General features: G+C 37.2%; 4 protein-coding genes, 1 long non-coding RNA gene and 2 pseudogenes across 7 annotated transcripts; 2 read left to right on the top strand and 5 right to left on the bottom strand.

Annotated features, from left to right (window-relative positions):
- Window positions 1-16,211: 16,211 nt before the first annotated feature.
- LOC147508621 (diacylglycerol kinase 7-like) lies at window positions 16,212-21,733 on the bottom strand. Its single transcript, XM_086601046.1, has 7 exons — window positions 21,659-21,733; window positions 20,910-20,992; window positions 19,688-19,758; window positions 18,885-18,962; window positions 18,504-18,591; window positions 16,898-17,014; window positions 16,212-16,670 (listed from the first exon to the last, which is right to left on the bottom strand). Exons 1-7 carry the CDS (start codon window positions 21,660-21,662, stop codon window positions 16,512-16,514), a joined length of 600 nt encoding a protein of 199 aa, XP_086457172.1. The 5' UTR covers window positions 21,663-21,733; the 3' UTR covers window positions 16,212-16,511.
- A 406-nt stretch (window positions 21,734-22,139) lies between these two features.
- Window positions 22,140-25,848, bottom strand: LOC147508620 (diacylglycerol kinase 3-like). Its single transcript, XM_086597440.1, has 7 exons — window positions 25,609-25,848; window positions 24,270-24,392; window positions 23,927-24,064; window positions 23,758-23,843; window positions 22,564-22,651; window positions 22,323-22,422; window positions 22,140-22,246 (listed from the first exon to the last, which is right to left on the bottom strand). The coding sequence occupies exons 1-7, from the start codon at window positions 25,846-25,848 to the stop codon at window positions 22,140-22,142; spliced, it is 882 nt and encodes a 293-aa protein (XP_086453566.1).
- Window positions 25,849-48,868: 23,020 nt separating this feature from the next.
- On the bottom strand, window positions 48,869-58,523 carry LOC147508619 (diacylglycerol kinase 7-like; annotated as a pseudogene). Its single transcript, XR_015218097.1, has 12 exons — window positions 58,143-58,523; window positions 56,908-57,030; window positions 56,566-56,703; window positions 56,397-56,482; window positions 55,215-55,302; window positions 54,309-54,384; window positions 53,556-53,639; window positions 52,330-52,404; window positions 51,532-51,608; window positions 51,155-51,242; window positions 49,544-49,660; window positions 48,869-49,318 (listed from the first exon to the last, which is right to left on the bottom strand). The product of XR_015218097.1 is annotated as a diacylglycerol kinase 7-like (transcript).
- An 11,982-nt stretch (window positions 58,524-70,505) lies between these two features.
- LOC147508618 (uncharacterized) lies at window positions 70,506-72,213 on the top strand. Its single transcript, XR_015216388.1, has 4 exons — window positions 70,506-70,621; window positions 70,930-70,983; window positions 71,087-71,190; window positions 72,053-72,213. It is a non-coding gene; the product is annotated as an uncharacterized LOC147508618 (long non-coding RNA).
- A 9,075-nt stretch (window positions 72,214-81,288) lies between these two features.
- On the bottom strand, window positions 81,289-85,433 carry LOC147508617 (DNA polymerase eta-like; annotated as a pseudogene).
- Window positions 85,434-85,551: 118 nt separating this feature from the next.
- Window positions 85,552-94,313, bottom strand: LOC147508616 (tRNA-thr(GGU) m(6)t(6)A37 methyltransferase). Of its 2 annotated transcripts, XR_015218096.1 has the most exons (10): window positions 94,049-94,313; window positions 93,849-93,970; window positions 93,674-93,771; window positions 92,065-92,260; window positions 91,874-91,966; window positions 87,584-87,643; window positions 87,384-87,458; window positions 87,094-87,174; window positions 85,868-86,431; window positions 85,552-85,759 (listed from the first exon to the last, which is right to left on the bottom strand). XR_015218096.1 is itself a non-coding variant. In XM_086601045.1 (9 exons), exons 1-9 carry the CDS (start codon window positions 94,119-94,121, stop codon window positions 86,057-86,059), a joined length of 1,173 nt encoding a protein of 390 aa, XP_086457171.1. In that variant the 5' UTR covers window positions 94,122-94,313; the 3' UTR covers window positions 85,766-86,056. The 2 variants fall into 2 exon arrangements, 1 of the variants encoding a protein (XP_086457171.1); XM_086601045.1 differs by lacking the exon at window positions 85,552-85,759 and having other exon boundaries at window positions 85,766-86,431.
- Window positions 94,314-96,174: 1,861 nt separating this feature from the next.
- UBP18 (ubiquitin-specific protease 18) lies at window positions 96,175-107,663 on the top strand. The gene is made up of 11 exons (XM_086601044.1): window positions 96,175-96,582; window positions 96,697-96,850; window positions 96,940-97,028; window positions 97,109-97,194; window positions 97,320-97,482; window positions 97,633-97,756; window positions 99,515-99,672; window positions 101,254-101,338; window positions 102,061-102,273; window positions 103,405-103,466; window positions 105,434-107,663. Exons 1-11 carry the CDS (start codon window positions 96,308-96,310, stop codon window positions 107,130-107,132), a joined length of 3,108 nt encoding a protein of 1,035 aa, XP_086457170.1. The 5' UTR covers window positions 96,175-96,307; the 3' UTR covers window positions 107,133-107,663.
- Window positions 107,664-144,179: the final 36,516 nt, after the last annotated feature.

Below are 144,179 nucleotides of genomic sequence, written 5' to 3'. Positions count from 1 at the left end.
AATTTGACACCTCTATTAATCAAGTATATCAAAATAACATAATTGTTGAGTTGATTCGCTATTGTCGGTATGTTGGGTAGTTTTTTGCAATGAGGAAGAAGAAACCATGGTAAAATGAAATGGTCGTGGAGATAGTTTTGGAATTTGAGTGTGGGATGAGAATGAGGCAGTAAACTAAAATTTGCACTTTACTTGATGGCGCACGACAATGGTAATGTCGCGCAGTAGTGGTAATGTCGCAAGTGGTAGGTCCTGCTCCAAATTTGCGGTTGTGTTTTAATTGCATGCACCTAGAGTTGGTCATTGTTTGTGAATGCTTGCCTCAAACATGACACTTGATACCTTCACCACCTAGAGACGATGCTCATAGAGGTTTTGCCTTCCTGTTTTACCTTAGAGTAGTTCTACTCAGATTCCCTCAATAACTCCCTTGGGACTCCATTTCCTACGTGGCATCAAAATCCTATTCTCTTTCCAAAATTCAAAAAGCAAACATAGAAATAAATTAATACCAAATAACATACATAATTAAATTATTAAAACCAAAATAACAAATAAATAAATAAAAACTTGCTTATATTTCCACAAACAAATCAACCAAAGAAAGAAATAAAATAAAGAAAAATAAACCTTAACTCCCAAAAAAATATGAATGGGGTGCACTTGTGAAACAAATCATTATATTTTTATTAATTTTGATATAATCATCCAAACATTTGTTTAAGTCAATAGATAGATAATCATATGATTTTTTTTTTCTCCATTCAAAAATAATGTAAACTAAAGTAATAAAAAATATAATTTTGTGACAAGAAAGAGAGTGAGGGGATTGAGAATGACGAAGATGAATTTTTTGAGTGCCCAACTTTTTTTTAGGGCATTGGGTGCCCAACTTTTATTTTTTCTTTTACTTTTCTTTATCTTCTTTTTTTCTTTGTTTAATTTGTTTGTGGAAATATAGGCAAGATTTTTGTTATTTATTTGTTACTATTTCGGGTGTTAGCTATTTAATTGGGTAAGCTATTAGTTATTTATTTATTTTTTTAATTATTGAAAAAAGAAATACAATTTGGATGCCACGTAAGTAAGATATGGAGTTATTATGGAGTTATTAAGGGAGTCTAAATAGATTTTTTGTTTTATTATTAGAAAGAGAAATATTTTTTGGTAGCTCCCTTAATAACCACTAATGTTAGACCGACCCACTTATTTGACCTATTCTTTAGACCTATTGATGTGTAAAAAGTCTTAATCATTGATTTACATAGAGATACGTGTCTGTGTGTATTGCAATACAAACCAACGTTATCCAAATAGTGAGTCGAAATAGTAGGTCCGTGTAGCACTACTCCTTAATGGACTCCATATCTTACGTGGTATACAAATTATATTTCTCTTTCCTAAAATCAAAAAATAAAAATAGAAACAAACAAATAATTAATAACCTACCCAATTAAATAACTAAAACCCAAAATGATAATAAATAAATAACAAAAAACTTACCTATATTTCCACAAACAAATCTAGCAAAAAAATAAAGAAAATAAATAATAATAATAATAATAAACCAAAAAATTCACTTTCTTTATTCTCAATTCCCCCTCTCTCTTTTGTTGTTACAAAATTCCACTTTTTATCACTTAGTTTATATTAATTTGGAATTGAGAAAAAATATTCATATGGTTATCTATCGATTGATTTGAACAAATGGTTCAATATGTATAGTGTATATAAATGTAAAAAAAATGATGATTTGTTTTGCACTTGGGCGCCAATTTAACTTTTTTTTTTTTGTGTTAATTAATGTTTATTCTTTCTTTATTTGTTTGATTTGTTTGTGGAAATATAGGTAAGTTTTTTATTTATTTATTTGTTACTATTTAAGGTCTTAGTAATTTAATTAGACAAGTTATTTGTTATTAATTTGTTTCTATGTACGTTTTTTGAATTTTGAAAAAAGTGAATATAATTTTGATGCCACTTAAAAAAATGAGTCCCAAGAATATTTGTAAGGGAGCAATATTCTCATTAAAGAATATTAAGCACGCATTAAGCATAAGTAGAGATCGCAACGTACTCAGGACATCGTCCTCCAAGATCGACTCGTGAGCAGCTCGCTTTATGTAGGTGGTCCATTTCAGCTCGCTCAAGAATGTTCCAAGAAGACTGAACGACCTAGCGCAGAACGCTTTGAATAAAGACACTTTCCCTAATCCAAGGGTAATCATTACCAAAGTCTTACCTGTACTTTCAATTACCGGGAATTATGAACTACTGCACCCACTCCCAATGATCACCGCCTTCCTACCAGAACCAACCTAACACTCATTCGTAATCTCCACCATACATATGTACAAGAGAGTATACGTGTCTCGAATATCAATACTCTCTTATGCCTATAAATACCACCTACATGAACTACGTGAGACCTGATTCTTCTCTTCTCCCAGAATCAAGAGAAGATACGTAGGCAGCTCGCTCCTTAGCAAACTCGGTCTTTCCCAAATCCAAATCCCTTCTTCTTCCTCTTGTAAATGTAAAGGAAAAACGCTCATTTACATTGGCGCCGTCTGTGGTCTCGATTACTTGAGAAACCACTTTCACACAAATTAAAAACCAAAAACCAAAAATCTCAAGCCCACGAAGCATGGCAAGCCTCGAAGCTCAAGTTCAAAGCCTCGCAAACCAGCTAGGTTTAACAAATGAGAACATTTCCTTGCTCCGGCAGGAAAATGCTGCTCTTCGCGCACAAGTTGACGCACAACAACAACCAGTTGGGAACGTCGCTGAGAACGGCATCAATGAAGTTAATCAGCAGATTAACGAACTATCGCAAAGAATCGGCCAAAGTGCAGTGAGAAAAGACGCAACCCAGATCGTCCAGAAGATCGATGCTCAAGACGTACCGCGCATCGCCATTCACTACGGAGGTACTAAATAAACCCTCCCCTCAGGATTTCGTTCAACTACGTTTTCCGATGTACGACGGCAGCACATACCCACATGTGGCTCGTTATATTCAAAGCTTGGCACTATATAGTGCACCAGAGTTCGATCACCTCCATTGTCGTTTGTTCCCTGCCAGTCCCAAAGATGGCGCACTCGATTGGTTTTTCTCATTCGAGCCAGACTCGATAAAGACCTTCGAGCAACTTACTGATTCATTTGCTAGCCAATACGTGCATAATAGACGTAAGAAAGCTGATCTGGATTCGCTGTTCCAACTCTCACTTGGCGAAGACGAAACAATTCATGAATTTCTAGGACGGTTCAAAGCCGAACTACTGTGCATGGAAGCAGGGCTAAAAGAGTCTTTCGCCACATTGGCATTCTAAAACGCGGTTGCCGTGTGCGCAGCACGACACTCGCCAGATCGCTAATGAAAGAATGCCCCGAGACTTTATATGAGCTGTACACTCGAGTCGACAAGTATATAAAGTTGCAGGAAGGCCTAAAATGTCAAGGCCTACCAGAAGAAGAAGAGGTTGCAGCAATATCAGCTGACCCCTCAGCTTCCAAAAAGCGTCCCCGACAGCAAGAGCGGAAGCCGGTAAACAGAATGAACAATGACCAAGCGTTCGCCGTCCTGACACGCTCTCCCAATTACATCTTAGAAAAGATCAAGCGAGCTTCATATTTCTGACTTGATCGATGTGCGGCAACCAGTGGACCGACCCGACAAACCATACTACGCGTTTCACCGAGACAAGTGTCACGAGACCGATACGTGCTGGGGGCTAAAGCACTACCTCTAAGATCTCATTGAAGCAAGGCATATCAAACAATATACCAACATTGCCGACGGCGACCTACGCCATAAACTCATGGATCGCCGAGTGCGCAGTCGATCCCCACCTCGCCATGACCACCACAATGTTCAAGCTCGCTCCCACAGTGGAGGACGTCCCCGAGATCGTGACCGTTCTCGCCATGAACGCCAACAACACTCCTCAGATCGCGACAACGCCAAAACTATTCATATGATCACTTTCCCAGATGATTCCGTGACATCTTCCAGAGAAAAACGAAGGCGCGTCGGCGCCCTTCAAGAAGTTTATCATTTTTCTTCACAAGCAGCACATGCTCCGCGAAGTTCAGGTCGCAACGCAGGGGATATTACTTTCGCAGAGGCCGACCTCAACAAGGTTTGCCTCCCTCATAACGATGCACTTGTCGTCCATGTCAAGATCAGCGACTAGACAGTCAAGCGTGTCCTGATAGACCCTGGCAGTTCGTGCGACATTTTGTTCTATCATACAATCTAAGAAATGAACTTACCTAAGTCAGTCTTTATAGATCCGATTGCTCCTCTTTACGGGTTTAATGGCTCCAGGGCCGACCCAATCGGCGACATCATACTCCCAGTTTCAGTAGGATCTAGAGAAGACAAAGTCAACTTTAATACACGCTTCAGCGTCCTCAACATCAAGTCGTCCTATAATGCTATTCTAGGGCGGTGTTGGATTCATCAAATGCAAGCTATACCATCCATGTTGCATCAAGTTCTCCGCTTCACAGGCCCAAGAGGCATGATGGAGCTTCGAAGCAATCAGCTCGAGGCTTATCATTGTAATCAAATCCTCTCAGCAAACAAGACCGCCGACCTGCATACACACACAAGGAACGAGCCCACCAGTTATACAATGGCCAAAGACCTGGTTGTCGAGGTCAGAGCAAAAGCATCAAAACAGCACGCTAGGGGATCTAGCAAGAAGATCTAGTCGTCTGTTTCAACCCCAGAAGTCAATCAAACCATTGTTGCGCCACCAAGCACTGCAGAGGTCGCATTAGTTGTTGTCAATCCAGCAGCCAAGACCCCAGAGATCGCTTCCGCTGTTGTTGCTCCACTAGTCAGCACCCCAGAAGTCACACCATCATGTTTTGCGCAACAAATACCAATCCCAAAGGTCACTCCAGACTCTGTTGTCATGACCACAGAGGCCACTCCAACCCCTGTTGTCGTCGCCACAGAGATCGCTCCAGCTCATGCTGCCAATTCCATTCTCCCTCATATCGGCAAAGTATCACCAACTGAGGAAGCATCAGCGTCAAAGACAACATCTCAACATGCAGACAGAGAGCGAGTGAACCTAGGAACTGAAGATGATCCCAAGTTCGTATATGTAAGGGCTAACCTTAACCCCACACTCAAGGCCCAACTTGTAAACTTTTTGGCCATAAATAAAGATGTTTTCGCTTGGTCGTATGTCGATGTGCCCGAAATAGATCCTAACATTGCGTGTCATAGGCTAAATGTGAACCCTAATGCCAGACCAGTTTGTCAACATCCTCATCGACTATCCCTGCGATTCCAGAAAGCCATCAATGATGAAGTCAACAAACTTAAGCAAGTCGATTTCATTAGAAAAGTAGACTATCCAAACTGGATCGCTAACATCATCGTAGTTCCAAAAAAGAACGACACAATTTGTCTTTGCGTCCACTTCACGAACGTTTATCAAGAAATGCCAAAGGATAGCTTCCCTCTACCTCGCATAGATCGACTCGTAGATCAGACATGTGGTCATGAGCTCCTCTCTTTCATGGATGCGTACAGTGGATACAACCAAATCCCACTCGCTGAAGAAGATCAAGAGAAAACATCATTTATCACAGAACAAGGAATCTATTGTTACAACATTCTCCCTTTCAGATTTAAGAACGCTGGCACAACGTATCAGTGTCTCGTCACTGACATATTCCAGGACATGTTAGGTGACACCATGGAAGTCTACATTGACGACATGGTCGTCAAAAGCAAGAAAGCGGAAGACCACCTCACTCATCTCGAGAAAGCGTTCTCTAGGTTGCGCCGAACTCGAATGAAGATTAATCCTCAGAAGTGCCTCTTCGGAGCGTCCTCTGGGAAGTTCCTTGGGTACCAAGTATCACAAAGAGGGATCGAAGCTAATCCAGACCAAATCTGAGCGTTCTTGGACATGCCTGATCCCCAGACAAATAAGCAAATTCAGAAGTTGTCAGGAATGGTTGCGGCACTCAACCGATTTATATTGGGGGCATCAGACAAGTGCCAACCTTTCTTACAACTTCTTAAAAAGGATGAGCATTTTTCGTGGAACGATCAATGCCACCAAGCGTTCTCCACCTTTATCTGATTACACCCCCCCCCCTCCCGTCCTGGCCAAGCCTAAGGATGGCGAAACGCTGGGGCTATATTTAGCGATATCAGACTTTGTCATAATTAGCTTGGTTCCTTTCAAAGAGGAAAACAACTCAGAGAGACCGATCTATCTTACAAGTAAGATGCTCACTCCAGCTGAAAATAATTATTCGTACATTGAAAGAGCAATACTCGCATTGTTATAAAACTCGGCATGAAAATTCAGGACCTACTTTCAAGCGCATCCAATCAAGATTCTCACCGACCTTCCTTTGAAGAAAATTCTTCACAAAGAAAACAAGACAACTCGCATGGCAGTGTGGGCCGAAGAGCTCGGAGAACACCACATGGAGTTCGTCCCTCGCACTTCACAGAAATGGCAGGTCATGGCAGATTTCCCTGTCGATGACCCAAATTGGGAATCAGAAGCAGAGGTCGCACCCACAAAGGAAGCTACCAAGTCAATATGGTCTCTTTTTGTCGACGGTTCTAGTAACCCTGGGGGAAGTGGAGTAGGAGTCGTCTTATCATCCCCAGATGGAGCCATGGTCGAGAAATCCGTTCGCATCGACTTCGCGACCTCTAACAACGAAGCGGAGTACGAAGCGTTAATTATAGGGCTTCGTATGGCGCTGCAACTCGGTGTAAAAGAACTTCAGGTCTTTAGTGACTCGCAACTGGTTGTTCGCCAGATTGCAAAAGAGTACACTACTGACGAAGGTAACCTCTCTAAATACCTTCAAGTCGTTAATCAGTTACTTCCTTCTTTTAAAAAAGCCACGATACACCATTTCTTGCGTGACGAGAACCGTCACGCAGACAGTTTAGCTTATTTGGCCACTCAAACACCGAATTGCGCCCCTAGACAATTACTCATTGAAGTAGTTGACCGACCTGCTTATCAAGTAGACCATGTATTAGAAATCAGCGATCTATGCCCGCTTTCTACCAATCAGATGAGCCAAACATGGATGCAGCCCATCATTGAATACATCCAACACGGCACGCTCCCAAAAGAGCGTACCAAGAGTAGACAGATCCCATATCAGGCGCCCCGTTACTGCATGCTCAATAACAAGTTGTTCAAAAAGTTTGCTGGCGGCCCTCACTTGAGGTGCATAAGCCCATAACAAGGTCAACTGATTTTCCCTGAGATTCATGAAGGAGATTGTGGAAACCATGCGGGAGGTCGCTCTTTGGCTTACAAAGCGATCTCCCAGGGATACTTTTGGCCTCACATGCAGATCGACGCTAAAGCATACGTACTCAAGTGTGTCAAATGCCAGACCTTTGGCCACAACATCATACAACCAGCTCGTAAGTTGATTAACATTGCGAGCCCTTGGCCATTTCACATGTGGGGCATGGACATCATGGGACCATTCATCCCACAGAAAAGCACCGGCTTCCACTTCGTCTTAGCTGCAACCGATTATTTCACTAAATGGGTCGAAGCTATTCCACTGGAAAATGTCAAAGAGTCACATGTCAGAAACTTCATCTAGACTCATATCATCACCAGATTTGGTTTGCCGCACACACTGGTGATGGACAATGGCTCCCAGTTCAAAGGCAAAATGGTCAAAGAATTTCTGGCCAAGTGGAAGATCGTTCATGCCTTTTCCACTCCCCGGTACGCCCAGAGTAATGGTTAAGCTTAAGCCAACAACAAAGTAATCTTAGAAAATTTGAAGAAAAAGATTGAAAAGAACAAAAGCCAATGGCCAAATCAGTTAGAGAACATTTTGTAAGCTCATCGCACCACAACTCGCTCAAGTACAGGCGAATCGCCATTCTCCTTGTGTTACGGCACAGAAGCCGTTATTCCCACCGAACTGACAGTCACTACTACTCGGTCAGAATTTGTCGAAGTCTGGAGGCAACGACTCCGTCTTAGCACGAGAGGTCGATCTGTTGGAAGAACGGCACGACCTAGCCGCCATCAGAGTGAGATCCTATCAGCAAATTCTGAAGAAGTCCTACAATAAGCGAGTGCATCCTCGATCTTTTCAACATGGCGATCTACTTCTGAAAAAGACTCAAGATGACTCCAAACTAGCACCAACATGGGAGGGCCCATATGTAGTGGAACGCGTTGTAAGCAATGGAGTGTACTGGATCAAAACCCAAGAAGGAAAATTATTACCACGACCTTGGAACACTTATTTGTTGAAGAAGTTTTATCAATAAAATTACATCGTTGTATAGTCCATGTTTCATTTTATTGTAAATTCAAGGTTAATTTTCTTATGTTTATCTACTCCATTTACTCTCATTTGCAAGACACGCAATTCGCACCGCAAGCACGACCAGTATACTTGAACTATTGACACTCTCCGAATCTCGCTAGTCGAGGACCTATATTTATAGGATCGACTCAGCGAGAACGCTCTTAGTGAATAATACGCTTTCATAAGCCCACACGCTCTCCGGAGCTTAAAGGCTCCACAGCCTCCCCGAATCTTGCTAGTCGAGGACCTATACTTCTAGGATCGACTCAGCGAGAATGCTCTTAGTGAGCAGTATGCTTTCTTAAGCCCACACGCTCTCCGTGAGCAGAACGCTCTTCGGAGCTTACAAGCTCCACAGCCTCTCCAAGTCGCGCTAGTCGAGGACCTATACTTCTCGAATCGACTCAGCAAGAACGCTCTCAGTGACCAGTGCACTTACAAGCGTAATAACCACAAAAGGGAGCGATAATTACAAGTGTAATGCTTTTTTAAGCTAAACCTCAGGCTCCTTAGCCATTTCATACCATACGCATTATAAACAGGGTGCTCGCTATAAGCATTCAAGCAGAAACATGCATTCCATGCAAATTCAATAGAAATACTCGGCCAACACCAAGACACTAGTTCCACCGATCTGCTAGGTCTACCCAGGAAATCCAGATCGATACTTCTTACAAATTAACAAAACCTCGAACTGCCACTTTCGTGGAAACCAGTTCTCTGTATCAAAATGGCAAACTGCTCAGGCAAGCCTAAAGACACAGCTCTATTGTTAACTCTCATATAAGAGAGGAGAACTTACAAAATAGTCATAAACTTTTCACAACTGACAAAGACAATAGGAGAAATCACAATTAAGAATCAGCCACAACATGCTTATCTTTCGGGGTAGCGCTAGTCGAAGGGTGTGCCTGGCAGATCTCAACACCACACGATATATCGAACCACGTTCCCTTTGTCACTTTCGCCTTTTTTCAATTTGGTGATATTTTCGTCCAAATTTCGGCATATTGGACACAGGCCATGGTATACGCATCTTGCACCTTGCGCGCCACCCTCTGACATTGTTTGGCATAATCAGTCACTTTAGCCAGCTCCCCTTGCAAATCAGTCATAGCGGTAACCAACACAGCGTTCTCGTCAGCAGCATCCTGACACTTCTTGGTCATCATCTCCAGTTTCTTCTTGTCAACTCCCCACATAGCTCACATACATCCCAACTCGACGTGCGGGTTAGCGTCAGTATCGGCGTGCTGCACAGCGTTCTTTAATTTGTCATACCCTGCAAAAAACTACAAGTCCAATACTAAAGTTACAATTGCCCGAGTAACAGAAACAAAAACATAACGCATGAAAAGCTCACCAAACAAGCAGCCATGTCCATGGTCCCCAACAAAGTCTCCATATCTTCATCCTCCACCTTAGCCTTGTCACCATCCAACACAATCCCCTTCAGAAGACTGGTCGCTATGGGTGCCGAGTGGAAGCTGCAGTCAGAGGGTTTCACCGCACGCTTCTTCCCCGTCTTCCCCATGTAGTAGAATTTGTTCCCCACGTCACCGAAACGCGGGGACGAACTCTCACTAGCGACGTGGTGACCTTGCCCCAGGTCGCTACGTTCCTCAACATGCTGATCAGTATCATCCACTCGTCGGGGCGACCTGAATACAATGCCACCAATCGAACGACCTGATCTTCTAGGTCGCTTGTTGCCTTTGGTCTCTACATCAACAGCCTTTCTTTTACCACGGTCACCATGCACATGGGGATGGAATTCCATTTCTTCCATTATCAGAGGAGAGGTCTCCCTCAAGCTTCCTTCTCCCCTCGTATATTAGCAGCACCTGGCCATAGCGTAATCTACGAGCGAGAATGACATTACGCGAGTTAACAACCAAAACACCAGTTTTTGTTCAAAAGTTGTAGCTAAAAAAGGAAGATGGACGTACCTGAATACGCAGCGAAGAAGATGAAGCAACACAATTTGAAGAAGAAGAAATGTAGCAACAGGAAGAGCAAATGGGAACAAATGCATTTGCTCTTCTACGAATGGTGTTACTTATTGTGTAATAACGTATCTTCCCTAGGTACATCATAACTACATCGAGACGTCAAATGTCAGGCCACCTGGCAGCCATCATTGCACATATCTAACCGCTCACTTGCCTACACGGATCACACATGTGCAAAACTATTTCAATTCTCCAGAATGAAGAACTCGACCTACGACCTACTATCTCCGCAATTCCTCTCGAGTCGCCAACCCGCGGTACATGCGACCTACAACGCTAAAGAGCCTATTACGAACAGGACGCTCATTCAAAGATCGCAGGTTACTTCAAGACAACTACTACCACAAGGAATCGTCTACGCAACTACACAGATATAGTACTATCTACATTCATACATTCAACCATACAAGAATCATACAAAGCAAAGAAGCAAGTAATAAGCATAACATATAAGCAAAAAGCAAGCTGCTAAGGCCGGCCCAAACACAATTCACATTTTAGCTGAGCTGTTGAGTCTACTCAGGAAATCCAGCTCGGCTAACCAACATTCATCATCATATGCTCATCCAGTCTTTACAAACAAAAATAAGAAAAGTGAACTACCTAGGTTACCTCGGGACACCAGGTTTATTGTATCACAGTTGACAATCATTCAAATCAACAACCCTATATCACAACTCGCTAGTTCCAGGCATGACAACCAAACCTCCGGCCACCAGCGAGTCTTCAACTTCAGCTTCTTTCCCCTCAACCACTATTGACACACCATCCAAATCTAAACTCATAAGTACATCAGCCACAGCAGTTTCAGTGCGAGGCACAGTGACCTCCGGAGCAACGATGGAAGAAGTAAGTACACCACTGGTATCTCCCTGAACCTGTACCACTGAGGTGCGAGGAATCCCGCGTTCATGCTCCTCTTTCAAAGCTTTATAATCAGCCTCTAGCTTAACAAAGTCAGCGTCCAGCTCGTCATAAGCTTTAGTAGTGTCTTGAGCAGTGCAGAGCGTACTCATTCAGCCTACCAATTTCCACAGTTGCTGCATTAACGTTCTCTTTAGCACCCTGTAGTTTCAGCTTCAGATCTTCCGCCTCAGTATCCTTCAGCATCTTTGCCAAACTAAGAGCTTGGTGTGTTTTCCTCAGGTCCTCAAGCTCCTCGCATTCCATCTTAGCAGCGTCCTAAACATTCTTTAGCTCCTCGGCCAGCTTCACCACAGTTTCCCTATCTGTCTCAGCGAACTGGGCAATCTCCTTCAGCTTCTGAAATCCACTCACAAGCTGCAGTCGCACACATATACTAATAATCAGTTCGCAACAAGTTTCATAAGTGAACAAGTAAATTACAACTGGACAACCCCACGTACCAGACATTGAGCGACTTCCATCCGCTTTAGGTTATCCTCCAACCCCCTCTCGTCCAGCTCCTTATGATTGCCATCCAGAGTTATATGTTCAAGCAGACAAGTCGATACCTTACTTTCGACTGAATCACCAATCGATTTACTTCCGCGGTCTTGCACACCCATTGTCATCAAGTACACAAGTTGGGCCTCCAAGTCATCGCGATCCGCAGTTGACTTCCCACTCGCTTTACGGGAACCCTTCGCCTTCGCCAGCGGACTAGGCTCTCGCACCACAGGAGACGAGCTCGGCCTAGCTCCAAAAGTAGCCAGATCCAGAACCTGCTCAGGTCTCGCCCGAGTATTGCGAGTGGCAGTACCACCAATTTGACCACCACCAGAACTACCCCCCGTGCTGGAACTCTCCCCCAGAGCATGCCTCGTAGCTTTGGCAACCCTTACAGCGTCTTGCTCAGACGCGTCAGTTTTTCTCTTCGACGACCTGCTCCTTACACGAGGGTTGAAGACCACCGTCTCCAACTCTACAGGAGCTTTAATCGACCCACCCTCAGGTCGCCAGCTTGACCCACCCGCCCCTGAGGCACCAGCACCTCCTGAGGGTCGTCTAGAGTTACTACGACCCCAGTTTCTATCCTCCCTGGTTACCAAGTCACTTGCGCGCTTCTCCATCACTTCCCTCCTAGCTTGACTTTGAGCTCGGTCCTTCTGAACCCTTCTTTTCTCCAGATCGCTGGACCCCCCTTTTCTACAAAAAAATGAGCTACTTCAGGCAGCTTCTCTTGTTTCTGCGCTCGAGTCAACCGCGCGAACCTCTCTATCTCCCCCTAATCAGTTCGTGTTTTTACAGAAAAATCTACAAACAAAGCAAAGACACAAGTCAGTTAAGATAACACTAACTCACCCATTAAAACGACATGTACAAGACACTCCCACCCACTAGAGATATTGCAAATTCTAGTTTGCAACCTACATCCGCTAGCACAGTAGTTGCCAACTAGCAGCAACGGCTTCTTTGTCCAAGCCTCGTTGCTTACACCGTCAATCACACTAGAACGCGTCAGCATAGTTTGCAAGCTAAAGTTGAAATTACCAGATCGCCTTACGACGAAGTGCTCAATAATATTAGATACCCCTATGTGATATTCACCACTTGCATTCAGTAGGTCGAACACCTTGAACAGCCGCCAGGTGTTACCAACAAACTGACAAGGGGATTTCCAACAATGAGCTAGAAAGTCGCAAACCAGCTTCGAGAATGGTATTTGCATATACGCTCTTAGCTGGCCCTCACAGATTATTACCCCACCATTCGGTGGGTTGTATTCTTCACTCCGCACATTTTCACTCGACCTTGGTTCGTATATCTCCAGGTCTGGTATGTTTATCCCATAAGCTGCCTTCAGTTCGGGGAACACACTCGCTGCAAGACGATCCACCGTCCTAGGGGGCAACCCACTTGAAGACGACCCCTCACTAAGACCTGACGTGCTAGCCACAGTACCAACAGAGCCAGATCGTACACTACCCTCATCTCCCCTAACTTCCTCACCATGCTCAGATTGATTGCCAAGACTCATTGACTCTTCATTATCGTCCTCATACTCACCACAACTTAAAGAGACCACTCGAACCTCTTCAGATCAAGTATCGTCAGAGTCAGGCATTTTTACGTTTTCTTCTTACCAAATACCCAAGCTTAAACAATAAAACCTAGCACCGACCTATCTACTAAACACACAGCACTTGACTAAGATGAAAGAAAATGGAAAACGGAAAGGTAGCAGCAGCAGAAACACTCACCTGATAAACCCTAGCTTGTGGTTTTGCTGAAGAAGAAAACAAAAAATAACTTTTCAGTTGTCCCAAATTTGATTTTGTGCAACCGCCCGTTCAGTTACCAAGGAGTTATAATTACAACCTACGGCCTAGCCCACACACGTGGCTCGAGAACCTGTCTTTTCACGATTCCGGAAAATGCGGCGACACGTTTCTCTACCAACTGCTATGATTCTATCACGTGCTAACCACGTGACAACTTTTGTTTTCCACCAGATCGTCATATAACCCAACTTGAATTTTACAGCGTGCCACTCACTCCACTTACACCAGCCGCTCTTCCACTCATGCTCAACACGTATGGCCGTTTTCTCTCAACAGATCGCTTCAATGTACAGTATAATCTACTGAGAGGGGGCTGTGTAAGGGAGCAATATTCTCATTAAAGAATATTAAGCACGCGTTAAGCATAAGTAGAGATCGCAGCGTACTCAAGACATCGTCCTCCAAGATCGACTCGTGAGCAGCTCGCTTTATGTAGGTGGTCCACTTCAGCTCGCTCAAGAACGTTCCAAGAAGACTGAACGACCTAGCGCAGAACGCTTCGAATAAAGACACTTTCCCTAATCCAAGGGTAATCAATACCAAAGCCTTACATGTACTTTCAATTACCGGGAATTATGAACTACTGCACCCACTCCCAATGATCACCGCTTTTCTACCAGAACCAACCTAACACTCATTCGTAATCTCCACCTTACATATGTACAAGAGAGTACACGTGTCTCGAAGATCAATACTCTCTTATGCCTATAAATACTACCTACATGAACTACGTGAGACCTGATTCTTCTCTTCTCCCAGAATCAAGAGAAAATACGTAGGCAGCTCGCTCCTTAGCGAACTCGGTCTTTCCCAAATTCAAATCCCTTCTTCTTCCTCCTGTAAATGTAAAGAAAAAAAACTCCTTTACCATATTCAAATATCTTTCGTAACTAAATCGGAATAAAATCTTTGAATCTGTTTTTAACATCAATAGCCCTTGCTACCATTGCTGCACAGAGCCTGGGAAATCTCAGGGACGACCCTGCCCACATATATAGTTTTGCTCATTTCCACGAGCCTAAACATATCGACGTGGTTACTGCAAGGTTTCTAAACTTGGTTTGTTGATCAATTTGCCAATGAAATAAAAACAATATTCGAATTTCAAATTTTAGTATTATTTGTACGTATAGTAATGCGTTTAAGAAATTTGCAGTACTGAGAATTTTTCGAGTTGACAATTTGACATGCGTGTTATGCAGTTAATACTTAATAGCAGTTGAATACATACAATTCCCTTTGTTTTTTGTATACGATTCAGTGGTCGACTTTTTAAAGGGGTAGTCTGCTCTGAATGTTTTATGTTCAGGCAAGAATTAATTGATCCCTAATGATAGAACTTTTACATAATTAGTAAAGTAGGTTTGCAGTATAAGTCCCAGTGCGCAAGAACTACTTAACAATAAAAACATTCTACTTTCAGATACCAATTCGGAATTCGGGAATTTGGACTGAAGTAAAGTTATGGGTTCTGGACTCTAGATGACTAGATGGATGTGATAGTCATAGTAGGGAAAGTGGAAACACACAATATAATGCCCCAAACTGCGGAACCAATTAATAGTTAAACACTTGCACACTCGTACATATCAGTTGAACCACCATCTTTAATTAGATGTGACATGTGCTAATGGATATATCTCACAGTTCATCACAAGAATATTTTTTTGATAAAGGTCCATCACAAGAATCACAAGAACATAACCAAAAGAAAAAACTAAAACAAAGCAGCTATCACTCAACCTACAAGGCAATAGAGGAGCGCTTTGTACGTAGGTCAAGGAGACAAGCTTTGTAGAAGGGCCATGCAGAAGACTAGAAGTACTAGAACAATAAACTTGCTTATTCTACCAAAAAAAAAACTTGGCTCATGGTGAAGGGAATCAGGGGTCGTGTTTGTCGTAGTGGACAACACCACTCCGGGTTTCTTGATCCATAACCCACTTATTATCCAGTCACGAAATTTGAGAGTAACAGTTGCCTGTCTTGTGTCATCATATAGTTTCTTACTTTCTTACAGTACTGTTGCTACTCGTATTCTTGTCTATCACGGATAAGCAGAGAGAAATCCGTGAAAGATAGACTACCCAATTCATTTTAATTCGATCTACATATTATTGAATGCATCATTTCAACAACCCCTGCACAAACAACATTTTTTGTTTAAGTATATTTTACTACTTTTTTTTGGAGATTGGGTGTGGTTGTTCACACCGGAACAGGTGTCGTGACTCATTGCTGAAATATTAATTGACAAGTTCTGAATGATGATGACCAGAAATATCAAATACTACAGCAACTCGCTCATTAGTGAACTCCGACTGTAAAATTACTATTTGTAGATGTAGATAATATTCATGCAGCGTGACTTTACTTCCGGATTCCTCAAGATGATAGGTTTCTCCACTGGCATTGCGAACTGCATATATTGTTATCACAGCAGTATTCAACATATAAAGGTTTTCAAAAGTCCGTAAATGAAAAGTGCAAACCCTGAAGGACTGTTTTGTTGAAAACCATATCTCTCTTTAAGTGTTTATGACATCAGAAACCATAATGCAAGATCACAGAAGAAACGGATGGGAAAGATACCACAATCATATCTCTAAGAAAACATTTGACATCAAATAGATAAACCAAGCATACAAAGAATGTACTCGCAGGTGTTTCTCCATATTTTACATGAATACAACATTCACTTGCCACCATGACTCCTCAAATCAAACCACTGACCGATTAATGCAAGCAATTCCCTCAATCATCATCTAACACTGGTCCACAAATGAGAAACAAGTGATTTAATTACGCACATTTACTCCGAGTATCGCCTACTCAAATTGTTAATCACTAGGAGACTATTGCACAAGCCCTTGGGTATTAAGCATTCGGCAAAATATAAGAATCATTTTCCACTAATCATTAGGGACTGCTTCGGAACTCTATTTATCTCCACAAATGTTGAATATTCTTTGTTAATTGGCTGTTTCCACGGCTCTCCATCCATTTGCAGATAGGCTTTTTTCCAGTCTCCGCCTCTAATTTCTACTCTAATTGCTGCAGCCTGAAAGACACCACGTTGAATTTAAGCACGAGACTTTATCTCAAGTACGAACCTTATCATGAAATTGAATGTTGTGTTGTATATTGTACAATAAAGTTGAGAGAAAGATGTATATATCGAACCGCATTGCTTTCACAAAAAAATAGTAGCTCTAGAATGCTTATGTCAGAATAAGCAGCTAATCCAATTTATTTAGGATAAAAGGAAAGAAAACAATGTTGTGATACCTGCGCAATGTGCTTGGCAGAGATGAGTTCAACCATAACAAATGAAGCGTGCCACCCTTGCTTTAGACCAAATATTTCAAGAACCCCATCATCAGCATTGGCCTCAACAAAGCCTCTCTGACAATTACATATTTTAAGTTTCAGCCAACATGTAATACAAAGAAAAATACATGGCTGACATATTATGAAACCATATGATATGCTACAACATGTATATTTACATTTTACTATTTTAGTAACTTCAGTGGTGTAACTTTATATCCCGTACTTTTTTGGGTGAGAGTACTTGGTCCAAAAGAAGCCCTCCATTTTTACTTTTCTACCAACCAAGGGCAACAAAAGAAGCCAGAGCCTAGCAGATTTGTGCACCATCAAAAGACTAAAAAACCAACCGCCACCGTGTTCAATGAATTCTCAGTTTAATAGGTTCATGCTCTTTGACGGGATCACAATATCACCTACTAAATCTCAATTCCCAACTAGAAAATTTGAGGAGATCATAACAACAATTAAAAAATAGGCTCAGAATAAAGTTCCTAGATGTCCATTCTAAGACAAGCGGACAAAAAATTCTCTCATAATCTTACTTACGTTCTGTTTCAACAACTCCCAAACCTATTATCAAGCTCGAAGAAGACCAACCCACTTCTAAGGGAATTGGAATTATAACTTCATACTGAGACAACAAACATTGCCTCTTCCATAAATGGCCTTAAAATAATATCAGAAATGCAGCTCCAATCTTTCAAAGTCAGATAGCAGCTGATAAGGCAGCTTCAAATCATCAGACCTTCCAATTGATATTGAATTGCAATTTTCCAAAATAACTAAGAAAAAAAAAACTATATTTCTACCTTCAAGCAGAAATGGTGATGGTCTGGGGGTACAAGCACTAAAGGGAAAAATAAGGCAAACTATAGCATGAGGCTTATGCCTAGGTTTCCTTCAAACGATACACCGCGCATGGAGGCTTATGCCTTGAGGCTTCCTTCAAGCAATACAACACGCACTTGAGCAATATGAAATAATGTTAAGCAATTGGTCTATCCATCATGGCATAAAAAAGGAGGGTGCCTCAATTTTTACCCTTCTTGCCAACTATGTTTGCACCTTATGAGTATATGTTGTGACCATGGGTTACAGAGGTTTAAGAACTTCAATTTAATAAACATTTTTGCCACCACTGTCCCGTAACTTAAAGGCAAATTATATATGCTAAATTATTGATGTCATAGGAAAGTCTATTAGGAAAATTGAATTACTAAACTATAAGACTCAAAGATCATCTATTTACACGTACTGAAGGAATTAGTTATTTTTACTTCAATTCATGAATAAGTGACTCCCAATAATTTTCTTCTTCCAATATATCCATCCTAAGATTTGTTACTATGCATTTTCAATATCCATTCAAAATGGTTGGTTCATAACTCACAAGTCACGGCTTAACCCATGGAAGGTGTTTGGTTGCACGCTTCTACAGTCCACACCTAAAACATTGTCTCTAACTAACTTCAGTCACACTGGAAAATACAACACATGGCATTCACATTTGAGGGAGTATCATTATGTCTAGTTAGATCTCCTGCTAGCCAACAGAACATACCTTTTCCAGATACTCTGGCTTCAACTTACCCCATGGATTCCTTCCACTTCCATAGTTATGAAGATTTAAAGCCACTATAGACCTTACACTGCAAGTACATAACCTTTTTCAGATCACCTAATTAAAGACAAATCAATACAGCGAAGTATCAAAATTCAAAATTGCATATTAAAAACAGCATAGTTCACACTATTTCTATTTGTTCTAAGAACCACGCCGGGAATTTAGATAACCATCAAGGAAAATATAAAATGCATAAGCCTCAGGATCTCATATGTCTGAAGGTCATCCCGTTATGGATATTTATACAACAAAATGAAAAAAAAAAATCAAAGTTTTCAGATTATGTAAAATAAAAAAGGTGGAAGTATTGCAGCTCACCTTGAAGGAATATGAACTTGCTCCCACTCCAAGCTATTGAGCTTCTTAATATGCATCCTTATAATATTTTTGAGTCCCCTGTGAGCATTGATTTTGTGAATGCATATAAGATAAGCACAATATTGTAGGTACAAATGTTCCCAGCCAACCGATGCCATTTTAATCTTATATTCTTACAGTTTTGAATCTCAAAATCTAATTACACACTTCCCATGTTATCCCAATTCTCAATAAAAATTTCAGTGGCAGTGGGAGAATCTGCGAAACATTACTATCCAAGCAGTAATCATGCAAGTGTGATTGCACTATCAATTCATTTCAAATCTTTGACATGCATCAACCTCCAAACTAAAAATAATACCAAGTCCGAACACTTTTCTAATATTATGCCACCATTCAAAGTGATACAACAACTTATGAGAAACTCTTTATAGACAAAGACACAAATCGACGAGCGTGAGTTCATGACTAACCAAACTACTGGGTGTACGGTAATCCAAATGACAAGTTAAATAATTCTAGAACACGGTAACTTCGGGTTGGGGAGATATGTACACTTAACATTTCTGAAACCTAGGATATCATTCTCGATAATTGGATGATAACTAAGTGATCAGTCATTCTAGGAATTAAGTTGCTTACCCCGATATGGAATTACTGATTTTAGACCACATACAATGACAAAATACTAAAGAAGTTTTTGAAGGAGAGGTATTTTTTTTTCCCTCAAACAAAAGTACATAAGTTCGTACCATTAATTAAAAAAAAAAGAAAAACAAACAACTCGTGATAAGAAGACTGACCTTAAACTAGGATCACTCACACATGGTGTGCAGAACCACCCCTGAGTGCAGCTATATCCGGAGTATATCATCTGTGACATGCCAATATATCCAGATATTTGTAAATCGGTAAATCTTTAACTTACGCATGATAAAGAGAGGTATACGAGTAGAAGACAAGATATGCTGTACCATTTTATAAGCAAAACTGTCCATCTCACCAGTCAGTCAGGACAGACCGACAGACTAAACAACAAAGAGAGAGATCTTGATAGCCCCAATGGATTAATTGAAGATCTATAATGAATGTATGGACCAGAAAGGCATATCAATTCAAGTTAAGTCACATTGACACAGGTACGCGTGTTGGTGTCTGACACGGATACGGAATGTCCGACACGGCGACCTATATGGAGTATGACTCAGGAACAACAGCTAATTCACAATGAAAACTATCATTTTTCTTTAGTTACAAAAATAATTCTTGGGCTTAAGACCTTACAGAATGCCTCCTTGCAAATAAATTACCATGAAAGGGGAATGTCATGGAGTTGCAACTATGTTAATAGATTATGCTCTTAATCTTTTAGGGTTTAAAAAGGAACCCTAGTTTGAAATAGTCTGCATAACATGTCCGTGTGTCTGACACGGATTTTTTCAAGAATTTAAAGTATCCATGTTACACAGGTTCCAACATAACAGGGCAACACAACATAAGTCTTACATACTTTCTACCCAGTACAGAATCTGAAACTGAACAAGGTTTTAAGTGCTCAATATCAAGTAATAGGATAACTGATAATAGAAAAACATATTCTGCTTTTGTGATTTGTATTTTGTAATATTAAAATAGATAAAGTCATAAAACACTACTTTTCCTGGGTTGAGCAGAAGTAGCCAGAAGACTGCTTCTGCTTATTAGCTAGCTGTCCACACTTACTAACTTAGCTGCTTCCGGAAAAAACATGCACTACACAGTTAACATAAACTCTAAATTACAGATATTACCTCAACCAGGTATAAAATTTTGTAAAAGACCAAAATTTCATTCAAGACAGAAGTCATTAATGACTTCAACATTTGAAATCACAAAATGGGTCTAATATAACTGAACTCAAATTATAAGCACGAGTCCTGGTCTCCTGGAATGCCAAACTAGGCGTTTAGCACGCTACATATAAACTAAGAAGAGGCCAATGCTGTGTGAGTAGAAGATATCAAACACGTACTGTTAAAAACAGACCTTATTTGTGATTGGCCCTTGAGCCAAGTAAGGCTTTTCATCACGTAAATGGTGGAATCCATAAGCAACTTGGGCATCCATTCCTAAACAAAAATTAAAATCATGCATTACATAAGATAATCAAAAGAAGCTTTATGAGAAAATGTGTATAGAGAGGAAGCATGTCTAAGAGAGCAAGAAGCCTCTAAATTAGCTATATGGTGACTTCCATACACATTTACTAGTTGTAAATACAACAAATGAGTGAGCAGATTATGAATTTTCGACTTTTGTACACTTCACTAAGTCATTTTTGGAAAATGTGCAACCGATTAATAAGTAGATTACAAAGGAGATCTCATGGAAAACAAAAAGTTGTAGGAGTCTCAAAATCACTGTAGGTCACACTATTTCCTTTATATTACTAAGATGCTTCCTTCACCACTTCTCTCCTCTTCTTGTTTTTATTTTGTAAAAATAACAGTTTAAACACTACGGAGTAAATGGAATTTTTAACATCTAAAAGTAATAAAATATCACATAGCAAAGGAAAAGAGGAGAGGGGCTAAAACTCTTATACCATAGACGGATACTAATTCCTTACGTTATTTATTTACAAAAAAATCACATAGCGAGATATCCTTCATCACCAACATTCAATTTTGCACAATTTGTCTATCATTCCCATCAAACAAATATCACCACAAATCATTATTAAAGAAAAAAGAGAAAAAAAATCAACAGTAAAAGTAATTGTAGAGATCACACACCCATGCTAAAATAATTGTAGAATAAGCCTTCAAAACAATTTAGCTTATCAGGCAAGTTCCCTCGGCATGCAAATCCTGTGATGCTAACAATAACATGACATTGCAAAAGCTTTGGTCAGTGATCAGAACACATGGAAAACGAAAAAAAAAAAACCTTCAAAATATTAGGAGTTCCTATTTTAGAAGAAACGTAAGTAAGATAAAGATGTCATGTTATCGAACTTATCATTCCCATACTTGTGTTTGCAATCTCACATACCATAAACACGGGATAGGGTCTCAGACCAATTCCAAGGATATGTATCAAGAAAGTTGTTGGACTTGAAAACATTTAGATGCTAAACATGCTATGACTCTGGTTGCGATGTAGTAAGGAAGAGTGATATTGACAAAAGTACATGTGCTACACTATTATGCATGTCTAGTACGCATGGAAAGACAGATATTACGACATTCTACACCCTAGACAAACCTCTATTCTTTAGCAGATAGAAAATACTTTATTAGAGAGTGATATTTCATAAAGTGGAGACGGCCACTTCTCATTTACAACTCCAGCAGGAAAGTCTCGCTCTAGAATATTGGACCCTGTATTCAAAAAAATTAGCCAGGACTGAGGTATAGAGATAAAATAGTTTGGTTTTATCCAAACTGTACGTCAGACATTCATTCAGTAGATCCCATGCGACAATAGCATCTCCAACTCTGATCCAATTCTCTAACACCATAGTCCGTAGAGTTGCATTCCCACATTTACTCAGAAACTATAAGATAAAACAAAGTACTATGGCAGAACCGCAGAAATGCTGGCAAATTCTTATGTGATTTAAATGTTCACTAGAAGCATCCAGAGCAGCTAAACTTCAGGACATCTTAACGGAAAATATAATCGTTAGGACGACTACCTGCTCAATAGTACAACTATCCGTATGTTTCAGACAGTGGGGCAGTTCAACCTTATCTCCGGCTGGCATAGAGACCAATACATGCCAACTGCGTCAACATAAACAAGGAAATATATCAATAGATAAAAAATTGATTTTGGTTACTTTCAACTGTGTAAACCATTAAACACCGTAACAAAAGACGGCTAAAAGGAAGAAGAAAAGAAACAAAAACAATTATATCATACCAACAAAGGGGTAGATAAGAATTTTCTGGAAAATTGTGTATTTGAGGATTGTAAACAACAATAACCCCAATCCAGATTGTAGAGCAAACAAGTAACAAGTGGACTTCATTTACAAAACCACTGCTGGGAGCAGTAACTCTTATCAAAAGAAAATAGTATGAAGTGAGTCAAGTGACCAAGACTATGTATAGATATGTGCTCTACCTTATAAAGAGACAGTACTGTCCTAAGCTACTAACACTGTCGTTTCAAACTGGGTTTTCAACACAATTTAAACTTCTGAACTTCTATCATGGTTTTGGTGGTTTCAAAAAACAACTGTGGTCTAAGGTGCCGCATCACCTATGACTACATAGTTTGAAGGTAAGCGTTATTTTCCACATTTACTATATGTATGTTATATCATTTAACATTATCAACAACAAAACAGTATAGTTTTTCCCTCCAAATAACAAGGAGTCGACTTTTTTCTTTTGAAAATTTTCTTTTCTCTTTCATTAGATTTATCCAGGTAGTCAACATTCCACTTTCGTTTTTGGAACTAGTTTTAATAGGCATTCTCATAAATCACAAGAAGTTCTCCTCAAAACATCCACAACCTTAATATATAAAATTCAGATCTGCATATCTTACTGACTGGAAAGTCGAGTTTTAGATGTTTTCATCACCACTTAGCAAAAATGTTTTAACAAGCAAATGTTCCAGTAATGAAGACTTCTTTAATGGGAGGAAAATAAGGAACACGAACCAACATGTATCAACATCGGAACACTCTTACAGTAAATCAACAGCCCCAACTTCCCTGATACTCATGATTGCACTCAAGTCTAGGATTCATGGTTTTCGCATATAAAACCAACCCTAAATGTCCCGGAAAAGGAGGGAGAGAGGGAGGGAGAAGTGGAGAGGCGCAAAAACTACCATTGACGTACATGTTTTCTCAAATGTAGGAAAAACAGATACTTGCCTGTCAAGACGACGAATTGTACCAGTAACAGCCGTGTACAATGACCTCTTGATGCCTGCTTTCCATGCGAAAGGAAACGAACCTCCCTGCAGAAAATATATTTGAGCAAAATTTCAGCTTAAGGATATAAACAATATAGCAGATACACAGATACAAAGTAGACTCTCACCCAACCAAAACTCCTAGATAGGTCATTGCCTGTACCGAGGGGAATAATTCCTACTGGAGGCACTGGCTCCCGATTTTGCGAATAAAGTTCTGAAAGACTTCCTAAGACCCAACCTGCTGTACCATCTCCTCCTGCAACCTGCCTCAGATAAGATTATATTCTACACTAACAAATATATTTTCCAACAAGCAATAAACTCAGTACTAGACTACTCCATCAACCACCTCCGACTATGTGCAATTGTGCATTTAGCAAGTGTGTTGAAAAATTCTGAATTATGTTACAATAAGCCAACCCCAACAAACAATGTAATCAGGCAATTGACAGAGTAAACCAAACATACCATGACCCTAAGCTTCTCGCGAGTCTCTTTAGCACAATTGTCACCAAGATCTGCCAACTTCTCCAAGCAAGCTAGTCCATATTGGACAAAATCAGGTGGCTTCACAACTGAAAGATCGAAAACCTGCATTATGAACAATGGCTCAGAATGCTTACTGCCGATTTCTTCATGCAGTACGAGCCTAAATTTGCCCTAATAGTGCGAAATATATATTCAAGTGATAATTGGAGCAACACTATCAACTTCTGGCTAGCCGATATGAACTCGGGGTCCTTCTAAATTACAATCCAACTTTAACCTGAAGTCGAATATAGTTTTTTCGTTAGTAAACACAATCCAAAAGGTCACTGCTGACTGTTCGCTTCTTGCTGGTGAATACATTTCCAACATGTATTAATTCGGGTCAGTTCTATATACCGAAATAGGAATCAAACAATAAGTCAAGGTACTCATTTTCTTGTCCTTTTCTCCTCTCACAAACATACTTGATACTGATAAGCTTAAAAACGATGTAGCACACTATCATCTAACATGTATGATCTATCAAGATATTTTAGAGAGGCATAAAAACCAGACCACTCAGTCAACAATAAGTCAATGTCACCAATCAAATAAAAAAAAAATGGTATTTATTGACAACAATGTATTTTCCATTACCGGTCCGTTCTCAATCAAACCATTTTCTCTAATAGTTTTAAAGTATTAGACAATCAAACCACTCCTTCATTCAACATACAAGTACCACAATACGTGTTTATCCTAAAGTCTGCTCTTTCATTTTTTTTTCTTTGTCTTTGATACCATTCTCTACCATAATCTTGCAGTATTATACCCCGATAACAGTAATGCAACTAAAATAAATGACTTTACCAGATATAGCAATTTTTTTGTGATGAAGGGTTTTCTAAACAGCACCTTAATCTAATTACAATTTTATGCAAGTTATATTTCCTTAATCTTCAATTTATCACTATGTCCTCCAATCATTTCAACTAAAAACACGCAAACTAAACCAAAATCTAGTTTCTGTTCAACTTAACAATAAAAACCAAACCACTCATTCAACACAAAACACAAAAAGATAAATTCTTTAAATCAAATCAAAACCAAATCACCCATAGTTCTAACTTCTAACTAACTCAACTACATCTTACTTTAGTCAAAGTCAAACAAACTTAATCAATCCATTGTTTCATTTCAAGTTAAACTAACTATAGAATCAAAACAAACCATCACCTGTTCTTCACCCATCAACTCTTGAAGCCTTTCCTTTAAAACAGGACCATGACGACCACCACTTTTTAGAGTTAACAAAAACAACCATAGGAGCTTCACCTACTTGTTCAAACTTATCATCAAACCTCTCAGCATCACCAACAACACTTCCAGTGTCTTTAACTCTAATAGCTTCATTGATAGCTAGTCTTAAGTACTCAGGAATCAGAATCTTTTTCTTCAACTCTTCCTTGTCTATTCTTATCCCTTTTATTCCACATCCTTTTATTGAATCTACTAATGATGATCTTGCTGCTATTCTTGTCCTGCTTTCTTCTTCTCTCTTCTCTGAAGAATCCGTCATTTTTTTCCAGTACAAGGCAGAAAAGAATAATCACAGTTTTTACTTTTTTTTTTTTATTATTCGTGGTGGGGCCGACTTGTTGATGACTTTTGCTTTGCTGTTTTTTCAAAGCGGGAACTTCACTTTGAGGTTTCAGTTATTAACACGGTTTAACTGTCTTTGTACGTTAGGAAATGACCTTTTTAACATACTCATTTTATATTTCAATCAATCCAAATTTTCAAAAGATGATTCTGGTAATATTTTGAAAATTAAGTGAGTGATTTATCATTTATGATAATGATACGCTACCATAATAGCATTTATCATTTATTGGATTGGAGAAATGTTGATTTTTACTTTTTATACTTTGTGCATGAACACAAAACCAACCAAAGAAGGAAAAGTTGTTAGAATGTTCTATTCAAAGTCATGTTTGAAAAATATAGACGGATCAATAATTCTACTGAACATAGAAAAATGATATAGTTGATCATCGACACAATAACATAACACTGCAATATCAATGTTGCACTATGAAAAATTATCTCTGTACATATTAATGTTGTTTCGAGAAATACTACTGTAACATCAATGTAGCACCATAAAAATCACTGCATACATTAATGTTGTCTCGAAAAATACCACGAAATATCATGCAAGCTTTTTTACTTTCCATTAATCTTAATTAAGTCGCTAATAACTAGTTAGTAACTTGCAATGAAATGTCAAATTTTTAACTCTTTAAGCCAATAATCTTTTTTTGTCAAGTGAACCTGGAAAGTAAAAAGGAATAAATTGGAGTTTCTTCGAATTTTCAGAAAAGCAGGTTTGCATTGATTATAATCAGGATTGCCGTATCGGGTAAAATATAAAAAGTGGTTTTTATTTTATTTTTGGTTGAAAACGATTATATCTATGTGTAATTCGATAGTTGGAATTTTATTTTGTCTAAAAACTGTCATCAATACGCCGTGGATCTAGATAAGCAATTAAATTTGTTCATCCACTTCAAGCTACTTGCAATCAATGAACAAGATCTCCATCTCCATGATCACGCAGTGATATTCCATACTTGTTGTCAGTGAAAGGGAAAAAACAGAAAGAGACCACATGCTGATATAGGTACGGTCTATAGCTAACTACTTTACTACGCATGGCACTGACAAATGAATTGTAAATCAGAACCTCATTCCTCTGCAGATTATGAATTATTCCCGAGTGTTCATTCTCTTTGGTAAATTGTGTCAAGGCCTCAAGGTTGCATGTTTTTTATATTATATTCTGTTGACTCTTGATTATGTTAAAACGATTTCTTGCTCACGTGTTGAAATATTCGCAAAGAGTCTACTATGTAATAACCGTCCCAATGTGCAACCCACGTGTACATCATATTAACTGGTTAACGTGCCCTTAACTCTCCGTCCCTTCCTCTTATACCTTTAATACTCTTATTACTGACGGATTCGTGTTGAGCAGACTCCAAAAAAACAATTATTAGAAGCGTGTCATTCTTCTAAAAAAAAAAAAAACAATTATTATAAATGTGTTATTGGTCCTAAAAAATTGAATTCGAAAACCCCAAGTTTAAAGGACCCATCTAAGTTGTTAATTATGCAAACTCAACAATATGTCCACATTATTTGGACTAAGTCTCCAACGATATGGACACACCGTTTGGACTAAATCTCCAACAATATGGCCACACCATTTGGGACTTAGTCCAAATAATGTGCCCACACCGGTCAAGAGGCTAAAAAACATAACTTTATATTTTTTTCAAAGTTCAAATTCCAAACGGTGTGGTCGTATCATTGGGGACTTAGTCCAAACAGTGTGGTCATATCATTGGAGACTTAGTCCAAACGATGTGGGCGGGATTTGAACTTTGAAAAAATATAAAGTTCTGTTTCTTAGCCTTTTGACCGGTGTGCGCACATCGTTTGGACTAAGTCCCAAACGGTGTGACCAAGTCGTTTGAGACTTAGTCCCAAACGGTGTGGCCATATCGTTGAAGATTTAGTCCAAACGGTGTGACCATATCGTTTGGTTTCAGACAATGAACGACTCCAGCCGGTCGTTTAAGTTCAGGATTTTGAATTCAACTTTTGGGACCCGATGGTATAATTTGTAATAATTTTTTTTTTTTTTGACTTTTTGGGACCAATGACACACTTGTAATAATTGTTTTTTTCTTCAACACAATATGGGGTCCGTCAATAACAAATACATTTAATTTTAGGGTCCCAGTATTTACACCCCACTATATGGGATTGGCCCTTTGACCAATTCTAAAGTATTGACACTCTTTCATTAATCATATAAAAAATCACCCACTCCAATAAGTTATCGCGATATGACAAATCCATGAAAGGTTAAAAAAAAATTATTCATTACAATGGAGTTTTGTTTGTATTAACTATTGAAACTCTTCTTCATCAATTTGATCACAAATTTTTCTTATAGCATATAAAAAAATTACTGCAAAATAGCAAGACTGCCTTGATTGTATTTTTTTTTTCATGGGTTTGATGTTGTTCTTGAAGTATATGAAAAAGCTCTAAAGAAGAATATGAGGTATCCGTATCATGTATGTGTTCAAAATTTAAAGTGGAAAAAAAAAATAACAAATAAATCCTCCGAGACAACTCACTGCCGTGGAATGTGGGATCTCACAGCAACTCAATATCGTGGAATGTGAGATATATAAGGAATAACCATTATTCATATTCATATACCATTTTGCCAAAATGGTGTTAATCCCATAAAGTGGGGTATAAATATCGGCGACCCTAATTTTATATGTTTATTTTTTTAACTTGAGAAATAAAAACTAACTTAAGAAACAAAATACCCAAATCATTATATTCTTCCTCCTGTCCTTGTCTCCAGCAAAACTGGGATATGTTTGATAACTCAAAGTCAAATTTAAATCATATTAAGAAGTTGTCCGATGATACTAATAGACTAATAGAACCCAATAAATTGTCTACTTGATTTTTGAAGTATGAAATTATGATGGTAAATTGTCAAGAAGATGAGCAAAAAAACTCAACTGAAATAGGAATAACTTAGCTATGGGATTAGCTTACTGGTGAATAATTGTTTGTTTGAGAAATCAAAGCAAAGAGGTTAGATCGTGTATAATTGTTTATCGTAACACAACTATTTTGATAGTCATAGTTAATCGAACGCAGCATGTTTTTTGTATATAGTTATGGATTTTGTTTGTGTATTTTTATTTTTTGCTGACCAAGGAGGAAGAAGACGAAGTGGGGTATTTTGTTTCGTGGGGTTTTATTTCTTAAGTCCATTAAAAAAGACATTTTATTCGATGTGCCAAAAGTCAAATGAACTCAATATGTACCAATCCACAATCCTCATCCACTTAAACCAAGGGTTGAGAATGTATTGCACAAAAGTCAAAAATTTATATGCCTATGCCTGCCTAGGTGGAAAAGTGGTAATTTTACACTTTACAAAAATTTATTGACACATGTCTAACTATTTCACACCCCAAACAAAGAGTACTAATAGTGTTAAATAGGAATAGTGATATAGGAACCTATTTTTTAGATCTATTGTTATTTGGATAACGTTGGTTTACACACGGACATATATCTCTATGTAAATTAATGATGATGACTTTTGACACATCAGTAGGTCCAAATAGTAGGTCAAATAAGTGGATCGTTCTAATATTATTAACTGGTTAAATAGAGATAAAACAAAATCGCTACTAGAAAGAATAAAGAAAAATTATGTGAGTGGAAAATGGGAAAAAAAAATCTTCACATTTTAACGGGACAGAGAATTAACGGGCTCGTTAACTGGTTGATATCATTGACACGTGGCTTGCATATTGTAACGGTTACTGGGATTGGATCCCAGTACCTGGTTATTGCCATAGCCGGACTCATTTGCAAAGACATTGAACAACTTCACACGATATGAAAACCCATCTCGTTTGGTACGCAGTTTATATCGGTTATTATGGCCGTTGGCTGCAGCAGCCTGTTTGTCCATGTGTTCGGTTGGTTTGGGACAAGGTCCAAATATCAATAATACATATATCGCCCCTAGCGGCTAGTATATAAACTTTAAAGCAATGATATTTATAGTGGAAAGGGAAAAAAAATGGAAAAAGGGAGGGAAAAATTGGTGCATACATTGCTTACCCGATGATAATTTTCAAGATTCAAGGCCAATCAGATTTTTATTCAGATGAAATAGTTCAGCTCAACAAGATATATTTTTTTTATTCAAAAGCACATCAACAAGGAATCTTAGTTTTTAACAGTAACACTGGCTGGCTAGCACAGTGAGTTTTGACAGGTCAAGTGCCCAACTAATGTGGCTCTCACTGACTGAGACTGTCCAACTTGCACACCAAGATCGGTTTATGGAATAACAGGTCGGCGTCCGAATCAAACATCAGGCTGGTGAATGAATATTCTCTATTTTTTCTTCCTTCCAGATATAGCTTAGTTTCTGTAAAAGCAGAAGAAGCTTCATAGAGGTTTACTTGTTTTTAAGAGACACTAGTTTTCGGGGATCGTTTTTGTAAAATATTTTGTACTAAAATTTTTTAACTATAGAATATTATATTGAGTTAAATTTTGATGAAAACACTACTGGTTTCTATCATTTAGGGAGGAACTAATGTATTGAAGTAGCATATCTATACTTGCAGAAACAATTCACATGACATACATTATGAATTACAAATTTAATAACAGGCCCATCTTAGAAATCTTTTAAAGGCGTTTAGGCTTGTTGGTTAGGTGATCACAGCCTTTTTTAACGAACAGAGATCATTTTCATAAACTATTATGTGCCAAAAAGTTTTAACTATAGAATATTGTAGTGTTTCAAATTTTGATGTCAACACTAATACTACAACATAGTATTAATAAAAGAAAAAATAGCTCAACAAACATAATTAATTTGATTTATGACCAAATTAAACCACTGATAAATACAAATTATGGAAAACAGAGAGTGGTTAGAGAGTGATAATGTGTACTCGTGTATGTCAAAATGAGTGACATTGCCTTATGAATTATTGTGTCAATGACAATTAGCACAATACTTATTATAGAACATTCTCAATCATGTATTTATGAGTCCTTCATGTTTGTGCTTTAAACAAAATTAGAAATCATGCGCATCCGGTAATAGGATTCCTCCAAGTTCATTTGGTTACATGTCAAAATATCACATGAAAAGTCAATAAATTTGGTTGAACAACCGGTTGTATTGTGGATGAGATATAACGTTTTCATGTTTATATCTTAAATATCAACATCGACTGTTGTCATGCAATTGAATTAAATATAAAGTTTTAACTATAGAATATTATAATGATTTTTTGTTTGTTTTTTTTTATAAAAACACAAACTACAACCCTGCATGGGCTATAATATTAATTAAAGAAAAAATAGCTCAACAAACATAATTTATTTGATATATGACTGAACCATTAATAAATCCTATAATTTAGAAGTAGAATCCATCTTACTTGTTCAACATGTTTCTGGCTTGATAACTGAAGGTCATGTTGGGAAGAAAGAAGGTGACATTACTATTTTAATGATTTCAGTCTTGATCAAAATAGTTTTTTTTTTTTTTTTTTTTTTTTTTTTTTTTTTTTTTTTTAAATATTCAATGTGTCCCAGATTTTATTTCCTTGTAGAACAACCGGTTTGTAGAAAGGTGTTGACGCATAATAATATATAATTACAAAATAAAAATATAGTTCAACAAACATAATTAATTTGATTTATGACCAAAGCATTGACAAATCCTAACATTTAAAAGTATAATCTATTTTAATTTTATGCACAAATTGAAATTGGAAAAGTCATTGAGCTCCAAATTTAACTGTTGACTCTTTTTAATTGATTATATTTTGACAAATAACCAATTTTGTTTTCTTATTTTACACTTTAATTCATAAGCAAAACATCTTATGATTTGGACCTGTTATATTTCTGGGCTTGTTGTTAAGCCAAAAGCCCATATTTTGTTATAATAAACACGTGGCAAAGTTTTTACCATTTGTTTGATTCATTAAATTTAAAACTTGACAGTGTGAACATATTTCTCCTGGTAAGATTTTAATCAATTTTATCTTCTCCAACATTGACTTGAGCTTGTGCTGTGTTATTTTGTTTTTACAGATTAATTTGAGGTAATTTTTTTTTTGTTTATTTTTTTTTAAAAAATTACTAACCCAACTCTCCAATTTTTATAATGGTACTTAGTTGATGCTAATTAATTAATTTAGTTAGCAACTATTTGATGTAATTTTTGTTTAGACTTTCATTTGGCTCCTCTATTTGATTTTATTGTACCTTGATAAAATATTTGAATCTTTGTCTCTTTGGATTCATGTGTTTAACTTAACGTTTTTGTTGGAACTGAACAATTCACTACCAAAAAAACGAGTTTACCCGACATACACCATAAAGAATATCCGACGGTTTCCATCAAGAGGGAAGTACCCCGCAGATTTTGTCGGTCCGGGTATAATATTTCCATCTATCGGGTAAGCTCCCTAGGTACTTCATTTGTTTTAGATGTATTGACGACGGTTGTAGGAGAGTTATTGTCCATTCGGGCTATTTCGACGGTTTTAATTGTTGTTGATTTCCAACAGACTACGTAATTTCCTAATTGTTGTTTCAATATTTTTCAATGTTTTCAAACCGTCGGATTTGCTCCTACGAAGTTTGGGCCATCGGCATATCTCTTCCGAATACCAGACGCCAAATTAATTTCATTTCCCACGCCTAATTTTTAGGAAAAATAAATAAATAACAAAAAGATAACCCAAAAACTGTTATCCCTCTCTCACTCGGGGCTTGTTGTAGCGGCTTCACTCCTTCTCTCGTTATGGGTTCGATAAGCACCCAAAAAAGTGTATTATGAAACCCCATCGAGACATATAAATTTGGTTCCTTATGTGTTTTAATAATCATGAAATAAATATGTTTTCATACTTTTGCGGTATTTGCAAAGAAACATGGAAATATTGGTTAAACCCGCAATAAAGCATGATTCAGCGGTTATATGAATTCTCCCAAATCCACGCGTTGAAGCATCAAACTTTCAAAGCTCCTACCTCTCGAACCAAGACTAATGCGACAAGAGAGTCGCTTTCGGACAATCAGGGCGATGAACTCTGCGCGATAGGCGGGAAGTTGTAAAGCGCCCAAAATAACGGGATCACATCGGATCGCACACATGGACCCACTATCTCGCGGGGCCACAAGATTGGATGAGTCATCAATCATGGAGCATGTCAAGACAAAGATAACAAATTATTGGTGCAAAGTTGACACCTTGCATGTAATAAATTAGATTAGGTGTTAATAGTGAGAAAAAGGCAAGGTGTCACTTTGTTTTAATGTGGTAGATAAAAATGAATCAATGTGGTTTGATAATTCACGTGGGAGGAAATGAGATTTCTCTCAAATGGAGAAGAAATTAGACAAAGGTGGGGGATACTCCATTTACTCCCTTGACTTATTTTCCTCACATGGCATTATTTTAGTTCCTTAGTGAAAATGAAAAGAAAGTTTTATTTTAATTTGCAAAAAAAAAGCTTGTAATAGTTTTAATGGAGGAACACTTGTTCTTCTAGTTCTTCTAAGAAATAATAGAAGTGAGTTTGGTTGTGGATTTTCTTCTTCTCTCTCTCTCTCTCTCTTTCTCTTTTGAGTTTTTATTAGTTCATAAGTCCTTGTCCCAAGGATCATGAGCTAACTTCCCTTTTGGGGAGTTAATCCAACTCATGTGAGGGAAAAACATTAGTAGTGTTAGTTTGGTAGGTTTTTAGGATAAACAACTAACACTACATCCTATCCCAAAATGATAGTTGGTGTAGTGTCTAGTTAGAAATCAAACAATGAGCTTAGAGATAAGTCATTGTTTGGTTTCACTTGCTAGCATGTATAAGCTCTTAAGTGAGCCATGCATGCTAGGGATCAATTATATTTTTCCGTTAGGGACTTGTCTATGAGTTTAGGAAGAATAAAACCTATTTCAAATCAACACTAATGGTAGCTCACATGGGGAGGATTAACTCTCCAACTCTCTCTTCCAAATTTCTATTTTTTAGTATCAAGTGCATGTTTTCAAACTTAATGTTTTCTTAATGTTTAAGTAGGAATGATAAAAATCTAACATTTATAATAGACCCTTACTCCTTAGTTCCCTTTATTGTAACATCCAATTTGTAGTTGTTCTATACTTTAGGTAGTTCAATCCTTATTCTAACTCTACTCAACGAAGATCGTGAGTAAGGAACCTTGATTTCTTTTGCTTCAATTTAGAGAGTTCTAAACTCTAAGTGGTCGTGAAAAGCTAATATCAAATGGCCGCGCTTGTTCTAAAAGCAATAGAACTTGGGCTACAAAGTTTAAAAGTTGCATCAAGGGGAACCCCATTCTCTTTCTTTCTTTCCTTCTAGTTCGTATTACGTTTTTCTTCATTTTTTTTTCCGTATTTTTGCCTCGCGATTGACCTGTAATCCAAAAAAAATTTCGTTCCACTTTCAGGTACCAAAAGTTAGGACTGGGAAACATCATTTCAGCAAATTATAAGACTTCTGAGAAAAATTGAACTCACTGTGGATTATTTGACCCGCGTGCGCGGGTGTGTATTAGCGTGCGCGAGTGGGACCCGCGTCCGCGAGTCAATTTTCTTTTTTACTGCTCATCTTCGGCCACCAGCATCTCCTGATCCACCTTGATCCATTTCCAGGCCTAAATATTTGGCCCTGTACCTGAAACATTCAATATTCCTTTGGGATTAATCGCATTGACGGATCGAAACGTTCGTTTTTAATTCTTTGGCGAAAACGCGGGAAGCTACAGGTTCCAATTTTCAGTATTATTGTAATTTATTTATATTATTATTAGTATGTTTTTATGCATGAATGCCATGTATATAGTATTAGGAAAAATTTATGGATTATTATTTAAGCTTTAGCCTCGACTTATGCATGAATCAAATTCAGATAATCGTAAATATTTATATACGATTACACGGACATGAATTGCATATGAATGTATATTTACATATTAATGGTATTGTATTGCATGGGTATATGTCTTTCTAACGATAAATGTTGCTTGTTAAATGTTTGATATTTTCACGATAATGCATTACACGGTATTGTATATTAATTCGATTTTGTCAAGAAAGAGGAGAACATTCCAACGAGGGTTAAAATCTTAGTTGGGTAAGTTGTTTCTAAAACCCTACGGGTAAAGCCGCCTGCTCTCTATAGGACATTCGCAATCTCAATGAGTATTGTCGAAATCGATTTATTATGCAATACAAGAGTCGATTTTAGTTTGGGTATAATACTTTTGCATGTTTAGTTTTGTCATCTATTCTCCTCAGATAATCAGATTCGTGATGCTAAGGTATTTAGATAATGCATGAGTGATTCAAATTCACCATTCATGTTGATATACATTTACGTAATATCGATTTACAAATTAGCTGCATATATACGATTATTATCGATGTATATTTGCCCAGCATTTATGGAAATATTTATCGATGACACAAGCTTGCCTATTCAGATATAGCTATAATTATGAGTAGAGAGTACCTTCACATGCCATCGCACCTAGTATTGTATGAGTAGATCGTATTTGTATGTTTGTATTTTAAACCTTGCATAAATCTTTAAAAAAATATAAATAAATAAAAAAAAAAAAAAAATTAAATTAAATTAAATTAATTTAAAATTAAATACCACCTTTGCATAAATTTTAATTCCATAAATCTTAATCATATTCCAATGGTGTCTAGGAAACTTGAAAGATTGAGGTTACTTAATTAGAACCGTGCTTGCACGGAAATCCTCCCTCATATCTATCTTGTGACCTGGCTGTTGGTTTATGCACACGTATTCCTAGCTTCATCGCACGTTAGCGCGGCTTTTAGGCATATGTTGTTCAACCCTAATGCTTAAGATAATAATAAAATTCGAGTCCTCATAATTCCTTCCGTAGTTAGATCTAATTTTATGCTTGCATGAGATTAAGGTCCGGTTCTACTAAAGAAATTGAACAAACCTATCGTCGAAAAAAAATACGATAAGCAATCGCGTAAGTTCTCACATAAAAATTGTTCTCCTTTCGCTAATTACCTTCATCATAATCCTTCGCCGCCATCACCTTCGGTCATTATGGCCGACGATCCTCCTCCACAGAGAAGCCCTCTCGGATTTCTATATCGCATTACGGGAAAGGACCTTCTTCCCGATCAAACTTGAGGACATTGTCGGTGATTTTCAGATCCCACCAAACGTTTTCGGTTTGTTACCAATATATCATGGTTTGGAGCACTAAAAACCCTACAATCATCTTCGTAGACTTCAACAAGTGGCAACAACATTTCATCATCCAAATAGCCTCTATGAACAACTCTTTGCTTCGGGATTTGTTTCCATTCACTTTAGCTGAAAAGCGTCAATCGGCTAGCGGGACAACAATCACAATCCATAGACACATGGAATAAACTAGTTCAAGCTTTCATGCTTCAGCTTTTACACTCGAAGAAAACAACCGAAATGCTTGAAAATTCAATTCTTCCCGCCAAAATCCTCATGAATCCTTTACGGAAGCATGGAGTCGTTTTTTTATCGATCTTCGTTAGAATGTCCTCACCACCAACTAGAAAAGCCGGCCCTTGTTCGTTCATTCTTTAATGGTCCGTCTGATCATCAAAAAGAAACTCTTGATATAATGAACGCGAGGTTGCTTCATGGACAAAGGAGCTACTGAAGCTTATACTTTTCTTGAAAAACAAGCGAAAAAAGGTATACACTGGGGTAACACTGAGCCGTCTAGATCATCAAAGGATACTGCTACAAAAGCCACATCTATTTTGAGGTAAAACCCGATCCCGAAATAAAAATTTGATAGAATCCCTAACTAAAAAGTAGATGCACTTGCAGGTTCAAGTAAACGATCAACTACCAAAACCGGCCATGAACGTTGACACCGCCTCCTTGTGTCCTTTGTCTTAGTCCCGATCATCCCGATGATATATTGTCCTTTGTTATATGCTTCCCCTACTCAACAAGCGGAGGAGGCATGTGCATTCAACATTCCTAATGCACCGTGGAGACAACATCCGAATTTCGGCCAAGCGCCAAAATAACCAACAAATGGGGCTCCTCCCGGTTTCGCTTAATCAACCTGTTTCGACCTACCAATAATTTTATTCCATACCGCCAAGGAAATAATCAACAATACCAACAAGGTCAATTTCAAAATAATGCTAATTATCGGATCAACCGCAGCCTTTGTTCCAAATTTTAATCCAAATCCCAACTATAATCAACAACTTCTAAGCAATAATCGAGAACTACTACCTTGCACAACCTCGCCAACCATTACGGATAGGACAAATGAGACTTTCCCGGCTTACATGAACCAACAAATTTCAAATTTTAACGCCTATCCAACAATCACTTCAAAGAATTGGCGCAAGAAAAAGAGTCGAAGGGCGGTTTCCTCGCGACAAGCAGCTTCCAAACCCTAAACCAGCAAAACAAACCTTTGAACTCACCAATACCCTCGTACAAGCACCCCAACCAAGGTGAGGTGCATGCAATCACTACTTTACGATCTGGAAAACCGGCCGACAATCGATACGTATGCGGATAATCAACCAAAAAGCGGGGAGGGTTCCAAGGAATCTATTTCTAATAATGAACCTACGGAAGATTCCCCTGATTCAACAGAGTCAACACCTCCGAATGTAGGAAACAAGCAAGTAGACCCCTTTGCCAATTTCCTCTAAGGCACCGCTTTCCAAAGACGCTTTAGCAAAGAATAAACCTCGATGACAATTTTCTTTGAAATTCGGAGACTTTTCAAAATTTAACAATAAACTTACCTTTCCTCGATGCCTTAAAATTATTACCAAAACATGCAAAATTTCAAAGATATGTGCACCACAAAAAGAAGAACTAACGTTCCTCAACAAGCCGCCTCACTAAACAATTTCCCTCCATTACCGAACACAATGGTATTGTAAAATACAAGGACCCCGGGTCGAATTAACGGTTCCATGCACCTTAGGTGACAAATACACGGCCATCGCGGCTTATTAGACCTAGGAGCTAGCGTGAACTTACTTCCATATTATTTATTTAAACAATTAGGTCTTCATGAACTCAAACCTACCACCATGACTCTACGGTTAGCGGATCGTTCCATAAAGTATCCAAAAGGAATTGTGGAAAACGCCCTTGTAAAAGTCCAAGATTTCTTCTATCCCCGTAGACTTTGTTATTTTGGATACGAAGTTGCTTGTGATTCCATTCCTATCATTTTAGGACGCCCGTTCCTTGCCAATCGCTAATGCTCTTATTAATCGTCGAGATGGTTCCATGACCATGTCCTTCGAAATCTTTCGGCCGAGGTGAATGTGTTCAAGTTAATGAAACAAATGAGCCCTCGACATTGATGGAGAAGTCAACAGATTGACAAAGATTCCGCAAAGAGTATTTCTCAAACTCTTTTCCCGAGGATGAAGTGTACCAATTTCTTTCCTTTAGCTTAACTCGAAGTTTGAGGACTATAATTATACAAACGGGTCAATGAAGTTATTAGAGTCGGTATTCATTAATTGAATTCTACAACGTTGATGTCAAGTAACTTGGATGATCATCCCTCTCAGATACTACATGGATGATGACCTTCCTCAAGAATCTTTAATACCCATCCACCCCCGAATTAAAACCACTTCCTTCGAATTAAAATACGCATGTACTTGATGTGTGATGGTCGCCACCCGCTTATTATTTCTTCACAATTAAAGCGACGATCGTGAAGCTCGTTTAATTAATGTCATTCAACAACATCGCTCGCTATTGGATGGTCCCTCGATGACATTAAAGGCATTGAACCTAATGTGTGCACCCATCGTGATACACGGAAGAAAATGCTAAGACGCCGCTGTGGAACCACAGCCACGCCCTAAACCCTACCATGAAAGATGTGGTACGGAGGAAGAAGTGTTAAAATTACTAGATGCGGGTATTATTTACCCTATCTCCGATAGTGTTTCAGCGAGTCCCAGACACGTAGTTCCAAAGAAATCGGCATTACAGTTGGCTAAATGATAAAGATGAATGCATTTCCGCCAGATCCCAAGAAATGGCTTAATATGCATTGACTATCGCAAACTTAATGCCGCCACCGTAGGATCACTTTCCACTTCCATTTATCGATCGATCTTTTCAACGTTTAGCCGGGTCATGCCTATTACATGTTTTCTTGATGGTTATTCAGGTTATTTTCAGATAGTCATAGATCCTGCTGATCAAGAAAAAACAACGTTCACCTGTCCATTTGGTACATTTGCATATAGACGAATGCCTTTCGGCCTTTGCAATGCACCCCGTACTTTCCAACGCATGCTTCATATTTTTAGTGATATGGTTGAACGGTTTATGGAAGTATTCATGGACGATTTCTCAATTTATGGAGATTCTTTCGATAGCTGTCTATCAAATCTTGAAAAGGTCTTTACACGTTGTGAAGAGAAAAACCTTGTTCTTAATCGGGAAAAAATGTCATTTCATGGTTACTAAAGGAATATTTTTAGGACATATCGTTTCAAAGGACGGAATCAAGTAGACAAAGCTAAGATAGAAAAAAATTGCTTCACTTCCTATACCAAAACTGTTCGAGACATTGGCGCGATTCTTAGGACACACTGGTTTCTATAGAGATTTATTCAAGATTTTCAAAGGTTGCTAGACCTTTAACCAATCTCCTGCTTAAAGATGCGCTTTTGATTTCAATTTCAGTTGCAAACAAGCCTTTGAGGTATTAAAACCGCGATTAATCCACCGCCCTATAATTCAACCACCTGATTGGTCTAAACCTTTTGAATTAATGTAGGACGCAGTTTACTATGCTATTGAGCTGTACTAGGGCAACGCCGAGAAGATAAGCCGTTGTCATTTACTATCGCAGTAAAACCCTTTAATGAAGCTCAACGTGAACTATACCACCATCGAGAAAGAGTTTCATTTGCCAGATGGCGTTGGATAAGTTTTCGTCCTTACCTAGTGGGTTCTCCAACTATTGTCTTCGGCTAATCGACCACGCGCACTTCGTTATCTATTAGCTTAAAAAAAGATGCAAAACAAAGGTTGATCCGATGGATTCTCCTCTTTTCAAAAGAGTTTACTCTAAAATTAGAGATAAAAAAGGTAGCTTAAAATGTGGTTGCAGCACCATTTATCAAGACTTGTAAGTGATGTTGATATCGACACCGATCCTATCCGTGATTCCTTTCCGGATGAACACTTGTACTCTATTTTTCGTCCCCTTGGTACGCGGACATAGTAAATTACTTAGTTACCGAGGAAGTTCCTTTATCTTGGTCTCAGAATGACCGGAAAAGTTTTTATCCATCGTGAAATTCTATTTCTGGGATGATCCCTACCTCTTCAAGTATTGTTCGGACCAACTAATCCGTTTGCATTATCCCCGTGGGAACACAACGATGTGTTATCCTTCCGCCATGAACAATCTTGTGGTGGTCATTTTAGTGGTAAGAAAAACTGCGCCAAGGTTCTACAATGTGGTTTTTATTGGCCAACACTGTTTAGAGATGCACACGAAAGCATTGCAAAGCATGCAATCGTTGCCAGCTAGTTAGGTCGTGATTACTCAACGCAATATGATGCCTTTAAATCCCATTCTAATTGTGGAAATCTTTGATGTATGGGGCATCGACTTCATGGGTCCATTTCCAAATTCTCATGGCTTCCTATACATACTTGTAGCAGTTGACTATGTGTCAAAATGGATTGAGGCATTGGCATGTCGCGGCTAACGATCATAAAACGTAGTTTTGTTTGTAAAAGAAAATATTTTCTCTCGATTTGGTGTTCCAAAAGCTATAATTAGTGATGGGGAAAACATTTCGCAATAAAATTTTTGAATCATTAGTAAAGAAATATGGAGTCACGCTGACAGTGTGGCAACTCCAGTGATCATCCTCAAACCGGTGGTCAAGTAAGTCTCTAATCGAGAAATAAAAATCCATTTTGGAAAAAACCGTCAATCCATCTAGGAAAGATCGGTTCTACGATTATCGATGCCTTGTGGGGCGTCTGAAAGACTTTTAAGACACCTATAGGGATGTCTCGTATCGCCTCATTTTTGGAAAACCTTGCCATCGGCCGGTTGAACTTGAGCACCGTGCTCTATGGGCCATCAAAGCCTCAATTATAACACTAACATGGCAGTAAAAAGAAAATTGTAAGTTAAATGAGCTTGAGGAAATTGGAGTGATGCCTATGATCTCGAAATCCTATAAAGCCAACATGAAAAGAGTGCATGACAAGCACATATTGCGAAAAGAGTTCAAAAATCGTCAAAAGTTTTTGATGTACAACTCAAGATTACACATTTTTCCAGAAAATTAAAAACTCGATGGTCCGGGTCCTTTCCTTTGTCTCTGCCACTCCCTTATGGGGCTATCTCTGTGGAAAAACGTAAATGATGGTAGCGAATTCCAAGTAAATGGCCAGCGCCTTAAAACATTATCATGAGTCAAGCGCTCTCCGGATGTCGAAGAGACTCTTTCTCAATGATCCGGTCTACGGACTAATAGATTCGGCTGGTGTACTTCTTTTCCATGTATTTAAACAAGGAAAAGTATGCCATTAGGGTAGCAGCCCTCTTCTATTTTCTTTTCTAAAATTCCCAGAGGGGTGTGTGGTCAAGTAGTCCGGAACCTTAGTCCACAAAAACTCTAATTTAACCCGAGTATAAATGTCTTCCCGATAATCGAAAGCAAACGTGCCTCCGTGAAAACAATGGGTACCAAAAATTTCAACTCCTTTCTTTCTCTTCCCTTTTCTATTCTCTTCCTCGCTAACTCCAACTCATCATTTGGTCCAAATCTCACCCATCTCGAATTGGTAATGGTCGTAGAGTACTTTTGCTCGAAGTTTAACGAGTTTAAAAGGATGGGGTGGTGTATGAACTGGCCAAACTCCTTTCTGTCTGTGTCTTGATCTTTTATCCGAGATGTCGTATAAGGTATATTATTGTTCGACACCATTTCAACAGATAAACTTCGCCGTCGTCCGTTGCTCCCACCGGTTGGGATTCGTCTTGAGAATCTGACGTTAAAAGACTCACATTCGTCTTGAGAATCTGACGTTAAAAGACTCACATTCGTCTTGAGGATCTGACGTTAAAAGACTCACTTTCGTCTTGAGGATCTGACGTTAAAAGACTTCAACATGTATATACACGCTTTTTGTTTTATTCCAAAGATGGTGCCCAAAGAGAGTCGGATATGCACCATCGGATATTTCATAGTTCGACGGGCAATGGATTCCCCGTGCCAACCCCATTCAGTTTTCTATGTGGATCGCTTTCGGGCGGTTTGAGGCTATACCATATGTACTAAGGGTAATATTATTATTGGACCATTGCGACATTGGTCAAGGATGGTACCGCCCTAAACCCCTAGCCCCCAAAACATAAAGGATAAGCCACAAATCGGCGTTTGGATCAGTTCACCCAGCCGCATGAAAGTTGCCCCCGAGTTAAGTTGTTTGTGATGTGTTGTTTTATTTGGATTTCGGTGTTGTTGACACGTTCTTCTCGACTTGTACATTTGTATATAAAGGATAAATAAATAAAACCAAAAATTGTTAAAAAAAAAAAAAGATTTTGAATGTGATTTTTCATATTCTAATGGATGGCATTTTTATTATTGATCGCTTCGGATATCTCATCGGGAAAATTCGGAGTTGAAACTAATCAATTTCCAAGTTTGAAGTTTCGAACATTTCGGGACATAACAGAATTTCTGTAATTCATTTGTACTGGGCCAAAAATTTTGACCCGACCCAAAACCCACGATCCGGTACAAAGCCCACGCGGGGCACCCACGCTCTATCTTTTTTTTCTCCCACAAAACCGGATCTTGGTCCCCAACATACACCCATACGAATTCTCCACCATCGAAATCGAACCATGCTCGCTGGTCAACCTCCACCAAACTCCACCCCTTCCTCCAGCAGCACCTCCTCCACCTCTCTCTTACTATTTGCACTATCAAAATTCAATTTAAAACCGCTATGGCAGCACGTAAGGCTAATTACAAATGAGAGAAATTTCAAAATCTATATAATTCCTCGGATGTTTCACCCATTTTTGATGAGGAAATTGAAAAGAGAGTGGGAATATCTTTGCATCAATCCCAGCTCAATATTCCAAGATTTGGTGTTGAAATTTTATAACAATGGAGGTTTCGGGGTGACCTAATTTTGGATTACGCGGATGGATGGAACGTGAACTCACGCCGAGTTGATTTCAATACCCGCTAGATCCGATTAACTTCGATAGCCCGACTCAAGTATTGTCGAGTATCCGACCACGAGGGATTTGATGTTTGACACGCTCGAGGGGAGTACAACATTGGCTCGAATCATGCGGTACCAAAGATTCGCCGTGACGTAACCAATTAGCCGCCACTTTAATGGTTGGCGACAACGCCATGGAACTTCAAAGACGCCCGACGTGAACAAGACTTTCTTGCACCTTTGTGGATCCTACGGTGAGAGGAAGCACACTTCAGATGGTCCATTTCTGGGCCATATTCTTACGACCGCCAAACAGTCCGGCCTCTTCTTTGTACTTGTTACTCAACTTTTATGCTTAATTTAGGGTTCCAGCCTACTAGCCTTTCATTGAAATGCGGCTTTCGAGAATTTTGGAATTTTTGAGACTTGTGTTTTGGACCATTGGGACCCAGTAGCTAGAGAGATGACATTGAGCATGATAACGCATCTCCTCCTCCTCCTTCACCACCGTGATGCTTTTTAACGAAGATACCATGCTCTAATAAATACTCCTATGGATGCCTTGAGGAACATGAATTCTAGTACGCGCAGGATGTTTCTTCGCCAGAAGAGATGATTACTTCCTGCACGAATTCCAAAGAAGAAATGAGAAATCGCCAAGGCCAATTCCAGAGAATGATGATGGCTAATCAGAAGAATTCAAGATCGGTTTCTTCTATGCCTATAGGCCACATTCCCGCCAAATAACTCAAATTAAGTTCGCCGTGGGTCAAGACGTAGAACCCCGGGTTCATCTTCCGCTAACCCGAGGATTCCCAAGAGCTGTTTATTTTCTTTGGTTTAAAAATGACTATGTCATTTATTTCCCTAATGCATCGTGATTTTTTATTTTTAGTGCTAAATTATTATATATCGGGTTGATTTCATAATTTTGTATCTCCGTGACGGTTTAAATGAGAAATTATTTATGTTATGCTAATATAGTACTTTCAAAAATATGAGTTTGTTCCTTGATTCATTGGGCCTACTCTCACAAGCCCAACGGTCAACTCCAACGGATCGATCCAAACGGTCACATGCCCAACGGTCCGTAAACCAAGTTATAAATACAACTCTCCTTTCCTCTTTCACTCATTCCCTTCTCTCAATCTTCACAACTTCTTCTTCACAAATTTTCAATTTCTTGACAATAATGAATAAACTAGAGCGATGGGAAAAAGGAGCAACGCGAATGGGCTATCACATTAATTGGATGATGACAGTTGTTTATCATCATTCTCTTGTCACTCATGCATAACACGATACGCAAAGATAACTAGATCTATGTAACCGCTTTTTCTTTTTTCTGATTTTCATTTTGTATATTAGTATGGTGTGTTAAATAATTCTCACACATTTGTAACGGGTTACGATTAAAATGGAGAAGTTCCGTGATAATTAGTTGTGTCTATTAGTTGTCTTTTCGTCTCTAATATATATATATATATATATATATATATATATATATATATATATATATATATATATATATATATATATATATATATTATAATAATAATAAATAAAAAATTATAAATAAAAAAAAAAACAACAAAAATAATAAATAAAAAATAAATAAATATATATATAATAATAATAAGTAAATAAATAAGCAAACCATAACAACGAAAAGGCCATCCAAAAAATTCAACAAAAATCATTAATGGATACACATGGTGTTCAGAGAAAATCACGCGACGCCTTACAAGGTACACATAACACTTGTCACAGATGTAACTCGGGATTATTCTATCCATATTCTATTACCGAAGTTATGATCATCAATTCTGAAATTACGTAAGTTTAACTACCCCGTGGAAACTTTCCTCCGTGATTTTCTAAACATTCAACAATCTCATTAATTATATGTGGATATCCGACATGACAAAGACTTATCGTGGATCCCCCGCGGATGTCGCTCATAATCACATGGGTCATTAACTACACTTTGACTCCAGATTGGCTATAAATCTCTTCTTTTAAGCCATTCTTATTCATAAAATTTTCACTATCCTTCCCTCAGAAATGGCTCAACCAAGAAAAATAACGGGCAGAGAAAGACTACCTAAAACTTTCAAGACGGCCGGGTTTTCTCCTTTATTTTGACACTGAAATCATACGCCGAGGATGGACGCTTCTTCTATATCATTCAATGCCTTTTATCATTTAGAATTGGTTTTGATGTTCTACTCAATTTAATGCTATGAAGATGGAAAATTCTACTTCAATGCCTATGGACAACGACATTGAATTGAATAAGGAAATGATCTCCATATACTTCAAATTCCAATAAATACCTGTGAGTCCCTTTGTTCAAGAATCATCATTTGATTCCAAGAAAAACTTTACTACGAGCGATCAGATCTCATGGCAACCTCAAGATACACATCACATCGTTTCTTCAACGCCTTTGAAACAGTAATCAACGGTCAGGCTCATTGGTCGGGACATAATGTGGTAGGTACATCACACCAAATGTAAGTCACAAAGCCTCAAATTCACCTACTTTGATTTTGCAAACTCAAAGAGATGATTTTGTCTAATCCAACACCTTGAACGTGAATCACCAAGAAAACAAGAACGCTCGCACCCCTACCCACTTTTAGTAACGTAGATTATGACGTTGGGGTTATCCAAAAATTTCTCCAGAGACACCACTTCAAAAGCATATATAAAGGTACTCCAAACAGACTATCTCATGGTTTTGGACACTGATACTCGATAAATGAGCGAGAACAACCCAAGCTCAAATCCCTCGACCATTTATTTGATGAAAATGCCATGCTGAACATTATTAATCCCATGGAAGGCATTAAGCTTCTTCATCGGGTTTGAGGAACTACACGCCGTCGTAATATCATCATCACAACTCTTCAGGATTTCCAAGATCGCCAAGCAACTCATGATGTTGAACAGAAGAGATCTTGGAAACTCATTCTCAATCCTTGCAAAATCACGCTACCCTAATGGAAAAATCAAACCGCTCTCGCCAGCCAAGGGGACATTCCAGATGCACTCGCCAACAAATAGATGACCCTAAAATGTGGGTGCAAAATATGCATCTCCTAGATCAATATCAGAATCCATGATATTACTAAGTCAATAAGTATATAATCATATATGTTATTACGCTTTTTCCACCGCATCATGTATTTTATCTTATCCTTTTGTTTTATTTTGTATGAAATGCTTAGTAGGATTGTCATCATTTCCATTGTGACTAATATAATTTTAACATGTGCTGCTGTGAGGGTCTATTTTCTTACATACTCATTTTTCCATCCAGGTTGCCGCATCTAGTTTATTATTTTTCATCCACCATGGCATCTTCATCAAACGTAAAGATCTTCATCATCCATGGTCCCTCCCAAAATCATTCCTCCCAGCAATCCTTTCAGTCTATGATGGATTCCAATGCCTATGGCCATCTCTTCCATGATTACATCACAAACATTGGGTGGTCTTCCCTAATTCTTCAACCCGACCAAACTTATTCTCCTAGTTTGGTCGTGATACTTTTTTATGCTAATATGGATGACACACCAGCATTCAACCATGCGCATGGTTTCTACTTAGACGGATTCACAACCGAAGTTGGTGACTTACACCTCATATTTTCTGAACAACAACTTGCTCTAACTTTGGACCTTCCATATCACGAACCTCGGGCCGTGATCTTGGCAAGACATCTTTCATAATTTTACCGCCTTTCAGTGGCAAAAGCCGCCATGACTTTTATGGTGATGGTCTTGAGATCAAACGAAGGAGATGGCCATGTGCCATGGCGCAACATCACCATTCCATTAGCAAGCATGACCATGAACATGGGGACCGCCATGTTATTTGTACTCTTAAACATTATGGGAGATTGGCATTTTTCTAAACGCCAACGAGGCTGCCATATTGTATTCAAAGCGCACTAGCTCCAGGGTCATGCATTATTTAACATTTTAGGTTGTGTTGTCTCGAAATCAAACGAAGCTCAAAGACTTTTCAGGATAAGTATATACTTTTACCACCGCTATTTAATCATGAAGACACATTTCCCAATAGTTTGCGCCTACTTTTCATGACTGGGTCAAGGTGGATTCCATGTGGCCCAAAGAAACGTAATCATTCGCCATTGAGGTTTCATAATGGAAAGCCGCCCCGCCGATAATTGAGGCATGTTCGATGTTACCCAAAGGACTAAAAAGATGAAGACCAATTTGAGAGAACTGAGACAAAGAATGGGCGTAAATTCTGGCGCATCACTATTATCTATTGCGTGATGCTAAGGAAATGCATTTCCTTAAAGAGGACGCTGCAATTTCACGCCCCGTTGGATGGTAAACTTCCCAGGTTGCCATTGTACATATATCTAGCTAAACCTTTTGTTTGGTGTGCTATTATTTTTCATGTTTCATATGTGCCGTGGTTTATTATATCGCAGCTATGTTTAGTGTGCTATTGAACATTTTCTTGTTCTTTCTGAATAATATATTATGATCTCCAACCTCTCTGCTTCAAAGAATCAAGCCCTAATTTTGCTCACGGTTCTCTCGTGTACTTTCTCTTTAATTATTGATCCTTCGGTGACTAAGCATCATTCTGTTTGGGGGTGCTTTAAACCTATAGCAAAGAATTAGGCATCTTGTAGCCTATATATAGTTCTTATTTTTCATATTAATAATTGTAATTTTAGTGACAAAGTCTTGTTTTTTTCAATGATGAAAATTGTCTAGAAATCTCACATTAGTATCCAATTAGATTTGTTTTTAAGAAATTTTAGATAATAAGCGCTTTTGTACGTAGGTCAAGGAGACAAGCTTTGTAGAAGGGCCATGCAGAAGACTAGAAGTACTAGAACAATAAACTTGCTTATTCTACCAAAAAAAACTTGGCTCATGGTGAAGGAATCAGGGGTCGTGTTTGTCGTAGTGGACAACACCACTCCGGGTTTCTTGATCCATAACCCCTTATTATCCAGTCACGAAATTTGAGAGTAACAGTTGCCTGTCTTGTGTCATCATATAGTTTCTTACTTTCTTACAGTACTGTTGCTACTCGTATTCTTGTCTATCACGGATAAGCAGAGAGAAATCCGTGAAAGATAGACTACCCAATTCATTTTAATTCGATCTACATATTATTGAATGCATCATTTCAACAACCCCTGCACAAACAACATTTTTTGTTTAAGTATATTTTACTACTTTTTTTTGGAGATTGGGTGTGGTTGTTCACACCGGAACAGGTGTCGTGACTCATTGCTGAAATAGTAATTGACAAGTTCTGAATGATGATGACCAGAAATATCAAATACTACAGCAACTCGCTCATTAGTGAACTCCGACTGTAAAATTACTATTTGTAGATGTAGATAATATTCATGCAGCGTGACTTTACTTCCGGATTCCTCAAGATGATAGGTTTCTCCACTGGCATTGCGAACTGCATATATTGTTATCACAGCAGTATTCAACATATAAAAGGTTTTCAAAAGTCCGTAAATGAAAAGTGCAAACCCTGAAGGACTGTTTTGTTGAAAACCATATCTCTCTGTAAGTGTTTATGACATCCAGAAACCATAATGCAAGATCACAGAAGAAACGGATGGGAAAGATACCACAATCATATCTCTAAAAAAAAACATTTGACATCAAATAGATAAACCAAGCATACAAAGAATGTACTCGCAGGTGTTTCTCCATATTTTACATGAATACAACATTCACTTGCCACCATGACTCCTCAAATCAAACCACTGACCCGATTAATGCAAGCAATTCCCTCAATCATCATCTAACACTGGTCCACAAATGAGAAACAAGTGATTTAATTACGCACATTTACTCGGTATCGCCTACTCAAATTGTTAATCACTAGGAGACTATTGCACAAGCCCTTGGGTATTAAGCATTCGGCAAAATATAAGAATCATTTTCCACTAATCATTAGGGACTGCTTGAACTCTATTTATCTCCACAAATGTTGAATATTCTTTGTTAATTGGCTGTTTCCACGGCTCTCCATCCATTTGCAGATAGGCTTTTTCCAGTCTCCGCCTCTAATTTCTACTCTAATTGCTGCAGCCTGAAAGACACCACGTTGAATTTAAGCCGCGAGACTTTATCTCAAATGCGAACCTTATCATGAAATTGAATGTTGTGTTGTATATTGTACAATAAAGTTGAGAGAAAAGATGTATATATCGAACCGCATTGCTTTCACAAAAAATAGTAGCTCTAGAATGCTTATGTCAGAATAAGCAGCTAATCCAATTTATTTAGGATAAAAGGAAAAAAAATGTTGTGATACCTGCGCAATGTGCTTGGCAGAGATGAGTTCAACCATAACAAATGAAGCGTGCCACCCTTGCTTTAGACCAAATATTTCAAGAACCCCATCATCAGCATTGGCCTCAACAAAGCCTCTCTGACAATTACATATTTTAAGTTCCAGCCAACATGTAATACAAAGAAAAATACATGGCTGACATATTATGAAACCATATGATATGCTACAACATGTATATTTACATTTTACTATTTTAGTAACTTCAGTGGTGTAACTTTATATCCCGTACTTTTTTGGGTGAGAGTACTTGGTCCAAAAGAAGCCCTCCATTTTTACTTTTCTACCAACCAAGGGCAACAAAAGAAGCCAGAGCCTAGCAGATTTGTGCACCATCAAAAGACTAAAACCAACGCCACGTGTTCAATGAATTCTCAGTTTAATAGGTTCATGCTCTTTGGCGGGATCACAATATCACCTACTAAATCTCAATTCCCAACTAGAAAATTTGAGGAGATCATAACAACAATTAAAAAAATAGGCTCAGAATAAAGTTCCTAGATGTCCATTCCTAAGACAAAGCGGACAAAAATTCTCTCATAATCTTACTTACGTTCTGTTTCAACAACTCCCAAACCTATTATCAAGCTAAGAAGACCAACCCACTTCTAAGGGAATTGGAATTATAACTTCATCTTGAGACAACAAACATTGCCTCTTCCATAAATGGCCTTAAAATAATATCAAAATGCAGCTCCAATCTTTCAAAGTCAGATAGCAGCTGATAAGGCAGCTTCAAATCATCAGACCTTCCAATTAATATTGAATTGCAATTTTCCAAAATAACTAAGAAAAAAAAAACTATATTTCTACCTTCAAGCAGAAATGGTGATGGTCTGGGGGTACAAGCACTAAAGGGAAAAATAAGGCAAACTATAGCATGAGGCTTATGCCTAGCTTTCCTTCAAACGATACACCGCGCATGGAGGCTTATGCCTTGAGGCTTCCTTCAAGCAATACAACACGCACTTGAGCAATATGAAATAATGTTAAGCAATTGGTCTATCCATCATGGCATAAAAAAGGAGGGTGCCTCAATTTTTACCCTTCTTGCCAACTATGTTTGCACCTTATGAGTATATGTTGTGACCATGGGTTACAGAGGTTTAAGAACTTCAATTTAATAAACATTTTTGCCACCACTGTCCCGTAACTTAAAGGCAAATTATATATGCTAAATTATTGATGTCATAGGAAAGTCTATTAGGAAAATTGAATTACTAAACTATAAGACTCAAAGATCATCTATTTACACGTACTGAAGGAATTAGTTATTTTTACTTCAATTCATGAATAAGTGACTCCCAATAATTTTCTTCTTCCAATATATCCATCCTAAGATTTGTTACTATGCATTTTCAATATCCATTCAAAATGGTTGGTTCATAACTCACAAGTCACGGCTTAACCCATGGAAGGTGTTTGGTTGCACGCTTCTACAGTCCACACCTAAAACATTGTCTCTAACTAACTTCGACTAACTTCAGTCACACTGGAAAATACAACACATGGCATTCACATTTGAGGGAGTATCATTATGTCTAGTTAGATCTCCTGCTAGCCAACAGAACATACCTTTTCCAGATACTCTGGCTTCAACTTACCCCATGGATTCCTTCCACTTCCATAGTTATGAAGATTTAAAGCCACTATAGACCTTACACTGCAAGTACATAACCTTTTTCAGATCACCTAATTAAAGACAAATCAATACAAAGCGAAGTATCAAAATTCAAAATTGCATATTAAAAACAGCATAGTTCACACTATTTCTATTTGTTCTAAGAACCACTGAATTTAGATAACCATCAAGGAAAATATAAAATGCATAAGCCTCAGGATCTCATATGTCCGAAGGCCATCCCGTTATGGACATTTATACAACAAAATGAAAAAAAATTCAAAGTTTTCAGATTATGTAAAATAAAAAAGGTGGAAGTATTGCAGCTCACCTTGAAGGAATATGAACTTGCTCCCACTCCAAGCTATTGAGCTTCTTAATATGCATCCTTATAATATTTTGAGTCCCCTGTGAGCATTGATTTTGTGAATGCATATAAGATAAGCACAATATTGTGGTACAAATGTTCCCAGCCAACCCATGCCATTTTAATCTTATATTCTTACAGTTTTGAATCTCAAAATCTAATTACACACTTCCCATGTTATCCCAATTCTCAATAAAAATTTCAGTGGCAGTGGGAGAATCTCTTGAAACATTACTATCCAAGCAGTAATCATGCAAGTGTGATTGCACTATCAATTCATTTCAAATCTTTGACATGCATCAACCTCCAAACTAAAAATAATACCAAGTCCTAACACTTTTCTAATATTATGCCACCATTCAAAGTGATACAACAACTTATGAGAAACTCTTTTATAGACAAAGACACAAATCGACGAGTTGAGTTCATGACTAACCAAACTACTGGGTGTAATGTAATCCAAATGACAAGTTAAATAATTCTAGAACACGGTAACTTCGGGTTGGGGAGATATGTACACTTAACATTTCTGAAACCTAGGATATCATTCTCGATAATTGGATGATAACTAAGTGATCAGTCATTCTAGGAATTAAGTTGCTTACCCCGATATGGAATTACTGATTTTAGACCACATACAATGACAAAATACTAAAGAAGTTTTTGAAGGAGAGGTATTTTTTTTTCCCTCAAACAAAAGTACATAAGTTCGTACCATTAATTAAAAAAAAAAGAAAAACAAACAACTCGTGATAAGAAGACTGACCTTAAACTAGGATCACTCACACATGGTGTGCAGAACCACCCCTGAGTGCAGCTATATCCGGAGTATATCATCTGTGACATGCCAATATATCCAGATATTTGTAAATCGGTAAATCTTTAACTTACGATGATAAAGAGAGGGTATCTGGAGTAGAAGACAAGATATGCTGTACCATTTTATAAGCAAAACTGTCCATCTCACCAGTCAGTCAGGACAGACCGACAGACTAAACAACAAAGAGAGATCTTGATAGCCCCAATGGATTAATTGAAGATCTATAATGAATGTATGGACCAGAAAGGCATATCAATTCAAGTTAAGTCACATTGACACAGATGCAGCGTGTTGGTGTCTGACACGGATCTGGAATGTCCGACACGGCGACCTATATGGAGTATGACTCAGGAACAACAGCTAATTCACAATGAAAACTATCATTTTTCTTTAGTTACAAAAATAATTCTTGGGCTTAAGACCTTACAGAATGCCTCCTTGCAAATAAATTACCATGAAAGGGAATGTCATGGAGTTACAACTATGTTAATAGATTATGCTCTTAATCTTTTAGGGTTTAAAAGGAACCCTAGTTTGAAATAGTCTGCATAACATGTCCGTGTGTCTGACCGCGGATTTTTCAAGAATTTAAAGTATCCATGTTACACAGGTTCCAACATAACAGGGCCACACAACATAAGTCTTACATACTTTCTACCCAGTACAGAATCTGAAACTGAACAAGGTTTTAAGTGCTCAATATCAAGTAATAGGATAACTGATAATAGAAAAACATATTCTGCTTTTGTGATTTGTATTTTGTAATATTAAAATAGATAAAGTCATAAAACACTACTTTTCCTGGGTTGAGCAGAAGTAGCCAGAAGACTGCTTCTGCTTATTAGCTAGCTGTCCACACTTACTAACTTAGCTGCTTCGGGAAAAACATGCACTACACAGTTAACATAAACTCTAAATTACAGATATTACCTCAACCAGGTATAAAATTTTGTAAAAAGACCAAAATTTCATTCAAGACAGAAGTCATTAATGACTTCAACATTTGAAATCACAAAATGGGTCTAATATAACTGAACTCAAATTATAAGCCTGCGAGTCCTGGTCTCCTGGAATGCCAAACTAGGCGTTTAGCACGCTACATATAAACTAAGAAGAGGCCAATGCTGTGTGAGTAGAAGATATCAAACACGCATTGTTTAAAACAGACCTTATTTGTGATTGGCCCTTGAGCCAAGTAAGGCTTTTTCATCAAATAAATGGTGGAATCCATAAGCAACTTGGGCATCCATTCCTAAACAAAAATTAAAATCATGCATTACATAAGATAATCAAAAGAAGCTTTATGAGAAAATGTGTATAGAGAGGAAGCATGTCTAAGAGAGCAAGAAGCCTCTAAATTAGCTATATGGTGACTTCCATACACATTTACTAGTTGTAAATACAACAAATGAGTGAGCAGATTATGAATTTTCGACTTTTGTACACTTCACTAAGTCATTTTTGGAAAATGTGCAACCGATTAATAAGTAGATTACAAAGGAGATCTCATGGAAAACAAAAAGTTGTAGGAGTCTCAAAATCACTGTAGGTCACACTATTTCCTTTATATTACTAAGATGCTTCCTTCACCACTTCTCTCCTCTTCTTGTTTTTATTTTGTAAAAATAACAGTTTAAACACTACGGAGTAAATGGAATTTTTAACATCTAAAAGTAATAAAATATCACATAGCAAAGGAAAAGAGGAGAGGGGCTAAAACTCTTATACCATAGACGGATACTAATTCCTTACGTTATTTATTTACAAAAAAAATCACATAGCGAGATATCCTTCATCACCAACATTCAATTTGCGCACAATTTGTCTATCATTCCCATCAAACAAATATCACCACAAATCATTATTAAAGAAAAAAGAGAAAAAAAAATCAACAGTAAAAGTAATTGTAGAGATCACACACCCATGCTAAAATAATTGTAGAATAAGCCTTCAAAACAATTTAGCTTATCAGGCAAGTTCCCCTCGGCATGCAAATCCTGTGATGCTAACAATAACATGACATTGCAAAAGCTTTGGTCAGTGATCAGAACACATGGAAAACGAAAAAAAAAACCTTCAAAATATTAGGAGTTCCTATTTTAGAAGAAACGTAAGTAAGATAAAGATGTCATGTTATCGAACTTATCATTCCCATACTTGTGTTTGCAATCTCACATACCATAAACACGGGATAGGGTCTCAGACCAATTCCAAGGATATGTATCAAGAAAGTTGTTGGACTTGAAAACATTTAGATGCTAAACATGCTATGACTCTGGTTGCGATGTAGTAAGGAAGAGTGATATTGACAAAAGTACATGTGCTACACTATTATGCATGTCTAGTACGCATGGAAAGACAGATATTACGACATTCTACACCCTAGACAAACCTCTATTCTTTAGCAGATAGAAAATACTTTATTAGAGAGTGATATTTCATAAAGTGGAGACGGCCACTTCTCATTTACAACTCCAGCAGGAAAGTCTCGCTCTAGAATATTGGACCCTGTATTCAAAAGAATTAGCCAGGACTGAGGTATAGAGATAAAATAGTTTGGTTTTATCCAAACTGTAATGTCCAGACATTCATTCAGTAGATCCCATGCGACAATAGCATCTCCAACTCTGATCCAATTCTCTAACACCATAGTCCGTAGAGTTGCATTCCCACATTTACTCAGAAAATATAAGATAAAACAAAGTACTATGGCAGAACCGCAGAAATGCTGGCAAATTCTTATGTGATTTAAATGTTCACTAGAAGCATCCAGAGCAGCTAAACATCAGGACATCTTAACGGAAAATATAACCGTTAGGACGACTACCTGCTCAATAGTACAACTATCCGTATGTTTCAGACAGTGGGGCAGTTCAACCTTATCTCCGGCTGGCATAGAGACCAATACATGCCAACTGCGTCAACATAAACAAGGAAATATATCAATAGATAAAAAATTGATTTTGGTTACTTTCAACTGTGTAAACCATTAAACACCGTAACAAAAGACGGCTAAAAGGAAGAAGAAAAGAAACAAAAACAATTATATCATACCAACAAAGGGGTAAATAAGAATTTTCTGGAAAATTGTGTATTTGAGGATTGTAAACAACAATAACCCCAATCCAGATTGTAGAGCAAACAAGTAACAAGTGGACTTCATTTACAAAACCACTGCTGGGAGCAGTAACTCTTATCAAAAGAAAATAGTATGAAGTGAGTCAAGTGACCAAGACTATGTATAGATATGTGCTCTACCTTATAAAGAGACAGTACTGTCCTAAGCTACTAACACTGTCGTTTCAAACTGGGTTTTCAACACAATTTAAACTTCTGAACTTCTATCATGGTTTTGGTGGTTTCAAAAAACAACTGTGGTCTAAGGTGCCGCATCACCTATGACTACATAGTTTGAAGGTAAGCGTTATTTTCCACATTTACTATATGTATGTTATATCATTTAACATTATCAACAACAAAACAGTATAGTTTTTCCCTCCAAATAACAAGGAGTCGACTTTTTTCTTTTGAAAATTTTCTTTTCTCTTTCATTAGATTTATCCAGGTAGTCAACATTCCACTTTCGTTTTTGGAACTAGTTTTAATAGGCATTCTCATAAATCACAAGAAGTTCTCCTCAAAACATCCACAACCTTAATATATAAAATTCAGATCTGCATATCTTACTGACTGGAAAGTCGAGTTTTAGATGTTTTCATCACCACTTAGCAAAAATGTTTTAACAAGCAAATGTTCCAGTAATGAAGACTTCTTTAATGGGAGGAAAATAAGGAACACGAACCAACATGTATCAACATCGGAATACTCTTACAGTAAATCAACAGCCCCAACTTCCCTGATACTCATGATTGCACTCAAGTCTAGGATTCATGGTTTTCGCATATAAAACCAACCCTAAATGTCCCGGAAAAGGAGGGAGAAGTGGAGAGGCGCAAAAACTACCATTGACGTACATGTTTTCTCAAATGTAGGAAAAACAGATACTTGCCTGTCAAGACGACGAATTGTACCAGTAACAGCCGTGTACAATGACCTCTTGATGCCTGCTTTCCATGCGAAAGGAAACGAACCTCCCTGCAGAAAATATATTTGAGCAAAATTTCAGCTTAAGGATATAAACAATATAGCAGATACACAGATACAAAGTAGACTCTCACCCAACCAAAACTCCTAGATAGGTCATTGCCTGTACCGAGGGGAATAATTCCTACTGGAGGCACTGGCTCCCGATTTTGCGAATAAAGTTCTGAAAGACTTCCTAAGACCCAACCTGCTGTACCATCTCCTCCTGCAACCTGCCTCAGATAAGATTATATTCTACACTAACAAATATATTTTCCAACAAGCAATAAACTCAGTACTAGACACTCCATCAACCACCTCCGATTATGTGCAATTGTGCATTTAGCAAGTGTGTTGAAAAATTCTGAATTATGTTACAATAAGCCAACCCCAACAAACAATGTAATCAGGCAATTGACAGAGTAAACCAAACATACCATGACCCTAAGCTTCTCGCGAGTCTCTTTAGCACAATTGTCACCAAGATCTGCCAACTTCTCCAAGCAAGCTAGTCCATATTGGACAAAATCAGGTGGCTTCACAACTGAAAGATCAAAAACCTGCATTATGAACAATGGCTCAGAATGCTTACTGCCGATTTCTTCATGCAGTACGAGCCTAAATTTGCCCTAATAGTGCGAAATATATATTCAAGTGATAATTGGAGCAACACTATCAACTTCTGGCTAGCCGATATGAACTCGGGGTCCTTCTAAATTACAATCCAACTTTAACCTGAAGTCGAATATAGTTTTTTCGTTAGTAAACACAATCCAAAAGGTCACTGCTGACTGTTCGCTTCTTGCTGGTGAACACATTTCCAACATGTATTAATTCAGGTCAGTTCTATATACCGAAATAGGAATCAAACAATAAGTCAAGGTACTCATTTTCTTGTCCTTTTCTCCTCTCACAAACATACTTGATACTGATAAGCTTAAAAACGATGTAGCACACTATCATCTAACATGTATGATCTATCAAGATATTTTAGAGAGGCATAAAAACCAGACCACTCAGTCAACAATAAGTCAATGTCACCAATCAAATAAAAAAAAAATGGTATTTATTGACAACAATGTATTTTCCATTACCGGTCCGTTCTCAATCAAACCATTTTCTCTAATAGTTTTAAAGTATTAGACAATCAAACCACTCCTTCATTCAACATACAAGTACCACAATACGTGTTTATCCTAAAGTCTGCTCTTTCATTTTTTTTTTCTTTGTCTTTGATACCATTCTCTACCATAATCTTGCAGTATTATACCCCGATAACAGTAATGCAACTAAAATAAATGACTTTACCAGATATAGCAATTTTTGTGATGAAGGGTTTTCTAAACAGCACCTTAATCTAATTACAATTTTATGCAAGTTATATTTCCTTAATCTTCAATTTATCACTATGTCCTCCAATCATTTCAACTAAAAACACGCAGACTAAACCAAAATCTAGTTTCTGTTCAACTTAACAATAAAAACCAAACCACTCATTCAACACAAAACACAAAAAGATAAATTCTTTAAATCAAATCAAAACCAAATCACCCATAGTTCTAACTTCTAACTAACTCAACTACATCTTACTTTAGTCAAAGTCAAACAAACTTAATCAATCCATTGTTTCATTTCAAGTTAAACTAACTATAGAATCAAAACAAACCATCACCTGTTCTTCACCCATCAACTCTTGAAGCCTTTCCTTTAAAACAGGACCATGACGACCACCACTTTTAGAGTTAACAAAAACAACCATAGGAGCTTCACCTACTTGTTCAAACTTATCATCAAACCTCTCAGCATCACCAACAACACTTCCAGTGTCTTTAACTCTAATAGCTTCATTGATAGCTAGTCTTAAGTACTCAGGAATCAGAATCTTTTTCTTCAACTCTTCCTTGTCTATTCTTATCCCTTTTATTCCACATCCTTTTATTGAATCTACTAATGATGATCTTGCTGCTATTCTTGTCCTGCTTTCTTCTTCTCTCTTCTCTGAAGAATCCGTCATTTTTTTCCAGTACAAGGCAGAAAAGAATAATCACAGTTTTTACTTTTTTTTTTATTATTCGTGGTGGGGCCGACTTGTTGATGACTTTTGCTTTGCTGTTTTTTCAAAGCGGGAACTTCACTTTGAGGTTTCAGTTATTAACACGGTTTAACTGTCTTTGTACGTTAAGAAATTACCTTTTTAACATACTCATTTTATATTTCAATCAATCCAAATTTTCAAAAGATGATTCTGGTAATATTTTGAAAATTAAGTGAGTGATTTATCATTTATGATAATGATACGCTACCATAATAGCATTTATCATTTATTGGATTGGAGAAATGTTGATTTTTACTTTTTATACTTTGTGCATGAACACAAAACCAACCAAAGAAGGAAAAGTTGTTAGAATGTTCTATTCAAAGTCATGTTTGAAAAATATAGACGGATCAATAATTCTACTGAACATAGAAAAATGATATAGTTGATCATCGACACAATAACATAACACTGCAATATCAATCGCCAGACTTAAAAAATTAAATTACTCAAATGCATATTAATGTTGTTTCGAAATCTACTATCAGAATATCAATGTAGCACCATAAAAATCACTGCATACATTAATGTTGTCTCGAAAAATACCACGAAATATCATGCAAGCTTTTTTACTTTCCATTAATCTTAATTAAGTCGCTAATAACTAGTTAGTAACTTGCAATGAAATGTCAAATTTTTAACTCTTTAAGCCAATAATCTTTTTTTGTCAAGTGAACCTGGAAAGTAAAAAGGAATAAATTGGAGTTTCTTCGAATTTTCAGAAAAGCAGGTTTGCATTGATTATAATCAGGATTGCCGTATCGGGTAAAATATAAAAAGTGGTTTTTATTTTATTTTTGGTTGAAAACGATTATATCTATGTGTAATTCGATAGTTGGAATTTTATTTTGTCTAAAAACTGTCATCAATACGCCGTGGATCTAGATAAGCAATTAAATTTGTTCATCCACTTCAAGCTACTTGCAATCAATGAACAAGATCTCCATCTCCATGATCACGCAGTGATATTCCATACTTGTTGTCAGTGAAAGGGAAAAAACAGAAAGAGACCACATGCTGATATAGGTACGGTCTATAGCTAACTACTTTACTACGCATGGCACTGACAAATGAATTGTAAATCAGAACCTCATTCCTCTGCAGATTATGAATTATTCCCGAGTGTTCATTCTCTTTGGTAAATTGTGTCAAGGCCTCAAGGTTGCATGTTTTTTATATTATATTCTGTTGACTCTTGATTATGTTAAAACGATTTCTTGCTCACGTGTTGAAATATTCGCAAAGAGTCTACTATGTAATAACCGTCCCAATGTGCAACCCACGTGTACATCATATTAACTGGTTAACGTGCCCTTAACTCTCCGTCCCTTCCTCTTATACCTTTAATACTCTTATTACTGACGGATTCGTGTTGAGCAGACTCCAAAAAAACAATTATTAGAAGTGTGTCATTCTTCTAAAAAAAAAAAACAATTATTATAAATGTGTTATTGGTCCTAAAAAATTGAATTCGAAAACCCCAAGTTTAAAGGACCCATCTAAGTTGTTAATTATGCAAACTCAACAATATGTCCACATTATTTGACTAAGTCTCCAACGATATGGACAACCGCTGGACTTTGGGTAAATACTCCAATGACCATTTCGGGTTTTGGAACCTATCCAAATAATGTCTTAATAACCGGCCAAGAGGGCTAAAAACGCAACTTTTATATTTTTTCAAAGTTCAAATTCCAAACGGTGTCAGATCATCGGGGACTTAGTCCAAACAATTAATTATCATATCATTGGAGACTTAAATTAAACGATGTGATGGATTTGAACTTGAAAAATATAAAAGTTACGTTTCTTAAATTTGATCGGGTGTCATATCGTTTGGACTAAGTCCCAAACCGGTATGACCAAGTCGTTTGAGACTTAGTCCCAAACGGTGTAGCCGTATCGTTGGAGATTTAGTCCACGGTGTGGCCATATCGTTGGGTTTTGAATGATGAACGACTGGCCAAATCGTTTAAGCTTAAGTTTGATTTTGACTTTTTTAATTCAATGGTACACTTAAATAATTTTTTTTTTTTTTTTGGGAAATGATGACACACTTTGTAATAATTGTTTTTTTTTTTTCAACACAATAACACATAAAATCCGCCAATAACAAATACATTTAATTTTAGGGTCCCAAATTATTTACACCCCACTATATGGGATTGGCCCTTGACCAATTCTAAAAGTATTGACACTCTTTCATTAATCATATAAAAAATCACCCACTCCGAGAGTTATCGCGATATGACAAATCCATGAAAGGTTAAAAAAAATTATTCATTACAATGGAGTTTTGTTTGTATTAACTATTGAAACTCTTCTTCATCAATTTGATCACAAATTTTTCTTATAGCATATAAAAAAAATAATGCAAAATAGCAAAAGATTTGCCTTGATTGTATTTTTTTTTCATGGGTTTGATGTTGTTCTTGAAGTATATGAAAAAGCTCTAAAGAAGAATATGAGGTATCCGTATCATGTATGTGTTCAAAATTTAAAGTGGAAAAAAATAACAAATAAATCCTCCGAGACAACTCAAATGCCGTGGAATGTGGGATCTCGCAAGAACTCAATATCGTGGAATGTGAGATATATAAGGAATAACCATTATTCATATTCATATACCATTTTGCCAAAATGGTGTTAATCCCATAAAGTGGGGTATAAATATCGGCGACCCTAATTTTATATGTTTATTTTTAACTTGAGAAATAAAACTAACTTAAGAAACAAAATACCCAAATCATTATATTCTTCCTCCTGTCCTTGTCTCCAGCAAAACTGGGATATGTTTGATAACTCAAAGTCAAATTTAAATCATATTAAGAAGTTGTCCGATGATACTAATAGACTAATAGAACCCAATAAATTGTCTACTTGATTTTTTGAAGTATGAAATTATGATGGTAAATTGTCAAGAAGATGAGCAAAAACTCAACTGAAATAGGAATAACTTAGCTATGGGATTAGCTTACTGGTGAATAATTGTTTGTTTGAGAAATCAAAGCAAAGAGGTTAGATCGTGTATAATTGTTTATCGTAACACAACTATTTTGATAGTCATAGTTAATCGAACGCAGCATGTTTTTTGTATATAGTTATGGATTTTGTTTGTGTATTTTTATTTTTTGCTGACCAAGGAGGAAGAAGACGAAGTGGGGTATTTTGTTTCGTGGGGTTTTATTTCTTAAGTCCATTAAAAAAGACATTTTATTCGATGTGCCAAAAGTCAAATGAACTCAATGTGTACCAATCCACAATCCTCATCCACTTAAACCAAGGGTTGAGAATGTATTGCACAAAAGTCAAAAATTTATATGCCTATGCCTGCCTAGGTGGAAAAGTGGTAATTTTACACTTTACAAAAAATTATTGACACATGTCTAACTATTTCACACCCCAAACAAAGAGTACTAATAGTGTTAAATAGGAATAGTGATATAGGAACCTATTTTTTAGATCTATTGTTATTTGGATAACGTTGGTTTACACACGGACATATATCTCTATGTAAATTAATGATGATGACTTTTGACACATCAAGAGGTCAAATAGTAGGTCAAATAAGTGGATCGTTCTAAGATTATTAACCGGTTAAATAGAGATAAAACAAAATCGCTACTAGAAAAGAATAAAGAAAAATTATGTGAGTGGAAAATGGGGAAAAAAAAAAATTCACATTTTAATCCATGAGGAAGAATTAACGGGCTCGTTAATGTTGGAGTTATCCCTCACATGAGGAGAGAAAACCGAGACGGACGTAAACGGGCAAACTCGACATCCACTCGACATCCGCCCGCGGCCAAGAGGGAGCCCAGCCTGCCGAGTTCCAAGAACATAGAGGCGACCAGCAAGCCAAGTGGCTTACCCCATTGTCCAACAGCCCGGTGCGACTGACGGCTCGAGGAAGCGGAAGACGCCCTTTCGCGCCGGGCATATTTTGTTTGCCTTGCTACAATACAGCATTCGAAATTTGGTTTTGGAGATAAAACCAAAAATCAAGGTTTTGGAAAACCTAACCTAATGAACCAAAACAAGTCGAGGAAGGTTGGAATCCGGACTAAAACAAAGAGAGATAACCTTTACGTAGATACAACCCTCAAAAGAGATAAGAGTGATCTAGTAAGGTGAGATCAGAAAGGAGAGATTGTAATCTTCCTTCCCACTTTATTAAGAACTGGCTCTTGTGGAAGTAGGCATCATTGGCGAACCACGGTAAATCTTTGTGTTGTGGTTTTTTTTTTCTTTACATTATTATCCATTTGTTAATAGTTGTTTTAGCGAGTTGGGCATGTTAGTATAGGTTGTAGTTGATATTTAGATTTTGTCCCGAGTTGAATTGTGTTCATACAAGTTATCGTGTAAATGGGGAACCGATTGGTATTGGTGTAATCCCCAACAAGTGGTATCGAGCCTTGGTTAGAATAGCCTAGGGTGTTATCCCAATCTTTGTCGGGAAGGTGTTTGACGAAATTCCCGAGAGATTTGAGGTTAAATAACTTGTAGAGATGGACCATTCCGTGAACACTTTCGTATGATGAGTCCGAATAGGAAGAACTACACCATCCGGAAAGCCAAGATGGAAGACTTGCTATATCTGCAAGGACTTGGCACTTCCCATTGAGAATGAGGAGTAAAACCGAGAAAAGACCCGGAGGTTGAGTGGAAAAAGCTTGACGTAGCGATTGGATACATTCGACAAATGGATTGACGACAAGAAAGTCTTTCACCATGTAGCCAAGAGACTACGACCCTGGTCCTATGGAAGAAACTTCGAAGACCTTTTACGAGGAAGTCGGGTGGAAACAAAGTGCTAGTCGTTAAGAAGTTTTAACCGCGAAGTACCAAGAAGGTTCTTCAATGTCCGAGCATCTTAATGAAGTACGTAATATCATCAATCGGATGCATTTGATGAAGATCAATTTGGGAGACGGTTGAGGCTTTGTTTCTATTAGGCTCTACCCGAAAGTTGGGGAGACATTAGCGGTTTCTACATGGAGGCGACCAAGGATGGAATTGTTACCATGGAGATGGCTACCACGTCTTTGTTGAATGAGGAGACTAGAAGAGTGCAAGAAGCGCGACTTCTAACTTCGCAGGTCCTTTTCACGAGAAACGGGGAGAGGTCGGGCGAGAAAACCATCTCGCTCTAGAGGTGATGACATGTAAAATCTAGGGGTGAAGCTAGAACTCCTAAGGCGTAGAGGCAATGTTACTATTGTGCCACCAAAGGCCACTTCCGGATATGAGTCTGAGAATCAAGAAGAAGGGGATGAGAAGAATAACCGTGTACATGAAGACATGGTGCGCAGGAACGAAACAACACAAAGAGAGATACTACCGCACTAGTCGATGACCTAGTGGAATTGTGTCGACAGGTGGTGTGTGTTTGTCGAAAATACCTCATGTCGTCGATACGAGAGTGGGTGATAGATACGGGAGCATCCTATCCGCCACACCGCTACGGGGATTCTTCACTACCTACGGTTGTGGTGAATATGGTGAAGTGAGGATGGGTAAATGGCGTCGCCTCGAAGATTATAGGCATTGGAGATGTTCATGTAGAAACCAATGTCGCTACACCTTGACACTCAAGGATGTAAGACATGTCCCCGACATACGGTTAAGCTAATTTCCACTTTGGGGAAATTAGATGATGACGGCTTTGTAAACTCGTTTGGTAACGGGTATGGAACCGAAAGCGAGGTTCCATTGTAGCGGCCTTAGGAAAGAAAAACTTGCTCTCTTTACAAAACACGCTAGTTTGTGTAAAGCGTATTTAATCGCGTAAGAAGAAGCTTCATCCGAATCGCTGGTACAAGAGACCGTGGTCACATGGGCATAAAAGGGATGGAAGTTCTTGCTAAGCAAAAGGCCATGCCGGACATTAAAGGTACACATTTAAGTACATGTACTCATTGTTTGGTAGAAAGCAACACAGGGTGTCTTTCCAAAGATTCCCGCCTCACGAAAAGGACAATCGCCCCTGAACTAGTGCACATACTGACTTTATGTGGTCCTATGAGAGTGAAGTCCCACCGGGGAGTTTCATACTTCTTGACATTCATTGATGATCGTCAAGAAAGATATGGGCCTATAGTCGCTAGACCAAGGATGAAGTACTTGGCGTGTTTGAGAAATTCCACAAAGATGGTGGAAAGAGAGACCGAAGTTGTTGAAGTGTATTCGCCGATAATGGGGGAGTACATTGGGCCATTTGAAGAGTATTGCCGAGTCATGGGATTAAATCATGAGCGCACCGCTCCCAAGACACCGCGCAATGTAATGGAATAGCGAGAGAATGAACCGCACCATTGTAGAGAGGATAAGATGCATGCTATCTCACTCTAAGCTACCTAGAAGCTACCGGGTAGAAAGCAATGCGCGTACCGTGCATGTGATCAACCCGTCACCAAAGAAAGCCTCAATAGTGATTATCCGCAGAGAGTATGGTCAGCAGAGATGTTGATTATGGATACTTGGTGGTATTTGGGTGCGGGGCATTTGTGCATATTCCGGCGGATGAGAGATTCAAGCTTGATGACAAAGCCAAGCGAAGCATTTTTCGGGTTATGGAGATGAAAAGTTTGGTTACAAACTCTATGATCCGATTAACAAGAAGGTAATCCGGTCGAGATGTTGTGTTCCCCGGAAGACCAAACCATAGCGGACTTTGAGGAGGGTGAGAAGCTACAAGCTTTCACCAATGATCTTGTTGATTCAGAACCGTAAGTTCCTACCGTGGAACGCGCGAAGGCATTGAGAATGCGAGAGAACCATGAGTTTGAAGCTCATGATGAGAATCCTATTGCTCATGATGGGATAGAACCTATTGGTATAGAAGATGCGATGAGATGCATGAACCACCACCGAGCAAGCAAAAGTGCAACCTCCCCGAGGCACCCGTTAGATGGGGCAAGGAGGTCCGACAGAGAGAGACTAGCTTCAACCGGTATCCACCACATACGCACGCGCTACCACCATCGGATGGTGGAGAACCTATGTACTATCAAGAGGCACTTGAAGGTACGCACAAAGAAAAGTGGTTGAAGGCCATGCATGACGAGATGGATTCTTTGCATAAGAATCACACTTATGAAGTTAGTTAGAGAAACCCACAGGGAGAAAAGTTCTCAAGAATAAGTGGATATACAAAGTCAAGCATGAGGGAGAACAATCCTCACCCAAGGCACAAAGCTCGCCTTTGTTGTGAAGGGGATTCGGTCAAAGGAAAGGAATTGACTTTGATGAGATTTTCTCTCCTGTAGTAAAGATGACTTCTATCCGGGGTGGTATTGGGTATGGCCGCAAGTATGAACCTAGAGGGTTGAGCAGCTAGATGTTAAGACAGCTTTTCTTCATGGAGACCTTGAAGAAGATGTCTACATGGACCACCCGCCAGGGGTTTTGAGGTCAAAGGCAAGGAGCACCTAGTATGCAAGTCGATAAAGAGCTTGTATGGGTTGAAGCAAGCACCGAGACGGTGGTACATAAAGTTTGACTCCTTTATGGTGAAGCAAGGATACAAGAAGTCCGCTCCCATCATTGTGTCGTTTGTTCGAGATTTCCGATGGAGATTTCATTGTCTATTCTTTGTATGTGGATGATATGTTGATAGTTGGCCCAAACATCAACAAGATATCCAAGTGAAGAAAAGACTTGAGTAAGTCCTTTGAGATGAAGGATTTGGGTCAAGCAAAGCAGATACTTGGGATGCGGATCACCGCGATGAGAAAGAGTGGAAAGTTGTGGCTTTCAAGAAAGCTACATTGAAAGGTGTTGAAGAGATTTAACATGGATCAAAGCGAAGCCGGTCGGTTGTCCGCTTGGTGGCCGTTCCGCATGACCAAAGAGATGTGTCCTAAGGGGTGAGCATGAGCAGAGTCGATGGAAAAGATTCCTTATGCATCCGCGATGGGCGCTTTGATGTATGCCATGGTGTACTTAGACCGGACATTGCTTTCGCCGTTGGGGTGGTAAGCGATTTCATGTCAAATCCGGGTAAAGAGCATTGGGAAGGTGTTAAGTGGATATTGAGATATCTCAAAGGCACTTCTAAATCATGTTTGTGCTTTGGTGGAAGTAAGCCCTTTACTTGAAGGCTACACCGATGCGACATGGCGGCGGTGATGTTGACTTCGATGAAGTCCACCTCCCAAGTTATCCGGTTACTTTTGCGGGGAGCGGTTTCTTGGCAATCTAAGTTGCAAAAGTGTGTTGCCCCTCTCCACTACGTAAGAAGGTGCATATTGCAGCCATCGAAAGTGTTGCAAAGAGTTGCTATGGATGAAGAGGTTCTTCGACGAACCGGGCTAAAACAGTAAACAGTTTGTAGTTCTATGTGATGACGATCGAGGCGCCCATCCACTTGAGCAAGAATCCGAAGTTTTCATTCTAGATCCAAGCACATACACGCCGCGTTATCATTGGATTAGAGAAGTACTTTCGAAGACAAGCATTTGTGTATCGAGAAGATCCATACCGACAAGAACGGGTCGGATATGATGACCAAAGTCTTACCGAAAAGGTAAGTTTGATGTTTGTTGTGCTATCACGGAATGGCGGCACACCTCCTCTGCTGATTTGGTAATTGCATGGGTAGCCCCTCACCGCTCGGAGGGAGATTGTCGAGTTATCCCTCACATGAGGAGAGAAACCGAGCCGACGTAAACGGGCAAACTCGACATCCAGGAGTCGAGCCGCGCCAGGCGCTTTCGAGAAAGCGCCAAGAAGTTCCAGATAACATAGAGGCGACCAGCGAAAGCCGCGCCAGCTCGGTGTCAGTGCCTTCACCCTTCTTCGCTTCGAGTGAGCGCCGCGCTCGGGCATATTTTTTTTGTGGGCCTTGCTACAAGACTACCCAAAATTTGGTTTTGGAGATAAAACCAAAAATCAAGGTTTTGGAAAACCTAACCTAACAGAACCAAAACAAGTCGAAGGATTGGAATCCGCACTAAAACAAAGAGAGATAACCTTTTGAGAGATACAACCCAGTAAAAGAGATAAAAGTGATCTAGTAAGGTGGTGAGATCGTAAAAGGAGAGATTGTAATCTTCCTTCCCACTTTATTAAGAACCGGCTCTTGTGGAAGTAGGCATCATTGGCGAACCACGGTAAATCTTTGTGTTGTGGTTTGCTTTTTCTTTACATTATTATCTTTGTTAATAGTTGTTTTTAATGAGTTGGGCATGTTAAGATAGGTTGTAGTTGATATTTAGATTTTGTCCGGAGTTGAATTGTGTTCATACAAGAGTTATCTCAAGCAGAAGTGGGAACCGACGCAGATTGTATTGGTGTAATCCCCAACAGTTAACTGGTTGATATCATTGACACGTGGCTTGCATATTGTAACGGTTACTGGGATTGGATCCCAGTACCTGGTTATTGCCATAGCCGGACTCATTTGCAAATACATTGAACAACTTCACACGATATGAAAACCCATCTCGTTTGGTACGCAGTTTATATCGGTTATTATGGCCGTTGGCTGCAGCAGCCTAGGTTTGTCCATGTGTTCGGTTGGTTTGGGAAAAGTTCCAAATATCAATAATACATATATCGCCCCTAGGGGCTAGTATATAAACTTTAAATCAATGATATTTATAGTGGAAAGGGAAAAAAAATGGAAAAAGGGAGGGAAAAATTGGTGCATACATTGCTTACCCGATGATAATTTTCAAGATTCAAGGCCAATCAGATTTTTATTCAGATGAAATAGTTCAGCTCAACAAGATATATTTTTTTTATTCAAAAGCACATCAACAAGGAATCTTAGTTTTTAACAGTAACACTGGCTGGCTAGCACAGTGAGTTTTGACAGGTCAAGTGCCCAACTAATGTGGCTCTCACTGACTGAGACTGTCCAACTTGCACACCAAGATCGGTTTATGGAATAACAGGTCGGCGTCCGAATCAAACATCAGGCTGGTGAATGAATATTCTCTATTTTTTCTTCCTTCCAGATATAGCTTAGTTTCTGTAAAAGCAGAAGAAGCTTCATAGAGGTTTACTTGTTTTTAAGAGACACTAGTTTTCGGGGATCGTTTTTGTAAAATATTTTGTACTAAATATTTCTAACTATAGAATATTATATTGAGTTAAATTTTGATAGAATATTATATTGAGTTAAATTTTGATGAAAACACTACTGGTTTCTATCATTTAGGGAGGAACTAATGTATTGAAGTAGCATATCTATACTTGCAGAAACAATTCGATCACATGACATACATTATGAATTACAAATTTAATAACAGGCCCATCTTAGAAATCTTTTAAAGGCGTTTAGGCTTGTTGGTTAGGTGATCACAACCTTTTTTAACGAACAGAGATCATTTTCATAAACTATTATGTGCCAAAAAGTTTTAACTATAGAATATTGTAGTGTTTCAAATTTTGATGTCAACACTAATACTACAACATAGTATTAATAAAAGAAAAAATAGCTCAACAAACATAATTAATTTGATTTATGACCAAATTAAACCACTGATAAATACAAATTATGGAAAACAGAGAGTGGTTAGAGAGTGATAATGTGTACTCGTGTATGTCAAAATGAGTGACATTGCCTTATGAATTATTGTGTCAATGACAATTAGCACAATACTTATTATAGAACATTCTCAATCATGTATTTATGAGTCCTTCATGTTTGTGCTTTAAACAAAATTAGAAATCATGCGCATCCGGTAATAGGATTCCTCCAAGTTCATTTGGTTACATGTCAAAATATCACATGAAAAGTCAATAAATTTGGTTGAACAACCGGTTGTATATATTGTGGATGAGATATAACGTTTTCATGTTTATATCTTAAATATCAACATCGACTGTTGTCATGCAATTGAATTAAATATAAAGTTTTAACTATAGAATATTATAATGATTTTTTGTTTGTTTTTTTTATAAAAACACAAACTACAACCCTGCATGGGCTATAATATTAATTAAAGAAAAAATAGCTCAACAAACATAATTTATTTGATATATGACTGAACCATTAATAAATCCTATAATTTAGAAGTAGAATCCATCTTACTTGTTTAACATGTTTCTGGCTTGATAACTGAAGGTCGATCACGTTGGGAAGAAAGAAGGTGACATTACTATTTTAATGATTTCAGTTTTGATCAAAATAGTTTTTTTTTTTTTTTTTTTAAATATTCAATGTGTCCCAGATTTTATTTCCTTGTAGAACAACCGGTTTGTAGAAAGGTGTTGACGCATAATAATATATAATTACAAAATAAAAATATAGTTCAACAAACATAATTAATTTGATTTATGACCAAAGCATTGACAAATCCTAACATTTAAAAGTATAATCTATTTTAATTTTATGCACAAATTGAAATTGGAAAAGTCATTGAGCTCCAAATTTAACTGTTGACTCTTTTTAATTGATTATATTTTGACAAATAACCAATTTTGTTTTCCTATTTTACACTTTAATTCATAAGCAAAACATCCTATGATTTGGACCTGTTATATTTCTGGGCTTGTTGTTAAGCCAAAAGCCCATGTTTTGTTATAATAAACACGCATTTGGCAAAGTTTTTTTACCATTTGTTTGATTCATTCGGGCAAACTTGACAGTGTGAACATATTTCTCCCCGTAAGATTTTAATCAATTTTATCTTCTCCAACATTGACTTGAGCTTGTGCTGTGTTATTTTTTGTTTTTCAGATTAATTTGAGGTAATTTTTTTTTTGTTTATTTTTTTTTAAAATTACTAACCCAACTCTCCAATTTTTATAATGGTACTTAGTTGATGCTAATTAATTAATTTAGTTAGCAACTATTTGATGTAATTTTTGTTTAGACTTTCATTTGGCTCCTCTATTTGATTTTATTGTACCTTGATAAAATATTTGAATCTTTGTATCTTTGGATTCATGTGTTTAACTTAACGTTTTTGTTGGAACTGAACAATTCACTACCAAAAAAACGAGTTTACCCGACATACACCATAAAGAATATCCGACGGTTTCCATCAGTAGGAAGTACCCGGCAGATTTTGTCAGTCGGGTATAATATTTCCATCTATCGGGTAAGCTCCCTAGGTACTTCATTTGTTTTAGATGTGGCTGACGGTTGTAGGAGAGTTATTGTCCGTCGGCTATTTCGACGGTTTTTAATTGTTGTTGATTTCCAAATGACTCACGTAATTTCAATTGTTGTTTCAATATTTTTCAATGTTTTCAAACCGTCGGATTTGCTCCTACGAGTTTGGGCCATCGGCATATCTCTTCCGAATACCAGACGCCAAATTAATTTCATTTCCCATGCCTAATTTTTAGGAAAAATAAATAAATAACAAAACGATAACCCAAAAACTGTTATCCCTCTCTCACTCAGGGCTTGTTGTAGCCGCTTCACTCCTTCTCTCGTTATGGGTTCGTTGAATTCTAGGTAAACCATAATAAATTGCTTGTCTTTCTGCCCAATTTCTATCTTTGATTTATGTAAGGATTCTTTAACTTAATCTTTTATGTGTTCATGATCTTCACGCAAGGCATGCAACTACATGAGGAGTTCATCAATGGGATTACAGATGTTGGTGGTGTATGTGGTAATAGGAGGCAACCTGCACTTCTCAGACTTGCTCTTGATGATGTGGTAATCATCTATCTTTACTGGTTTTACTTTCTTGTCAATAGCATTTCTAAACTTTGAAGTAATTTTTGAAGTAATTTTTGAAGTAATTTCTAAGCATTGTAAGTGTTATTTGAAGTAATTTTTTCCCATTCTTATGATTAGTAATCTGGACTTAAAATGAACAGCCCCATAAATGCTTTGTTATTGGCTCATCTGAGTCCACAACTTTGTTTGTGAGCGAATGTACAGATGCTGTGACTAGCCATTTCACTCATTAGAGTTACCTTCGAAACATTTTTGTTCCTAGTTAAGTGAAATATTTGAAACTTTAGTGCCTTGCTTTTCATTGATGACTCACTTATTCATAGTGTATGTTTCTGTTTTTTCTTTTGTATTTTTTTGTCAGGAGTTATTTGTGAATGGGGAGTTCAGAGTTCAATGGGCGGAAGTTGAAAATATAATGGCTAATGAGAAACTTGCTGAACCCAAACATGCCAAAAGGTAGTCTTTCTTCCAATTTTCAGTTTTGTAGCATTTGGTATAGACTAAAGGGAATGCCAAGTTATGATGATGTTAATACTCTATTCTTAAATTGATTGTTATAGGATTTTAGCTAATCAGCAATCAGCAGCTCGTTCCAAGGAACGAAAGAAAGATGAGGTATATTTCTTAGAATTGGAACACGAAATTCAAACCTTACAAACAAAAGCAACTACTTTGTCTGCACAGTTGACACTGTTACAGGTGTGTATTCTTTATTTACTTTAGTGTGCCTGAAGCGCTCGCCTGACTCACTCTCACACTCAACCAAATACAAATTCACTCCTTTTTAGTGTTTTTAAAATAAAATCTTGATTTCATATATACTAATCTTTTGTTTTAGGGGTGAAGATTCTTGGTCTCTGGAGATAAGTGTTGGTGGTCTTTTTAGTGCTCTTCTTGGTATGTTCACTTGTATTTTCTTTTTTGTTCGGTAACTAGCTGATAGTTTCCTAAGGCCATAAACTAATGGCCTTGAATTGGTTTCATCAATTAGTGGTGTTGGGCTTGCTGCAATATGAAATATAACCACTGAAGGTTTCCCTAATTCCGGTTACTTCCCTATAATTTGAATTCTTAAGTTGCGACTTTGAGCTAATATATTAGCCCCAAGTCCCCAACTATATTTCATGATGCTAACTATTGTATTTGTGATGCTAATTATTGTATTCATGAGCTTCCCAAAGTCCAAGACCACATGCTAATTGTTTCCAATAATCTTTTAGTATATGCTCTTGTTTCTCGATATTTATGGTACTTGTGTTAGTTTATGTGTCGTAGGTCTTGTTTCTCTTCAACATGGTTTTTTTTTGTATGTGTAAAGCTTTAAAGAGAGCAAAATACTACTATTCTTTTTCTTTTTTTTTTTTTTTTTTTTTATTTTTTTATTTTTTTATTTTTTTGTGGTGATGAATTTCATGTTAACTTATAAGGAGAATAATGGTGATGGACTAAAGTAGCTATCATTGATTTCTAAAACGCTTAAACCGTTTGATGGACAAAGTTCTGGTGAAGGTGAAGATATAAGGATTAGTTTACCTGATGAAATTCTTCACCTCATTTTTTTCATTCATTCCTACTGTTGATTCATGTAAGGCTGTTTTTAAGATTTTTAGTTGAACTTGTGGTTGTTGCTTTTAATTTATAATTTCATCTATTAATTTTTGTTACACGTCCTTTCTACTTGTGCTAGATACTAAGTAAGTGTAGGTCTTCTTTAATAATTGTGATGTTGGGACCTTTTATTAAAATCCCAAGATTTTTTAAGGCACATTCTCACATTCACATAACTACCAAGGCTTAGGTCCAGAATGACCTTTCTACTTTAGTTTTTTTCATGCATTTCTTCTTGAATAAGTTAATTTATCATTATTGTGTTATCTTAATGTATGTAGCCAATGCGACGTCCACCAGTTCGTGAAGAGTCACATGTGGACACGGGGAGGTGTTTGTGTGTGCAACTAATTGATCTTTTTAACTTCTCACCAGTGCAACTAGTCCATCCTCATGTAGTACATCCCTTTTACTTGTTGATTAACCTAGGGCTCTAGGGTTAGGTTTGTATTAGTGCATGGAAATTGGTAGTATACTTGTTATTCATTTGTTACTTGGCTTTATTCCTTTAATTGTATGTGCCTTAATTGATTTCTTATATGTTGCAAGTACTCAAGAAAAGGTTATTCCTCGTGTTTACGACATTGTTGCAATTGAATGGAGGGATTAATGTTCTGACCAACTTTGACTTGTCTTATGGGGCTTAAAGTTTGCGTCTCATTGCATTTTATTGTTTTAGAGCACAAATATGAGATTGTGAAACGCTTGCAAGCGAGGAAACATATATGTGGAATGAATGGTGATGGAGTGAATGATGCTCCTGCCCTTAAGAAGGTTGACATTGGAATAGCAATCGCTAATTCAACTGATCATGCGGCTCGTAGTGCTTCCCGACATTGTCCCTGACGAGAACCCGCCTAAGTGTCATCATCGATCTTTGTATTGACCCGATAAAGCAATCTTTCGGAGGATGAAAAAACTATCACGGTGATTTTTTATTCTGTTCATGGTCTAGTATGGATTAGCTATACTTTACATTTATCCTTTCGCTTGCAATTTGATTGCCGTTTTTTGTTTTTTTGGATAGTAAATGAAATGAAAACTAGACCATGTTTTGTGTTTTCTTTTCTTGATAACGTTTTTGGTGGTTGCAGATATATGCAGTTTCCATCACAATTCATATTGTGGTAAGCTTCCTAGTAGTCTTAGGGTTATTCACTTGCATCATTTGAGTACTGTAATCTGGAAAAATAGTAGGCATACTAGATAAGAGTCTTTTTAGATTTTTATCATCAAGTTGTACAGTTCTTGCCTTCTCACCATGATTTTCATTTGACAGTTTGGTTTCATGTTGCTCACTCTTTTGTGGAAGTTTGATTTTCCACCTTTCATGGTGCTCATCATTGCAATCCTGTGTCATGTGTTGAAGATTGAGCATTGCAAGATGGATTGGAGAAATGGCATATTAGGCAAGGCTCAACAGGAAAGGCGATTTCTAGTCAATTTACTTTTATTCATAAGAAATTATGTTTCCCTCCATGATCAGTAGGTAGATTTCTATTAGAGGCATATCAAATACCTCTCCCAGGAGACGTTACTAGTAATCTTGTGTTAGTCAAGTGATCTAGTGGCCCATGTCAGAGATCCAAGCTGGTTAGACATTCAATGGTGGCGTTACTATGTGCTTTAGAGCTGACCAGTTCTAATTTTGAATTTCAGCAGGTTGCTAAACAATTGGTGCTTAGTCATTACTAGGGTACTAGAGATTACTAGGACTGGTTGCTAGACAGATGGTGTGGTGCTGATTTTTGGTTTCTGAAGGAAGTAATATGTATACTTAGTGAACGACATGTCTTATTCTTGTTTTTTTTTATGAACACATTGTTTCTTTATGAATACATTAGCGTTTGTAGCATTTGAGTAGGAACTTGCAAGAATGTAATTGGTGCAGGAAAGAATGTAATGTTGGGATACTACAAAAAACAATTATTATAAGAAATATATATTTTTTAAAATAAAGAACTAATACCCGATGGATAAAAACTGTCTAATAGCAAACTATAGTTGGTCTAACCGATAGCTTCTAACCACCGCTCATAACTATCCGACTATCCGACGGTTTTAACAAAGAGGAAAATATCCGACGGGTTTTAGCAGCAGGAATATCCGACGGTCTTTGACAGCAGCAACTATCCGACGATTTTTGACAGCCGGCATATTCGACGGTTATTAACAGTAGGAATGTCCGCCGGCAAAGATCTTCAACCCCGACGGCCTGTTTTGACCAATAAAAACCGTCGGAAGCCTATGCCGACCGAGCATTTTCCAACGGCCTTGCGGCAGTTTTGGTCTGTCGGGTAATACCTTTCGCGACAGCCATAGTCAGTCGGATAAAGTCGTTCTTTTTGTAGTGATTTCTTAACTCATTTTGATAGTCGGCAATCATACTAACAATTGTGATCATTTTGTAGTACATTACCGATGCTAATTTGGTATATGTGTAATCAGTTAGCTAGCACTCTAGGATTCCATGAACAATGAGAACGCTAGGCATTCTTTTAGATCTCTTATCCCTTTCAAAATTTTGTTTTGATTATCGGCTGTTTTTTATTAGGTATGTATGTATGACTGTATGTCTGTATGTATAACTGTATTTGGGTAATGGGTTTTGTTAATACACATGAACTAACCATAGTTAGACAGTTTTCTGGGATTTCTAGCCTCCACAAAATGGAAAAATTATTGTTGTTTTTTTACCAATGGAGAATAATCACCCTTGTTGAGTTATCCTTGTTTAGTTTTTGTGTAGTGGTGAGTTTATGTTGGGATAAAGAAGACATAAGGAGAAATCATGTGTGCGTCTTCTATTGCTTCCTATTTGAGTACAACGTTTTCATAAAATACCTTTTGCAATTTTTTATTATACCAAAAGGCATATTGGGGTGATGTGTTCTCTGAATACACATGAACTATCCATAGTTAGACAATTTGCTTGGATATTTGGTAGTAATTTCTTTTTTGAGTGTATCCTCACCAACTCTCATTACTAATTATTATCATGGCAAGACCTTGCTAGGATGAGTTTTCAAATTTAAGTATAAAATCTGTCAAATAAGGAAGTCATTGTTTAATGCACTTTTTTTTTTTTTTTTAGGTTATATTGAAATTTTATCATAATGGAAGAGTAAGTTGAGTTATTTTTGTATTAGTATCCATTTATTTTTATGTTTAAATGTTTATTTATTTTTATGATTATTAATTTTTTTTTTTTTTTTTTTTTCTTTTTTTTTTTTAATGTTTTGTAAAGATTGTTCATGTAAATTTTGTAATTATTTTGGTTCTCCAAAAGACAAATGGTTAGCAGAAACGTTTATTCAATATAATTATAACTACATTACTGTTTTCGGTTTTCTTGAATATATGATTAAAAAAATCAAGCAGAAGAGGTGTTGTATACACCGTGGTGTATGTAATTTTTATGCAATGCAAATAGTGAAACTCAAAAGTTTGTTCTCAGGATGAGAAACCTATTAGATGAGTTTTTTTTTTTTTTTGGAATTTAATTACTTATAATGTTATTAATTTTTAATTTTTAATTTTTCTATTTTTTGAAGTGTTTGTGTTCGTTCGTATGGTAAAAAGATGTTCTGGGTAAATAATGAAGTAGATAATTTACTCGAGTATTATAAGAAAAACTTTGAAGGATTAACTTTCTTAAATTATATGGAATTTTTGGTTGAAGTTCTTATGAAGTATATTAATTTGGATGAATCTGATGAAGAGGTTGTTTGTCCTCGTCTTAAAACAAAGAGCATTCAAGAGTTTTATGATGAAGGAAGTTCAAGTGGTTGGAATGTGAATACTAAAAAAAAAAAAAGAAGAATATAGCAATAAAAGTTTTTGATGGATAATTGTTTTTTATCATATAAATTTTTTTACTTTGTTTATAGTATAATTAATATCTTTTGGTGTATTTATTTTTTTATTTTATTTTTCAGCTGAACAGATTTTGGATGCTCTGTGGTACGAAGCTTTTGATGGTGACTTTGGACGCTTTTATTTTGGTGACGTTCGTCTCTTGTATGTCCTAAGTTGGGGGTTAAATAGGAACTTGTATGGTCTAATTTTGCACTAAAGTTCTTACTTCGGACTTGTTGTATATTTTGGTAGTTATGATTTTTTTTTTCATATTTATGTTAGTCTTTGATTTCATAGTCTAGTAATTGTATTATGACTATTTTTGTAATATCTATATTGCAATGAAACTATATTGCAGTGATGATTAATCAATAATCAATAATCAATATATTTTGCTTACTTTGTTGGTCTGTGTATGTTTGAATTTTTTTTTTGAATGAGTTGGATACAATTTTTTTTTTCCTTTGAAAATGTCTCTATCAATCCTTGTGTTTTGATTTTTGTGAATCAAATTATTCTCATTACCATTTTTTCTTGTTACTACAAACTAAATTATCCCAAATTTAAGAAAAACAAAGAATAGACTATTGGCGTAATTAACTGCTAAAGGAGTTTTGTGTTTTTTTGTTGGAAAAATAGTGATAGATCAAGTGGTTGAGCTTTCCCATTTATCTTATATTCTTTGAATGTGTTGGAATCCATTGTATTATGCTTCTTGTGGAGGTTATTCGCAACGTTGTGTAAGGCATGGGACACTGTTATAAATTGTTAAGGGAAGATATGAAGTCGTGGATAAATAGAGTATTCGCAGCTGTTATATCCTATGAGCATTTTTGGTTCATGATGTCATACCTACTGAAGCTAAGGTCAATACCTTGGGGGTCATCTACGAACGTGGATTAATTGGAACATACCAAAGTTGGTTAGCTTTTTATTTACTTAACTATTGAAATTTATATTCAAGTGTTATTTTGTTGATTAATTGCAAATGTTTCACCCCTTGAGGTGTGAGTCTATGTCTACTTATCCTAGAACGTATTATTTCATACATGCTGATTTAGTGCTTAGTCTCTATGGTATGTATGTATTAGTCTACTTATCCTAAAACGTATAATTTGATACATGTGATTTAGTGTAGGGGGACGGTTTTGGTTTCAGTGAAGTTTTATTGGACATACGGCAGTACTATTTAATATGTTTACTAAGCATTGTCTCAGGTTGTCTAACAAAGCATTTTCTAGGTTATTTTTTTGAATTTCAAAGTGTTGAGTTTAATTCTACCTTTAAAACCCTTGGGATTTTCAGTTAAGCTATTTTACACATCCAATATGCCAATTGTTCTACATTCTGCTCTTGCGTCCCATCTTGACTTCTTTTCCCAGGTACTAATTTCCTCTTTAATTGTAGACCTTATATGATTGCAGTTTTTTCTCCTGCGGAATTAAGGTTGTTGTTACTACAATTGAGGTCTTATTTTTTTTTACTGTTTTGATGATGCCTTCTTGCTTGAGCAGTGTTATTTTTTTTTTTCAAGCTTTGGTTGTGTTTGTCAGTTTACCTAAGTATTTTCTAGGTCATCTTCTAGGCAACGTTTTCTTGCATTGGTCCCTTGTTTTATATTTTAGATACCTGTTTTGATTAACTTCTTGAAGATGGTTAGAGTAGTTCTTCAAGTGATCCTTGGGTGGTGTTCTGATATGTGTGCATGATCTTGATTAGCCGAAGGTTATTTATTTTTGTTTGTTGTTTAACTGAGTTGTCATGCCTTGGGGTAGGTGTGATAGTTGGATTTGCTTACAAATGCATTAGAGAATGACATTGTATATCAATGACATGGCTTTAGGCAATTGGAAGGGAACTAATTTTTTTTTCCCTATATCAAATTCTGTACCAATATGCAAAAAATAAAGCCATAGAAGGAAACTAATTTTTTTTCCCTATAGGATACAACTCTTGTAAGAAATCACAATAATAAATGGCACAATAATAATTTGGTTTTCTGAACCATTATATTGAGTTATGTTCTTATATCTTTAGGAACGGAGAAACCTTGAGTTGTTACAAAAATGAACATAACATTATCAGCGTATCACCGCGTTTTCAATGTAAAAGTTGGAGGTACATATATTTTTTATCTTTAGGCAGTCCTTTAAGCCCACATATATTTCTAAAATTGTTGCTTTTAGTTATTGCAGACGCTGTTCTAAATCCTCAAGTACGCGCCATTGGATTGACCCACTTAACTACTCGTTATAAGAGTTACTTATTCATTGCTTCTGCCAATAAATTTGGGTTAATGTCCGTCTATTTTCAGGTTCATTCGTTTTATGCATGAACTTCAGTGACATCATAAGACTTCTCTTATAAGATATCTCTGCTGTATATTTGGATGCATGGAGAAATGGATATTATTTGGATTCCTTATTACTTCAACATCAAGTGGGATTGAGAATTTGATTTTGCCGAGTAAGTGTTTTGACTTTTAATTTTTACCCATCTGTATGTCTTCTATGTCTTCCTGGAGTACTATCCTTTCTGTATAGCTAATTCATTATATGCAAGATTTGAATGTAATTCACATTCCAAGTAGTCTTAGGATAATAATAATATGTAAGTAAGAGGATCTGAGAAACAAACAGTTGGCATAATCTAAAAATATTATATTATCTCGCTAATTGAGTATGACATAGTTCCATTTGGTAATTTGGTAGACTAAATTTAAATTGAAAAGAATAGTTTCAATAGTGAGTAATTTTCATAAATAGTAAGCTTTTAACCTTATAATGAATCATCATGCTTTTCTTCTTTTGATTCTCAAATTCTTTTTCTCAACTTTATTGGTTATCTCATTGTCTGCCATTCTTTCCATTTCCTTCATTGCTTGAATTTCTTATTTGAGATAATATATCTTGTCTTTCTTGTTTTTATCGTCAACCAAAGAATCTAACATAATGTCTCTCAGAATATCGAGCTGCTTTTGTTTGTCTTCAATTTCTTTTCTTTTCTTCATCAGTTCTTTGAAATTGAAGTCTTCAATCTCAAATTCACCTTCATCCTTTATAAACTTGATTGTATATAAAAGCAGCCGAATCCTGTGATTTTTATTTTGAATATGTGGGGCTTCTAGGAATGTCTTTAGCTATGAGGTTTTGATTGTTGAAAAATAAATCTTTTGGTACCTTTACTGTTACAGTGCTGATGAATAGTCCATTCTCTAATTCTAAGTTGTAAACCGGATCTTGTTTAACATGAAGAACATTTTGTAGAGTTTCCTTAAGCATCATTTTTTAATATAAATTGTAGTTTTCATATGTCATGACCTGCAATATAATTTAATATTATTAATCTATCAAAATAATTTAGATTTTTTTGTGTTAGTGGAAACTAACATCCTAAATATTTAGTTGTATATCTTTTTTCTACCTATGCTTTCCTAAAAATATTTCGTGTAGAATTATCTGAGATATATACATTCATATAAATTTTTTCATTTTATTATTATGTATAACTTTAGAATATTATATACAATAAAGATATAATTTTGTATGGCTCTTTACCTTTAATACGGGAAGCAATGCTACCATTGGACATGTAAAGGTGAACCAAAAGCTTTTGATGTTTGGCATGCTACACCCAATTAGCCTGAGAAGATCAATTGGAAGCTATGCTAATCAAGGTACACACCCATTTGTATATAATTTCCCATCCATTAGATTTTAACATGAATTTCGTAGATACAAATTTGTGAATTAAACCATGCATCTACAAGAGAAACAATAAATAAATATGGTACTGAAGAAAGAAGAGCACCTTTGGGGGAATATAATAACTGCAATCTTTTGTTCACCATACACAATCCACCTTTCACTTCTCTTCATAGCAACTATGAATGCCACAAAATTGAATAAAGTAGAAAAATATTAATATTGTAGGGGTATATAAGGGTCGTATCAAAGCAAGCACTTAAAATTAAAAGAAACTCCCCCTGTTTCGCATGACCGTTTTCATATAATTGATTTGATTTTTTCCAATATTTTATAAATTAAAATTTTGAATTATTATGTACCAAAAATTTTTAACTATAGAATATTGTAATGATTCAAATTTTGATGAAAACACAAATTTATAGAAATATTCAATGTGTGTTTTTTTTTTTTTTTTTTGGCTATTATTTCTCTTTTTTTTTTTTTTTTTTTTTTTTTTTTTTCTTGTGGTTTTGTTTGAGTTGTATGTGCTACTGGATAAAGAAATGAAACCTACGATAGAGATGGCAGATGTATTTCTTATAATGCAAATAAGGTAATGCTTATACTATAAATTACTCTCTATTTTTTATTCCATTTTGGTTTGTCAGCCCAAACATAATCCCACTTTAAAAGGGCCGAGTGAACAAAAGATCCTTGATTCCCAACAAAAAGGGTAAGGAACTCCTAACTACAACAATGAGCTTAACAAACCACATTTCCCACGCCCAAAGTTTAGTATGATACAGAAAAAGGAATTTAAATAGCTTTCCATCATCAAGCTGCTTGGAATCAATGATGAGTAATTGTTAATATGCCCTTGGAAAAAGCTCATCTCATCGCCACCTGGGAAGTCTAGCATCAACTACAATGACATATCAGTAGAATCATTAAGGTAATTGGAGCTTGAGGAGTTAGACCAAGCCACTACACCATCCTTGTATCTATCTGACTTGCAGCTCTTATACTCCATGCCTTCGTGTTGATTGCTAACTTTGGTGGACAATCCTGCATTGACTTGTTCCACATATGCACTAACCCCTGAACCAACTCTGTATTCTGTTGAGGATGATGCCTGAGAGTTGGGGCTATGACTTGTTTCTTGTGTAGCTCGTTTTTGAAATAATTTTCCAACTTCCTCATATTTAGTAGTATTAATCTCTTTATTGAAATTGTTTCATCTCTTAGAAAAAAAGCAAGAAGCGATCAACATAATAATATTGGATGAGCAAGAAATTAAAAAACACAACGAAGCGGGGAAAAAAAAGATTGAATAAGCAGGGTAGTGTTGAGCTGTTTAATTAGCACAGAGTGTCTGGAAAAATTATCCACATTAACAAATTGCATAAACGTAACAAAAAAAACAAAGAAATTACTACAAATTTTTTAACCAACCAAAGAAATAAAGACAATGAAAACTATATGGACACTGGTAAAAAGGACAAATAGAAGGAACAAACCTGATATGAAGAAGACTATAGAGAAGAGAGACAATAGATTAGCCGAGAATCTCTAGTGTTGTAATTTTAGGCCGGGGGTTTTTGTTTTTTTCGGTGAATAGTCGTGAGTTTTTGGTAGGTTTCCATTCTTAAGTTGGAGACTGCCCTGATTTCTCGCAATCCCCCTATGATGTGGACACCTTCAGAGAGCTCCAAAGGGGCTTGCTATTATATATATAAAGATTAGGTAATAAGTCAAAATGTTGGGGTCATATACAAAAAAAATTCAGAACAATAAGTTTCCTAATAATATTGGGTTTGAAAACATTAATTCATAGCTTGGAACTAATTAAATTGCAAGAAAAAGACATCAAGGGCCAGAACATCTTACACTTAATCAAACCTCAAATTTCATATTTTTCAAAATCCATGAGTAATACAAAATAAGCTCATATATCAATTACTGTAGAAAGACTCAAGGAAATTACCTTTCAAGCGGTATAACGCTTTAATTATTTCTGATTTCCAAGATCGTTCTAGTATCGAAATATAAGAGATGGCATGTACAGAAACAAAAAGCCATTGATTTCTATTTTTCCAGGCCACAAATGAATAAGAGAAATTCCTTGACTTAATATTTTAGACAAAAAGGTAGACATGGTCAATTGGTTACTTTCATCATAGTAATATAATTCTGTTTTGAATATATTGAAAGGATGAAAAAAAAAAGTGTTCTTGTTTTCAAATGCAATCCAGCAGTCAGCATTACCAAAGAAGCTGACTTGAAAACTTCATTGCATCAATCAATGAAACAATTAGAAAAGTTGCAACACTATAGGGGACGTACCCATACACAGTACCAAAAAGACGGGGACCTGAGATTGAGCCTAAGAATCTGTCAACCGCAGCTAGGCAACTAAAAAACAGATTCTGAAAACCAAGGCTTTAGTCTATGTTCTCTTGCTTTGCTTTAGCCTGTTCGGTCCCCTTAGTCGCAAACATTCTTTCAACCAAGCCATCGTAGTTCTGCTTTCTCCCTAAGCTTCCCGTGCGATGGTTAGACATAGAATCTGCATCTCGAAGTAGTAATTATTGATTCCTCGCCAAACATTTATATGCCACAATACTAAAATGTTCTATAAAAAAAAAAAAGGAACTTACAGGTGGTGTAGCTAATATTTTACCCACCGTAACAGAATGACTTGTTACTCCCCACTTATTGTTTTGATTTCCAGAGGTCTCGGCTCTGTATGAACCTAAGAACTCACGTATCCCAAAATTAAACAGTTCAGTGCATCTTCTTCAATCTTTGTAGTTCCATACCTTAGCGGGCAAGATTTGGAAGGAAATTTCTTGAATGAATCTGAATCATTGGTCTACCAAATAACATCAATTTAGTATAGTTATGAAATGATGTGTACTTAACTTTTCCTTTGAAGAAAGGGTATAAAAGAAAGAAATAACATATACACCTTGTACACTCTAGCATTGAGTGTAAGTGTGTGAGCGACCCTGTTGTTTTGATCCAAGTCAGACTGAATTCGTTCACTCAACTTTTCACAAAGATTATTAAGTCAGCATTCAACTTGCAGCAGAGAAGAATAGATGGGAGAAAAAAGATACTTAGTTTAAATATTTCATTTCTAGAATTTTAAAAAAGATAAAACTAATCTTTAGCTCTCAACAATGTTGATTATGGGACTGTTGCAGATTGAGTTAGTTTTTGCAATGAGAACTCATAATTCATGAAAAGCCAGCCTTAAACTCATCTCCCAATGTGCCCCCTGAAAAGGGTCGTGATAGTTAACATAAAACGTCACCATATGTACTGATGTGTCTACATGTATTGGGGGTGGGGGCGGCCAAGAAGAACTTGCACTCGAAAAGTTTTGCAAGAAAAAATTAGAGAGAAATTTTCTTACGGAAGTGATTGTCTTTAGAGCTTGTGGACCTGGGAATGTCTTTCCAGAACCATGGCTCTTGGGAAGAAGACGACCTTCAACTTCATCCCCATTAACACCTCTTGCAGTACTCCATAACCATGTGCTAGAGTAGAAGTTAATGTCAGACAGTAAACTAAGGCAGGGAAGTTGCACAGTTTATCTGAGCTGGTATTAGTTCTTAAGGGTAATTAGAGAATTATGAGGCTTTTGATATGATACAGTAATAAACTCAAAACCACATGGAAAACCCATTAAATTGTCATTTCTAAAGATTATAGAGGACACATAGTCAATAGTAAACACACCAGGTATTCACGCCATAACACTCTAGTAGATAGTCTTCTGAAAATTGCAATAGATCTCCAACACTATTTACACCACGGTCAGTTTGTACAGAACTCCCAAGCTTTCCTCCAAGTTGCTTCCTAGCCATATTGTTCCAGAGCAAAAGATTAATACCTATAATTAGGATCAAGTGGTGACTTGCTATGAAGTGATGATGGGCACGATGGTGGTGGGGGTTGAAGTGGAAAATGCATAATAAGAAAGAGAAACAGAAATCAAGCAAGCCAAAAGAAAAAAAAAAAAGGTACATTTTCTTTATAGGCAAGGATGCTAACTGTTCAGTCACTGCTGAGAAGGGAACAAATGTTTGTTGTGCAGACTTATTCATGCTGCTTGCAAGTTTTGCTAACATCTGCCAACAATATCACCCATCATATAACTGGCCCAAAACCCATTTACAGATAGAGCATTTTCTTTTTCTTTTCTCTTTTTCTCTTTGCTGGCAAAAAGTGATGGAAAAGGGCAACATATTTTTTCCTACCTTGTTGTGAGCAATGCCCGCATAACATGAAACTCGGTTTCCTTCAAGACCTGCATCCGAAGTTCTGCCACAATAATAGCCCCACAAGCTAGTAGCTTATCGTTATGATTAGTATTACTACTGCAGATCCATTCTCTCACATTTTCTCTTTTCTTGTTGCCATTCTGAATTAAAACCAATCGGTGCCACCCGTGAGGAAAGTACAATTACATATTACAATATTTTTTATCAAAGAAATGGTGATGCCGCGATAAGTCTTGAGAATGGAAACATGTAGTAAGCCAACGGAACAAAAAGTAGTGATCCTCTCTTATCTCATTAAGCCCCAAAACATGTGATTTGAGAACCTCTTCATCAATTGCTTCCAACTTCTCTGGAGGATTTTCTCGATAGCATCGTTTACTTTGCATCATCAAGAAGATCAAGGTACACTTCATCAATTGACGCTCTCTCACATCGACCCCTCTGGGAAAGAATTGCAACCACTTGCTTGCAATTGAAACTCTTCAATATACTATATGTCAAGGTGAATGTAAACTATATAACAACATCAATTCCATACATGCAAAGGTTCTAACCTCTGAACCTACATTACGATGGATACTCAAGTCAGTTTTATTACGAGCGACAACCAAATAGATTTGAGGGCGAATAGTTCTTTCGATTTGAATTTTGAAATATTGAGTCTTGAGAAATCCTTGGTGAGAAACAAAAGAGACGGAAAGAACAGACACCATAATTCCTTTTTATTTTTTAGTATGTAAATCAAGTGAAATTGTTTAGTTTGAGTAGCCCATATTAATTAAAGGAGTCTATAGTAATTAAAAAATAAAGAGAGGAGAAAATAACAAATTTAGGGAGGTCTAACTAATATATAGAGTTGCTTTTTTTTTTTAGGAAATCTATGAGAACGCACTGTCTAGAAAATAAAGATGCGAGCTTTTATATATATAGATAGATAGATGTTCTCGTTGGTAAAGCTTATAAGAATTATTGATCTTTAAAGTAGTAAAAACATTCCAAAACCCATAAGTAAATTAAAGATATTAAAGTAAATCATATCGATCCATGTCTATAGCTTTTCTCGAACCATAAAACACTTAAAAAGTGATGTCTTCTTGTATACTCCTGCAGACCCATAAGTAAATTAAAGATATTAAAGTAAATCATATCGATCCATGTCTATAGCTTTTCTCGAACCATAAAACACTTAAAAAGTGATGTCTTCTTGTATACTCTCCGTGCTTCGTTTTTGTCTCTCTCCGGTATCACCTTGAGAATCCATCGTATGAGAATGAGAATGAGAATAATCAAAAGAAAGCACAATGCTGAATATCCCCATAGTGAAACACATTCAAAACCATCCTAAAACTAGCTCCAGAAAACAGACATTGAACCACCACCCAGAAGTCTCAATACATTTCACTATCCACGTGTCTCTGTCCACATAGTGGAACTGCAGCTATGTTGCCTTCTTAGCGACTCAGAAGAAATGATGGTCTTCCCCACAAGAACATTACCATCACCATTGATTTTGTATGAGATGTCAAAGTCTTCCAGCAACAAGTAATACGTGACATCCTCAGAAGAAGGAACCGAACTTTGAGCATTCTCATGAGGCAAAATTTCATCCTTGTTGTCCTCCAAATCCGAAAGATTAGTACCCTCTGAATGATTATCAGTCCTTAACACGACATTATGAGGCCTAATACGTTGAGATAGTGACCTTATATCCCATGAAAGCACCTGTTTGGTCAAGCTCTGAATTTCATCAAGGGATGCGTAGAGTGAGTTTTTCTCCTGAGAAAACAACCAGATAAAAGCATAAATAGCCTATTCAACACTATTGCTCAGAGATTTCATTCAGTGGCAGTATGCAGAATCAGTAAGGGGTGGTACAAGCTAGGGTTTTTGCAAAAGCACAAATCAGTTCTACCCTTTAGCCTTAACATATTTTCAAGGACAAAATCAAACCAGACATCCTTGGTGTTCTTTACATCTTACCTTTCTTTCTTCTTTTTCCCCTGTTTTTGGGTAGTTTACTAAACCCACATCTCAGATGCAACTAAAAGTTTTACCTTGTTCAACTATAGACCGAGCACACGCAAGTGTAAGACTCAGATTGACAGATTGTAACACCTGAATAGGTGTTTCTCAAATGATTGAAAAAATAATGATCAGACAAGCTTTTGCATTTTGGGTTTCTGGGGAAGGTAACGACATTGCAGGGAAATATGATCTTGAAACAGAATCTAATAAATAAATAACAACAACAATAATAAAAACAATAACAATAACAATAACAATAACAATAATACTAATACTAATACTAATACTAATACTAAAACTAATAATTAATATTATTATCACAACAATAATAATGATATAAAAATAATAATAATAATAATAACAATAATAATAATAATAATAGAAGTATGATCTTTCAACTGATGATAACTTACAGCTGTCACCCAGCAGTTGGCAAGACTGGAAAAAAACTCGGGAGAGAACTCAACAGAAGCTACAGCTAACAAATCGTCGTCCTGCACAGAATGTGATATTTATTCCCCAAGATAAATTAAAACTAAAAATAAAAAAAATCAAATAAGTACACTAGAAATTCTAAAAAACACTCTCTAAAGCAAACACCGGATTCCACAAATCCTTCCAGAAAACCACAGATTGACGCAGGATAGCTTCCTATCTACATCATATCCCAATACTTGCAACATGGTACAGAAATGTGTTGTACCTTAACCCAAGTGGGTACGCTGGCATCTTTAATGCTCTCACAATAAGGTAGGTAAGGCTTTATATCAAGAACTGGCTGTTGGAAACACCAAATCATGACTCAGAATTTCCATAGAAAAACTATCACAGCAATTAGAAAATTAAAATAAAATAAATAAATAACAACAAACTGCCTAACTTTGTACAGAAACATAACAATACCGTCCCATCGACCAGATCAACACCAGAAAGTAGAACCATATTCCCTTGGACGGCCTCCACCTAAAGTATAACAAGAAGTCCCATTATCAGTATGTTCAATTGTTTACGCTTACTGTATGCATACTTTAACTCTCGTCACTTTTTTTTTTGCTAGGTAAGCAGAATGTATTAATAAGAATAATGAGAATTACAAGAAAAGTAATGTACCACTAGTACCGTGGTAAACTACTTCCCTAAGGTTAGTCAAACCTGAAATATAATGCATTAGGATCCTCCCATTTATATATATGGGGGTGGGGGTTTTCCTTCATACAATAACTCCTCACGGTTCTCTAAGTTTGCCCCCACTTTTGCAGCCGCATCAGCCATGAAATTGGCCTCTCGCTAAGTATGAGATAATAATAGGTACTGGACCTATTATTAGATAGTGCTTCATTTAGGAGGAGTTCTTTCTCAATTGCTGCAGCTTCCAAAGACTCGTTAGTAATGTCTTGTTCAGCCATACTTTGAGCCTCTAACAAGTCATTCTGAGCTTTATTGATGTTGACATTAATGTCACCATAAACCTCCCTGTTCCAAAATCTGATATCTTGCTTCAATCGCTTAAGCTTCAGGGTGACCAAGTATAAAGGAGCACCCTCCAGTTCTTTGTTCCAACTAGTTCTCACCATACTTATAAAAGTATCATGTTTAGTCCAGAAATTATTAAATCTGAAAGGAATATTTTTCGGCTTTGGAACACTTAACATTGTTTCCTAGAAGAGGAGCATGATCAGACTTGAGTCTAGCTCCAACCTTGTAGCTCCATCCAGGGTATGTGTTGTAAAAAGCATCATTGAAAAATGCTCTATCAAGTTTGCAATATCTCCTCTTCACCCCCTTTTGATTATTACACCAAGTGGTCTCCAATCCGAGGACTCTCTATAAGTTCACAAAAGTTCACAGCTTCAAAAAAATCAGTAACTGCAATTCTGAGCAGCAGTTTACCCCCTATCTTTTTTTCCACTCTTAAGACAGAGTTGAAGTTCCCAAGTATCAGCCAAGGCTCTAGAGAATGTATAGCTTCTTTGAGTAACATTACAGTTGGCATGCACAAAGGAAATCACAACACCATTGTACTCAATAGTGATATGTTGCTTAGAGCTAAAGATATATCTGATTTGCACTCCTTTTTTGTTAAAGATCCAAGGTTGCCCAAGTACTCATCAGAATTATTGTGTAAAATGGTAGTATCATACTGACACAGGCCCACACTACTAATATTCTTAAAAGTCGGTTTAACTTTTGGTTCAGCTAAACAAAAAACAAGAGGGTTATGAGTTTTAATCAACTCTTTTATCCTATCTCTAGCTATTAACTTCTAAACACCTCTTAGATTCCAAAAGAGTGTATTCATTTATGGAGGGGGGGTTTGAGGTGAACCTGAAGATTGGATCCTATGCCCACAGTGTTCATTTTCTTCGAAGAACTAGAGCTTGCTTGAGGAGCATGTGATTCTTTTTCAACTAGATCTGCCCCAACTAGATCTGCCCAACATTCGCTTAGGAACTTAGATTCTACACCTACTTGAACCGATGCCTAATTTTCAACTACACCCAGTGCACTTATCACTACAGGGTCAGGGGTCATACATTGGTGTCTGTAGTAAGTATTGTCACCATCTCTCTGTCATTCTCAGCATCTAAGTATTGCTCCTCATCAAGTTGATGCTCCTCCATGATATCACACTCTGCGACTTGCTCTCTAACACCTTCATCATTGTTCGGTTTTTCAAACACTACAATGGCCTGGTTTATGTTCTCATACTGTGAATCTTGAACAGTTGTTACCTCCTGAATTTTCTGACGGAATCATGAGAATCCGCTTCCACATTCACTACCACTATGGGTGTTTCTGTGTTATCTTTTGTTTTTTCTCTCCATTCTTGCAATGGTGCTGAGGTTCCATCAGTAGCTTTGTCATTAGCCATCTGTTGTTTCTTGTGTTTCTTTGTTTGAATTCTGGTAAGGGTGACCTCCTTGTAGGGCAGGGATCGGGTCGGATATGGCTATATCCGAATCCGAATAGTTTCATAATATCCAAACCCGAACCCGATTATATCCGAAATTTAATATCCGAACCCGACCCGAACCCGACTAACCCAATCGGACAACACTAAAAATTCAAAAAAAACCCAAAAAATATATCCAAACCTGAACCCGAACCCGAATAAATAAACGGATATAAAAATCAACCCGAACCCGAATTATTCTGGTTCGGGTCGGGTTGGATTCGGGTCAAACCCGACCCGATTCCCTGCCCTACCTCCTTGTCATGCTCCTTATTTGCTAACTCTTTACCCTTATCTTCAGATGGCATATCTTTCCTCACTATTCTACATTCAGTCACTAGGTGTCCTACCATTTTACAGTTGCTGCAAAATTTAGGAATCTTACCCACCCGTATTTCTTGCCAAAACTCATAGCCAGTTTCCACTATTTCCACCAAAATCTGGTCAGGGATCGGTTGTGATAGATCCATGTTGACAAGATCACAAGAACACTTGCATAATACCCGTTGTCTCTGTTCAGGGAATTTGCATCCACTCTCTTGGGGCTTCCTAAGGTTCTACCCATAGCCATAAGATCTGTTTATGTTTCTCAATACTAAAGTTTGGTGTCCATTTCATTGGTCGTAACAGTTGACCATTCAAGAACCAGGGACCTCAAACCAAATGCTATTATAGTCTTCTTCATTTTCAAAGTGAAACATAATATAGCCCTTACCTAAAGGAGAGATCTTCACAGTTCCACCAAGCTTCCATTTTTCTCTAACTTCCGTTTTGATGGTTTCAATTTTGATGTTCTGCATATCCAACCTTGCTACCAACCCATACTTGCAAGCTTCTATTCATTTTTCAACTGACTTTGCCGAGATTTTTATAACAGGTGTTTCCCCTCTCATTGTCAGAATCGGCAATGACAACAGATCTACTGTTTGTTGCATTCTTTGTTTAGCCATGTCTGCATAGGATGGTTTCTTCGTCATTTCAGCAACAACAATCGTTCCAGATTTCACACTAGTTTGGCCTGTATCTTTACTTCCACTAGGGGAAGGATAGAGTGATTGATTCCTACCATTCCCCAACCCAAGAGGAGTCAAGGCCATAGTAGAAGAACAAGAGAAAAGTTTCTAGAGAAACAGAGCAAACATCACCCAACAGGGAGAGCGATAATTTGACCGACCTGAACCACGATTTGCGAATCAGTTCAGGTAGCCTTTCAAAATAACTTCTCCCAACCAAGAAGATGTGCTCCCTTGAGTGACCTAGACTGCAATTCGTGAATCAGTCTAGGTAGCCCTTCAAGAGAGTTCTCTGCAAGATTGATTCAGCCGGATGAAGATGATCTAGGAAGGATGAAACCTTCTAAAAGTTACTAGAAAAGGAAGTAATCTCATGAATATATGAGAAACCTAAGAAAAGTTACTAAAATCAGCTCTTAGGAGATAAGGTTACGCAATTTCTAGTAAGAGAAGGTCAGAGCTTCTCTCTCTAGAAAAAGTCATTGCAAATACTACCAAAACTATCAAAAAGTTAATAGTACCAAAACTCTCATCACTAGTTGTACATTACTTGAGCTTTCCACTATACATTCATGATGGCCTAACAAAATCTTAATTTAGTTTTAGAATTCAGTATGTATCACTGCTTTCAAAGATCTACATGAGAGTTTTCCAAAAGTACCAAAAACTTAAAAAGTCATTTGTAGTTAGAAACTTAGAAAGTTGTGTCATTTACTCACTGTGAAAATATTTACCAAAAAGTTCATAATTTCTTTCTCCACCACATGTCCATGGTCCTTTCTTACCACATGTTATGTTGCTTTTGGTTCCTACATTTGATCGCCCTTCCTACACTCCCTTCCCACATTTTACTTTCATATAATTCCATTAGGGGCAGGTTGATTCTTAGCCCCACATCTAAAGACAAATACTAATCAAGAGAGAGAGAGATAATTTGGAGAAGAAGATGATAATTTGCAGAAGTCTTTATCAAATTTGGCGCCATACAATGCTCAAGAGACATATTGCTCCTTCATTCATTTTATAGGCGCCCCAAAGACGTGGGCATGACTAGCATTAGGGGTTGGCTCAACAGGAAAGTTTCTATCCTATTGTTTATTTACTTTGACTCAATCATTTCTCATGGTACTGAACTCCAAGTATTATCATGGAAGAGTAGAAAGAAACTTACTTATGTGCATGAATAATAAAATGAAACTATCGTGTATATCATAAATTCAGTTTTACCTTTGCAAGCGTAAGACCAATCGGACATGGTCGATGTGGAGATCTTGTTGCAAATACCCCCATCTTGCCACCTTTCAGTTTTGGAGGTTTCACCTATCCATTCAAACACTTCCATCCAACCTTTCGTATAAAACTCAAAAATAAGGAACAAAGCGTGGAACAAATTTAGTATCTGGATAATGAACATGTACCTTTGCCTTGAGCCCTACTTTAGAGCACTGCTTCCAAAACTTGTCCATGTTGGTGTTTAAATGAAAAACATAAATAATCCAGCAATGAGAATATTCTGATAGACCTTCAAGTGCTGCTGGAGGAGCCTCGCTTGTATCAAAAACCAAACATGCCCTAGCAAGAGGTACCAGTAAAGGCTGCCTTGGCGTCCCGTATCTGTAATAAATGAAATGTCGTGATCCTTATGAGCAACATTTTAAGAACTCAAACACATAAAGAGAGTTGGTAGTTCTTTCAAGAAACATATATCACAGAAAATCTTACAAATATGAAATATGCAATAAAACCGGCTGTGCAACTGTACTGACTACAGTGGTGCAAGTGCAAGGCACCTCATGTGTACAAAACAATATGTATATGAATTTTTTTTATTTTATTTGCATTTTTAAAAAGAAAAAATAATAATATTAATAACAACAACAAACAACAACAACAACACCAACAACACCAACAACAATAATAATAATAGAAAAAGTAGTAGTAATAATAATAAAAACAATATAATATAATAATAATTCTAATAATAATAATAATAATAGTATAAGATGGCAATTCATACATTAGTCTTTTCTGCGTCTCAGTAAGAACTGTTATTGGGCCACCAGACCATCTAAATATTTTTCACCATTCTCTAGAGTGTCTCTCTTGTTCAAACTATATTATCCAACAAGAAAGAGTAATTCATACCACTTAGGCTGGCATATAAGGGGCAGGCGGGAGCTGGGATTTTCTTAGAAAAATTGCATGAAAGATGAAAAAGTCAGCCACTAAACAAAGATGGCAAAGAAATGCAACAAGTTTTATTCTCTCAGGTACATTTCAGAAACCTATACGACGTATTACATATAACTACACAAGTTTGTCAGAGAATCAATGTACACAAGTCTGATCCAACTTGAATTTATTATACAATTTTAATATTCCTTTCTGAGCTCATCAATGGATCAGGGTTGTTGAGCCCTCACTACCAAATGCTCATGAAGCTTTCTTTTCATGCCGTTTCAAGATGGTTTTCACACGAAGCATTTTTGACAGGTTGCAAAGAACCATCCAAGCTACAACGCTCAAAGAGGTTTGTCATCCTCAATCATGGTGAAGAGTCTTCCTGGTTTTTTTTCTTTCTTGTATGTAAGTTTTATATTGGATTCCCTCCACTGTCTTTCTGTAAGAGTTCTAAGCCAAGACATTAGTTGGGGATTATAGGGCACCCACAACCCAGAATTTTCGTTGTTTTCCATATTGTAAACCAACTATTTGTCATATGGACGGCCGAAACTAATTAAGTTGTACTCTCTTTTCTCCCAAAACCTTCTCTTTCATTACCTATAATAAAATTTAGAAAAATTGTATTTATTGACCATATACATGATATTACCACTGTTGTATAAATTAGTAAATTCTTGATCTAAAAATGTCATGAATTAATAGAATGATAGGTGCAAACGAATGTAATAATTGACCGAGCGACACCTTCTAAGTATCTAACAGAATGCCAAGCTGAGGAAATAGGAGTAACAGAAAGAAACAGTGAGTTGCCACCATCCATCATAAAATTGTAACTAAAAATACCTGGTGCGGAAGCAGGACTCGACAATGGCAATAGGCGTCATAGGGTAAGACGTCTTCTTTGAGTCAGAGTTGCTTTGTGTCAAAGATTTTCTCAAAGCCTGTTGAATCAGATAAATATAAGGTGATTATGAGGCTATATCTGTAACTGTAGATTAAGCCAAAGAAAAAGTTATACCTGCTGGGCTCTAGTCCTGCCTTTCCTTTCAGCAGTACATTTAGCAATGGAAGCCTTGAGAGATATCTCCAGATCCTTGACCTTTAATTCCAACTCCTTGGATTTCTTCTTGTAAACAAAAACTGCAACGATATATACATTGTTTTCTTTTAGTACTCCCATAATAATAATCATATGAGCTGCTGAAGAAAAGGGATCACCTGAAATTGAAATAGCTGCAACTGCCAATGTCATCGTCACTTTCAACCATTTCGAGTTTTCCAAGGTGCCCATCACTACTTCTTCACTAAAACCCTAAACCCTTCCTTTTTTTGTTTTTTTTAGAGGACCCAGATAACTATAACAGTTCGGCCCAGCCCATACTCGATTTAGGATCCAAAATATTCGGAACTCTCTATTAACATTGACCGCCCAAAGGCTACTAATCTAGATGCCTGGGTTCAAATTAATCGTTTCAATGTCCTATTTTAGTTCATACCCTCACATTTTGATCTCACCAATTATTTTTAATTCAGAATACGCTGCGGGCAATGGAGGCATATATACATTTTAAGGCTGTGTTTGTTAAAATTTTTATTAATGGAGAGGAAAAAAAATAAATTAAAATAAAAAATGGGAATGGAAACAATTTAAAAAACGGTGTCTGTTTGGTAAACTATGGAATGAAAAGTAAAACTTAGGAAATGAATAATCATGTTTGTTATGCAATAATTGTGGGGAGGAAATGAAAGTTGGAAATATAATATTTCATCACTATTACTTTTTTTTTTTTTTTTTTTTTTTTCAAAACTCATAGTTTTTTTGGAGGAAAACATAGCATGGCCTTTCCTATTGTGGAGATATATGACATACATGATACGTGTAAAAATAAATTTAGTGTATAGAAAAAAAATGACATAAACTACCCTGTTTTTCGTTATCAACATAGAGTATAAACACTTGTATGACACCTGCATATTCATATATAATATTGTCTAACAGTAACAATAGAGACCTCCAACAAACATATAACTATTATACATTTACTAAAGCTACTATAGTCCGCGTAACATCTGCAACATTTAATGGATTCAAAATACTACAAAAGACTTGAGAACTCCACCATAAAAAGATAAATAATTACATCAAAGCATACCCAAAGTGCATCTAAAACACCCACAAAAGTCTTAAGAACTCAACCACTCAATTATCAGCTAGTTTCTTCAATAACCAACTAGCACGTTTGTTGGTGCTCGTCTTGAGAAAAACCATTTTCATGTTTTCAACACCATTTTTTGAAACAAACTCCATAGCCTCAATATTTTGTTCCTCATCCAACGCATCAATTTCATCAATAACAAAACGGATCTAGTTCCACATATCGGCTAGAGCATTGTTCTTATGAGTCTCAATTGCAGTCCTCTCACGCAAATAGTCTGCCACATTCTGCATAACAAGCCTCATGCCTTCCATAACATCATTGCCCCCACCTTCCACACTATTGTGCTTCTTCTAAGACAATTTGTTTGGATTAGCAGACTGATTTGATGGTTGGAAAGTAGCAGTGTGGGAGCCTCCATCCTCGTTACTAGTTGTTAGAAAGCTATCAACATAGATATACATGCCTAGCGTCCTCATCCACGTAAGACCAATATTGTCTCTAGCATGAGCACCACCACACTCAAATGACCAATTACCTGAAACCCTTGGCTCATGTTGTTTTGCACCAGATGGAATAGAGGTATCTTTAGGATAGACATAATCAACGATTTTACAATATATAGATACCAATTTTACAATATCCACGTAAGACAATAACACGCATAACGAGACTGTTGTTTCCACATTAAGAAAGTGTAATAGTAAGGTCGAACTGCCACTTGAACTTGGAGTTGAAAAGAAAATTTTGTTCTTGCATATATTTTATGATGACTTTGAGAGTCTATGGTTCCAAAGATCTAAAAGAAATGAGTATTTATAGAGACATATCACGTCGATCTTATTGGGCAAAAATCTTCGAGTTTGAATCTTAAGTAGTTAAGTAGAAGGGTAGCTACAGGTTTAATGATATAACCAATCTCAATTCAAGGTGATTACACTAACAAAATGATTAGATGAAAAGTAAGAAATTGGAAAATCAAATAACAAGTAGAAAATCAAATTTTGTAAGTCACATATCTCATCAAGATCATAGTACAAACTATTGGACTTGTTAGATCATGACAGTGTACCAACTGGTAATAAAAGAAAGAAAAAGAAAAGTGGCAGACTTAGTATGTCTCTGTTTGGTTGACATATTTCCACACTAATAATAATAATACAGTGTAATTAATTAGTGGCTGTAAATAGCCAGAATTTTCCAGAACGAGTGGTAGAAATTAGTAAAAAAACGAGATTAGTAATAATAAAAAAATTCGAGAAGGAGAGAAAGAAAGAATTGTCTGTAAATTGATGAATTATAGAAAAGTTGTGCCGTTTAGATGCATGTGTTTGGAATAGCATTGGATCTTTACCCATTATTATTCCAATTCATATTCACAGCTATTTTAATCGGTATTGGATTACTTCACTTGCTTAAAACCACTGCTTCTTCATACTTTCTAGGCGACGCCAATTTCCAAGAAGAAGAAAATAATAATAATAATATTAATATGTGTGCCGTTGCCGTTGAAAGCGGCGATGGTGGTGTTTGTGCTGCGTGTGGGAAAGCTGGGAGTAGTAAGAGGTGTTCTGGTTGCAAGGCTGTTATGTATTGGTAATTTTTCTTAAATTTCGTTTCTTGAATTTAATGCACATTGTAATATGTGTCCAACTTTAGGAAGACTAATTTGATTGGGGGAAAATTAAGTTTGGCGTTTTGTTTCTTCAGCTCTCATACTTGCCAGTTGGAGCATTGGAGATCAAGTCACAGACAAAAATGTCAGGAGCTCAGAAAATTTGCAAAATCAGATGTCAGTAGCATTGCTGGAAAAGCTTCTGCCTGTGATGGTAAATCTACTAAAGAATTTCCACTGATAAAGAAGGTAAGTGTAACCAGCTGTTATTATATGAATTTGTAGTGCCAGTATTCTCCTTCAACAGTGAGAAACTCATTGCTTTGCGTAATTCACAGGTTCTATTTCCTTATGAAGAATTTGTGAAGCTCTTTAACTGGAACGACGTGAGATTCCCCCCTTGTGGCCTTTTAAATTGTGGGAACAGGTCAGTGCAAGGGTATGAGTGTATGACAACCTATACTCCTGTGATTGGACGATGCTAACTTTTCTGCTTTCACTGTGCAGCTGCTATGCCAATGTTGTTCTACAATGTCTATCATGTACTCAGCCGCTTGTTGCATATATGTTGAAAATTGGCCACAAGAGAAAATGTAATAAAAAAAAAAATTGTTCTTGTCCCTTTTTTTTTGTGACATAGATATCTATTATTACTTATTAGCAGGATTTGAACGCCATTTTACGAATTTCACATTGTTTTATGTTCTTCTATATGTAGGCAGACGGAACGACTGGTGCTTCCTTTGTGAACTTGAAATTCATGTTGAAAGAGTCAGATGTAGTTGGCAACCCTTTTCCCCAACGAACATTCTCTCTCGGTTACCCAATATTGGTGGTAATCTTGGCTATGGAAAACAGGAAGATGCCCACGAATTTATGAGGTCTGTTTTTCTTGATTGAGTTTCAACTTGTTTAAAAAATATAAGTATTATGATCTCAATATGAATTTCCAAAACGGGGGGAAAAAAAAAAGGATGATATATAATTTGTTTTATTAACGACCTAACCTGATGATTGTATTGTTTTTGTAGGTTTGCAATTGACACAATGCAGTCAGTATGCCTTGATGAATTTGGTGGAGAAAGAACCCTCCATCCCAGTTCCCAAGAGACGACCCTTATTCAATATATATTTGGCGGTCACCTTCAGTCTCAGGTTACAACAGTTCTGAATCTTCTCAATTACGATTCTTATGCTTAAGCTATACATGTTATGATTCTGAATATATTTGGCGGCGCTAAGCTTATTATTTTATGGGTTTAGCACCTTGAGGCTTAAGCTTTACATGTTATTATATTGTTTTAGTTTTTGTCCATTTTTTTTACGACTTAACCCCTCATTACTTCTTAAGACTGAAAACTCCCTGTTAGGTTGTGTTTTGAGCATCAAAACGCCTCATTCTATTAGAAATCACAAATTACAGTCATCTAACCCTATTTTTCCATATTCACTTTTGTTCTTTGTTGGAAGATTCTTTTGGAGGCAGAGAGGCTTACATGTGTTTTTTTTTAAAACTTACTTGTTTTGGACCAGGAAAGAAGATGATTCTTGGGTACTAACAATTAATATTCATGCTTATCACTTCTTCTTCCTCTTCTACTTTTTTTTTATCTAATAATTTTTTTTTCCATTATCTAATTAATTTGTCAATTTTTTTGATATTAGAACTTTACTCCCATCCCCTTTTCTTGTTGAAGGTGGGAATCAGCCCCACCTCCCAAGGCTTGACTAGGAGGCCGGACACATTCACAGTACCCTCTTATTTTTTATTTTATTTTTTTGGTTACAGGCGTAAAACATAATAGTAAAGATTAGTATTACGCATTCCTACATGTTCAGTTTCTACTTTTTTGGGTCTATACTCGTACAGCTCATGTATTACTTGTTTTTTATCAGCAAAGAAAATGATACTTTGTTATTAACAGTTGATATTCACACAACCATTCTTAGCTGTTTTTTTCCCTATTTTTCAGAAGTGAAACCTAATAGTAAATAATAGTCAATTACACATTCCTACATGTTCAGTTTCTACCTTTTCAGGTCTATACTCGTACAGAACATGTATTACCTGTTTTCTATCAGCAAAGAAGATGATTCTTTGTTGATTTCACGTTTTTCGCATATTTTTAGCATTTAATGCTTGCATTTATAAAAGTAAAGCTTAATAGTTCAAAGATTAGTCGATTACAGATCCTACATTTTCAGTTTCTTCTTGTGTATGATTTCAATGTTTTTCCTGATGTCAATAATCAATATTTGGATATATGGGTTCTTCCTATTCTTATTTATGCGGTGTACTGTACTATTACACTATTACCTCCATGATATAGGCTAACTACTAATATAATCCTATTGTATCCAATTTCATTTGAAGTTTAAGGTAGCTTGCGTCATTTGTGAGCTGTGAAGTCAACATTAGTTAGGTGACTCTACTTTAGATAGGATAGAACAACTTGGTGTGGAATCTTTGATGTATGGGCTTGGGAGTTTGGTAAAAGATCTTTCTATTAATTGATAAACAGGAAAGGAAAAATCTTTAAGTTCCAACTTCCAAGGAAAAGCATGCTGTTGAGACCTTAGAGCTTGAGAGTGGTCACTGAAGGAAATCCATGTTAGGATGCCTTTATATTTTATTGTTTCAAGTAAGCATGTCTTGAGGTAAAAAATGAGAACTAATGTATTGATTATTTTGACACATACGAAAAAGGGATGCAATGAATGAAAGTAACTGGTGCTTATGCTGTCTTGTATTCTACTTTTTTGTTCAGTCAAAAACATCCACTTCCCTGTTTGTATGCTCCAAGGTGTTCAAAGAGTTTGAGTAATCTTATTGGAGCTTGTGGCTAGGCGGTACTCAATTTGGTACTTTTTATTCTTAAAAAAAAAGACTTACCAACTCTTTTTTTTAATCAGGTTAAGTGTTTAAAATGCAAGGAGATCTCATATCGGCATGAAAATATGATGGATTTAACTGTTGAAATTCAAGGCGACGCTGACTCGTTGGAGGAATGCCTTGACCAATTCACTGCTGAAGAGTGGCTCGACGGGGATAACATGTATAAATGCGATGGGTAAGTTTTCTTTGTATACCGTCTATAATATGAAGAAATCTGTTTAGGTGATTATTTATTTTTAATGTACTATTTTTGGCATAATGAAGCATAAAGGATGCTTTACTGTTACGTTTTGACCCATACTGTTTATACGCTGCGGAATTAGGTTAATCATGCACTGAGTTGGCTGTCATTACTTGAGATCACTGGATGACTTAATAAACCTTTTTTTGGTTCTATTATTGTTACTAGCTCGATCACGTTGTGCGTGACCCTAGAGTTGCAGTTTTTGAGCATAGGTAGGAACTGATAACAAATAATCTGAAGGTTAAAAGAAATGGAGTGGGAATTACGACAAAACAAATGTTTGCAAGAAGAATTTGAAAAGATTATAATTTAAAAGAACCAGGTGAAATGTTCTTTAATTGAACACTGTTTTAAGGAACGATAGGTCGATGCTTCAAAGCTGCCTCTAATGTTTCAGAAGAGTTATTAAAAGGAAAGAAAATACTTGTACCTTATACCCAACCCCTCAAATCTAAACGTAAGCACGACAAAGCATGCTTCTCTATTTCTCTCTCACCCCTGCCCCTCCTTCAGTAATTGCCCCCGGCTAAGACTGAAAGCAAATTCACAAACACACAAAACAAGGCCTAATAACCCTTGATCTATCAACACTTGAAAGTCATATGGGGTATTTAGCTTTTGCTCCCTGTGATAATAGGATTGATCCATGCTAATGCCTTACTAGCTTTTGCCCCCCCCCCTGACTATTAGTTGGCCATGTTGACCATCTCTTGACTATTTCAACCTTCTGATGCATTATTTGTAACATGATAAAGACTATCCCAGTGCGAATCAACAAAGTACACTGTAGCTATGCCAAGTCTGAATGTTACCCTCCTCCAAGAATGAGATTCTCGTAACTGTGCCCTCCGACCCTTACATCGATAGATGACCTGACTAAAATATGTAATTGGATTGACCTTTTAAAGTATGTACCACCGATGGAAATTAGCAAGGCGTAAAATACCAACAAACGCACAAGTCCTTCTAATTTTGCTTGATGTAGTCAAAGATAGATTTCTAGGAGGATTTTAGAGAAATTGGCCAATCTATTCATTTCATATACATGTGATAGTGTTCAAAGTGACTTATACATCACCAGTTAAAGGTACACATTAATCTCAATATCAATATATCTGACTCACTGCAAAAGAAATCTTTCCTAAATATGCCAGTTTTCAGATTCCAAATAAGCAGATATCATGTTAGACTTGAATATTGTAAATCTCCTCTCACTTAAATATGACATTATTGTAAGTCATTTAGAAATTAACAATGAATAGCATTAAATACAAAATGTGTTCAGTTATTATCTAGCAGGACAGGTATTACGAGAGTTTCACAGATTTACTTACTTCCAGATTTTTGTTTCTGTCATTGAACATCATATCTCAAGTATGGTGTTTTAAGCTATTGCTATGGACAACAATAAATATCTTTACCATTACTTTGGCATAGTATCTTAGAACTCTATGTCGTATTCCTCTTTTGTTATTATCTGATCATAACTTTTACTATTGGTTGATACTGCAGATGTAATGACTATGTCAGGGCTTGCAAACGTCTTGCAATTCATCGTGCTCCAAACATCCTCACCATTGCTCTTAAAAGATTTCAGGTCCTACTTTATATGTTATGTCTATTCACAAGCATAAATAGTTGTTGCATTCTTTCTGGTTTCTTCATCTTCAATGGCTGTTTCCTTCTTCGAAACAAAGAATACTTTAAATTGGACAAAATTCCATCAGAAACTGAAGAGCCATATATTGAATTATCTTCCTTGGAGAACCAATTTGTTTCCGTTCATGCCAAGCTTTCTCACAGTATTTTCCTTTCAAGGAAATCATATATATATATTTTTTTAAATCGAAAGTGACTTACCTAACACGTGTGAATTGGGCTTCCATTTTTTTTCGAAATGCAGCCATACTGTCAAGAAATGTATCACCCAAAACCCCAATAAAGTTGGCACTCTATGTGATAGGAGCACCCAAGAATAATTACCATTACCTCTCTCTCTTCCCTTCTTTTTCTTTTCTCTTCTGTTCCACGTTTGTCAGTTGCCCAAACTGTCACCTTCCACATGGTGTTGGTCGGATCCAACCAACACCATGTGCACGATGTCAGTCCTTTGGGGTCTTCCGACCTGGAAATATATTGCCCGTGTAGTATAGTGGTGGGGTGGGGTCTCAGATAACATGAGCAAAGGGGTAATTGTCAGAAATGTTGGCTATAATTTGTTAGCTTCTTCGCTCGGTAGCATTCTTATTGATAAATTCATTTCCTCTTTTTTTGAGTTAAGAGCGTTAGATCTGAAATTGTGCTTATTAACTTGTGCAGACTGGGAGGTTTGGGAAATTGAACAAAAGAGTAACTTTCCCCGAGACGTTAGATCTTGGCCCTTACATGAGTGAACCTGGAAATTCCACTGATTTCTATCATCTCTATGCGGTGGTTGTGCATGTTGACATGTTGAATGCATCATATTTTGGTCATTATATCTGCTATGTCAAAGGTCTTTGTGGAAATTGGTTCAAGGTTGATGACTGCAAGGTAGTTTTTTCATCTGACTACTTTGGATTTTTTGGTTCATTATTCTTGGTCTGTTATATTTCAATTATTAAAGGATCTGGCTATTGCCAAGGGCCCTTTCGCTAATGCTAATGGCTATTTTCCAATTTGCCTAAAATACCCTCTAAAAATTATTACAACAGTTTTTTTCTCTATGCCACTCATAGCTTTTCACATATATTTAGCCGATTAAAAAAACTTAAAAATAGGGTATTGTAGATTCATTGTAAACAATATAATAACTGTTGATGTCTCTGATCTCCAATTCTTCAAATCTTTAGTGGCTAGGGAGACCCACAAACTTTGATGAATTTATGTCACATGAAGCAGGGCTTAGTAGTGGTGTTTGGATCTTTTCATTGCTTCTAATGCAACAAGAAACTCCAATACATTTACCCACCTCCATCCTTATACTAGGGTATACAAGCCTACAAGATAATGGTGTTAATATGATGATTTACTAGTTTTGACTTTTGAGTGATGCTGCCGGAGATATCAATTCGTATTTCGTTTTAAATTAAAGGATGTCACACACTCGCATGTTATCAAGCGCTGAATTAAAAGCACTAGAGAAATTGGTTTGGTTTCACCAGTGCCAACATTTGCGAAGCAATTTAAATTACAAAACCCAACATGGGTAGCAGTAATGATCTGTTCTCAGCTTCTAAGATCCTAAAACTTAGTAGTCAGCTTCCAAGATTCTAAAACCAAGTAGACTGAAAATAAATGATGTATGAAATCCTCTTAAGTAGTCAGCTTCTAAGATTATAAAACCAAGTAGACTGAAAATAAATGATGTATGAAACCCTCTTTTTCTAGTTAGGAACCAATGAAATCCTTGGTTCTCATTTCCCCTCTTTTTCTTTTGAAAGATACATTTATGAGCAGCTCTAAATTTATGGGGGCATGCACATGTTTGATTTAGTGACTGCGGCTAATTCGACTAGAAAAAAAATCTCATATATATTGTTAGCTCTCAAAGGGTAATCTGGGCAATTTGGAGAAGGGCCATTGGCAAAAGCAAAACAGCCCTTGGCAATAGGCGCCTCCTTATTAAATTATGGCTGTTGATCACGCATTTCATTCTAAATTGTATGGTTGTTAATATCACAGGTGGCGACTGTTGACTTGGAGGAGGTACTTGCCCAGGGAGCATATATGCTCTTATACAGCAGGTAACTCATCTGCTTTATATTGCAAATACACATTAAAACTTTTTTAGTATATAGATGAGAGGGTGGAAGCAAGGTTGGCCGGGTAGAAATGACTACTCGGTAGAAGTACTCTTGAAATGGGGGACAGTGATTACTTGAATCTATTCTAAACTGAAAACCGAAAAAATTATCGTTTTGGGTACCGAAACTTGGTCGTATTTTACGTTTTGGGTACTATACAAAAAATATTATTACGTTTTGAGTACCATATGTCACTGTTTTTGCAAATTTGGGGACTCTTTATGTATTCGTTATGTATTTCACTGTATTTCATCATTTAAAATAAAGGCATGTGCCTTGCACATGCTTCTCTTTCTCCTCACCACTTCTATCACCAACTTTAACTCTACCACCTCCATGACTCCATCTTCAACTCTATCATCACCATCTTCATGCTACCACATCCATCCATCTTCAATTCCACCGCCACCATCTTCATCCCACCCCCATCATATTCCTTACATCACCACATCCACATCCACCACCTCCATCTTCAATTCCACTAACATCATCTTCATTCCACCACCACCATTGTCCTTATCTATGCACATCCATCACCTACATATCCATTTACACACACACAAAAACACAAATTCTTGATATAAATGAGTAATTGGTGGTTATTAATGACGATGGTGGGGGATGGGGGGAATGGAGATAGTGGTGGAGATGATAATGTTGAATGAGGTGGTGGGGTGAAAATGGCGGCGGCAGAATTGAAGATGGAGGTGGTGGAATGACGATGGAGGTGATGGTGGTGGTGGTGAAAGAAAAACATGTGCCTTACACATGTGCACATGGCTCTTTTAATTTTTTTAATGCAATTATGTGAATTAATTTTGCCACACAAGCATTTTGTTAGCGCTGTGCCGCCGTTGTAACAGAACATAACGAGTCCCCATACCTGAAAATTTTGGTACCCTATTTTGCAAGATTTTTTGTACGGCACCCAAAACGTAAAATACGACCAAGTTCGGTTCCCAAAACGATAATTTTTTCTTCTAAACCACATACTAAGTTACTTTCTTTTTCTTTTTTCTATACCCAAAGAAGTGGCACAACAACCTGAAATGGTTTTTAGAAGGTTTGTTTAAGGGAGTATCTGATGGAATATACATTGTTCTAGCATAGCATATCATATATCATATATATATCATATCATATATATATATGATATGATATATGCTAGAACAATGTATATTCCATCAGTATTGAGGAGAATCGGAAAGTTGATTTAGTTAAAAGGGATTAAATAGTGCCTTTGTGAGTAAGAAGGTGGTCTTGGGTGTAAGTACTTGTTCGCCATGGATGAAGCCATTGAGTCGCTTTTACTATTCATTCAGCCTAAGAATCTTATATAACAGTAAGAGGTTGACCTTTACGGGAAGAGAACAAACTGTCTTTGACGCCTTTCCTTGCAGCTGCGTTCCTATAATTCATCAATTTCCATTTGGACTTCTATTGCTTTGTTACTTAAATCATGCATTAGCACCAAAGTTGCCGTGTGCTGAATAGGATTTTACCTTTAGATACAGATCCCAAGGGGTTGGTACCTATTGGAGTTTGTAATTGTGAAATGTTGCCTGCATTGGAGTTATTCCTCTGCTGGTTTTAGTTTGGTCCATGACAATTGTGGTTACACTGGTCAAGTGCTACTATATAAGCGACTTGGCACAGTGCCATGATATAATTGAACAAAAGGCTTGGATTATTGTTAGTGATTCAGTAGGCTCATATTTGTCAACAACTATATAGTACATGTGAGTGATGGACTGGGGTCTTTGAGATATATTCATAGAAAGATTGCCCGTTTTTTTTTAATAGCCATGTCAATTAGCCGGTATGTAGTCTTTTGAGTTTACATTGCTAATCCATTTGGTCCGCTGTTATAAATCACATAAACAAAGTTCTTCTACCACTTTGGACAGGACGCACGCGCGGCCGTCATGCATCAAGCCCCTAGAAACTTGTGAGGACGAAAAGCAGCAAGTGGTTGAAGAAGAGCAGTCATGTTTAAAGCCAGTAGCTGAATCTGTGACCATTGAAGCATTTAGCAGCATTATCCCAAGCATGCGTACTGCTGTGAGACCACCTGCAGAGGAGGAGAAGCAAGTGGTGGATGTAGTTGAAGAAGAGCAGTCATGCTCACAGACTGCAGATGAATCTATGACCATTGAAAGGTCTATTGAACCATTTAGCAGCATTATTGCCAGCATGCATACTGATGCTAGACCACCTCCAGAGGAGGAGAAGCAGCGAGTGGTGGATGTGGTTGAAGAAGAGCAGTCATGCTTACAGCCAGCAGTTGAATCTATGACCATTGAAGGGTCTATTGAACCGTTTAGAAGCATTATTAACAACATGCATACTGATGCTAGACCTCCTCCAGAGGATGAGAAGCAGCAAGGGGGTTTTTTGATCGAAGAAGCTCAGCCATATTCAAAGTCTTCTGGTGAATATATTACTTTGGAAGGGTCAACCGATTCCTTTAGTACTATGCCTACTGAGGTCAAATCCCTCTCTGTTGAGTCTAGCTCGAATGAAGATGAGCCAGTGTATATGAACCTTGATGATCCCATTGAAGCTAACTCTAGATTTACAAGTGAATATCCAGCAGCTACTACTGTTGATGCTGTGAGTGATGTTGAATCGAGCCCATTGTATAGAGCCGATGGTCCTGTTAAGGTTGATGTATTGGTCACTGGAGGAGATCAACAGGATCTTGACTTGGGTAATACGGAATCAAGTTCCTTGAGTTTGAAGTATCTTGATGCAACAGGACTTGCTTCTTCGGCGGAGGTTCTTCAGGGAAACACCTCAATTGCTAAATGCAGTAAAGAGTCAATTTTAAAGGAATTTTCAGTGGATGAATGTTTGTCATATGAGGGTGAGATACATGAAATGGCTGAGACATCTTGCACTGTTCCTTCTGCTGGTTCAAATTCAGTTACAAAAGTTGTACAAGAGGGGAAACCTTTCACCCATACCTTGCCAAACCCCACACAGGAGCAAGTCAGTAGAGTGAACTCTTTGAATACGGCTCCTACAGCTCTGGGAGCACAAGGAAATGCTTCGAAATTGGTTGGAGGGAAACATCTCTCTAATGGGAAGCAGAAGCCACTGTTCTCTCGTGGGTTTATTGACAAGGGCTCCAGATGTAGATCACCAAATAAGAATGGTACCCTGGTAAAATCTGGTGAAGATGGTATGTCCTTCAGGGTGAGCACTGACTGCAATGGATTTACTAAACCTGCTGTTTCTCAAAACATCAGTGTGGTCCATGAACTTGACGGAAATTCCGGTATTAACTTTAAACCTAATTCTATTATATTTATGGAGAATCAATGCGAGAAGAATTATATGGATGTGGATGAAGCGACTGGCAAACCACTTAGTGAACCTAGTGATCTACGACAGTACCACTTCAATGGAAATGGTAGCTCGATTAAATATGAAGAAAACACTATTCATAACAGAAGTGAAGGACAAGAAACATTATTGCACAGCGGCAAATATGCATTCACTCCGGGCTTTCTCAACAAGCCATCCAGGAAGAAATTTCTAAAGAAGGATGAGGAAGGCCAAAGATCGAATCATGATCGGCACCAATTCCCTAGGGTTAACTGATGTGAAAATAGAAAAATATTTTAGCATAAATTTTGTTCCCTGCTCTCAGTATCTCCTGGTCAAGATCTAATCGAGGAGCATTATGATTTTAATCTACTACTCAAGAGTCATTACTGATGCAGTGGTGTTGCTAACTTTTTCATTGGAAGTGGAAAACATTGCAAAAGGCAGTTAAGTTGGTACATTTAAAGAATTATGAGGTGGTTTAACTAAGGAAGCTCAGTCAATATCATGCCATTGCCAGAGTTGGGACAAATGGTTACATCTTGTAATTATTTGTTTGTTTTAAAGTACCGTATTCTTTCCACTTTTTGTTTCACTATTTTGGGCGGTGCAGCCATCAGAGAATGGTGTTCCGAGGGATCCATCTGGGTTTTCTTTATTTTTGAAACTCTCAGATGCTTCTTTGCCATGTTTAAGTTCACATAATATTTTTTGAAGCACAATGTACTTCACGTGTATGTAGGAGATTCAGATGCCACGTCGCCATTTGTAAAACCATTAATACTTTTGAAGCCAGAAAGTTATCCACTTTGTTAGATTTACCTTATTTTTTGGTGACTCTGTAGGATCTCAGTGGTTCTTGTGGATATGAGATTAGTAGAATAGTACTTGGTTTACATAAAGATAAGAAAAGCCAACTGCATGTTGTTCGGCAACTGTTATAATCTAGAGCTCTTTGAGCAAGACTAGAGAGTGCGCCAAGCCTGCAATCTTGCCACTAGCTCAAAGTTCAGACAACAAAAGGTTCATTCATTCTACTTCTTTCTTTGTGGTTATATCAGTACGAAGTGGATAAAATAATTCACTACATTTTTCCTTGCTCCAAGCCTCCAATACGGTTTTCATGTTAAATCTATTTAATCATCAAGAATACTATCATCCTTTTCTTTCGTCGAAGTTGATATTTTGAATCGGATTGGTTCTAATTCGACAATGTATTGGATCACAGAATGTCGATAGACAGCTTGTATAAGCTTATCTCATAAGTTGCTTAGTTGATCCAAATCTAATTTTTCAGTGTAGATATTCATAGGTGATTATCAAAAAATAAAATAAAACAGATAGTACATTGAGAGTTTGAGATAGGTTATTAGCCACCCTCATGTTCAAGGGTTCAACTATCAATGTTAGAATGGTTAATGACTTAATGTACATGTACATTGGCGAGTTATAAAGGTAAACCAGACCCAGAAATTTAATACCAAGAATTTAACAAAGAAAATAACCCTAAAATAATAGGAATGGAAACCCAAAATTTGCACGTGGCAGTTAGAGCATGGCCGACATGCTCAGACACAATGCTCTGATTGATCAGTGATGTGGAAGGAGTAAAAACAGTAGCAAAATAAAGAACAGAAGCAAAAGACAGAAAGATGCTCTTTTTCTTTTGAATGCTGGTCTCAATCATTCAAACTAACATTTTCTGACGAAATCAGTACTCCATTAAATGACAATATACCTGGACAAGTGTGCCAAAAGCTTTATCATATCATTTCACATAGGTGCAGCTTATTGCAGGTAAAAATATAGATTTTTCGGTGACTCAGTGTATTGTTTAAGTGTTAAACAAAAGAAAAGGGTCCGGTCACCCACCAAATTGCATTCGGCAGCCTCCCGTTCAAGCCCAACAATCAAGTCCAACAACAATAACCCAATATCCCCCTAAAAAGAGAAACTGGAAAATCGGTTACAATATTTTTTCATCGTCTCTAGCAGTCTCAACTTTGTACAAATTCAATATTAATAGAGTTGTATCAACGAACCACTACCAACGATGCCACTAATAATCACTCAAGTTCATCTTTAGTTCGATCTCATCAAAAATTTCGATCCAATCTAAAGTTCGATTCATGGACTTATTCAATGAGTTAGAATCTATATTTATAGACTCCTGGAACTGATAAGAGAAGATACATGCACCATTTCATAACTTGGCATATCTGCAGCTCCGTTCTAATTATTATTTTGGATTTCAATGGAATAAACTTAGTCGTAGCGTATGTAGAATGAGACCATAGTGCATCAACGGCCAATCTTGTTTCAATGACTAAGTTCCTTTTCGATTTCAATGGCAGCCCAATTTTTAGTACTTGATAACCAATTGTTGTTCCTCAATGAATAATTCCCACCATGCATTGTTGTATTGTATGGTTCTTCTACCTATGAAATTTAGTTTTGTGTTTCAATTTTACAATTATACTTTTGAATCTTGATTAATCAAGTATATAAAAATGACAAAAAAACAAAATGAATTTTTCAATTTTTTTAGTCCAAACGAGCTAGTCATGTCGTCCAAGAGAGTCTCCAAAAGACCCTGTCATGTCATCCTGGAGACTGCCCAAACGGCTCCGCCATATCGTCTAGCTAAAAATCTAAAATTTTTGTCTCAAACGACATGCAAAGACCGTTTGAGTGTATACTAAAACGATATAGTAAGACCATTTGAGTGTATATTCAAACGATATAGTGATACCGCTTTAATGTACGCTTAAACGATATAGAAAAACTGTTTGAGTATACACTCAAACAACATGAGAGTTTCGTTATGGCGAGACAGGTTGAATTAGTTGTTGGGCATGGGGTTTGATTTGTAATATGACAAATTTATAATATATTTTTTTAGAGGGTTGTCCAATCAATTTGATGATCACCACAGAAAAAGTAAAAAAGGATTTTGTCACGGAATAATTAACCCGGAAGCAGAGTGCAGAGAATTGTAATCTAAAGCTGTTTGTTGATTCTTTCTTTTCACGATTATGAAGTGTTGGTTACACAAAAAGGTGTACGCGTGCATTAGTTTTCGTTTCAAAAAGCTGTCCTGTAAAGCTTCTTCTCATATTACACAGAGGACCATGTTAATTTAAGTACCACCAGTTAACAGTGTACTATGGAACAAAATATATTCAGATATTCTTGCAATCCTAGCACGTGACAGGGGCCAGCTGAGATTTGATTAGGTGATTACAAACTAGATTTGGTAATGGGGACCCTCTCAAGTCTTAATGGCCACTTATTCCTAGATTTTAGGCCAACTACTGACTTAGGGGGAACAGTCGAGGACTACCTTGTAAAGAGATCAGGGGCAATTGCACTCGTCTATCCATCCAACTTGCCTAAAGAGTGAATGAGTCATGCACTTATGCCGACACAGAAGACAAAGTGGGCGTGCAACTTGAGGCGAGCTGGGCAAGTGACTTGGTGGACAACTCGACATGTCAAAATCCATAGAATTGCAAGAATTTGTTATAGGAATCAGTCTATAAGCCACATGATTTTGTAAATCAGAATTAGTTATGGTGCAGTATATTGTATACTAGGGTATGCCCATGCCTACCCCGTGAGATCTCGATGGGCCTGCGGCGCTATCTTAACAACTTGTTGTGCCTTTGGCACAAGGCATACCCTTTGGCATGAAACAACACGTCGTGCCTTCGGCGAGAAACAACTCATCGCGCCTTTGGCACAAGACCAACTCAATTGCCCATTATCCATAAGCCCAATAGCATCAATTGAGCCAACCAATTATACACTACCATGTCAAATTTAGATGCCCAACAATTTATAAGCCCAGCCACAATTGTTGACTTTTGGTTGATTTTTGGATAGATCCCATGATATTGATTGCACTTAACAAAATTGCACAAACCCTCCAAACACTTTGATCTGCCAAGTCATATTTTGGTGAGAATGATTACCTACCATTGGATGAAGCCTTTTGGGCCCCACACTTTCCTATTTTGTTAGATAAGAAGTGTATAATAACTAAATAAAATTTGTAGATGATTTTGTGTGATTCATGTGTTGTCGGCCAGTCTATGCTTGTAAAGCCAATTGGATGATGGCTTTGTCTCAAAATCTAGGTGCGTCTTGCCTTCGTCATTCATCTTTTTCTCATGCGGTTAGCTTGTTTGGCCATGTATATGTAGGGATATCCAAATGGGTATTCGACCCGTCCCAAATCTGATTTTTTAGGTTTTAAAAGGGTATCGGGTTATTCAGACCCAGATCGGTTCTCAGCAGGTCGGGTTCGAAGTCGAAATGTGACCAAACCCTATCCTAACCCTATATTTCGGGTACCCATCGGTTTCGGATTCGGATAGAATAAAACCCGGCATAAATGAAGAAAAAAGATAATAAGAAACTCCATTTAAAATATATATCTACATTTTTTTTTCGTTATCCACCAATTTTTCAAACAAACAAAAACTTCTAATGAACTTGAAAGTAATTATCACGTATACTCGGACATAATTGTTTCACATGCTTTAAAAATAGATAGACTTGGAAGAAACTATGGACACATAAACACACATTAGATCACATGCAATTGCCGAAAAAAAATTAGAAATCCCGACATAAATATTTCCATAATCCAATATATTAAATGACTCATCATTGTAAATATGAATGAGATCATAATCCAAATATTTCTCTAACTCATTATTTTCTATGGGATCAGTAGTAGGCAATTGAAACTGGATTAGGGGTTCGGTTTCAATCCGGGTTTTTTTAGCCCTTTTAATGAGTTTAGGCCTAAATTATCGGTCGGGCTCGAGTTGGGTAGGGTTTAGAGAGTGTGACCAAACCTTACCTTATGTATTTTGGTCTGGGTTTGGGTTTGGGTTTTGTCGGATTCGAACAAAGTACAATGCGGGTTTTTTGTTCGGGTTCGGACAAGATGGACATCCTTACATGTATGGGTGCGTATGGCCAAGACTCGTGGCAATATGCCTTTTCACAAATTTTCAAAGGGGTCCTGTATTGGGCAACCTCCAAATTAGATTGGGCAGCCTCCAGCCCAAACTCAAAAACGAAGTCCAAAGCAAGCCCAATACACCCCTAAAACACGCATTACCGGGAAAACCTTTCTAACCGGTATCATCTCCTCGCGCACTCACCAAAACACCCTTCGAGCGTTTCTAACGAAAAAAACTCAAAACCAAACCTTTTCTCACCGTTTTAATTCGAGTTTGGACAATTAAATCACCATATTGTTGTTAAATCACCACATTTGAGTTTCTCACCATTACATCAAAACACTGGTCTGCTATCTTGTGTAACCGCCATTGTTAATGTCTTGTGCTCTCATCAAATACAAAATACTGCAGGTTTGTTTTCCATTCGTTTTAATTAATTTAATTTATTCAATTTGCCAACAATGAGTTTGTTTTCAATTCGAGTTTGCCAACAATGGGTTTGTTTTCAATTCGAGTTTGCCAACAATGGTTTGGATTGTTTGTTGGAATATTAGTAAATCCGTGGAAGTGTGAAACTATTGTGGTTAAATGAATAAAATACCTTCAACGATCGTTGATGAATAAAATATTGTGGTTGGTTTGTTGGAATAAAATGAGATTGCCATTTTCTATCTCCCTTGGAACGGAACCCACATTGGGCTTTTATCGTGAAAATCTAGAGTGATTGCCGTTATTTGGGTCATTCTAACTAAACGACCTTCTCCCTTTTTCTATATATCAAGACTACCTCTATATAACATATACACTAAAGTTTGTACTTCATTCTATGGCATAATGAGAGTGAGAGTTACAACGGATACGCTTGTGACCACTGTTAATGTCTTAAAGATTGTAGTCATCTTATGCTACTGAAACTTGGTTATCTTGATTGACATTTTCATGACATTCGCTAAGAGTTTCTATTTAAAGTAGGAATTGACATTCAAAACATGATGTGTTTTCTTGAAAAATTGGGTTGCAGTAAAAAAGGATATTGGACGGCTGTTTGAGATAAATCCTGCTTTCTTGATCGAAAATTCTGGGAAGAAAGTTTATGTCCTAATATTTATGCTACTCAAAGTAGGTCTCAAGATGAATGATATTGGAAATTGTTTGAATTTAATGGTATTTGTTTTTTCTTTTAATAATCTTAGTGGTATACCAATTATGACATTTGTTTCGTTGCGAAGTAATTCTTGTTGTGATTTTTGGAAGTTTGGAAGTTTTGGAACTGTAATAGTAGTGTTAAAAATCAGAATGTGATTTAGATTTGATTAAACTTATTATAGTTACTAATACTTATTTTATTTTTCTTTGTAGCAATGGGTCCTCGATCAAAGAATGTGAAAAATGTAGCGAAAACTACATTCAAGGGTGTGCAGAAGTTGTTTGGCGGCGATTCCTCTAGTGGTGACGCAGCTGAAAGAAAGAGAAAAAGGAGAGAGAAACCACGACATCAGCGCGTAGAGGGGACCACAAAGAAAAAGTGGTTCTTGAGGTTCCCGAGTGAAGATAGTGTAAATAGCGATAGCAATGTAGGTTTAGATGTAAATATGGATCGTAGGAAGAGTATAGTGGAAGATGAGGGTGAGGAGGGGGAAGAGGAGAGTGATGAGGAGGGTGATGAAGAGGGTGACAATGGGGATGAGAAGGAGGAGGAGGAGCAACATGATGATGTGGAAGAAAATGTGTTAGAAGTCGTACCACCAGTGGAAGAAGCACCTATAGTATTGGATTTTGTGAGAAAATCCAATAATGATTTGGAGTTCAAAAGATGTGAGTATGGGGGTGGCCCGTATGAGTCAGAGTTGTTGTATGACTATGCGGTGCATGTCACTCGCGATGTTTGGGAGAAGAGGGTAATATTTTGATTTTCTTTAGTACTTTGATTTCCTTTTACAAAATATTTTGTTTCTACTCATTGAGTATAATGCGTGCTTGGTTGTTTCAAGATGATCGCGGAGCGTTGAAGTGTGTTTCGCACTTAGTGAAGTTTTGCCAATGGGATTTCATGAACGAATTTAGAAAGTCTTCAAGATTTGAGCACGAGCTAAGAAGGACTGGGTTGTATGATCTCGTATTAAGTTATCACGAGCATATGGATCCACCATTGGTCTCTGCATTTGTGGAGAGGTGGCGTCTTGTCACAACCTAAATTTCTAAACAATTACAAAGTAAATATTTGAAATATAAATATCTCAAACATCACTATGTTCAATTGTCTAAAACATAGGCTATGACGGGGTGGATGCAAGACATACAAACACCTTAAAAACCATATCATAAAAGAATCAAATTTAAATAAATAATCCCAATATTTATCCGTCATCACTTTATTAACAATCTATCTTCCGTCCCAAAAAAAAATCAAACAAACTCTAAGAATAAAAGTCCTCACTACCATATTCTTATGTCATACTGAATGTTAAACTACGTTATTACATCCTTCCAATAAGAATCGGACCTAATGAAAGAACTAACGGATTGCTCCAGGCAAGAATCCAAATCTATCACACGCCGTGGTTCCACTGCCTTCCACCTATGTTCCCAAGAACACACCCACGTTGTCAAAACAAAGCAAATATGGGTCAGCAAAATAGAATTTGCTGGTATGAGTAGACTAACAACATAAAATATTTCCAGACTTTAATTATCCAAACAAACACTTTATATGTACCCATAACTTAATCATTTTCAGCTTGGAAGATAGGTAGTTCCGTCTTTTCAGCTGGAATAGTTTCTTCCCAAGCAAGATTTCCATTCTATTAACTCATTATAATAACTCATTTTAATAACTTAGTAATTGAATTAAATCTTACCGATAACCACTTCTGTATAAGGATAGGACAGCGTCCCTGCACAAATATTAGTAAGTCCTACCCTCTTGCAACTGAAAAGTTAGAAATTTGTAATATACATAATGTAGCTATTCTATAAGTATTCAAATGCAAGTCCAAGTACACCCGCACAATCAAATCAATTTCTCTTATTAATTAATTGATTACTTTTTTTATATACCCACCCTTTAGTACCTACTCCACGATTTGCACTCCACACATTTGCCAAATCACACATTCTTGTGTGTCTCTCTCCCACCGAATACCACGATATCATAGCCATCTCTAGGCTTTCATACACATATTTCACAGCCTCTTTGGGCATAAAAACTCAGGTCATTCATGGTACATTCAATGAATACCTTAGGTCATTCCCGCCACATTCAAGAAATACCTATCATATCACTAACGGGTCATTCATGGCACATTCAATGAATACCCGGGTCATTCATGACACAATACCCGGGTCATTCATGACACATTCAATGAATACCCATTTATAATGCTAACGGGCTATTTATGGCACATTCAATAAATGCCCACCTATCACATGACATCACCAGTCATAAAATCTCATTTCCAAAACTTGAGGCGTGGAGAGTTCTAAAAGGGTGTGGTAAATTTGTTGAGAACATTATTGAACTTTATTACATATATTCTTTTAGAGTAAGGAGGAGTATCTTGTTTCGTGTATTATTGTTTACGCATTATTAATGATATCGATGTCTAAGTGTCATAGCGTCGTATATCATAAAAGAATATAGTAAGAATGAAATTTCACATAATAGTTAATATACGTACACACGTATATATAAAAAGTCTTAGCCTAAAGCAAGCACGCTAATATCCCTAGACCTAATCCTAGCCAAGTCAAAGGTCAAATTTGGTAAACTAGTCAAAGTCAACCCTGGTCAACAACAGTCAATCTACCAATGGTAAATAGCAGTCAACCTGTCATAAACTTATCTAACAAAATCCAAAGACTAAGGCCCAAAAGTCTTTGACCTTTCCTAAGCCCAACTAAAATAACTTAAGCCCACATGCCTTATTTCGGCCCAAGCCCAAGCCCAAAAAAAAAAACAGAATCGCTGGAGGTAGTCTTTCTTCTTCCTCATCTCATCAGCTCATCTCCATCGAATCAATGACCACAACGCGACCACCAAACACCATGAAACGGTTCGTTTTTGTTCCCCCTCAAAAACCCAACTTATTAGTATCATCAAAACTCGAATCCCTCACTGCTCCAAAATCGTTTTTGACGCCATTAACAAACCTTGTGAGCTTCAACAACACCCATATAAACAACCAACATCTACCCATCATCCTCTAACAAAAACCCAACACTATGTTATAGTTAAAACTTGAATTTCCCACTCTTAACAAATCGCGTTTTGACGCTATTATTGCCTTTCAAAGCTTCAACAACACTCAAACAACAAACCTCGAAACAAACCAACCAAACGACATAATCCACAACCCATATGATCATTCAAACAATTCAACAGTCCCACAAAACCTCTACACTTAATATATCAACCATTAACAATTTAGAACCATTCGAATGAATTAAAAGAACAGTAGATAAACCATACAAATTAAATAAATATTCGACAGTATGAATAACAGTATGTATTCCAAATTCTGCCGCATATAGAATGAGAATATAGAATATAAAATGAGCACAGAATGAGTAAAAGAATAAATGAGCATAAAAACTTATATCTTTGTTAGTAAACAGGCGTAAGCATGCATGTTCAGTGAAAGATATATTATATACTCACCCGTGATACGCTCCTACTATCACCTATCTATCAGTAGATTTCTAGCAAGAATCCTCCCTTCTCCTTTATTTGCAAAACACTTTTTTTTTTCTCTCTATATAAAATAAAACTCTCTCTGTGTGAACTCCTCTGTTTGTTCGTTTTTGTTTTAAAACCCCCGAAAAACAGGGATGAAGGTTTATCTATTTACCTACGGGGTTTTCCTATCCTTAACTAATATTTATCCTAATTTTGTTTTATCTATTATTATTATTATTATTATTATTATTATTATTATTATGGTACTAGGAAAATATAAAAAAAAACGGGGTGTTATACATCCGGAGACCAACACCTTCCATATACCATTTGGGGAGATGACTGTGACTTTGGACGATGTTGTGCAAATCTGTGGAGTCATAGTTAGAGGAAGAGCGGTGCAAGGGGACAGTGAGTTGAACTTACAACAATCAATAAATCTCCTACATCGTGCTTTGGGTCTCCCCATTTCTTTGATTAAGGAGGAGATAGAAGCTAGCAAGTTCATTTCAAAAGAAAGGCTAGAATTCCTTCAGAGCATTTTGCTAACAAGGTTCATGATAAGCCCATATGTAACGCTGCTAGGAAGGTGGTAGAGAAGGCCTCGAGTTTGCAGGAAGTCCAACGGGTCGTCAGAGCTTTTATCTTGTTTTTCTTTGGATGTGCCATTTTTATTGACAAGTATGGGATTGGAGTGCCTCTATGTTATCTGAGGCCATTGTTGAAATTCAGTGAGATAGTAGAGTATGCATAGGGTGCAACAATTTTGACATTTTTGTATAGAGGTCTTGGGGCTGCCACATGTGCGAAGGTGAAAGGGGTTACAGGCTATATGACTTTTCTACAGGTAAAACTCATTATTTTTAATGTTAATTTTATTACTTTATCAATATATTAATTATTTGTGTTTATATATATATCTAGGCGTGGATCTATGAGTACTTCCCGGTATTCAGACTAATCCCAAACATGGATTATAGCTTGTCTGAGGTGCGTGCTCATAGACACACAGTAGTCGCTTTGCACTATGATGATACAACGCATGCATTGCAGTATTATCGAGCGATACTTGATGATATGAATTGTTTCAATGTAAGTATTTAAGTTTGTTTATATATATATTTTTTTTAGTAATTGATCATTGGAGTTGTTAATGATACATTTGATTTTGTTTCAGGTTGATTGACATCCCTACAATAATGTCAGAGCTACAAGCCCGATCGATAACATTGCATTTTTTGAGGGATTGATATATTTTTTCAACATTGTTGAGCTTTACGCTGTCGCAAGGGTTGTGCGTCAGTTGGGTCACGTGCAGCTTATGCCCGTAGATCCTCCAACACCAAATTGGATGACAAGAACTGTAACAGGACGCGGGTATGATGTGAGATGGACTAATATTGGGCCAACTTACTGGGAGTCATGGCAGAATCACGTGATCTAACCCTACAATGGAGGACCTATCTCGTCTTATCCATGGGAGTGTCATCCAAACTACATGACTTGGTATACAAGAAATTGTCACATTTGATTGGTAAACCCTGAGCGTCTTCCTATTCATTTCTCCCTAGAGACACTTCCCAACTGTACACCGATTGTGAGTATTGTGATTTTTAATTGAGTTTCTCTAATTGTGATTTTTTGCATTCGATTGGTAACTTATCTTGATTCCATTTTTTTCGATCAATAAAACGACGTCATCGATGAAACTAGTCGCAGGCTAGAAAGATGCCTGCAATTGGCTGAGAATAATATTCCAGAGGAAGTAAGGTCCTCCTTCGAACAGTGTACAACTTAACTAGGTGTAAGTACAGTGGTGGGCGTTATAATTCATGATTTGTTTTAGTTTAGAATTTGTAACTTTGTTAACTTTGTAATTTGTAACTTTCGAAGGAATGGATGGATTAAATGAATGAATTTTGATTGGAATGAATGAATTTTGATTTTGGAATGAATGGATGTTAAGTGCAATTTGTTATTATTTGAGTTTATAATGAATGAATTTTGGAATGAATGGATTTTTGGAATGAATGGATGTTTGTGTTTGTATGGATATGAATTTGTTGTAAAAACAAAATAAAATTCTAATTTTTTTTTGTCCAAACGACCCAGCCATGTCATCCCCTTGAATTCTCAAAAGACCCAGCCACAACGTTCCTTTGGATTCCCAAACGACCAGCTCAGATTGTTTTATGAAAAAACAGAGAACTTTTCTCAAATGACCAGCTCAGACTGTTTTGTTCAAAGGTCAAATGACTAGTTCAGATCGTTTGGTTCAAAGGTCAAACGACCAACTCAGATCATTTCTTGAAAAAAACAGAGAACTTTTCTCAAACGACCAGCTCAGACCATTTGGTTCAAAGGTCAAACAACCAGCCCAGATCATTTGGTTCAAAGGTCAAACGACTTCACCATGTCGTTTGGGGTAAAATAAAATAAAATAAAATTACACTTATTCTAAATTACATTAAAATATCATATTGACAATATATAAACATTATTTCCAAATCACTCGATTGTCGTCCGAATCAACTTAGTTGATCACTTGATTTCCAAATCAAATCAAATAAAAGCCCAAACATTATTTCAAAATAACATAAAAATAAAATCAAATTATACTTGTTCCAAATTACATCAAAATAACATGTCAAAATAAAGTTACAAATTACATCAAAATATCATATCGACAACATACAAACAACTTAGTCGATAACATGTACTGTTAGGTCTTCAACGGGCTCGTCTTCCAATATTAGATTGGGAATGTTCAATGCCATAAATTGCAATTGCCTTATTATGAATGCCAAATTTCAACTTTCAGCAATATCATATCGAGCTCTAAGCCATTGGCGCATTACTGGAGGAAGCGGACAATCTTCAACAAGTTTAACATTGACAAAATGATTTCCACCAACATGTGCCCTACCCAATACTTTTTTTACTCTCTCAGGATTTGCTCGGGTTCTCAGCGGCATGATAAGGAAGCACTGACGACTTCCTAAATTCATGAGGACAACATTAAATCTTGAAGCAAATAGGTATCCAACAAAGGGCATGCTCATCTACTTATTTAAGGGTGCGTAACCTTCTTCACGAGGGATTGTTTTCTTCACATAAACAACCTCATTTTGACTGTACAAAGTTATAATAAAAGGGGAGGTGGTCAATAAGCTTTTGGTACAAGTCCTTTCTCATCTGCGGCCAACCTTCTTGACTTCTTCTTAATGCAATACACAAAGCTCTATAACTGTAGTTGCCATCACCAACAGGGTTATTGACTCTAACAATGTATTTGTACATTTTTTCAGGAATATCCAACTCGTAATCCTTAGGACCCCCCGTCTTTCCAAAGTCTACCCCATATTTCACATTTCGTGGTGTGGTTGTTTTTGGAGAAGACTTATTTCTTGGTGTGGTTATTTTTGATGTTTTTGGAAAAGCCTTCTTTCTTGGTGTGGTGTGGGTGTTTTAGGTGGTTGTGTTTGGATAAAGCTTCTTTCTTGGTGTGGTGTGGGTGTTTTTGGAGAAGGCTTCTTTCTTAGTGTGGTGTGGGTGTTTTGGGTGGGCGTAGTGTTTTGTTGTGATGAGACCTACTCCTCATGGTCACGTTGAGAATGTTCAAAATGAGATGGATCTCGCTTTGAAGAGTTCTCATCTCCAGTTGGAAGCTTTCTCTTGCTTCCTCACAAGGCGGTACTAGCCATGTACTTTCTGGTACAGTAATCTCCATAAGCTTCCTAATCATAACTCTCTGTTCTTCTTCAGAAACCATTGCAAACCTTTTCATGAACAAGTCGATCAAAGGTCTAACATCAGGACCAACACCCACTGACATATTGAAAGAAGCAAACATTGTTTTCCAAAAGGGGTCGATAGTAGTCAAAGGGATGGACCGCTCTTGATCTTCAAACTCAATTAATTAATAAGCACATGGTAGTTCATGGCTCGTGCGCAAATAACACCAACACCTAATCTCTCCATCTTGAACACATTTTACACGGGTATCTATTTCTTCAAATAGAAAGTCCAAATATTTGTGTGAGACAAGGCCCCTGAGTTCACAAAACAAAGGAATCTGGTGGTGGTGCTGAGTTACAATCATACTCCTCTCGAAGGTAGCTCTAATCTCGGACATCTAGATATCTAGAATTGGATGGATTAAGCTAAACATACTCAAAAATCATGGCAGTTTGCATTTCCTAGTATACGCTTCACCTTAGCATGAGACCCTTCAACTTTATTGGTCATTATACTCCTAAAGTGAATGTGTTGGTCAGTCCAACAACATATGAATCAATCCCTGTAAGGAAACCAAGTCCTTTGCAAATAACTAACAAATTAGAGTACTCAACCCTGTAATATTTTTTCAAAGCATCCCATCTACGCAGAAAAATAACCTCTGTCTTCGATTTAACTACAGTGTTCCATGAGAACTGGGTCTTCTCTACAAGTTTTGTGCTTGGAAAAATATCATAATATTTTGAAAGAACGCACGTAGCGATATGCCATCTACATAGATGTTTGTGTGTGTTAGGGAAAACTTTATCAGGAACACTCATCAGGGCTAAGTCCCTGTCAGACATGATCACGGATGGGCTTATGTCACCAAGCAAGCCACTAAACTGACGTAGGGCCCACTTATAGTCGACTGTTGTTTCAGACTGAAACAGCACCTGACACACAGTGAAAGACTTCCACGTTGAACTCACTCCAACAAACTGTACGAAAGGCTACCGATACCTGTTAGTTTTGTAGGTAGCGTTTAACATGAAAACTGTTGAAAAAGTCTAAGTCAACTTAACACCTTCTGGATGGGCCCATAACAACCCCGTTATCTCCTCAGTATTCTTATCATGTCTCAACTCCTCAAAATAATATTCTTTTGCTAACAACTCATGCAATCTTTACAATTATATGAGATTGTTCATATTCAATCTCCTCACCTTCTGCCTTGCAGTGTAGACTTGGGATATACTATATATATTTTCATAATACCTATTCTTAATGGAATCCAAAATTTTTTTAGGCTTTATTCCACACTTACTCATCTCTGACAAGTACTCAAACTTTGGAACGGTCAGACGAGTAGCAAATGCATGTCCTTCAAGGGTTTTCGGTAATACATGGTTGTGAATACCATTTCTAACTTCTATTTTCCAACTGTCAACAGTGCCTTGGAAAACACCTTTTAACTTAAATGGACATCCCGATTTTTTAGTTCCCGACTTTCTCTTATTAGCCCTCCCTTCGCCTTCCTTCATGTGTGACCGATACACACCTGAGCACTCGCAAGCCAAATTCAATCTTGCTACTAGGTCTCCCTTAGCATACTCCGACTTTTCAATTACCACATCCACATTAACTTGTTTTTATCTAGCGGTTGCCCAACCAATTACTTCGCTACATGTATGAAAGATCTAAACACATAAAAACAACAACTATTATTAATACACTAATAAAATTACATTTAGAAAATAAAAAAAAATGAAATCAATGCCTACTCCATCATACCTCTTCCATAGTAAATATTTCTGTTGTATCACCTAAAATCGGTTAATAATCCACGTCATTCGAGTTTGCAGATGATCGGTTCTCGGATAGCGGCAAAGGATCCTACATATAGAATAAAACAAGAGTCTAAAACAATTTGTGTAAAAAGGGATTTCAAAGTTACTAAAAAAAATGAACTTCTCACTAAATTTAATCTAAACAACACAGCCACATCAGCCAATAGGTTCCTAAAAGACCCAGTCATGTAGTTCCATAGAGGGTCCAAACGACCCAGCCATATTGGTTGCTAGAGTCCCCAAACGACCCAAATGTGTCGTTTGGGCTCGGGTTCTAAATGTTGTTGATTCATTAATTCAAGTGTTTTGCATTCATTCATTCATTCAATCAATCAAGTATTTTATATTCATTCTAATCAATGCTCTCTTGTAGATTCATTCATTCATTCAATCAAATATTTTGTATTCATTCTAATTAAGTGTTACCTCATTATTTAGGCTTGCTTGTCTTTTTGTCGTCGACAATTTCTCGGAATCTCATTTGCTCGACTAGTTCCATCTACTATTTCTTCAACTTCTTCACCTTCACCTTCAACATTTTTTGTCATTCTGTACTTTCTATTGGTTGTTCTTCACCTTCAACATTTCTTTTATTTTCTCCTTCTCTAATTTGTTGTTGCTTCTCAAGCATTACCTCAAATGCTTCTTCTTCGCTTTGTGTTCCATTTAGGATTTTGATTAGGTTTTGATTGAGTATGAAAATAGTAAAGAGTAAATGAGAAACTTGAGTATTTGATTGAGTATGAAAAAAGGAGTAATGAGTAAATGAGAAACTTGAGTATTCTATATAGAGATATTTAAAATTTTGATATATTTCGAATAATTGAGTGAAATATGTTTGTAAACTCTAAACCCTAAACCCTAAACTAGTTTATTATTCACAATTGAATTTTTTTTTTTTGAAAATAACAAGTTTAGATATAAAACAAATTATTATTTTAGATTTGGATAATTGAGTGAAATATGTTTGAAATTAAATTTTTTTTATGTCGGTACAAAATTTGTAAACCCTAAACCTTAAACCATAAACCCCAAACTAGTTTATGATTCACAATTTAAAAAAAAAATGGAAAATAATAAGTTTAGATATAAAACAAATTATTATTTCGAATAATTAAGTGAAATATGTTGGTACGAAATTTATAAACCCCAAACCCCAAACTAGTTTATGATTCACAATTTGAAAAAGAAAATCACAAGTGGAAAAAATAAATAAATAACAAGTTTAGATATAAAACAAATTACTATTTTAGATTTTGGCATGTTTGATTACATGTTTTAACTTGGTTATATAGATACTATATCATAATAGATAAAGAGTGCAGAGTGCATGTAATTGTATTGGTGCAACTAATTGTGTTGTTCCAAACCCAATTTTTTAAATCGGATTTCAATTTTGCTAATTCAATGGGGATGTGTTGATAATTGATCATTACTAATTTAATTTTGCAGATCATTATTTAAATAAATTATTGTACAATTATAATCGATTAATGATTTTGTATTATAAGAAAAATGTTCGGTGTTTATGTATAAGAAAAGTGTAATTGGTGTTTATGTAATCAATTTTTATTGATTAATCGGGCTAATCGTTGGTTAATCAAGAATTTCCTTGGTTTAGAACTTCTTAATTATTTTAGTCCAAACGACTCCCCCCAGATTGTCCCATAAAAGTCCCAAATGACCCAGCCATACCGCTTGTATATGATACCAAACAATATGTTCAAGCCGTTTGAGTGTACACTCAAACGATATAGTGGTACCGTTTGAGTGTGTACACTCAAATACTCAAACGACATGATCAGACCGTTCCATAGAGATTCTATGAGCTAATTCTCAAACGATAGGCTCAGACCGCGTGAATGTACACTAGAACGACATGGTGGTATCGTTTAAGTGTATACTCAAACGACATGGTGAGACCGTTTCAGTGTACACTCAAATGACTAGGAGATTTCGTTATGACGAGATCGGTTGAATTGGTTGTTGGTCCTGGGTTTTGATGGCAAACTTGTAATATGGCAAATTTGTAAAATTTCATTTTTTTTAGGGATTGCCCAATCTAATTTGATGAGTGCCCAATTAAACTACCGTTTTCAAATGGCTGACTTTTAAAAACAAGTGAGAGGTTTTTGCCCAAGAGGGGGAAAGTGAGAAAACTTGATCCGTTTTATCTCGTAAAAAAAGTTGTTGGATTCTGCTACCAGCCTACCACACCTATCATCACAATTTCAACCCAAGAAGACCAAGAATAGCTCTGTGGTTAAACATACAAAAAGTCAAAGGTGGTAGAGGGACGGACATCTTCATCTCAATCTAAAATGTACGATCTATACAAACTGAAAAAGGAGCAAAGACAATCTACGCAAGACGTAGACAAGGCCAAAGCAATAAAGCATCATGCCGTGCGCTTAATTAACTTTTGGCCAGTTGAAAAGTTGATCTTTAAACGTATGGACATGCCATTCTACTCGGAGAAGTCCACATCCAAAGATAGGCCTTACGACCTTATCCGAGCTCTCCAACAATAGGTTCCTTTCCTGGTGTGAAATATATTACAATTCCTTTGACTTCTTCCAATGTTTTCATGGTGAACATTTCGGATTTTCAACTGGTTGAAATTTCAAGGTTCTTGCGTGTGACTTGTATCGTTAATTTGTTGGAATGTTTTAGGGCATGTTCAATGACCCTTCGACGTTATCAGCATGGATTATGACCAAACACCAATTACAATGTAATAGAGCTATTTTCCGTTTCCTACCAGTGCCTCAATCCGTAAAGAGCCACATCTGTGCGATGCGTCGAGCCGTCGATGCTACATTTGGACATTTGGTTAATATATATGGTGGGCTGGTGGCACTTCAAAATTCAAATGGAGCGCCTGGCGCTTTTGGAAGTGAATCAATACTTGATTGATACAAAGTCTGGGTTAGTGAAAACTTATATATATATATATATAGTCATGTAGCTACTTAAGTTAACTTAAAATAAGTATGTAGATATAACTTCGCCTATAAAATGAATTCAACTCTAATGTTTTGTAGATATGATATACTCACTATAAATATTATCTCCATAAAATTTCAGCTAATTTGTAAATCTCCAACATTAACAAAAAATTATTGCAAAAACTCTACATTTATAGACCGTAATATTTTTTTTTAAAGATAATAACAATTTTTATCTATGTTAGAGGTTTCCAAATGAACTGCAATTTTGTAGGGATGAACTTTATGGTAAGTGCTTCCCAACCACAAAAAAATTAGCTTTGAATTCATTTTATAGGTGAAGTTTTACTTACGTACTTATTTTAAGTTAATTTAAGTAGCTACTTTTTAGAGAAAGACTATCTATCCAACAAATAAGAAATGAGTGGGAGGACAGATTCCACGTCATAAGGTGAGACGTGGTCGACACACCCCCTAACCATAACCACTAAAAAATTATGGAGGGTGAATTAAAAAGCCTTTATGGGGTGAGTTAAACGGTTTTTCTCACCTCACCCACCCTATACAAAAAAGTCAACATTGGACAAAATTTTTATGGGTTGAATTTTTTATGAGCTTGGGTAATAGTGGGGGTAGACAAGGGGCCCAAAGGGCCCCATCCATTTTATGTGCGTACGCCTTACGCCGAAGGCGATGGGCAATTGGGTTTTGGTGCCTTGTGATGTTGTTTCGTGCCGAAAGCGCGCATACGCCTTGCGCCAAAGGCGCAAATCGAGCGTCGGGGTAGCGCCGCAGGCGCGTCGAGGTCTCGCGGGCTATAGGCATGGGAATACCCTAATATATATATATATATAGGGAGAGAAAAAGACATGGCGTGCGCTTTTCAGTTATACATGATGAAGGGGCGTGCGCCCCTAGTCGGTTCACAACAAAGTTCGATAGATTTGTTTCTATAAGTGCAGACTACACTTTTTAATAAACTACTACAGACAATTGTGTACCTGTGTGTGCCTATATAAATCTCTGTAATAGAACCCTAATTATCTATCAAACAATAAAACCTCTTTCTTTTCCAGTGGATGTAGGTTGTCGCAATGGCATCAAATCACTATAAATATTGTGTTTTGTCTATTTAATTAGTTATTGTGTTCTACATGGTATCAGAGCGGAGCGCTTAATCTCTTATCTCAATCAATCTTAACCTACTTAAACCAAAAACCATGACAGATTCAAATCCAAATGTAAATCCAAACCCAAAGTCTGCTATAACAATATAGACTTAATCTAATCCTGGTTGAAAACTGTTATCAATTATTTTGAATGGAACAAACTATATACCTTGGTCTAGGGCTGTTTCGTTATCTCTAGGTGGCAAAAGAAAACTAGGGTTCATTAACGGTGCAAAGGTGTGTCTTGCCATTAATGATGCTGAATATGAGAATTGGGTGTCCAATGATCAGCTTGTTCGATCTTGGTTATTGACAAGAGCCCAAAACTATAGTTTTAACCCCTTAATATCATTATATTTAGACCAATATGTGTATAATAAATAAGAGTTAGTATTGTTTACGTGTTTTTGTGTATTTCAGGTCTTAGAGTCAAATATGTGAAGAAATATGTCACTTTTACAAGAGAAAGGAGCAAATGTTGGTTGCTAAGAAGTTCTATGGTTAAAACTAAAGTTTTAAAGAGAAAAATCCTTTTTAAATTCTAGTCAAAACTGAAAAGTCAAAGTTAACGCGGGTAGAAAAAGATCAGAAAAATCAACATAACTTCCACAGGCTATATCTTTGGACTCAAACCTCGAAATTAGGCCTATTATATGTGAAAACAACTGGCTCGGAAAGAGCTCTCTAATGGTTCAAGTCTTGACCCAATCAGAGCGGTAAAAGTAGACGAAAAGGGTGTTGAAATAATTTTGCACAGAGAAATCCTTTTTGGGCATATGTAATTAGGTTTTAAGCTTGATTTCATGGCCCAAAACATGGCTCCAAAGCCTATGCATGAAATTGTAGCCTAACCCTCTCCTATATAAAAAGGGTTAAAGGCTAAAACAAAACTTGGCTACTCCCACTTTAGTTTAATATAGTTTAGGGTTTAATATAGTTTCTCTCTCTCTCTCTCTCTCTCTCTAGTTTAGTTTAATTTTAGTTAATTAGTTTAGTTTGTAGCCTCCATTAGAACATTTTAATAAAAGCTTTAGTTTATTCAATTCTAGTATCTTTAATAAAGTAGTTCATCATGATGTTTTTTTCTATTTATTATTATGTTTATGATAACATCATGATTCTTAGATAAACCTCAATTAGGTTTGATGAAGCTTTGATGAAGACTTGATATGTTAGTTAGAATTATTGATTGCCTAAGAGTTTCACTCTAGTAGGTTAGTTGATTCACTATGAGAATGGGTTGAACTTCCTCACATGCTAATTATTAGTTGGCAGAGATTTCCATGAATAATTATGGATAAAATACTTAATCTTAATTGGTTAAGATTGCAATAATCTACATTAGCATATTAGGAATTTATCTAGGTGGAATCAAATCCCCCTAATTCCTTCTCCATATTTTATTCAAGTTATATTCAATTGCTTAGTTAAATTAGTATAAGTTAAATTCATATATTTAGTTTCATAGTATAAATTCACCTCTATAAATATTACTCTCACCATTGTTCCTTATGTTTGATTAATTGGATTCTATTATGTCTTGATAGTTTAGGAGTGGAACGATTCCGTACTCTATATATTGCATAAATCTATATGTGAGAGTAGGAAATAAATAATTGATACCATAAGAACAAGTTAGAGTAATCTAGTTGAGTTTTTACGGGTTATCAAATGGCGTCGCTGCCATCTTAAACTCATTCAGGACAAGAATTCAATTGGTTGAATCCAATGGGTAATCCCCCATTCTCAACCCACCCACCCTTTTAATTTTTCTTTCTTATTTCTTGCATTTTCGGTACTGTTCACTATTTTAGGCACGGGGGCGCACACCCTCCATTTTGCCTTGTTTAGAGCGCACCCGCCCTCCCTTGTGTTTGTGGATTCACAGTGAAGAACACTGCAGCAAAGGTATTTGTAAATTTCAAAAATTTCTGAAAATTTATAGGCATAATCTTTAAGGTGTTGTTGATTTATTAGAAATTTTTCAGAGTTTTCCTAGTTGTTTCACCTAGCGAACTAATACCATCTTTATAGTGCTGCATTTCAGCTTTAAAACCATAAGTTTTGAGAAAAACTGACGAGTAAGGTTACTTAGGCAGTTCCAAAAATTATAAGATTTTACAGGAGTATCTTTTATAAGCCAGGAGTTTACAGTAAAGATTTGAAGTGTTTTTGATTTTTTTTTACCACCTAACTAGTGGATTGTTTCCAGTGTGTTTCTGTAGTTTTGCAACTCTTAATTTCTGGAACAACAACCAATAAAGAAGGTTTTTAGAACTCCAATTACTCTAAATATTTTACAGGAACACGCATGATCTGTTTGGATTCTACAATAAAAGTTTGGCGATTTTTGGCTCTGTTCTGATTGGTTAACCATTCGGTTGTTTGTGTTGTGTTCGAAAACTGTTTCACAAACTTTGAAGGGTAGTAGAAGGACTTTCATATCTCTGATTGATATGAAATTTTACAGACAACTTACTGGACATCTCAGCAAACTACTATAAAAATTTCAAATTTTTTGGAGTGTTCGCCCGCGCCCTATTAACCTTATCATTTGAGCGCGTCCGCCCTCAAAGTACTGGACATCATGTCAGGCAAGAACGCGCCCGTGCCTTTATAAGCCTGTTTCCAAGCGCGCCCACACCCCTTCTGAAGGATGCCCGATTTTCCTAGGTGAGTCATCAATTCTCGTTTTGTTCATATTTTTATATATATTTAGTGTTTCCATCTTCTTAAATACATTGGGATTGCGTATACAAGACGCTATTCATACGCGTAGCAAGGAGGCATTCATGTACTCTTTCTTTCACTCCTCGTCTCTTCTGTCAGAGGAGTTTTAATTCTAGTATATCAGGTTGTTGTTTGACTATTGTTCATATTTCTTTCATATTGGACTTAGCCTTGCATGTGATTAAGGTCTGGTAAGAAATAAACCATCTAGCGTTATATATCGTAAATGTCAACGCACAAGTCTATCTAGAAATTTATAGTTAGAGTTTTGTTTGCATATTAATTGTCCTATATATAAAACCATTATGGCATATCAATATGTAGATGAACAATCATGTGATTCTTATGCACACCCTTCACCATGTCCATGCTTTGTGGTAGTCCTTACCATTGGGCTTCTCATTGCCCATCATATCAAGAGCAATCATGTGATAATTATGAAAACCCTTCATCATGTTCATGTTGTGGTAGTATGTCCTTACCATTGGGCTTCTCATTGGCCATCATATCAAGAGTCTGAGCCTACTATAGGTAATAATAATTATGAGCCTCAATTTTCAAAATTTTATAGTAACCCATACAATCAAGAGTTTTCTAGTCATCCAAACAATACATGGAGTCAATCAGTGTCGTTTACTTCTAATTCTATAATGAGTGTGTACAACAAACCAAACACTTTTCCGTGCACAATTTATTCAAATCCAGACCACACCGCTCATTCATGTCCCATATTTATTCAGCCTCAACCTAACCCATCATAGTACGATATCACCCAGAGTTACTCAAACGCCAATAACTATGACTAACAAACACCATACCAGCCAGACCCTTCCACCATGCCAGAAATCACCCACCCATCTAGTTCGCCACCCTTCCCAAACCAAATTTCCCAACAAATGACTAACGCCAAACATTTATGGAACTAATAGCCAACCATGAAAAAATGTTTCAAGAACAAATTCCCAACACCCAAACTATGCTTCAGAATCTAGCCCAACTGTTTTCTGTGATCCCCTCACTTACCACATAACTTTCAACCTTGTCAGAGATCGACACACAAGTAAAACAACCTATTCCTATAACCACACCATTTGACCTAGTTAAGACCTACCCTGAATTTCATGAACCATTACCTTCCCATGACCCTCCCATTAACCATTCTGTTGACTCCACACCCCACCTGGATAAGGAAATTCTTGAAGACGACTCTTTAGGACTTGTTTTGGATGACCACTCAAATTTGAGAGATGCCTCTGAGAAACCTCCCACTGATCCATCTGAAGATGAATATAATGATGACACATTAGAAGATATTTATAAAGATGTGACGGAGGGATACTTTGATAACTATTGACATTCTCTTAATATGGACCCTCCTGTTGAGCATGTCTAGGCCTTTGTGTTTGCTAACCGCACTCGGCTAGATAATTTCTCGACACATTCGAATGATGCCATTAATGATACTTATAATGTTTTAGAGGAAGAGGGTGAGAAAATAGAGATTAACAATTCTAATCTAAGGCATGAACAAGGTAATGTGCAAGGAATTAAACGATGTAACTTCTTTAGCGCAATGTGAATCTGAATTTAGTTTGGCAGCTGAGGAAATAATAATGGAAGAAATAGATGAATTTCTTAAAGATAAAGCCACGAACTATAACTTTATGGATTCAGCTAAGCTAGATGAAGATTTCTATGATTTCTTAAGAGCATGTCAGGATCCACCAACTGATGCACCATCCACCTGAGTTACCACCTCCTAAAATCCAACCATCTACCACAACTAAGCCATCCATTCACCCACCATTTCAGCGAAACCTCGAATTTGCACTTAAACCAATTGCCTCAGAGACCCTCTATAATTTTTTTAACCCTCACGGTGAAGAGTGTTTGCCTGGCACACAATACCATGAGTACACCATTCTTGTAGTTGAGAGCCAAGCTTTGACCGAGTGTAGTGAGAAACCTAGTTTGTCTTATTTTTTCTCATCTGAGCCTCATGAAAGACATCAAGATCTATACTTCATTTTTTTCTCACTTAAAGTATCACTTATTCATCTTTTGGGTCATTCTAACTCTTTAACATAGCTACAACATGATAGTTTGCATATGTTCTTTGATGGGTTGCATAAGTTTTCTTTCATTCTTCTACATGATTGTTTCCAATTATATAACTTCATTATGTTTAGGGGTGCATTTAGTATCATGTTTTTATGGCTAGACCCCCAACTATTCCTACCTACATTAATATCCATTCTTCCAAGATGCTCATAGTGAGCCACGTCAGCAAAGTTTTTAAAAAAACCCATGGTTTTAGAATATTTACTTTCCTTCTTACGAAAAATGCCCTTAAAATTGGTCTATTTTGTAATTTATAGAAATATATTAGGTCTTTTCACATGTGGTGAGAAAAAAACCCCAAAAACACGCTTCATTTGAATTGTACGTTGGGGGGTAAGTAAGTAATTAACAACCCGAAAAAGAAACCTAAGCTGTCGTCAAACACTCAAACTCTCTCAAAGATCCAAATCAAGAAAAAAAAATGGAAACCAAATCTCACCCTCACCTACGGGTTCTTCTCTCTCTTGATTCTTCTTGGAGCTCTCGCAAAATATGGTGTATGTATTGGATGGTTACATTGACGGGGTTTGATTTGTAAATGGTAATTCTTCATTCTCTTATTGTGCCATTGATCTTTTCAGGGTGCTTCTTTACGACCTCTGGTGGCTTATAGAGTTTTGAGCACCCTTTGAATGAAGGGAAGGCAATGCCAAGAGACGAGGAGGAGTTACAATTGGTTCCACCGAAGAAATAAATGAAAATGTGGTAGGGGTGATAGCCGAGGAGGAGTTACAAGTGGAACAAATAAATGAAAACCCACCTGAACATGTAAGCTGTCAACTTTGTGATCGTCCTGGTCACACGACTCCATTTAGTTATTTTAGATTTGAAGGTTATTTTTTTGGCGACAGTGATCCTCCAACTGTCACACGCGTTTACTGCTCCATCAAATGATCCTAATTGGTACTTTGACTCCGGTGTCACTTTTCAAATGATTGATAACATGGCCACTCTCTCTATGCACTCTTAGTATCTTGGAACTGATCCGATTCGCATCGACAGTGGAATAGGTATGCTACTGTTCATTTATCCAGTGGTTATTGTTTTACAGTCAAGAACCGAATATATGTTAGCAAATTTATTAGAGAAACAACTGGAAGTAAATGTGCATTGGAATGATGCATTTGCATAAGCATTTCATTGTTGAAAAGTTCAAGTTATCGTAGGTAGCTAGGCTTTATAAGGCTACCTATAGTTAGCCTAAAGTTACCTTGGTTATTGTTTCGACCCCCATCTACGTGGCAAACGTCCATTACTAGGGGTCTCTATTTTATTCATTTAATCGACAAGGCTAAAGCCCAATTTGCAATACCATGGATCAATGTACATGCCCATTAACTCATGTGTCTAAGGCTGAACCTTAGCCACATGGCTTGCCACTAATGTACATTGATTTATGTCCAGATTCATTTCTTATCAAAGAGATAATTATCAGTTGAAAGTTATAGTCTATCACAATTACTCAAGCTACAAGATTACTTGAGCTACAAGGACTCTCTACTCTACCTATATAAATACCAAACTATTTTTCATTCAGAACTACGTTCTTGAGATTTGATCCCATTGATAATTTGGGTACGTAGGCAACCGCAAGGTACAGTCTCATCATTCCCCCGATCACTATCATTTTTCTAAATTACTTTTCTACGTTATTCGTCTCTTTTATCAACACTTGATGTTTTGATCATATCCGGTCGAAACATAATTGGCACCGTCTCATGGTTCTTATACTACACCCTCGATCACGCTTCTGCGAAAGTTATGACGATACCAAGAGCTCAAGGTCCCGATGTGATTACTGATGATCATCACGAACATGATGGTCAAGGACAACTTGGCTATAGCGACAGCATAATACCTTCTAATACCGTTCCTCCACCAATCGCCAAATTATTCAAATGAGGTTATTATTGCCTCGATGATTTTCCAAGATCGATCGCGGATAATGTAAGTCATATGTCTCGAGAAGCACTACTTCTTCAAAAGTTAAAGACCGTCATAAGCGAACGTAATAATTACTACAGCGCATCTTAAACGACTAGCTCCACTCGCAGATGATGTTGTATCGTCACACCACAACGCCACACACGCCAACGACATAATAGTGTGTGGGATCGTTTAAGTGGTGAGGATGAGATTCGCGATATTCGCAAAATGACCATCAACGAAGTTAAGAGTAATGGGCTTAATTTAATTCCCGACCTCCACCGAAATCTCCACCCACTTGGTCACGCGTTCTCGGTAGGGCAAGGTATCTTGCTAATAATCGTCCGGATCGCACCCTACGATCCTACAAATTATCGGCAAGTCTCGAGGAATTCGAGTGGGCGATGTAATAATGATCGCGACTCATGATCGGAACCATCGGTATGGTGAAACACTTCAAAGAACGTGGTTCTTATCATTCTGAACATTATCATATTGAAAGCCCAACGCATTCATCCACAATCATCTCGACACGGAAAACGATGAATCTTCGCCGTTTTCTTCTCGCTCGTTTCGCTCCCATAAAGGCCATCGTGACTATAATTACGATCTAACAGATCTGGATCGATGACTCCTCAACGTGTCGAGAAATGATTATTAAAAGCTCTTCTAGACAAATGATCCTTTTGAATCGACACTAACTAAAAATCTGGCGGTTGAAGATGGTATTTTGGACAAATTTTCTCTACTGGCCCAAAGGGCTACTCATAACAAAAGACTTTAAACAACCGAGTTTAATCAGTATGATGATGTCGAGGGTTGCCCTATGCTTCATGTGATTAATTTCACAAACAAACTGGTTTTATCGGGAGGTGATGATGCTTGATAAGAGCCCAAAACTGTAGTTTTAACCCTGTAACAGTCATACTATTAGACCAATTATGTGAGTAATAATTAAGAGTTAACACTGATTACGTGTTTTTATGCATTTCAGGCTTCAAAGTCCATTATGTGCAGAAATGTGCCACTTTAGCGAGATAAAGGAGCAAAGGTCGGTTACTAAGGAGTTCCGTGATTATAGACCAAGATTCAAGAAGATAAAGCCTTTCTAAAGCCCGGTCAAAAGCTGAAAAGTCGGCGCGGGAAGAAACAGCACACAAGTCAGCAGAACTTCCGAAGGCAGTATCTTTGGACTCAGACCTCGGAATGGGGTCTACATTATGTCAAAACGACCGGATCGGAAAGAGCTTTCCAATGGTCCAAGCCTTGACCCAATCAGAGTAGCAAAAGTGGACGAAAAGTCTGTTGAAGCCAACTGCAGCTGAAGAGGCCTTTTTGGACTGAAAGAATTGGGTTTTGGGCCTGATTCTCTGGCCCAAAACATGGCTCCAAGCCCATGCACGATTTTTGGATCTGAATGTATAAAAACCAAAGCTTCACTCTTTGTTAATGGTAGATAGTTAGACCTAGAAATATATTAGATTAGTAGCCTCCATTAATGAATTCTAGATCTAGTTTTTCATATAGATTAATTAAGTTTAGTTCTATTTCAATTATTGTATTAGATTAAACCTTTGAATCTTGTTCTTCATTTTGATTAGATAAATAAAGTAGTATTTTTATCAATTTCGATTTTTGTCATTTCCATTTCTAGATCTAATTTCAATTCCTGTCCTTATTTCATTTTAGTCATTAAATTAGATTTCATTATTGTTTAATTAAGTAAATTTCAATTCTTTACATTATGTTTAGTTTAGATTCAATGGAAAATGTTAGTTTGATGAATCAAGGCTAAAACCTCCATTAGAGGGGTTGATTAAGCCTTAATGAAAACTTAGTTGTATAGTGTAGAAGCGTTGTAGAATCTATTCCACTCTAGAAAGTCGTGATTTGCCATGAGAATGGGTGGACGACCTCATATGCTAGTTAGTACTTGGTAGAAATGCCATGAACACTAGGGATTAGAACTCGAAACTCTTGCCATAAGAACGTAAGAATCAAGATACAACAATCTATGCTAGGTTATTAAGTTGGATTCGAGGTGGATTCAATTCCTCTCTAATTCTTATCTAGATTCAAAAACAATCATATTTCCATAGTATTCGTAGTTAAATTCAACATATTGTTTTTCACATTGCATCGTAGTTTAACACCCTTCGTAAAGCTCTCATTAGACTTAAAAACGACTAATTAGATTAGAAAACAATTCCATGCTAGAGCACTAGGAGTGGAACGAATTTGTTACTCCACTCTATTTCGATAGAATTGAGAGTAGAAACTTTGATAAATATAGACACGTAAATTAGTTTTAGTTTACTTACGTTTTGAGTTCATCGTTCATTTCGTAGGTAAACTATTCAATTCTATGTTTTATCAATGCTTTAAAATGCAAACTTTTCCCTTCAACATTAAAAGGGGAAGCGTTGGTATGGTTTAGCGAATTACCTCCGCGCTCTATTCACCGGTTCAAGGACTTAACCGAAAAGTTTTCAAGACGTTTTCATCATAATCTAAAACGTCCAAATGGAGTCAGAGTTCTTTTCAACATCAAGCAACAACGTGAGGAAACTCTCCGTAGTTTTATCGCTCGTTTCCGCCAAGCTGCAGTTGAGATTTCTGAACAATCCGATCTAATGGTGGTTTACACTTTTAAAGAAGCTATTTTGTTTGATAAAGATGGGTTATACAACTCTCTTGTTCGAGATATTCCATCTTCCCGACGTGCGTTATACCAGCGAGTTCAACAATTTATCAATGTTGAAGACGACATAGCTGCTCGAACTTCACGTGACAAAGATAATTAAGGAAAGGATTTCAATGATCAGCGAAATAAACAGAAGAATCCGACTTTTGATCAACAAAGAACCGGTCGAAGCCTCCGTGATAAGAAAGAAGACTCCACGAAAGCGGGGACCGAAAGCCTTTTACTGATTTTGAATTAACTCCGCTTAATACCAAATATCGCGGTTTTACGACAAAATCAAGGATAAGAGTCTGCTCCACTCGCCGTTTCCCTTAGCGGCGACACTAAAACAACTTCGCGATAAATCGTTATGGTGCAAATTTCATAATGATTATGGTCATGAGAGACGGAGAATTGTCGGTCTTTGCGGGGAAGAATTGAAAAGCTTGTACGAATGGGAAACTTGATCAATATGTGCGAAGAAAGTAACAACTCAAGCTTTAACTATCAATCGATCAATGTCATTAAGGTTGGACATGCCATCATTGATTCATTGTCCAATACTCAGTGGAAAAATGCTCGTCGTTCTAAAGTCAAATATCTGTCTAATTCTTACGAAGTTAACTGGATCAATTTCGTGGAAGGTTTTCGCACGGAGACTATTGAAAATGAACCATTATGTTTCACTGACCAAGATCTAATGGGCATGCATGTTCCTCATTATGATGCTGTCGTGATAACTGCGTATATCAGCTGTATGCGCGTACAACGTATAATGATCGACACTGGTAGTTCAGCTAGCATCATGTTTTTGGGTGTTATCGCAGTATTCCTTTTATTGATAACTGGGTCACCCCTGAAAATGTGCCTATTGTTGGTTTTGATGGTACTGCTACTCATTGCGTTAGAAAGGTGTCTCTCCCAGTCATTCTTATGCAGAAAGAATTCAATATTGATTTCCTATTGATGGATTGTAAATCCCCTTACAATGTCATCCTTGGTCGCGATTGGATTCATTATATGGAAGCTGTCGTCTCAACATATCATCAAGCCATCAAGTTCCCATTCAATAAAAAAGTCTGTAAGGTGCGCAGCGATCAACTGGCATCTCTAATTTCCCACGACAATGTTCTCGATGATTATAAGAAGTCTGAAGTTGTTGGACGAACTATTCTGAGTTCCAACGCCGTCAAATAGTAATTACAGCAACCGGGACCTTTAGTTTACTCTGCCAATAGAAATGTTGAAGGACCCCCGACAATCGATCCACTTTTAGAAGTTCAAATTGGCCAACTCCCTGAAGAGACTACTTTTATTTCAGCCGAACTTCTAGAAGCGGAGAGACAAGAGCTTATTTTGTTATTGCGGAAGAATAATCATGTTTTTGCTTGGCGAATAGAGCAAATGCCTGGTATAGATCCTTCAGTGGCTTGTCATAAACTTGACATTGATCCCAATGCAAAACCAGTTCGACAAAAGCCCCGAAGGATGGCCCCCGATAGAAAGATGAAAGTGAAAGACGAAATCGACCGTCTCTTGTCTGTTAACTTTATAAGGTATGTGACTTATCCAACATGGATGTCAAATGTTGTCGCAGTGCCTAAAAAGAACGGCAAATTACGTGTTTGTATCGATTTCACAAATCTCAATAAGGCTTGTCCGGTTCATCCGTATCCATTGCCTCAGATATCTGAAATGGTCGATCTGACATCCGGGTTTCAGCGTTTGTCTTTTTTGGATGCTTATTCTGGTTATCATCAAATTCCGTTATTCATTGAGGACCAAGAGTTCACTGCATTCATTACAGACCAAGGCATTTACTGTTACCACATATCAAAAGCTAGTCAACACTATTTTTTCTGACCTACTTGGAAAGACAGTCGAAGCATACATCGATGACATGGTTGTCAAATCTACAGAAGCACCTAATCATCTTACTGATTTGCAAGCTATTTTCGACAGACTCTCCAATGTCAACATGCGTTTGAATCCGGCTAAGTGTTCTTTCGGTTTATCATCTGGTAAATTCTTAGGATACATGATGACTAGACGCGGAATTGAAGCAAATCTGGATTAGATTCGAGCTATCCTTGAAATGCCTTCTCCGACGTCAAAGAAAGAAATTCAACGACTTATAGGACGCTTGGCTGCCCTAAATCGCTTTATCTCTCGGTTTCCTGATCGATACCGTCCTTTTTTCCAAACATTGAAAGACGCATCAATTTAGACGGAGGACTATGAACTTGTATTTCGTCAATTGAAAGCATACTTAGTCCAACCTCCAGTTCTTGCCAGTCCAACAACGGGGCAACCTATAGGTCTGTATTTAGCCGCCACTGATTATGCCGTAAGTGCCGTCTTATTTGTTAACGGTGGCGATGGTCATCCTATATTCTTTGTTAGCAAGACTTTTACAACTGCTGAAACAAGATATTCTTGAGTGGAGAAAATTGCATTGGCTTTGGTTCATGCTGCCCGACGTCTTAAGCCTTATTTCCAGGGACGAGTCGTCAAAGTTTATACCGAATATCCACTGCGAAAGCTTTTTCGCAATGCTCAGGAATCAAGTCGCCTCGCAGAATGGGAAAGTTACCTTAGCGCTTATAGCATTGTGTTTGAAACTCACACAGCTGAGAAAGGACAAGCTTTGGCTTCGTTAATGGCTGATTTTCCAATTGAGGATATTCTTATGTCTGACGCATTACTAGACGAAGAGAATGTCGTCGACAACATGCCATTACCTCTTAGGGACGATGATTTGCCAAACTTATCGGTATCTGGCGATTGTTGGATTGTTTACACTGATGGTTCACATAATAAGTATGGCTCCGTATTGGGTGTGTAATCTTGCAACCGAATGGAGAAAAATTGAGAAGTCGGTCGTTTGGGTTTTGACGCTTCAAATAATGAGGCCGAAAGTGAAGGCATCATTTGTGGCTTCGCGACCGCTTCTTCACTTTGGGGCTTACTAAGCTACAATTATTCACATATTCTAAGTTAGTCGCTAGCCAGTTTGGTGGATCGTATGCAGCTCGTGACGATAGAATGGCGGCTTATGTGGACTTAATTCATCGGATTGCTCGAAATTTTGATTTTATCAGTATTGTGCAGCGTCCGCGTCATGACGTGCGACATGCGGATTCTCTTGCATATTTATCCGCAGCAGTTAAGTCAGATAAGCCTCGCCAGATTACCATTGAATTTCAAAAGAACCGAGTATCGATCGTCCCATCGAGGATGTCGCGCGATATGTACATAACTCAGAGTTGTTTTTTCATTCAGACATTTTCTAAGGAATCACGTCATGCCAATTTGATATCTCCTGTGCTGACTCGGAAGCACAAGCGTGATCTTGATAATCAAGCTATCATTGCAGAGAAAACGCTTGATCCACAACTTATGCTATCAGATGACCACAATGATCCTATCAATGATATTGTCTCGGTCCATACCGACGACGATCATGAAGCTGACAATGCTCTAGAGGTTCCTGATATAGAGCTAAGTTTTCCGCTTACACCTTGTAAGGAAGATGATTGGCGTCTTCCTTATATCACATATTTACATGATCACATCTTGCCTCCCGATCATAAAGTGGGTGATCGTGTCAAACGCGATGCTTGGAAATATTGTCTCATATCGATTTCAAACGGTCTGTTGCAACTTTATCCCAAAGGAACAAGTCTTAACCCTATGCTTTTGCCGTTGTTCAGCCAGAGTGAAGGTTTGCTCGCCCCGGGCGGAAATTCATTCAGGCCTATGTAGGAACCACTCACGGCGAAGTCTCGCTCATCAGAGCAATGACACAAGGATACCGGGTGGTCGTACATGCAAAATGATGCTAAGCGTTTGTCCGAGAAGTGTGTTCCTTTGTCGAAATATGCTAATATGGGAAATCTTCCAAAGAACGGAACTTCATCCAATCTTGAGCCCTTAGCCGCTTGCAAAGTGGGGTCTTGACATCGTCGGTCTTCTTTCAAAGCTCCCGGCAAGTTCGTTTCTTACTTTCGTCGAATCGGCCGATATTTTACCAAGTGGCCGGGTTATGCCCTTAGCCCGGATCCATGCTTCGGATGTTAAAAATTCTTATGGCGAGACATTGTTTGTAGTTTCGGTATTCCAACATCATTGACTTCTGACAATGGCAAACAATTTGATGCTGAAGAAATTCGACAATTTTGTTCTGACTTGAGGATTAATCACAATTTCTCGGCACCATACCATTCTCAAGCTAATGGACAAGCTGAAGCTACTAACAAATCCATTCTTGCAATGCTCAAGCGACGACTTCAACAGGCCAAAGAAAATTGGGTTAAGAAACTTCCTGCGGTTATGTGGGCTTATCGAACCACACCTAAGCATTCAACTGGATTTTCTCCGTTTAATCTTGCTTACGGTACAGAAGCGGTCTTGCCTACACAGAGTTGATGACACCAACCACACCGAACTTCTAATGTGGAATTGGAGTCGAATGATCAAACACTTGCTCAAGCCAAAGCCTTGATAGATGAGACAAGAGATGTTGGTCTTCAATAGTTAATTCGTTATCAAAGGCGATATGAAACGAAAATATGATAAGAAAGTTCGACTTAAAGTGTTTGAGAAAGATGACTAGGTACTCTCTGTCAAAGGCGAGGTTGATAGATTCCATGAATTTGAGAAAAACGGACCAGTCCATACATCATAGATCGCCTCGCCACCAAAGGATCTTATTTTCTCTCGAGATTTAGATGGGAATGTTCTCGATAAAAGCGGAATCGTTTCATCTCGCAAAGTTCTATAAGTAGATTTTAGTTGTGTTTTTTTCCATTATCCTGGAGAAATAAAATAATACAATATTTAGTTTGTTTCCAGTTCAGGCATGTATTTTCCGTTGTTATCTTTGTATTTTTTAAGACTCGGTAATCAATAAAGAAGCAGTTCTTTCACTTCAGTTCCAATGGTATGATTTTGGTTCTAGCGAACCTTATAATCACTACAACAAAATCTGGCGAAATTACCATGTTTAATTTCGTCAGTCTAAGTTGAACGCTTTTACGCTCGCTTAGTCGTTACTATCGCTACAACAAAATCTGGCGAAATTACCACGTTTAATTTTGTCAGTCTAAGTTGAACGTTTTTACGCTCGCTTAGTCGTTACTATCGCTACAACAAAATCTGTCAAAATTACCACGTTTAATTTCGTTAGTCTAAGTTGAACGTTTTTACGCTCGCGTAGTCGTTACTATCGCAACAACAAAATCTGGCGAAATTACCACGTTTAATTTCATCAATCTAAGTTGAACGCTTTTACGCTCACTTAGTCGTTACTATCACTACAACAAACTCTGGCAAAATTAGCACGTTTAATTTCGTCAGTCTAAGTTGAACGCTTTTACGCTCGCTCCAACAAAATCTGACGAAATTACCACGTTTAATTTCAGCACTCTAAGTTGAATGTTGTTATGCTCGCTTAGTCGTATTATCGCTACGAAAAAATCTTATGAACTTACCACATTTAATTTCGTCAGGCTAAATTGAACGATTTTACGCTTGCTTAGTCGGTTACTTGCGCTATGTCAACATCTGATGAAGTTACCCCGTTTCGTTGCGTCAGTTTTGCGTCGGAGCATTTTTTCGCTCAATCTAATTTTGCAAGCTTAAAGTTAGTATTGGGGGTGTTTCATTCTATTTCGAGTCATCTATATAATTCAACAACATTGTCAATTTTCCACAGGCTTTCCCAAAGTCTTCGTACGATCTCTGTTTGGCTTCTTCCGTCCGCTCGGTTAAGTTTTTGTTTTCATCTTCTAACTCTCTGTTGGTTCCGCTTAACGCTTTGTTTGCCTATTCCAATTTTCGGTTGAGTATCTTCACTTTCTCTATTTCTTCTACGGCATTGACTTCATTCGGAACGATACTTTTCTTTGCAAGTTTTTCATGAATTTCTTTGGCCCGTACTACCGCCGTTTTAACCTGCAGCGAAAAATATCTGATTTCATCAATCTTTCAGACTTAAACATAAGTTTGCAATAACTGATAAAAAAATACTATCATACCTGGTTCATACTATCGAAAATCATTGACACTGCTCTGTCATATTCTCTGATGTTCTCCGTATTATGATCATAGTTTGATATTTTTCGAGCCCCTCCATTGGCGTGGTCCCTGGCGATACCTTCGCTTCGTCTTCCAGACTTGAACATCTTTGCTTCATCTACCAATTTCATCGGTTTAGTGTTGGACATAAATTTATTTACCGTCCTAACGCAATAGTAAAAGTCAACGGTCAACTTCATTAAATCAGATTCGTGGTTTTCCTCCATGAGTAGTATTACCCCTGACAGTACTTGCCAGTGGTGGTTGGATTCTTTGCTCTTGCATTTTGTTTTGCCGTTTGTTTTCTTTCACCGACTTTGTGTTTTTCGCTGCACTATCTTTTGTAAGTATCACTGTTTCGTTCTTTTCCCCGCCATTCTTTTCCTGTATATACCAAACCAGAGTGAGATATTACATCTCACCACACTTTTACATATCTATGTTTTCTACGGTACATACCTTTTCCTCTTTATGTTGAGAATGTATTATATTTCGTCTGGGATGTTTTGTGCATTGTAGTCTCGTCCCTCGAGGCATCATACATTGTAATGTTGGTTGTCTCTCTTGGTCTCCGTTCGCCCGTTTTCTTGTGGAACATCTTCTTTTGTACAACTCGCTATTTGTGCTTGGCAAGCTCAGCACTAGTTCTTGCTGTGTTAATTCCGTTCCATCTTCTTTTTCACTATCGCTATCGCTGCCAAATATTGCATTTCTGAGAATCTTCTTCTTCTTTGCCATTTCACTATGTGTCTCCTTGGACCTATCGGGCTGTTGTTCATTACCCCCATAGTGTCGGAAATCAACAATATCATCAAAATAGCTCAAATATACCAATCTTTCGTCAGAACATTCATGAAAGAAGAAACGAAGGTTGTTCTCCACTTCCTTGTCCAATTCAATGTCTGGTAGTGTACTCGTGTTTTCTGTTAGACACAAAATAACTCGTGTTAGTCAACGGTTTTACTTTCGTGAGTACAATTTTCAATACTTATGTTTTGGCTTACCTCGAAATTTGTTCTGCACTTTAAACTCTGTCGGATTCCACTTCCCTCGCAAGCGGTACAGAAATCTATCCCATCCGGTGTATACTTTTGGGAACTCTTTAAAAGTTCTGTTTGAATCCTTGAATTCAACTTCAAATTTTATGTACCCTTTCGTCAGTATGGCTTTCGATCGTATCAACGCGAAGATTTCTTGAGCCCCAAACCTTCTGTTAAATTCATTTTGTAAATGGTGCGCTCTCGTAAAGATTAACCAGAACAATATTGGCAGTTGTCCCGGTGCAATTTGCCACCACTCCAATAATTGCATAATTTCTTTGCTCAACGGAATTGCACTCTTGCAATTTAATTGTGTGTAAGCCATTACTACTTCATCTTCTTCGACTTTCGTTTCAAATTCGTACACTTCATCCATCTCAAATTTCTCGAGTACTAGTATTTTCTCGTATTTCCTTAAGTGACCATCGACGGTTTCGGTGTAGTCATTTGATATCACCTTCTTTCCACCTCACCAAGTCTGTGATCGTCATCGAGTTTTCTTCTCGAATATTTTTCGCCCGTATAGTATGGTCGTTTCTACCTGGAAAAAAAAAAAAAAAAACCCCAGGTCAGATTGCTCAAAAACCAGATTTATTAACTCCGATTGAACTGGTCGGTTTAAGGCAAAACAGTGCGGTGCCCTCTTTTCCCCGGGTGTTGCACCATATCTTGTTTGGTTGTAACATGTTTTCTGTTTACTGGCGCCATCAGTATGGCCACCTCACCATCTTCTCTAGCCGATCTTCAGAGGGTCTATAAACAAACCAAAATTAATATGTTTTTGTCGCCACCTATGTTGACCCTTACAAGCCAAGGTAAGGTCGTTTTCTCTATGGGCAAAGACGGTGAGATTTCTTTTTCGCATGCTCCCTGCTGATGGAAAAGACCCACGAAAATCAGCACCGCCATGCATTTTTTCCCCACCTGGTTTCTCCGAGTCAGCGAGAGAAATCTCCCTCATACCACCCGAGCTCCCCACCTAGACAGGTTGAATCTTCAGGGGCCAAGGGGTGTTTGGTGATATCTCCTACTCCCGCAGGCTTGATGAGTGAGATGTTGGGGAGTACGCTTGTGTCGCACTCCTCTACTGCTGGTTCTGCAGACAACGTAGCCAGGGAACGGATTGCTATAGCGACTGAAGGTCAAGCTAGGGTTTCTCCATTTTCAAGGGCAGGACATTCTAGAGCCCCAAGTGTGAGTCATCAAGAGCCTACATTGTCAAAGCGAGATATATGAGAAGAGCTGATGGTGAGAGAACATACTTGATTGAGGCCGAACCACCGTTTCTGAGCGGCGATTTCTTCGGAAGAGGACGAGCTTTCTACGACTTCAAAACTTTTCTTGCCCACGTCTGTTGGATGAGCGTAATGGTTTTTTCTTGAATTAGGATATGTGGCACAACACTTATAT

The sequence above is a fragment of the Coptis chinensis genome, chromosome 3 (genome assembly GCF_015680905.1).
Source record: "Coptis chinensis isolate HL-2020 chromosome 3, ASM1568090v1, whole genome shotgun sequence".
Taxonomy (NCBI): Eukaryota; Viridiplantae; Streptophyta; class Magnoliopsida; order Ranunculales; family Ranunculaceae; genus Coptis; species Coptis chinensis.
Note: the sequence above shows the minus strand (reverse complement) of the source record. Positions and strands in the feature narration are given on the sequence as shown.

Excerpts from the sequence above, each read along its gene's own strand:
- LOC147508621 (XM_086601046.1), bottom strand. Across the intron at positions 19,759-20,909 it reads AAGGGCCAATCACAAATAAG|ATGATATACTCCGGATATAG; the intron begins GTCTGTTTTTAA and ends GGCATGTCACAG. Across the intron at positions 17,015-18,503 it reads AGCCAGAGTATCTGGAAAAG|AGAGGCTTTGTTGAGGCCAA; the intron begins GTATGTTCTGTT and ends TGTAATTGTCAG.
- LOC147508620 (XM_086597440.1), bottom strand. The coding sequence starts at position 25,848 with ATGACGGATTCTTCAGAGAAGAGAGAAGAAGAAAGCAGGACAAGAATA. Across the intron at positions 24,065-24,269 it reads GCGAGAAGCTTAGGGTCATG|GTTGCAGGAGGAGATGGTAC; the intron begins GTATGTTTGGTT and ends TATCTGAGGCAG. Across the intron at positions 23,844-23,926 it reads TATCTAGGAGTTTTGGTTGG|GGAGGTTCGTTTCCTTTCGC; the intron begins GTGAGAGTCTAC and ends TATTTTCTGCAG.
- LOC147508616 (XM_086601045.1), bottom strand. The coding sequence starts at position 94,121 with ATGGGCACCTTGGAAAACTCGAAATGGTTGAAAGTGACGATGACATTG. Across the intron at positions 87,644-91,873 it reads TTGGTCTTACGCTTGCAAAG|GTGGAGGCCGTCCAAGGGAA; the intron begins GTAAAACTGAAT and ends GTTATACTTTAG. Across the intron at positions 87,175-87,383 it reads GCGTACCCACTTGGGTTAAG|GACGACGATTTGTTAGCTGT; the intron begins GTACAACACATT and ends CATTCTGTGCAG.
- UBP18 (XM_086601044.1), top strand. The coding sequence starts at position 96,308 with ATGCATGTGTTTGGAATAGCATTGGATCTTTACCCATTATTATTCCAA. Across the intron at positions 102,274-103,404 it reads TCAAGGTTGATGACTGCAAG|GTGGCGACTGTTGACTTGGA; the intron begins GTAGTTTTTTCA and ends TTAATATCACAG. Across the intron at positions 103,467-105,433 it reads TATATGCTCTTATACAGCAG|GACGCACGCGCGGCCGTCAT; the intron begins GTAACTCATCTG and ends CACTTTGGACAG.